Source organism: Henckelia pumila, chromosome 4 (genome assembly GCF_033568475.1).
Source record: "Henckelia pumila isolate YLH828 chromosome 4, ASM3356847v2, whole genome shotgun sequence".
In the NCBI taxonomy this organism is placed as follows: Eukaryota; Viridiplantae; Streptophyta; class Magnoliopsida; order Lamiales; family Gesneriaceae; genus Henckelia; species Henckelia pumila.
In genome coordinates, this window is record NC_133123.1 from 138,253,358 (window position 1) to 138,389,872 (window position 136,515).

The 136,515-nt window shown below is 33.8% G+C and overlaps 11 protein-coding genes across 18 annotated transcripts; 5 read left to right on the forward strand and 6 right to left on the reverse strand.

The window, feature by feature from the left end:
* Positions 1–63,042: 63,042 nt before the first annotated feature.
* On the reverse strand, positions 63,043–65,046 carry LOC140867549 (uncharacterized). The gene is made up of 5 exons (XM_073272622.1): positions 64,961–65,046; positions 64,709–64,825; positions 63,497–64,608; positions 63,174–63,374; positions 63,043–63,074 (listed from the first exon to the last, which is right to left on the reverse strand). Exons 1-3 carry the CDS (start codon positions 65,018–65,020, stop codon positions 64,282–64,284), a joined length of 504 nt encoding a protein of 167 aa, XP_073128723.1. The 5' UTR covers positions 65,021–65,046; the 3' UTR covers positions 63,043–63,074; positions 63,174–63,374; positions 63,497–64,281.
* Positions 65,047–66,058: 1,012 nt separating this feature from the next.
* LOC140861854 (uncharacterized) lies at positions 66,059–69,434 on the reverse strand. Its single transcript, XM_073264852.1, has 3 exons — positions 67,087–69,434; positions 66,787–66,892; positions 66,059–66,703 (listed from the first exon to the last, which is right to left on the reverse strand). Exons 1-3 carry the CDS (start codon positions 69,432–69,434, stop codon positions 66,059–66,061), a joined length of 3,099 nt encoding a protein of 1,032 aa, XP_073120953.1.
* A 14,625-nt stretch (positions 69,435–84,059) lies between these two features.
* LOC140867201 (uncharacterized) lies at positions 84,060–86,747 on the forward strand. Of its 2 annotated transcripts, none has more exons than XM_073272275.1 (3): positions 84,060–84,158; positions 84,952–85,166; positions 85,935–86,747. In XM_073272275.1, exons 1-3 carry the CDS (start codon positions 84,103–84,105, stop codon positions 86,645–86,647), a joined length of 984 nt encoding a protein of 327 aa, XP_073128376.1. In that variant the 5' UTR covers positions 84,060–84,102; the 3' UTR covers positions 86,648–86,747. The 2 variants fall into 2 exon arrangements, with proteins under 2 accessions (XP_073128376.1, XP_073128377.1); XM_073272276.1 differs by having other exon boundaries at positions 84,118–84,158; positions 84,981–85,166.
* Positions 86,748–90,560: 3,813 nt separating this feature from the next.
* LOC140861855 (uncharacterized) lies at positions 90,561–91,571 on the forward strand. The gene has a single exon (XM_073264854.1). It carries the CDS (start codon positions 90,561–90,563, stop codon positions 91,569–91,571), a length of 1,011 nt encoding a protein of 336 aa, XP_073120955.1.
* Positions 91,572–93,005: 1,434 nt separating this feature from the next.
* On the forward strand, positions 93,006–94,331 carry LOC140867313 (uncharacterized). Its single transcript, XM_073272389.1, has 5 exons — positions 93,006–93,264; positions 93,390–93,458; positions 93,561–93,640; positions 93,740–93,942; positions 94,074–94,331. The coding sequence occupies exons 1-5, from the start codon at positions 93,080–93,082 to the stop codon at positions 94,206–94,208; spliced, it is 672 nt and encodes a 223-aa protein (XP_073128490.1). The 5' UTR covers positions 93,006–93,079; the 3' UTR covers positions 94,209–94,331.
* A 2,218-nt stretch (positions 94,332–96,549) lies between these two features.
* LOC140866681 (uncharacterized) lies at positions 96,550–98,834 on the forward strand. Its single transcript, XM_073271716.1, has 5 exons — positions 96,550–96,879; positions 97,287–97,361; positions 97,681–97,760; positions 97,897–98,099; positions 98,553–98,834. Exons 1-5 carry the CDS (start codon positions 96,707–96,709, stop codon positions 98,646–98,648), a joined length of 627 nt encoding a protein of 208 aa, XP_073127817.1. The 5' UTR covers positions 96,550–96,706; the 3' UTR covers positions 98,649–98,834.
* Positions 98,835–100,231: 1,397 nt separating this feature from the next.
* Positions 100,232–102,188, forward strand: LOC140866886 (uncharacterized). The gene is made up of 5 exons (XM_073271949.1): positions 100,232–100,538; positions 100,725–100,793; positions 100,927–101,006; positions 101,115–101,317; positions 101,855–102,188. The coding sequence occupies exons 1-5, from the start codon at positions 100,339–100,341 to the stop codon at positions 102,044–102,046; spliced, it is 744 nt and encodes a 247-aa protein (XP_073128050.1). The 5' UTR covers positions 100,232–100,338; the 3' UTR covers positions 102,047–102,188.
* Positions 102,189–102,700: 512 nt separating this feature from the next.
* Positions 102,701–106,413, reverse strand: LOC140866701 (probable indole-3-pyruvate monooxygenase YUCCA11). 2 transcript variants are annotated; one of them, XM_073271734.1, is made up of 6 exons: positions 106,342–106,413; positions 105,832–105,933; positions 104,693–105,340; positions 103,437–103,670; positions 103,206–103,328; positions 102,701–103,113 (listed from the first exon to the last, which is right to left on the reverse strand). In XM_073271734.1, the coding sequence occupies exons 3-6, from the start codon at positions 105,302–105,304 to the stop codon at positions 102,937–102,939; spliced, it is 1,146 nt and encodes a 381-aa protein (XP_073127835.1). In that variant the 5' UTR covers positions 105,305–105,340; positions 105,832–105,933; positions 106,342–106,413; the 3' UTR covers positions 102,701–102,936. The 2 variants fall into 2 exon arrangements, with proteins under 2 accessions (XP_073127835.1, XP_073127834.1); XM_073271733.1 differs by having other exon boundaries at positions 102,701–103,119.
* A 5,834-nt stretch (positions 106,414–112,247) lies between these two features.
* LOC140867376 (probable indole-3-pyruvate monooxygenase YUCCA11) lies at positions 112,248–114,012 on the reverse strand. Of its 2 annotated transcripts, none has more exons than XM_073272450.1 (4): positions 113,393–114,012; positions 113,030–113,263; positions 112,810–112,923; positions 112,248–112,492 (listed from the first exon to the last, which is right to left on the reverse strand). In XM_073272450.1, the coding sequence occupies exons 1-4, from the start codon at positions 114,002–114,004 to the stop codon at positions 112,313–112,315; spliced, it is 1,140 nt and encodes a 379-aa protein (XP_073128551.1). In that variant the 5' UTR covers positions 114,005–114,012; the 3' UTR covers positions 112,248–112,312. The 2 variants fall into 2 exon arrangements, with proteins under 2 accessions (XP_073128551.1, XP_073128550.1); XM_073272449.1 differs by having other exon boundaries at positions 112,810–112,932.
* Positions 114,013–116,764: 2,752 nt separating this feature from the next.
* Positions 116,765–120,136, reverse strand: LOC140864701 (F-box protein SKP2A-like). Of its 3 annotated transcripts, none has more exons than XM_073269001.1 (5): positions 119,991–120,136; positions 119,391–119,643; positions 118,212–118,560; positions 117,988–118,129; positions 116,765–117,408 (listed from the first exon to the last, which is right to left on the reverse strand). In XM_073269001.1, exons 2-5 carry the CDS (start codon positions 119,618–119,620, stop codon positions 117,035–117,037), a joined length of 1,095 nt encoding a protein of 364 aa, XP_073125102.1. In that variant the 5' UTR covers positions 119,621–119,643; positions 119,991–120,136; the 3' UTR covers positions 116,765–117,034. The 3 variants fall into 3 exon arrangements, with proteins under 3 accessions (XP_073125102.1, XP_073125104.1, XP_073125103.1); XM_073269003.1 differs by having other exon boundaries at positions 119,973–120,046; XM_073269002.1 differs by lacking the exon at positions 119,991–120,136 and adding an exon at positions 119,760–119,961.
* A 5,729-nt stretch (positions 120,137–125,865) lies between these two features.
* Positions 125,866–131,865, reverse strand: LOC140863557 (2-oxoisovalerate dehydrogenase subunit alpha 1, mitochondrial-like). 3 transcript variants are annotated; one of them, XM_073267067.1, is made up of 9 exons: positions 131,426–131,865; positions 128,541–128,678; positions 127,802–127,984; positions 127,505–127,662; positions 127,302–127,401; positions 127,100–127,211; positions 126,856–126,995; positions 126,354–126,539; positions 125,866–126,263 (listed from the first exon to the last, which is right to left on the reverse strand). In XM_073267067.1, exons 1-9 carry the CDS (start codon positions 131,693–131,695, stop codon positions 126,096–126,098), a joined length of 1,455 nt encoding a protein of 484 aa, XP_073123168.1. In that variant the 5' UTR covers positions 131,696–131,865; the 3' UTR covers positions 125,866–126,095. The 3 variants fall into 3 exon arrangements, with proteins under 3 accessions (XP_073123168.1, XP_073123170.1, XP_073123169.1); XM_073267069.1 differs by lacking the exon at positions 131,426–131,865 and adding an exon at positions 129,024–129,458; XM_073267068.1 differs by lacking the exon at positions 131,426–131,865 and adding an exon at positions 129,024–129,458 and having other exon boundaries at positions 128,541–128,681.
* Positions 131,866–136,515: the final 4,650 nt, after the last annotated feature.

The following is a 136,515-nucleotide window of genomic DNA, read 5'->3' on the forward strand; positions in this document are numbered from 1 at the left end:
CTGAGCTCGGAAAATATTTTCTAAGTGTTAGAAAAGGCTCCTCCGAAAACAGCCCCGGCTGATGTAACTTCGGAAAGGTTGGCCGAACTAGCGAAATGGTAGGACCATGATCTCAAGGCCAAATGTTACATGCAAAGATGGACAAGTCTAAATAAGTTTGCCATCACTGCAAGAAACCCGGTTACTGGAAGCGCAACTGCAAAGAATTTATATCGAGTAGTTACGAACTACAAAGGATATATTTTATAAATATTTCACTTAATATTACTTCTTGGGTATTGGATACCAGATGTAGATCTCACATTTACAATGAGTTGCAGATGATGACAAGAAGTCGTAAGCTTAGGATAGGTGAGACACAGTTAAGGCTCGGAAATGGTTTCAGAGTTGAATCCAAAAGCTATGGGAAACATTTGTTTAATTTTGCAAAAACAATTTTAAGCTATATTTTGAGAGAGATGTTTTTATTTGTACCAAGATTTCATTAAAATATTATTTCTTTTTCTATTCTTGATAGATAAGATATTTCTTGAAAATTTGCGAATGAGATTTGCAATATTTACCAGAATGAATGTTTGATTTGAAATGAACAATTTAAAAATGATCTATATAACTTAAAATTAAAAGACGTTCCAGTTGATTATGTTGATAAACCGGTAACAACAAATAAAAAGAAAATCGATAGTCAAAACCCGGCAAACCTTTGGCATGCTAGGCTAGGTCATATTTTCTCAAGGAGGATGAACAAGCTAGTAGGAGAGGGCATGTTTGATATGTCTGATATTAACTCTCTACCTACTTGTGAGTCTTGCCTAAAAGGAAAAATGACTAAATCTCCTTTCAAAGGGAAGCCTGAGCGTAGTCAAAATCTGTTGGATTTGATCCATACAGATGTTTGCGGACCATTTAAGTATCGGTACTAAATTTGGTCACACCTACTTCATTACCTTTACTGATGATTATTCTGTTGGAACGATTTCATATATGGGTATCAAAACTTTTATATATGGAACGATTTCATATATGGGTATCAAAACTTTTACGATTAAATTTGTTCAAGTAAAAATAAAACACAGTTAAATTTTTACCTCGTCAAGCAAAGGCTTGATTGTGGACTCCAACAGAATTTAATCTGCTCTTCTTGTAAATCTCGGGAATCAATGACAGTCACGATCTAACTCCGGAATTAGGTCCATGAATGAAAAACAGAAACCCTCTGATTGACTGCACTAGAAATCAATCAGAAGTTTTACGTAGAGAATAAACAGATATGATCTGTTAATTCGATTTGTAATTTTTCACAAAAATCACAAGTCGAATTTTCTCCAAAAGGGACAGAGAAATTTTCGAAAATCCTCTTGAAAATTATATGTAGTGTTCGAAATTTCTAGACTGAATTCTCTTAAGAATTTCGAACACTGCTTACATATTTATAGATAATTTCTAGACTAGATTAAGTTATAATTATATTAGGACTCTAACTCCTTAGGGCCCACAATCCATAACTTAGTCCAACAAGCCAAGCCCGTTGTTCTAGAAATTAATATAAAATTCATCGTGACTCCGATTGATAAACTGATATCACCAATGTGCACAAAAACCATTTCTGCATCTTTTAAAGTCAAGATAATTTTTCTGAATCCGAATTCAGTGATTTCCAAAAATGTCCATCCCTATATCATTTTAGGAAATCTCACTCCCTTTTAATTAAGAAGTCCAACTTCTCTTTCATTAAATTTAACTCTTTAAATTTAACTATCTCTACGGGGTTTTAGTAATCCATTACTTGTGTAACCCTCAATGGTTCAGGAATACAGCTAGTTGTGGGCTCACAACTCCTTGTGACTCGAAACAACAATTTCCGACTTACCCATCGAATCATGGTAAGAGCGCCTAGAAACATCGCCCCATGATTCCCTAGGTATTACTGATAGTGCCTGCAAGAACCAGTAGATTTTGGTTAGCGTACAGTACGGTCTCTTCAACCAAATATCCCGATCGAATCAACAACCATTGGTGCTTCGAGAGTCATTCGAGATTCGATAACTATGCATAACATCTTGGAGATCTATTAGTGACATCGCATGTATTACTAGGAACACCAAGTAACCTAAAACACATCATGTACTCTGGTCAGAGATTCGTCACACTAATATCTCCTCAGATCGCATAGGATATCCACACTCGCGAGTATGTGGTGAATCCTTGAAAACAAAGCATCGACTCCTATATGTGTCGTAACTGTACCCAATCCCGACACCTGATGACCCCAATAGAGTCGGTAAATGAGTCAAAGTACAGTACTAGCATATAGAGTCTCAATGATGTTTCAAGTAATAAGGAATAATGGCGTACAACCAAAACCGCGGACTTTATCCACTCGATAAGTGATAACCACTTGGAAAGTTTGAATAGGGTAGTTCGATCATTCATCATATGAATATCCATTTGCATGCTTTGAACATCTCTATGTTCCATACCAATGAAACGTGGTACTCGGCATCGCAAATGCTAGTCTCAATCTCGAGCGATCCTTATCCTTATTTGCGGACGGCTCAATTGACTAGGAACTGTTTAGAATATACAGTGACTATAAGATGTGTTTCATGATAGCCATCCCCATGTGCTACCACATCTTACATACACTATAGTATATTCAAGGTCTTTATCAAAACAACTATAGTATATCATAATATAACATTATGAAGAAAGATAAAGTCAATGCCATTATAAAAGTGTAAATTATATTAAACAAAAGATTGTTTATACATAGAGTCACAAAAGCCCTTAGCCACAAGTTGGCTAACCGGGCACCCACTCTTTCATATTCTAGGTATGGGTATTTATATTTAATGAAATATAAGTCTGAATCATTTGAAAAGTTCAAAGAATTCAAGGCTGAAGTAGAAAACAAACAAGGTAGAAGTATTAAAGCACTTCGATCGGATCGAGGTGGAGAATACTTAAGTACCGAGTTTTTGAACTATCTAGAAGAGAATGGGATTCTCTCTCAGTGGACTCCTCCTATGATACCTCAACTGAATGGTGTCTTGGAGCGTCACAATCGAACTTTGTTGGACATGGTTCGATCTATGATGAGCTTCACTGAGCTCCCTCATTCGTTTTGGGGCTATGCACTTGAAATGGCGGTATTGTTATTGAACAATGTTCACACCAAAGCAGTGAATAAAACTCCATACGAGTTATGGAATGGCAAAGCTCCTAAGTATTCGTACTTGATGATTTGGGGAAGTCCTGCTTACGTGAAGCAGACAGTGGGAGATAAGTTGGATAGTCGATCCACCTTATGTTATTTTGTAGGATATCCGAAGAATTCAATCGGATATTATTTCTATCATCCTACTGAAACAAAAGTGTTTGTTTCGAGGAATGCCACCTTCATGGAGAAGGAGTTTTTATTAGATAAGAAAGGCAAGATGATGAAACTCGAAGAAATTCGAGAAGAACCTGAGATACAAAATAACGATCCCACACCTCAAGAACTTTCAGTGGACACGCCTACATCTAGGAGATCCGAGAGGACTTCTAGACCTCCTATTCGATATGGTCTTCTTCTTGAAGGGGATCAAAGTGAACCCGACATTGGATGTGATCCAAAAAACTTCAAGGAAGCAATTTCTGATGCAGATTCGAATTTATGGCTTGATGCTATGCAGTCGGAAATAGACTCGATGCATACAAACCAAGTTTGGTCTTTAGTAGATCCTCCCGATGGAATTATTCCAATAGAGTGTAAATGAATCTACAAGAGAAAACTTGGGCCTGATGGCAAGGTACTAACCTACAAGGCACGATTGGTAGCAAAAGGTTATACTCAAAGACAAGGAGTTGACTATGATGAAACCTTTTCACCAGTCGCAATGTTCAAGTCCATAAGAATCCTTATTGCCATAGCAGTATGGTATGACTATGAGATATGACAAATGGATGTGAAGACTGCATTTCTTAATGGAAACATTAAGGAAAAAATCTATATGATGCAGCCCGAGGGATTCACATCCATGGGAAGCGAGCATAAGGTATGCAAGCTTCAGAGATCAATTTATGGTCTCAAACCCATTCAAACTCCATTGTAGAATAGCTTCAAACCTTGATCTTTATTCTACCAATTCAAAGTCGAGATTATCGAGTTGACGTGCCCTGTTTATGCACTGAAATCATAGTATAAAAACCAAGAAAATATCAGCTAACACTCAGTTCAATAGCAGCTCAAGCATAAGATAGCAAAACAACTTCAAATCAAAAGTTCAACGGCATATCGGTATCATTCGGCAATCCGAAACTCAACTATATCAAATATAACAATCATCTACATCTTATATTCATCAAAACCAGCAAGAATTCTTCAATATATCAGTAGGTATACTTTCGAATAATCAGCTGTAACTATAAGAATAACATCGATAGCCATCCTTCAAACCGAACTTGATAGAACAACGAATACAAGCTCAACAACATCAATTCATCATCACATCTGATCTTTGCCATTTTCGACTTCTCAAATCATAAGGAACTAAAAGAAAACTTACATCAAATCGAAGGTCTTCTTTCAAGGAGTCCAGAACCTTTTTCGGAATCAAATTCGGATAACCAACGCAAAAAATATGGCAATTTGAAGATGAAGAAGAAATTTGAGGTTATTTGTTCTTCTCTCGGTTCTTGTCTCTGAATTTATGATGAAATATGTTCAACACACGTGCAATCTGGGAAAACATAACAAGTGTCCACAAAATTCCCAATAATTGCACTGAGGCCCTCAAGTCTTCCAAAATTGCGATTCAGTCCTCAACTTCTCATTTAATTCAATTTCAATCCTAAATAATTTAAGAATATAAGAATTTAAATCAAAACTCCAAATATTACCAAATTAAATATTCTCGGATTAAAATTAAATAATTTTGGGCGTTACAATTCTCCCCCACTAAGGCTCGATTTCATCCTCGAAATCGCAAGTACGAATAGCACATAAGATATATCAGATAACAGAAAACTAACGAAGAACTCACATCATTGAAACATCTCTGGAAATCGCTGTCGCATATCTGATTCCGTCTCCCAAGTAGCTTCTTCAATATCATGACGACTCCACTGTACTTTCACAAGCGGAATAGTATTCGTTCGAAGTTGCTTGTCCTTACGATCAAGAATCTGAATTGGCTTTTCAAAATAACTCAAAGTTTCGTCGAGTTCAGCCTCATCAGGTTGAAGCACATGAGATTCATCAGCAAGGTATTTTCGAAGCATCGATACATGAAAGACATCATGTATTCCAGATAAAGATGGAGGCAAAGCTAATCGATAGGCAATATTTCCTATTCTCTCCAGAATCTCATACGGACCGATATATCATGGAGACAACTTCCCTCGCTTGCTAAATCGTACAGTACCTCTGAACGAAGAAATCTTCAAAAATACACGATCCTCCTGTTCAAAAGACAAAGGTCGACGTCGGATATTGGCTTACTTCGTTTGTCTATCCTGTGCTGTCTTCATTCTCTTCTGAATAAGCTTCACTTGTTCAGTCATATCTCGAATCATATCAGGTCCAATATCAGGTACCTCTGAAATATCATCCCAGAAAAGAGGTGATCGACACTTTCTACCATACAGAGCTTCAAACGGAGCCATTTCAATACTCGATTGATAGCTGTTGTTGTACGAGAATTCACAAAGTAAAAATTAATCTTGCCAACTCGTGCCAAAATCAAGCACGACAACTCTCAACATATCTTCTAATGTCTGAATGGTACGCTCAAACTGTCCGTCTGTCTGTGGATGATAGGCTGTGCTCAAGTGTAACTGAGTACCCAAAGCACTTTGTAAACTATGCCAGAAGTGAGATGTAAATCGAGGATCACGATCTGATACAATAGACTTCGACACTCCATGTAATCTGACAAGTTCTCGAACATAAATCTCTGCCATCTGATCGTGTCGATATGTCATACGATAAGGAATAAAACACGCTGACTTCGTCAATCTATCGATAATCACCCAGATAGCATCACAACCTCTAGAAGATCGAGGTAACTTCGTCACGAAGTCCATGGAAATATGATCCCATTTCCATTCTGGCACTGATAAACTCTGTAACAAACCAAGCGGTTTCTTCCTTTCAGCCTTCACCTGTTGGAAATTAAGACATCGAGACACAAAATCAATGATATCAGACTTTATTGGTTTCCACCAATATCGAGTCTTCAAATCGTTGTACATCTTCCTGCCTCCAGGATGAATACTATAATGACTACAATGCGCCTCTTTCAGTAGTTGTTGTCGCACATCAGAAATATCAGGCACTACAAGGCGATTGTTTACATACAAAAGATCATCTCGAACCTGGTATTCAGATGCATGCCCTGATTGGACTTTCTCAATCGAATTCTGCACATTCTGATCAAGTTTCTGAGCTTCTTTAATTCTCAAAAGTAACTCTGGTTCAACTTGAATTTGATAAAGTCGCAGAGGCTGATAATTCATATCAAATACTAATCTAGAACAACAACATTCTTCAATCAAATGGGATATACCAATCGTCGATAGCGATAAGGAACATACCTTTCGACTCAGTGCATCAGCAGCTGCATTCGATTTCCCCGGATAGTATTTAATTTCACAATCAAAATCTTTAAGCAAGTCAAGCCATCTCCGCTGTCTCATATTCAGTTCTGACTTTGAAAACAAATATTTCAGACTCTTGTGATCAGAATAAATCTCAAACTGTTCCCCGTATAAATAATGTCGCCAAATCTTCAAAGAAAATACGATGGCGGCCAATTTAAGATCATGAATCGGGTATCTGGTCTCATGAGGCTTCAACTGTCTCGAGGCATAAGCAATCACATGCCCTCGCTGCATCAAAACACACCCCAAACCTCGATTAGATGCATCACAATAAACAGTGAAACCACCAGTACCTGAAAGAATCATCAAGACTGGTGCACTGGTCAATCGCTTCTTCAACTCAAGAAAACTGGATTCGCAGGCATCAGACCAGATAAATGGAGCATTCTTCTGAGTCAACTGAGTAATCGGCTTCGCAATACTGGAAAAATCTTTAATAAAACGACGATAATACCCAGCCAAACCCATAAAACTACGAATTTCAGGAACAGATGTAGGTCTAGACCAATTGATCACTGCCTCGACTTTACTTGGATCAACAGATATACCATCTCTGGATATGATATGTCCAAGAAAAACAACCTGTTTCAGCCAAAACTCACATTTCGACAGTTTAGCATACAATTTCTCAGATCTCAGAGTCTTCAACACAGTTCTCAAATGCTCAGAATGATCAATCAAATTCTTTTAATATATCAGAATATCATCAATAAAAATTATCACAAAATCGTCGAGATATTTCTGAAACACACGATTCATTAAAGCCATAAACACAGCTGGAGCATTTGTCAGACCAAACGGCATAACTATAAACTCATAGTGGCCATACCTGGTTTTGAAAGCAGTTTTCGGAATATCAAAATCCCTAACTCTCAACTGATGATATCCAGATCTCAAATCGATCTTGGAATACAATGAAGAACCCTGCAACTGGTCAAATAAATCATCAATATGAGGCAAAGGGTATTTGTTCTTTACCGTTGCCTTATTCAGTTGCCGGTACTCGATGCACAATCTCATTGAACCGTCTTTCTTCCTGACAAACAATACTGGAGCACCCCAAGGAGAAACACTGGATCAAATGTATCCCTTGGCCAGTAAATCTTCCAACTGATCTTTCAACTCTTTCAATTCCACTGGTGCCATTCGATAAGGTGCTTTAGAAATCGGTGCAGTACCTGGCATCAGTTCTATGTTGAAATCAATCTCACGATACAAAGGTAATCCTGGAATTTCATCGGGGAAAACATCCGCAAATTTACTAACCACTGGCAAGTCAGCCAGGTTCGAGCTAGTTTTCGAAACATCAACTGCATATACAATAAATCCCTCCACTCCTTTCTGCAAGTCGGGTCATTGATAATACATAAATCAGAGGAATCTTAGCACGAGAACCCTTACCATAGAATTTCCATTCTTCAGCCATCTCAGGTCTGAACCTCACTATCTCTATCTCAATACCGTCATCCCGTAGCACACAATTCTTAACTGTCTGAATAGATATAAGACCTCTCCCCAAAGGAGAAGAAACAGATACTACAACAGGTAATGTTTCAACAGGCAAATCATGTAAGGATGCAAATCGTGCAGAGATAAACGTATGGGATGCACCTGTATCTATCAAAACATATGCGGGATAACCATAAAGAGAACAGTTACCTGCAATCACGTCATCTGGTGCTCCCTGTGCCTGTTCCTCCGTCAGTGCAAAGACATGAGCCTGTTGTCTCTGTGGCTGACTGCCTGTCTGATTTCTTCCTGGCCTTGACTATTGCTGTGGATGTGGTGGTTGAAAGGAATGAACAGAAGAGGCTTGCCTCGCAGGTTGAGCCACTGATCGTGATGACTCTGCACCTCGTGACTGTCCAGAACCTCTCTGAGGACACACCCTCGCAAAATGGCCAGTCTGATGGCATATATGGCACCTCCCAGATACACCTCGGCACTGATCGGTTGGATGACGTCCACCGCAATTTTTACAAAACACTCCTGACTTCTGTTTCGTGCCACTGGAACTCGAAGAACTGCTCCCTGACTTTTTAAATTGTTTTCCTCGAGCTTGCAAATATCCTTTCTTGCCACTGCTACTACCACCACTTTCAAATCGAGGAGGTTGTTGTGGAATGGGAGCTGAGGGTTGTGACTGTCTCGGAGGCTGAGCGATATACGAAGCTCCTCGCTGTTGTATCAAACCAGCTTCCGCTCCTTTGGCACTGTTCAAAGCATCAGAAAAATTATTCGGTCGCCTTGTGTTCACCAAAGTAAAGACCTTCGGAGTCAGCCCATTAATGAACTGATCAGCCATTGCCTCATCACTATCAGCAACATGTGGAGCAAAACGTAGCAATGTAGTGAATTTTGCAACATAATCTTCAATATTTAAGTTGCCTGCTTCAGGTTCGCAAATTCTGCACCTTTATCTTTGAGATAAGACACTGGAAAGAAGCGTTGGTAAAATTCAATTTTGAAGACATTCCACGTCAGTACAGTTCCTCTACGCTCCAAAGCTTTCTTGGTCGTGGACCACCAGCTCTTCGCAACCTCATGCAACTGATGTCCAATTAATCTGACTCTTCGCTCATCACCATAATCAAGCGAATCAAACAACATCTCCATGTCATCGAGCCATCCTTCACATACAACTGCATTTTCAGTACCGTTCAGAGTAGGCGGATGGTATGATTGAAATCTTTTCAATAATGTTTCCATCGGAGTGGCAGTCATATCTGTCATATCTCGAGAGGTACTTCCCTGTTCATTGCTCGGGACTGTAGCTTGAGGTACTATCGGTGTTACCACTGTCTGTTCCGGCAGAGGAGTAGGAACCTAAGGTCTAAGAGGAGGTCGTCCTGGTCTTCGAGACATATCTGATTATCAAAAGGGTTAGGATACCACAATCATCAAATCTATCTCAGTCCTCCTCTGATCATCTTACCTCTGATCAAGACTCGGTTCTGATTCAATCTAAAATAAATAATCGAAGTACTCAACAAGACATGCTTCCAATTCATTCAGATAATCAGGTAGCATATCATAATTTATCAGAACACATGCCTCTAATCATTCCAGATATTCCAGTAAGCATGCGTCTTCATACTTTCAAATAAAATAAATACAACATCATGTAATAAAATACTTGAAAGTAAATCATGCTAGCATTTACCACATGTAATTCAATCATGTAATTAAATCATAGCATAATTAAAATAAATAAGCAAGGAAGATGACTCGATCTACCCCACTTACTATCTAACTCAGTCCAGAATTTTCTGGCTCTGATACCACCTGTTGTGACGATTCGAGTTCTAATCTCTCATTAATCAAATCATCAATAAATAATAGACAAAGAATCAAAGTCTAAATAAAAGAAATTTTTTTTTTAAAAAAGTGAGCACCTCGCTCGATCGGGTGTATTCACCCGATCGAGCGAGCCCTCAGCTCAGCTTCTCGGGTTTGCAAAGTTTTGGCCTCGCTCGATCGGTCATGTTTCACCGATCGAGCGAGCCAAAGTTGCTCACTTCTCTGCCTTCGAAATGAAGGCCTCGCTCGATCGGCAGGAATCGCCCGATCGAGCGAGCACACATCCAGAAGAATAAAAACAGATCCTATTTTGCTGTCAACACAAGTTCTTCCATTCATTTTCATGTAACATCAACTCATACAAAGCCTATTCCAAATCATAAGCTAACATGCATTCTAACATGATATAAATTGATAAAATTAAATCATAACAAAGCCTTAATATCAACTCAAGAAAGGCTCACACAACAAACAAGAATCTTTGTTATACAAAAAGGATTAAGCTACAACATGTTGTCTTAAGGATTTACAACATCATCTCAAATCCTATATACATCAACAAGACAACAACTTAATAACCAACAAGTCTTGGTACAAGTAGCTATAACATGATCATGTTTTGGAACTCAACACCAACATTGACAGCTCACAACCATCTAAACTCGGATCATCACGCTATTCTCTCATCCCTTGTTCTTCAAGATCACTTTTGCCCTGTTCCACTCCCGCCTATTGCCATGACACATACAACATAACAATAGCCAGATAACTCCGGTGAGAAATATATTTCCCAGTAAAAGCAACTAAACATGCATAGCAAAGCATATATCGAATTCATGATATAAAAGTAAATACAATGCATGTTTTAAAACAAGGTTCTCTAACGAGTTCTCTCATTTCATCGGTTGGGATCCCGAGAAGAAGATATCATAACTAACCACCGACTCTCCCAATCGAGTTGGGGCTACTTATCTTGCTTCTCTAGACTTTGAAGCCATTATATATGTAAATCAGATGCTAGGCTAAGTCAACCACCCAGGCCATACATATATAATCCCTCAAATTATCTAATCGAACGTTTCCGTTCATTTCAAAATCAAAGAATAAGTCTTACAAGATGAATGCATCATATATCAACAAAATAGCATTCATTAACATCAAGACTCATTCAACCATTCATAGGAAAACATATAAAAGCAAATAAGCAAATAAGTATGTGATTTAGGGAACTCGATACAAACCATCTCGAGTTATAATTCCATTCAAAATAGTAGTCCACTTTTACCTTTCAAATGTGAAGTTTAAGATGATTCCAAGGTGAGTTCAAGCTCTCCAAATCTGAACAACACAATCACAAGACTGCTTGTATAAAAATCTGCACTTAAACCCATTCAAACTCCATTGTAGAATAACTTCAAACCTTGATCTTTCTTCTACCGATTCAAAGTCGAGATTATCGAGTTGACATGCCCCGTTTATGCACTGAAATCATAGTATAAAAACCAAGGAAATATCAGCTAACACTCAGTTCAATAGCAGCTCAAGCATAAGATAGCAAAACAACTTCAAATCAAAAGTTCAACGGCATATCGGTATCATTCGGCAATCCGAAACTCAACTATATCAAATATAACAATCATCTACATCTTATATTCATCAAAACCAGCAAGAATTCTTCAATATATCAGTAGGTATACTTTCGAATAATCAGCTGGAACTATAAGAATAACATCGATAGCCATCCTTCAACCCGAACTCGATAGAACAACGAATACAAGCTCAACAACATCAATTCATCATCACATCTGATCTCTGCCATTTTTGACTTCTCAAATCATAAGGAACTAAAAGATAACTTACATCAAATCGAAGGTCTTCTTGCAAGGAGTCCAGAACCTTTTTCGGAATCGAATTCGGATAACCGACGCAAAAGATATGACAATTTGAAGATGAAGAAGAAATTTGAGGTTATTTGTTCTTCTCTCGGTTCTTGTCTCTGAATTTCTGATGAAATATGTTCAAACACACGTGCAATCTGGGAAAACATAACAAGTGTCCACAAAATTCCCAATAATTGCACTGAGTCCCCTCAAGTATTCCAAAATTGCGATTCAGTCCTCAACTTCTCATTTCATTCAATTTCAATCCTAAATAATTTAAGAATATCAGAATTTAAATCAAAATTCCAAATATTTCCAAATTAAATATTCTCGGATTAAAATTAAATAATTCCGGGCGTTACAAATTAAGAAGATTTTTAGGATTATTAACTTATTCTGGAAATTACATTAAGAAACTTGCAGAAATCAAAAAACCTCTTCAGGTAAAACTTAAACAAGACTACAAGTGGAAATGGTCTAAAGAAGATACTAATTATATAGATACTATTAAAAAGAAAATAATTAGTAATCTTCCTGAGTTATATTTTTCTTCCAATAAAGATATAATAATAATTGAAACAGACGCTTCAGATGAATATTAGGGAGCATGTTTAAAAGCTTATACAGGAGAAAGAAATTTAGAAGAACTTACTAAAACAGCTACTAGAAAAAATGAAGAATTATGCAATTATACATCAGGAACTTTTCAAGGTGCACAATTAAATTATCATTCAAATGAAAAAGAATTATTAGCTTTAATATTCACAATTAAGACTTATGAAATTTATCTTATTCCTAAACCATTTTTAGTAAGAACAGATAATATGAATTTAACATATTTCAAGACAAGGAAAATATCAAGAAATGCAGGGAGAAATGCAGCAAGGCTAACAGCCAACACCGAGAAAAATGAAAAAAAAAAAAGAAAGGACGTTTAAAAGTGCCCTTGAAGCAAGAGAAAGAAAGATGGTCAATCTGCGACCACAAAAACCAATTTTTGAAAAAACAAATTTTCCAGAAAAACTCAAGACTGAATTCTTTGAAACACTAAACTATTTAAGAATAGCCAAACCATCTGCAGAATCTTGGCTACAAACTTGTGACACACAGAGCATATCAAGAGTAAGAACACTGCAAGGTGCTCCCGTGCATGAAGTCGCAAGATTCTTTTCAAATGGATTATTAAGTGGATTGGAAGTCAGTCCCAACAATCAAGAAATAGAACTATTTCCATATCAGTTGAGAAATAGTATCATCCAGTTTAAGAAAGCAGTCTTTAAGGACGATCTAGTATTAACATTGAGTATTCACTCAACCCTTCCAGATTGGGATGATAACAAATTCTATCAACCAATGGTATATATTCAATGTCGAAAACAAAAAGACAAGTTCTTATTCGAAGGATCAAATGAAGAGAAACCAGTAATGGATATCTCAACACTTCCTGAGATAAGAATAAAGACATTGATTGACATGATCTCAAAGACAGGAAAGATTGATGGAAACTCAAAGGTTAAAGTAAATTTTGCAACCAGTAAAATTTTATTTACCACTGGACACAAAGAGACAATCCAAAAGAAAGAACAAGCTATGTTAGCTCAATTCGAAGCTCCAATCTATGAAGCAAGAGTTGACATGACCCGAGAAACCCAACAAATGCTATGTCAAAAACTAAGAACAATGATTTTCACTCACAAATGTGGACATTGCCAACCCATTCAGACAGAAGAAACATCTGTCAAAGAGGACAAACCAGCTGTCAAAGAAGACAAAACAATAAAGAAATGGTCCGAATGTACCAGTGATTCAGAAAGTGACACAATGTAAAAACAAATGAAATCGTGGACCACACCACATGTGAAAGGCATCCACTCAGATGTAAAATGAGTTGTTTTCCATTATGTAGTATGTTCCCCCTCTTCCTTTATTTTTACTACTGTATGCGTTTTTTCACGCCTATAAAAGGAGATGTTTGTGTTGAAAATGAATAAGTGAAGTTTGAGTATCTCTCTCTTCTCAAGTTTCTTACAATCTGGTTCATACAAGACATATAAAAACTATCAGAAACTAAGAAACATAAAATCAGAAACAAAAATAAGTCTTATGGCTAATAACTAAACAAGCAGGGCGTAAGGAGGATAAGGTTGGAAACCAACCATTGAAAATTCATGGTTAGAGTAAACCTGGATATCCATAGAGCAAGTACCAGTTGATCAAGTGATCGTTAAGGAAAAGCAAGGATTTGGCCTCTGCTCAAAACCAAGATTCATTCAAACAAGGTAACCTTCCTAAATCTCCTGCAGCCCTTAATTTAAAGAAATAGTCAAAATACATTAATCATGTCATCATCCTTTATAAGAAATGGAAGATTGATAATAAAAAACTGGTTTGAAATAGAAGATGATCATGAATATGATACATTTCATGAATATCATTTAAATACTTCTGATTTAACCATATTCGAATCAATTTATCAACTAAAATTTGTAATTATAACTATGAAGGGAACCAAACTAATCTGAAAACATTTATTTGTTATAAATGAATCAGATCTGTAAAGCCATGAATGAGAAAATTCATAAGAATTTGAAGAATTCCGCAACCTAGAAATATATACTATTGGATTCTATCCAGTAGAAACAATTGAATTTTCATCCGACGATGAAAATATTTATTATCTTGATGAATCAAGTGAATCAGATTTTGAATCCGATTCCACATTTGATAATTCAAGAAATAATAATGATTAAAATAAAGACAAGGACATTTTCGAAAAGACAAATATAGGGAGTAAATTAAAACTTATGTTTGATTTAGGAAGTTATTTACAAGTTGCCCTTAATTAAAACCGTGGCAATATTGTCACGGTTTAACTATAACCGTGACAATATATTCACGGTTAAAATACAACTGTGGCAACGTATAATGTATATTATTTAATTAGATATGTCACGGTTATTAATAAACCGTGACAATATTGTCACGGTTTAAAAATAACCGTGACAATATAGTCACGGTTAAAAGACAACCGTGGCAACGTATAATGTATATTATTTCATTAGATTTGTCACGGTTATTAATAAACCGTGACAATATTGCCACGATTTATTAATAACAGTGGCAATATAGTCACGATTAAAATAAAACCGCAGCAACGTATAATGTATATTATTTAATTAGATTTGTCACGATTTTAAATAAACCGTGGCAATATTGTCACAGTTTATTTTAAACCGTGACAATATTAAATAATTAATTATTTTGAACACGTAGAATTAAATTTGCCACGGTAACATAAAACCGTGGCAAAATTTTTGCCACGGTTTTACCTTAACCGTTGTCTATTGCCACGGTTTAGAAAAAACCGTTGCAATACTTTTGCCACGATTTTAAATTAACCGTGGCAAATGGTGACGGTGTGAAAACCCGCGGCAATTTGTCACGGTTCGAGTTAAACGTGGCAAAGTTTGCTCACGAATAAATAAAAACCGTGGCAAATTGTCACAGTTAAAATTAACCGTGACAAAAATATTGCAACGGTTAGGCCAACCGTGGCAAATTGCCACGGTTCTGGTTAACCGTTGAAATTTACCACGGCTTTGTTAATATAAACCGTGACAAATGCCGACATTTTTTTGTAGTGAATTACCCTTTTATACTCAATATTTCACTAAAAACTTTCCACACTAACTTCATGATTTGCTTTAAAAAAAACTTATCTTCTACACACATAAAGTGTGTGCATTTTTTACTAGTATAAATAATAGGTAGGAAACACCGAGCAGTCTCGCGTCAAACTCAAATATATATACATTTTTTGTTTTTGACAGCAATATATATACATTTTTAGTTTGATGACTTTACCTTCTCCAAATCTTTATTTATCTTAGTAACATTCATATTAATATGCTTTTTCCCCCAAATAAGAATTTAATTTCTAAGTTTTTTTTTAAATTACAATCCCAAAACACGTGTATTGGCAATCTGCGACAAGTAGTTGGGACACGTTGTAGTATTATGTTATGTAAAGGCATCATACAGTTTTAAGTGTTACGCGTCACAATTTTGTTTATAACAAAAAATCAATGACATTATATCACAAATTTATTTAAAGAAATAAATCTCTTTTATCAATTGATATCTTAAAATTTATTTTAAAAAATATTTTGGAACGAGTAATATATATATATAATAATAATAATACATCAATACTGTAAACACAGTTAGACTATCGTTTGGTACACTGTATTATTAATCCATTTATAACGTATGTCATTCAATCTCAAGTTCTTCTCGTTATATCAATTATCAATCTATTAATTATTAATTTTACATCAATCACATCATTAATAATTTAATTTACGTCAAACTAATTATTGAATTTAAATTATTATATTTCTTCTTATAAATTATATTTTTTTTAATGTTAAAAAGGCAAAATATTCATTTAAAATTTTTATATAAAATTTAATCAATCAAATCAAATAAACTATAATCTATCAATCAAATACAATACTCTATTTACTATCATTATTTATTTATTTTTTATTACATTATATTACTTTTATATATATTATTTATCACATTCCTCAATCAAACGGTACCTAAAATATACGATAATGAAATAAATATTAAAAAATGTAATCATTTTCAACATTAATATTTTAAAATTTGATACGAGGAAATTGAATCTTATCGATGTGTCTAAGTATATTTATTATTATGTAAAATATGTTAAACAGTATATTGTTTGACACGTAATGTTCAAATCCATAGAGTTGGTTATTAAAAAAATTTGTGACAATCTTAGTAGGAAAAATATAACATTTGTTATCAAAGTGTTATTTTATTTTTGTTCAATGATAACTACTAATTTATGAAAATACCATTTTTATAAAATTTATTTATTTATATACAAAAAATATTTTTAAAAATTATTCTCTACTTTTATTTTTGGTTTTTCGTTAAAAAACGGATTGAATAAATACACAACGCGTATATATGAGTACTAATATATATAATAATACACAAAAATTTTCATAAACAATCTTACCGATAATTTTACGAACGGAACCTCTTATTCGATCTGATTTCATAAAAAAAATATTATTATTGATTCATATATGAATCGAGTCTTCTGTCTCACAGATCGACTAGTATCATGAAAATCGTAATAAAATAAAATAAAATAAGTGATTTGAATTACAAAAAATATTGACCCCGAATGAGACCCCATCCCACATGATTCAAAGACCCATTGGCTCATGCAGGGGTTAAATCGAGGGATGAGCACAAGTAGGCAGGGACCTGTGGAAGGGAACAACATGGTCCAACCCCAAGAGCATACCCCCAAATATTTCAATGAAGAATATGCTCCACCTCAAGCCTTACCAACTCGCCTATGCCCTTGTGGACAATAAGAGATTTGAATTGGTTTGAGAGAGAGAGAGAGAGAGAGGGAAAAGAGGGAGAAATAATAATGAAATGGAAACTAAATCGGATCTAATAAACATTTTATGTCCGCAATAAAATCTCTATACTATCACATTACACACACACCACCACCACTGTGACGCCCATGGCTGAGGAGGCGGGGAGTGATCGTCGGTGCCAAGAGATTGCACGGATAATGAGCGGCTCCTGAAAGGCTTCTAGGTGGAGGGAGACATAAATGAACCGATCCTGCCGGAATGAGAGGGGATTCTGAGACTGTATAGGTATGAGACTACATAGTTGAGGAGAGTTTAAAAGATTTCATTTGTACTACTCATATCAAGAAGGTGCATCTTCTTTTCGGAAGCTCATCACAAAAGAACTCCAAAGTTAAGCGTGCTTGACTTGGGGCAATTTTAGGATGGGTGACCCCCTGAAAAGTTTCTCAGGGTGCGTGTGAGTGATGACATAAGCACGCTGAAAAGACCCGTCTTGATACAGTGGGTCGTTACAAATGTGACGCCCGGGGCTGAGGAGGCGGGGAGTGATCGTCGGTGCCAATAGATTGCACGGACAATGAACGGCTCCTGAAAGGCTTCTAGGCGGAGGGAGACATGAATGAACCGATCCTGCCAAAATGAGAGAGGATTCTGAGACTGTGAAGGTATTAGATTGCATAGTTGAGGAGAGTTTAAAAGATTTTATATGTACTACTCATATCAAGAAGGTGCATCTTCTTTTCGGATGTTCATCACATAAGAACTCCAAAGTTAAGCGTGATTGACTTGGGGCAATTTTAGGATGTGTGACCTCCTAAGAAGTTTATCAGGGTGCGTGTGAGTGAGGACATAAGCACGCTGAAAAGACTCGTCTTGATACTGTGGGTCGTTACAAATGGTATCAGAGACAACCTCTCTTAGTAAGGTATGGTTGCATAATAATTATACGTGCATGATCTTAAAATAATATGCATATAAACATGAAATAAAAATTATACTGCTTAATCATCATGCTATAACATACATCATCATGCTTAATAAATCTTGTAAAATGACTTATCATGATTTATTAGTTCACAACAGGTCGTATCCATGTCGGTGACCTCATACTAAGCGATTGATCAATCTTAAAACCAACTTACGTGGCGGTGGGATTTCCACCTCTGTGCTGCCACTTCACCAGCCCTCTCAGCTGGATCCATAAGCTCATCATAACATAAACACTATTAGGAAGGTCACCGGGCCCAGGTATCCCGGCCTCCAACCACATCACTTTTCACCTTCACTCAGGGGCGGAGCCAGGATTTTAAAATACCTGGGGCTGGCTCCGCTCGTGTTAGACTGTATTGGCAAAATAAATGGGAAGAATAGAATAATTTTAATTTGTCTAAACTTTATATTCCAAGAATTTGATCCCCACGTTAGCATGTAAATATGTGAAAATAATTTAATTGATCTTTCCAATAAACAACATATTATATTTGAAAATACAAGATTTTTCCTCAAAAAAAAAATACAAAATTTCTTATGGTGCTTGTCTGCTTGCTCGGTTTTTGCACTTAAATATAATGTGTACAATCTAGCACTTTAAATAAAATATGTGTACAATCTACCACTTACATTGGTAATGTCAAAATGCTATATATCCATGCTCAAGTTCCGTCGGTTGTGTGCGAGTAATTTCATTTTTTTAGTGTTATTATTTGATGTAATTTGATATCCGATATACTTGTACTTAAAAAAAAAAAAAAAAGTCGGCCACTCTCCTGTCTTTCCCAGTATGGCTTCTGGATATTGTAATTTGTAAGTCATAATTTGTTAACTCTAAGTTAATGAAGTTGCTCTTACTTTTTAAAAAAAAAAAAATTAAGAATCGGCCACCACTGTTTCTTTCTATACCACAATCTAACAAATAAGCCTCGGCCTTAACGATCTCATCTAATGCAATTAGATCACAAAAGATTACTACATAAAATAACATTTTCAATTCTTGTAGTTGAAGAACCAAAATAGAACAAATCAAACCAAAATTTGGATCACCTTCTCTAAATGTCGAGCTACGACAGTCAATAGTTCTTCACAAAAGTAGTGTCGAAAAATAGCTTGCGATGAGAGCTTTCCAAATATGTGGTCGATTATAAATTTTGGCAACCAAAGATGATGATCGGTCATGGAAGAGTTTTTGAAAATTTTTGGGGGAAAAAGTCGAGAGAAGGGAGAGAGGGGAGAAACTAGAAAGGGTGGTACCTTTGTGGGGCTACAAACACATTAAAAAAAATAAAGCATTACTATTTTTTTTTTAACAGTACAAGTTTGACGGTAGGGATTCGTTCGACTAAACAAAACAGTACAAATCCAAAAGGTACAACCCTAAGATACATGGTGTCTCACTTCTATCATCACACCCCGAGCTAACCCAAATGACTTGGTCCAGCTCCTGATCCTCCTGTTGCCAAGTACACATACAAACAAAGACAACAGCCGGATAAACTGGTTAGAAATATAATTTGTAAGACCCGAAAACATTAACTTATTAATTATGAGATTTGAAAATTAAATTCCATATTATGGGATAATATTGATTTGAGAATTTATGGAAATGATAGATTTAATTTTCGAGCCGAAAATATTTAATTTGAGAATTTACGGATTTTGAGAATTAAATTCCGAGAATTCTTAAATTAAAAGAATAAATATTCGATTTGAATATTTATGAAATTTGAGATTAAATTCCATATTTCGGAAATTAAAAAAGATGTATTTTGAAGATGAAACCCGATCAGGGGTTGATTGGAGAATATCGAAGATTCGAGGGCCGAGATTATTGATTTAATTCGAATTTATTTAATTTTAATCCGAGTATATTTAATTTGGAAATATTTAGAGTTTCGATTTTAATTCTAATATTCTTAAATTATTTTGGATTGAAATTGAATTAAAAATAAGGCCGAGGACTGAATTGCAATTTACGAAGTTTCGAGGACTAAGTTGCAATTATTGAATGTATATCCGAAGTCAATCAGATTTATCCGCTTGAGATAATGTTATTTAGCAGATATACGTGTATCTTGGACATGAATTCAGGAAAATAAAGAACAGAGAGCAGAGAACCCGAAACCCTTTTCATTTCATTGATTTTAGATTCTTCAAATCGCGATAACTTTTGTTTCGATCGTCCGATTTCGATTTCGAAAGATGTTCTGGAATCCTTGAGACGAAACCTTTGTATTGATGTAAGTATTTAATCCTTTTGGCTTGTTTTGAAGAATGAAATATGGCAGAGATCAGATTATGAAACTATGTTGTGTTTTTGAGTTCGTATGCCGTTCGATATCGCAGTCGGATTGGAAATGAATTAAGAAACGAACTTGTCATAGTTTCAGCATGTTTTTGACTTGTTAACATGTGATTATAGCTGCTGATATGTGAAGTATGAATGATATGAAGTGATTAGAAGTTGATAAGAAGTTCATAATGAATTCGATACCGAGTCGGTTCCCAATTTTCAATCGCTACGCCGCCGGTTACTGTTTTGACTTCGTTTTGATAGCCTATAACTGAGTTGAGATAGTTGTTTAGATGTTATGAATGTTATGGCATTTGTATTTCTCAATTTCAGTTGAGTTTTGAAGGCTAACGATTCACGACTCCGAGTTGTATCGAATAAGAAGGAGTTGAAGTTTGAAATGATGTTGATTGAATCTATATTGATGATTTTGATTCAATTCTGAAATGATTGAATAGAATGAGGTTTGATATACATGTTTTGATGATATGTTTCAGAGTTTAATAGGATACTTGTAAGAGTGGGTGCCCAGTGAGCCAACTGTGTGGCTATGGGCTTTGATGACTCTTTGTATAAACAATCTTTTGTTTAATATTATTTACACTTTTATTAATGGCAATGACTTTATATTACTTCATATTGTTATATTGTGATATACTATTGTTGTTTTGATAAAGACCTTGAATATACTATAGTGTATGTAAGATGTGGTAGAACATGGGGATGTCTATCATGAAATACATCTTATAGTCACTGTATATTCTAAAACCGTTCCTAGTCGATTGAGCCGTCCGATAATAAGGATAAGGATCGCTCGAGTTTGAGACTAGCATTTGCGATGCGGAGTACCACGTTTCATTGGTAGGGAACATGGAGATGTTCGAAGCATGCAAATGGATATTCATAGGATGAATAATCGAACTACCCTATCCGGACTTTCCAAGTGGTTATCACTTATCGAGTGGATAAAGTCCGCGGTTTTGGTTGTACACCATTAGTCCTTACGACTTGAAACATCATGGAGACTCTATATGCTAGTGCTGTGCTTTGACTCGTTTACCGACTCTATGGGGGTCATCAGGTGTCGAGATTGGGTACAGTTACGACACATATAGGAGTCAATGCATTGTTGTCAAGGATTCACCACATACTTGCGAGTGTGGATATCCTATGCGATCTGAGGAGATATTAGTGTGACAAATCTCTGGCCAGAGTACTTGATGTGATTTAAGAAATGGTTTCTTAGTAGCACATGCGATGTCACTAATTTGATCTTCAAGATGTATTGCATAGTTATCGAATCTTGAGCGACTCTCGATATACCAATGGTTGTTGATTCGATCGGGATATATGGATGAAGGGACCGTACTGTACGCTAACCAAAATCTACTGGTTCTTGTAGGCACTATCAGTGATACCTAGGGAATCATGAGGCGATGTTGCTAGGCGCTTTACCATGATTCGTTGGGCAAGTCGGAAAGTGTTGTTCCGAGTCACAAGGAGTTGTGAGCCCACGGCTAGCTGTATCCCTGAACCATTGAGGGTCACACAGTGTAATGGAGTTTTAATCCCCGTTGAGATAGTTAAATTTAAAGAGTTAAATTTAATGAACTAAGGAGTTGGACTTCTTAAATAAGAGTAAGGGAGTAGGATTTCCTAAAATGACATAGGGATGGACATTTTTGGAAACCACTGAATTCGGATTCAGGAAAATTTATTTTGACTTTAAAATGTGCAGAAATGGTTTCTGTGCACATTGGTGAAATCGGTTCATCAATCGGAGTCACGATGAATTTTATATTAATTTCTGAACGTGCGGGCTTTGCTTGTCGGGCCTTAACTTATGACTAATGGGCCCTAAGCTGTTAGTGGCCTGCATTATAAATAAGTTATTGCAGTACAGAAATTAGACACAACAGGTCATTATTTTGAGAGACAGAATTCGAAACCCTAGCCTCCTCTCTCTCTCACAATTCGGCCGCCCCCTCCTTGCTCTGTCAGAGAATTTCCGGTCTGTGATTTTTAATTGCAGTCAGGAATAACGAATCAGATTCGTTTAATCTCTTCGCAGAAAACTTCTGACAGATTTTCTAGTGCAATCTGTCAGAGGGATTTAAACCCCATTCGTGGACCTGATTGAAGGAGTTCATCAGTTCCTGGGAGATACAAGAAGCGCAGAGAAATCTGTGTGGTGTCCATTAATCTCGCTTCGAGATTGGAGGTAAAATTTAATTAATTGTTATTTGAATTTTACACACACAATAATTTAATCGTTGAATGGTTGATACCCACACCATGGAATCGTTCCATGATAAAATTTTTAAACTTCCGCTGCACCGGGTATCAATCGTGATTGATCTGAACGCCAGTTATCCAACAGTGGTATCAGAGCCAGGTTGCTCAGATCAAACGATTAAATTAATCGATTGTACAAAATTTTTGAATCTCGGTTTTTGGAAAACAAAATAAATATTTTTAAATAAAAAAAAAATTTTTTTTTCCGGGGCAAAACCCGGGCAGCGATTGGATCGCTGCCCGGTGGGGCAGCAATTGTTGCTGCCCCGGGCGGCGCACGGCGCCGCCCAAAGGGGGCGCATGGCGCCGCCCAGGACGGCGACCGTCGCCGCCCAGGGCGGCGCACGGCGCCGCCCAGGGCAGCGCTGTGCGCTGCCCAGTGCAGCGCTGGGCGCTGCGCAGGGCAGCGCTCGGCGCTGCCCAGGGCGGCGCACGACGCCGCCCAGGGGCGGCGCTCGGCGCCGCCCAGCGGCGGCGCCAGGCGCCGCCAGGGCAGCAATTGTTGCTGCCCTAAGGGGGCAGCCGGGCTGCCCCCGGCCCGCGCCCCGGGTGCGGGCCGGCCCGGGAGTGTCCTGGGCGGCCCGCGGGAAAAATTATTATTTTTATTAAAAATTAGTTTTAATATGTTAAAATTTTATTTTTGGTCCGATCAAAAATTGTTTTTGATTGGTTCACGAGATTTCGGATCGAATTGTTCGAGTCCGTAAATTTTAAAATTGATTTTGGATAAATTTGAATTTTTGGAAAATTTTAATATTTTATCCGTAAATTGAATTTTGAAATCAATTATTTTGGTACAATTGATGATAAGATATGATCTTATGATATATTGAGTAAAATATGATTTTATTTGTAAAATTGGATTTTATAGATAAAATATGATTTTATTTGATATAGAGATAAAATATGATTTTATATGTGAAATGAGATTTTATATATAAAATATGATTTTATCTTGTTTAAATTTGAATTGCCACTGCATGTTATCCAATAAATTAATTTTGAATTAAATGTTATTGGATAAGGATGATCGATTGCCATGACCAATTTTGTAGGTGTATGTTAGGAATTTACATTTTGTTTTTATTGTTGTTGGTTTTATTAATGGGCCTGGTTTATGGCCCGATATGAATGTCATATGTAATAAAAGTGGGCTTGGTTTATAGCCCGTTCCCACCCCTAAAAATGTATCCCCTACTTGTCATTGTTATTTATTGTAAATGCATTAGATTTAGTGGGAGATCAAGATTTGAAGATGGTGGGCCCAGCAGACAATAAAGACTGAAGAAATGTAAATTGGAAGCACATGTAATAGGATTGCATTGCATACTACATATTACCTAGGATTGGACTAAGACCCGTGATTGGCAACCACGGGTCAATTAGAAATGGAATCGATCATCCTATATAATATTTGATATTATGATTGTATGCATGTTTAGACATAAATTGCGTGAATCCGGCAAGCATGCAATAAAATGAATATGATGAGACAAATATTTTTATAATTAAAAATCCCTCATTTTAAATATGATTTAAAATTTATATCAAGATAAATAAAGGAAATTTAAATTTGTTTAAATGTTCCCACCTTCCATCAACGGTCAATGTATGTGATGCTACCCGCGGATACGGTCCGGCTCATATTATTGGGGGGGCCCGTCCGTCGGAAAGCTGTACATTGGATCGACAAATGTTGTAAGTTGGGTGGAACTCCCATGGGATCGGCTCATATTATTGGGGGATCCACATGGCGACCGTCCATCACAACTTAATATTGATGGGTCATCTTGACATGTCACTTTAAACGGCGTCATATTATTGGGCCCTTATTGGACATGAGGTAAACACATGGGGGTTGCTTTGGAAGCAATTGGGCTCTACCTTTTGAGAATTATGGTTGGCTGATATTATTCGGGACCATAAGTTTGTCAATTGGACTCCATGTTCTCACTAAGGAAAAAGTTTCCCGTTCTCACTAGAGGGTGGTGAAATCGTTAAAATAGTGGGAGTGAGATTCATAAAATTAAATTCGCCTATTTTATGTCTTAGTAAATTGTTAAACAATCATTGATATATGTCTGTTTTTCTTTTCAGTATTTCATACAATGAATTCGCGAAATCCATTATTCTCGATCCTCGAACAAAACAAGTTGACTGGCGCCAACTATACGGAATGGTTCCGGAAGTTGAAGATTGTCTTAACTTCGGAGAAAATGCTCTACGTGTTAGAGAAAGCACCTCCGAAGGAAGCACCAGCTGACATAAGTCCGGAGGAATTGGCCAAACTTGATGCATGGTGTGACCATGACATCAAGACCAAATGCTATATGCAAGCCTCGATGTCTGATGAACTCCAGAGGCGATTTGAGGACACGGTGAATGCTGCTGACATTCATGCGCAACTCAAGGAACTTTTTGGGGCTCAGTCGAGGGCTGAAAGGTTCGCTACTGTTAAGGAGTTGATGACGTGCCGCATGCGTGAAGGGACTTCGGTCCGTGATCATGGGGTACGAGTGATTTGGCTCATACAGAAGTTGGCGACCCTAGATTTGGTGTTGGAGCATGAACTCAATGTGGATTTATTGCTTCTGTCTCTTCCTTCTTCATTTGATGGATTTGTGATAAATTTTAATATGAACAAGATAGAGGCCACCCTTGAAGAGATGGTCAATATGCTCGTTACATATGAATCCACACTTAAGAAGGATAAGCCAGCTTTCTTGGTGGGCTCCTCATCTTCTGCGAAGAAGGGGCCAAGTATGAAGGGCAAGAAACGTTCTACCCCACCCAAGAAAGTCGAGCCCGAGAAGAAGCAAAAGACAAAGGCTTCAAACAATGGAAAATCCAAGGATGTTTGCCATTACTGCAAGAAGCCGGGTCATTGGAAGCGCAACTGCAAGGAATATCTTGAGCAGTTGGGAACTGCAAAGGGTATGTTCTATATTGAAATAAACATGTCACTTAATACAACTTCTTGGGTATTGGATACCGGATGTGGATCTCACATTTGCAATGATTTGCAGGTGATGACAAGAAGTCGCAGGCTTAGAATGGGTGAGACCCAGCTGAGGCTCGGGAATGGTTCCAGAGTTGAAGCTACGGCCATTGGAGATGTTTGTTTGACTTTGCAGAACGGTTTTAAATTATTGTTAAGAGATGTTTTATTTGTGCCAGATTTAATTAAAAACATTATTTCTATTTCTATGCTTGATAGAGATGGTTATTCTTGCAATTTTGTGAATGGGATTTGCAATATTTACAAGAATGAATGTTTAATTGGAAATGGACAACTTGAAAACGATCTATACAACTTAAAACTAAAAGACGTTCCAGTGAATTATGTTGATAAACCGGCGACAACAAACAAAAGGAAAATCGATAGTCAAAACCCGGCAAACCTTTGGCATGCTAGGCTAGGTCATATTTCCTCAAGGAGGATGAACAAGCTAGTGGGAGAGGGCATGTTTGATATGTCTGATATTAATTCTCTACCTACTTGTTAATCCTGCCTAAAAGGAAAAATGACTAAATCTCCTTTTAAGGTGAAACCTGAGCGTAGTCAGAATCTGTTGGATTTGATCCATACAGATGTTTGTGGTCCATTTAGAGTAGGGACTCAACATGGCCACACCTACTTCATTACCTTTACTGATGATTATTCAAGGTATGGGTATTTATATTTAATGAAATATAAGTCTGAAGCATTTGAAAAGTTCAAAGAATTCAGGGCTGAAGTAGAAAACAAGCTAGGTAAAAGTATTAAAGCACTTCGATCGGATCGAGGTGGAGAATACTTGAGTACCGAGTTTTTGGACTATCTGAAAGAGAATGAGATTCTCTCTCAGTGGACTCCTCCTATGACACCACAGCTTAATGGTGTATCGGAACGTCGTAATCGAACTTTGTTGGACATGGTTCGATCTATGATGAGCTTCACTGAGCTTCCACCTTCGTTTTGGGGCTATGCGCTTGAAACAGCGGTATTGTTGTTGAACAACGTCCACACTAAAGCAGTGGACAAAACACCATACGAGTTATGGAATGGCAAAGCTCCTAAGTATTCGTACTTGAGGATTTGGGGATGTCCTGCTTACGTGAAGCGGACAGTGGGAGATAAGTTGGATAGTCGATCCAGCTTATGTTATTTTGTAGGGTATCCGAAGAATTCAATCGGATATTATTTCTATTATCCTGCTGAAACAAAGGTGTTTGTTTCTAGGAATGCCACCTTCTTGGAGAAGGAGTTCTTATTGGATAAGAAAGGCGAGATGATGGAACTCGAAGAAGTTCGAGAAGAACCCGAAATACAAAATAACGATCCTACACCTCAGGAACCATTGCTGGACACGCCTGCACCTAGAAGATCCGAAAGGACTTCTAGACCTCCAGTTCGATATGGTCTTCTTCTTGAAGGGGATCAAGATGAACCCGACATTGGATGTGATCCAAGAAACTTCAAGGAAGCAATTTCTGATGCGGATTCGAATTTATGGCTTGAAGCTATGCAGTCAGAATTGGATTCGATGCATACAAACCAAGTTTGGTCTTTAGTAGATCCTCCCGATGGAATTGTTCCAATAGGGTGTAAATGGATCTACAAGAGAAAGCTTGGGCCTGATGGTAAGGTATTGACCTACAAGGCGCGATTGGTGGCGAAAGGTTATACTCAAAGGCAAGGAGTTGACTATGATGAAACCTTTTCACCAGTTGCAATGTTCAAGTCCATAAGAATCCTGATTGCCATAGCTGCATGGTATGACTATGAGATATGGCAAATGGATGTGAAGACTGCTTTTCTTAATGGAGACATTAAGGAAGAAATCTATATGAAGCAGCCTGAGGGGTACACATCCATGGGAAGCGAGCATAAGGTATGCAAGCTTCAGAGATCAATTTATGGTCTAAAACAAGCATCAAGAAGTTGGAACCAGAAATTTGATGAAACAATAAAAGATTTTGGTTTCATCAAGAACCCGGAGGAACCTTGCGTGTACAAGAAAGTAGTTAAGGATGCGGTGACATTCTTAGTACTTTATGTTGATGACATCCTACTCATTGGGAATGATGTAGGGATGTTGCAGTCAACAAAGATATGGTTATCAGGTAGATTTTCGATGAAGGATTTGGGAGAGGCATCCTACATTCTTGGGATACAGATCTATAGAGATAGGTCTAAGAGAATGATAGGACTCACTCAATCAACCTACATCGATACCATATTGAAACGGTTTTCAATGGATGGGTCCAAAAGAGGACATCTACCCATGTGTCATGGAGTTTCTCTATCCAAGTCTATGTGTCCCAAGACTGATGCAGAGATAGAGAATATGACACATGTACCATATGCGTCAGCTATAGGTAGTATCATGTATGGGATGATATCTACCAGACCGGATGTAGCATTTGCTCTGAGTGTCACGAGCAGATATCAGTCTAATCCTGGTCAAATGCATTGGAAAGCCGTGAAGGACATTCTTAAGTACTTACGAAGGACTAAGAATATGTTCATGGTGTATGGAGGACGAGATCTCAAATTGGAAGGCTATACCGACTCTAGCTTCCAAAGTGATGTGGATGACTCGAAGTCAACCTCTGGATTTGTGTTCATGCTCAATGGCGGTGCTGTCTCTTGGAAGAGTTCCAAGCAGGACACCACAGCGGATTCCACCACTGAGGCTGAATACATTGCAGCATCAGCTGCTGCTAAAGAGGCCGTTTGGATGAGGAAGTTCGTCCAAGAGTTGGGCGTTATTCCTGAATTTGTTGGTCCAGTCCCGGTGTACTGTGACAACACAGGTTCCGTTGCTCAAGCAAAGGAACCAAGGTCTCATCAAAGATCCAAACACGTACTGAGGAAATACCACATAATCCGGGAGATTGTGGAAAGAGGAGACATCATTGTCGAACGAGTGGCCTCTGCAGACAATATCGCTGATCCGCTTACTTATCCTTTGCCAGGACCATTGTTTGACAAACATCGCGAAGCAATGGGTCTACGTAGTATGACTAGTTGGCTATAGGGCAAGTGGGAGATTGTAAGACTGGGTGCCCAGTGAGCCAACTGTGTGGCTATGGGCTTTGATGACTCTTTGTATAAACAATCTTTTGTTTAATATTATTTACACTTTTATTAATGGCAATGGCTTTATATTACTTCATATTGTTATATTGTGATATACTATTGTTGTTTTGATAAAGACCTTGAATATACTATAGTGTATGTAAGATGTGGTAGAACATGGGGATGTCTATCATGAAATACATCTTATAGTCACTGTATATTCTAAAACCGTTCCTAGTCGATTGAGCCGTCCGATAATAAGGATAAGGATCGCTCGAGTTTGAGACTAGCATTTGCGATGCGGAGTACCACGTTTCATTGGTAGGGAACATGGAGATGTTCGAAGCATGCAAATGGATATTCATAGGATGAATAATCGAACTACCCTATCCGGACTTTCCAAGTGGTTATCACTTATCGAGTGGATAAAGTCCGCGGTTTTGGTTGTACACCATTAGTCCTTACGACTTGAAACATCATGGAGACTCTATATGCTAGTGCTGTGCTTTGACTCGTTTACCGACTCTATGGGGGTCATCAGGTGTCGAGATTGGGTACAGTTACGACACATATAGGAGTCAATGCATTGTTGTCAAGGATTCACCACATACTTGCGAGTGTGGATATCCTATGCGATCTGAGGAGATATTAGTGTGACAAATCTCTGGCCAGAGTACTTGATGTGATTTAAGAAATGGTTTCTTAGTAGCACATGCGATGTCACTAATTTGATCTTCAAGATGTATTGCATAGTTATCGAATCTTGAGCGACTCTCGATATACCAATGGTTGTTGATTCGATCGGGATATATGGATGAAGGGACCGTACTGTACGCTAACCAAAATCTACTGGTTCTTGTAGGCACTATCAGTGATACCTAGGGAATCATGGGGCGATGTTGCTAGGCGCTTTACCATGATTCGTTGGGCAAGTCGGAAAGTGTTGTTCCGAGTCACAAGGAGTTGTGAGCCCACGGCTAGCTGTATCCCTGAACCATTGAGGGTCACACAGTGTAATGGAGTTTTAATCCCCGTTGAGATAGTTAAATTTAAAGAGTTAAATTTAATGAACTAAGGAGTTGGACTTCTTAAATAAGAGTAAGGGAGTAGGATTTCCTAAAATGACATAGGGATGGACATTTTTGGAAACCACTGAATTCGGATTCAGGAAAATTTATTTTGACTTTAAAATGTGCAGAAATGGTTTCTGTGCACATTGGTGAAATCGGTTCATCAATCGGAGTCACGATGAATTTTATATTAATTTCTGAACGTGCGGGCTTTGCTTGTCGGGCCTTAACTTATGACTAATGGGCCCTAAGCTGTTAGTGGCCTGCATTATAAATAAGTTATTGCAGTACAGAAATTAGACACAACAGGTCATTATTTTGAGAGACAGAATTCGAAACCCTAGCCTCCTCTCTCTCTCACAATTCGGCCGCCCCCTCCTTGCTCTGTCAGAGAATTTCCGGTCTGTGATTTTTAATTGCAGTCAGGAATAACGAATTAGATTCGTTTAATCTCTTCGCAGAAAACTTCTGACAGATTTTCTAGTGCAATCTGTCAGAGGGATTTAAACCCCATTCGTGGACCTGATTGAAGGAGTTCATCAGTTCCTGGGAGATACAAGAAGCGCAGAGAAATCTGTGTGGTGTCCATTAATCTCGCTTCGAGATTGGAGGTAAAATTTAATTAATTGTTATTTGAATTTTACACACACAATAATTTAATCGTTGAATGGTTGATACCCACACCATGGAATCGTTCCATGATAAAATTTTTAAACTTCCGCTGCACCGGGTATCAATCGTGATTGATCTGAACGCCAGTTATCCAACAATACTATTGACTCAAGAACCTCAACTTGAAACCAAAGAAGAAGTGATCAAGATTGAAGTGAATGTGATTGAAGATTGATTATGATTGAATGATCAGATTCATATAGGAGTTGTGGTACTTTCTATCCAGATGTGGAACATGACAAACTCGAGAATGACAGGTATAATGACGACATCACGAGTTAGGGACTTTGAAACTCAAGAACGACTATTCTTGAGTTGGCCCGCGAAAATCACATACTTGAGATGTTTTGATTTATGTTTGATGTTGTCGATCCATCGCAGGTAGTGGATCTTTGATTTTGAGTTGATATGATTGTATATTGAATTGATTCTATGTCAAGGTTGCGGTTAACCTTATTTTCTAGCCCGGAATGGCTATGATAGATGGATATCCATGTCAAGATCGGTTACGAATCTTGATGGCAATGAAGTGATAAGAATCAATTCTTGAGATAAGCGCGCTATATAAATAGAAGTCTTGATTTGAAGTTGAGTCGATATACGCGTTATTTTTACTCTATTCTTGAGTTGATATGTTTAGAGTTGATATGAATTTATTTAATGCATTTACATGTCGATTATACTGAGAATGATTTCTCACCGGAGTTTATCCGGCTGTTGCTTTGTTTTGTATGTGTGCATTGCAACAGATGGGGCAGGAGTTGGTCTGAGAGGACATTAATATCTCGGGAGCGAGACTTAGCAAGTTTGGACTCGGGTTTTAAGAGAAAGAATGGTAGTTTGATAGACTCGATTTTGATATGAAACTTGAAATTTAGAAGCTCACTTTTGAAGATTTAGTGTAGCTTATTGTTTCATGCCTCTATGCTATCTATTTGATGTAATAATCATAAGATTTGATGCTTGAGCTTGGCTATATGTATATATGCATGTTCTTAGAAATTATAACATGCTTATGATCGATTTTTATTGAAGATTCATGCCTTGATCCAGGGTCTTGACAGCAAAATGATTTCTGCAAGTTTTCTAGAAATGTGATGCGCTCGATCGGGTGATTGTGTGCGATCGAGCGCGGCCTGTCCATTTGCAAACCCGAGAGCATGTTTATGTTGCCCGCTCGATCGGATGAAAATTCCCGATCGAGCGCGGCCTTGAAAAACTGGAACCCGAGAGTTTGATTTTCTTGCTCGCTCGATCGGGTGATTTTGTCCGATCGAGCGAGGCTCGGGTCTTTTAAAAAAAAAAAAAAATTCTGCTCTTGGATTAATTATTTTTTTCTTATTTGATTAATTATTTAATTAATCATTAGTTGCCCTAATACGAAATTAGCAACCCGAGGTCCCCACATAATTTTTAAGTAAAAGAGACAGACATGCAATATCAAGTAAACACCTCAGATTGAAATGTAATAATCAGTAACAAATCAAAATGAGAATGAATGAATGCATGACTTCAAAACTCGGGACTATCAAATCAGATAATCGAAATATCAATCGTTATTCGGTTGGGATCCCGGGGCCAAGTCTTCACAACAACTCACCGACACACCCATTCGGGGTGGATGTCGTTCAACTCAACCCCTAGACTTCAGAGCAACTATAAGAAATATTCTGGCAATTGGAAAAACTCGAAATCCAAAGCCACTTCAATATAGCTCCCTAAATCATCTAATTTCAAAAAGAATAGAGAAATCGGCTCAATATGGAATGCAAGTGAAAATAGAATAACAATCAAATTCACTCAAGCAAATAAACATGTAGTATGTGATTTTCGGGAACTCGAGAATAATTCGATCTCGAGTATTCGTTCCCATTCGTTTCATTGTCGACTTTTACCTTTTCTCGAAACTTCAAGTGATTCCTGTCAACAAGAGGTAACTCGATATCATAGTCTATTCGGATAACAAACTCAAAGTCGATACAACAATCAATAATATACCGTCTTCAATTCTTCAATTGATAAACAAGTCTCCAAGTTCGATCAACTTCCGAATTCTCAATCAACTGTCAAAACATCGAATACGGACTCAATATCAACTCGGAATTCAACTCAATCAAATTCTATATACAACTCAAACCGAACCAAAACCGATAACTCAAACTCGATTTCAACGGCATAACGGCTATAAACTGACTATCCGGAAATACAAACCATCAAACAACAATCACAATAACTCAATCATTATCACAATCCATCAAAACAACTCAAATCCAATCTCAATCAAAATCATCATTTTCGAAAATATGCCCCAAAAATCATATAAAATCCAAACTTCGTTCTTTTTCCAAACCGACTTCGAGTACACGATCTATGCTAGCTCAAGAATAACATACTCCAATATTATCCAATTCTGACAACTCAACAAAATCGAAGTTCAAGAGATCGTAGCAAAACTTACACACAAATGAAGCCCTCGCTGCGGTGATCGTGAATCTCAACTCGGAATGAAAATCTAACGGTCGGATCGAGCGAATCGAAGGAAGAAGGAGCTCAAAATGGCGTCTCCCATGGCTTCCTGTTCGGTACGTGAAGGGAGAGGGAAGGAGAGAGTGAGGGTGATGGGTTGAAGTGACTTGAAAGTCAACTTGCTAGAGATAATATATAAAATCTCACTTTTGCATTTCAGTCCTTTATTATCCAAAAGTTGAAAAGTGACCCTCTGCGAAATATCAAAACAATCCTCAATTACTAAAAACCCTGATTAACTCGATTAAACTTAATTATAATAAAATCGAGGCATTACAACTTAAAACATAATTTAGGCCCATTAACTAATTAACTTAAAATTAAATTAATAAGATTATTAACTAACCATTAACTTATAAATTAGACCGATAAAATTATTAAATCCGCCACAACTAGACCCAATAATTCTCATAGATCATACGGCCCATGAAAAATTAGTAGATTCACCTCAAAAATTATTAAAGCCCATTAATCTAGTCCAATTAATTAATTAATCAAGCTCAACCCATAATTTATTAACTTAAACTCTTAATTAATTAAAATAAAGTATCCGAGCCCAAATAATAAAAATCTAGACCCGGACTAAAATTAATTTAATCCAGTATTTTAATATTATTTAATGCATCATGTCTGGTAAAGGGAAGAATATTGGTTCTAGCAGGGGAAGATCAAGGGGAAGAGGACAGAGGAGATGTCAATCTTTTAGGATACAAGATCACGAGGATGCGGATTCGATATCACTGAATCGTGTGCAATCTACACAGACTATTGGGTTAGATAATATTTCTGCTAATAATGATGCACGTAGGCAACATGGTACATCACCGATTGTTGAAAATATACCAAGAAATCTGATACAGGTGCGTGAATTTGTTATAATGCTACTCCTATGTATTTGGCAAAACAAATAGCATATCAATTAAATTACTTGCATCATATTTATTTGATTGTTATAGGAAGAGGAGGTAGAAAGACCAACATCAGAAGATAATGTCATTGGTGATACTCGTTCTGAAGAAGATAGTTCATCGGTAGTTAGACGAAGAGGACCTAACCAAGGCTCTTTGATTCCAACGAGCCTTGATGAAAGAACTAAGATAAATGTTGTTATGAATAAGTAAATCATATCACCTTTTAAATTTAACAAGTTAGTATACTTTTAATTAGTTTTACATGCCATACTATATATTTATAAATTTTTGTGTTTAGATTTGTTGAAGTTGAGGTTCCTCGTGATATTACAAATGATATCAAAGGAGCCATCAAAGGGGCATGGCCAACATGGAAAAAGGTACCTAACGATACTAAGTATTTGCTCTGGGATAATTTCAAGGTAAGTAATTATTTTTATAATATCATAAATTTCAGTCAATCTTATATGAATTAGTTGTATTTTGATATTCTTGATAATAATTGATTGCTTATTGGAATGATGCAGTTGAGATATAGATGGGATAATGTTCCTGATAGAGAAATGAGAAAAGTGTAGAATGAAAATGCAGCTGAAAGATTTAGATCAACAATTCATTTGGCTAAGAAAGCAGCATCAGCTGCATATGAAGACTTAGGAAGGAAACCAAATATATTAGATATGATAGGTAGGAAACCTGAATGGATTGGAGTTAAAATATGAGATGAGTTGGTGAGGAATAATTGGAATAAAGGAGATCACAAGATCAAATGTGAAGTAGCAAAAAAAAAATCGAATGACTCTGAAGGATGGATCTATTACTAGACATGCTGGAGGTTCAATTTCTTTTGGAGCACACCTCAAGAAAATGGTCAGTTTTTAGAGCTTTCATCCAAATACACTTCTTATTACATTTTTGCATTTGTATATTTAATTAAATACATCTAATTTGTTATTTTATATATTGGCATATATATTCATAGAAGAAAGAGTTGGGACGAGAAGTGGATGAATTTGAGGTCTTTGAACGCATGCATAAAAGGAAGCAAGGTACTGGAGCGTTCGTGGATAATAAATCGGCCCGGATTAGTGTGAGTCAAATTAATTAAATTATTTACTATTTTTTGATTGTGTCCTATTGCTATCATTTCATATTGTTGATATAACTGTGTTTGTGGATTTTCATTATTGCTTATCTGCCAGAAAGATCACAATTCACACCTAGCCGGTGGCTGGAATGCAAAATTAAATGTTATTTTGGAATGGTTCTTTATTGCACTATATATTACTGTAATATATCTTTTTGTTTGAGACAATATACTTTAACTTGTGAGTAAAGTTTATTAGTTTAGCAATGTTGCAGTTAAATTCTTATATATCTTATAGATTCTAAAACAGCATTGATCTTATTGGTTTGTTTCTATATTATGTTAATGAAAGTTATTGTTATATGGACAGGAAAAATACAGAGAGAAACTAAATATTGATGATCAATCTTTGAATCCTATGTTTGATCTCAAATCATGGTGTGATGTGGTGGGTCATCCATCTAAGGGCAGAGTATATGGATTTGGACGTGAGCAACACTCTAGAAGAGCACACAATGGAAATTCGCTATTACCAAGTCATGAGATATGTTCCAGCGAGAAAAACAAAGAGTTAGAGAAAGAAATTGAAGATATGCGAGCAAATAGTAAAAGAATGGAGGAAGAAATTATCGAAAGTCGTAAGAAGTTAGAACTTGTTATCATAGAAAACAGGGAGAGAGAAGACAAGCTTATGGAGGAAAGCAGATTGAGAGAAGAAAATCTCAAGGAGATGGTCCGTAAAATGATTCAAGAAGTGGGGTATACTAATCACATATTCCCAGGAGGATCTGCGCACGCGAGAATCGTAATAAATAAGGCAAATGCAACATAAGTTTCAGATTTTTAAATTTATTTAGTTATGATTTGATTTGATTAGATTAATTGTTTAAGTTAGTTAGATGTTAATGTCTTTTTTATGCTACGATTAGTTCCATGGTATTTTATTTGAATTGGGAAGATTAGTTGTTCTTATTTTTAGTTTATTTGTAGAGGAATATGGCAATGAATTATAATATTAATTATTGATTTTTTTTATAAAATTAAAAATTGATTTATAAACAAATGTTTATATAAAATTGTAAACATATTTATAAATGGAATGAAATAACAATGGAGTTGAGACAAAATTAGTGACAGAATATGATTATATTTGGTTCGTTGTTTGAGATTGAATAATGACGAATTTGAGATAAAATTAGAGACGGAATTTTAACGGAATATAATTAGATTCAATATATTGTTCGAGACTAAATAATGACAGATTTGAGACAAAATTAAAGATGGAATTTGAGTTGATTAGAATTATGCTCAAACGTTATTTGAGACGGAATAATAACGGATTTGATACAAAATTAGAAACGGAATTCAATTTTGAGATTATTGTCATTAAGTAAAATTAAAAACGAATTCATAGACGGAGTCATAGTCCGTCACTAAATTTAGAAACGGAATTTATGTGTCTCCAAATCAGGGACGGGACTATCGAAAACAGATTTTTGAGACGGAATATTCCATCTTAAACTTACTTTAGAGACGGAAAAATAAGTTTTAGAGACGAAAAAATCCGTCTCTGAAGCCTTGATTTCTTGTAGTGAATTAACCCAAAAGCCCAACTTGACCTAGCCCATTAAGTTTCATGGGCCCCCAGACCCATGGAAAACTAATGGGCTCACTTAAAACATAATTTAAGCCCATTAAATAATTAACTTAAAATTAAATTAATAAAATTATTAACTAACCATTAACTTATAAATTAGACCGATAAAATTACTAAATCCGCCACAACAAGGCCCAATAATTCTCATAGATCATACGGCCCATGAAAAATTTGTGGACTCACCTAAATAATTATTAAAGCCCATTAATCTAGTCCAATTAATTAATTAATCAAGCCCAACCCATTATTTATTAACTTAAACTCTTAATTAATTAAAATAAAGTACCCGAGCCCAAATAATAAAAATGTAAACCCGGACTAAAATTAATTTGACTCACCACATATTGAACCAACCCAGACCCGAATCCAAGGACCCAAACCCGGACCAAGAACACCCCAGAACCCACGACCCACTCAACCAACGTGACCTGCACAAAAATTATGTGGGTCACGACCGTGCAGCAGCAGGCTTTGAGGCCTGCTGCCGGCCAGCTCCGGTCGTCGAATGGCTAGAGCTCCACCGCCCAGACGTAGCCCACGTCTGGGTGGTTCCAACGAACCAAGCCTCGCCTTGAATCGATCCCTACACCGCCCTAGCGACCCACGATTCGGGAATTCCGAAACTGCCGTAATCTGCTTTGCAACCAAGGAAGAAAGCTTCGATTCTAGCCATCTACAGGCCCTTTCCACCCACCAAACCTGACCCCAATGGACCCTAGATCGACCCCCTAACATGGTACAGCAGTCTCAAACCATCCGTGTTCAGAAATTCATCAAAATTAAGAAATCATGTACAAAAAACGTGGGTTTCATGCATGAACTCAAATGTTTCCATTTCTAAATCACAAACACATGCAATATCAGATCTTGTATGCATAAAATCAGTGTGATATAATTTAAATGGTGTTCAAGAAGGGAATCGAACGTGCCTTGTTGAAGATTTGGACAAATCTCCAAAATAATACAAAAAACGTTAGAAAATCATCCATGGAGGCGGTGATTATGATGTGAACTATGAAGAAGTGTTGAAGAGGGTGAGGGAGGTGGCTAAGGGGTTTCACGTGGGATTAGGGATAATGTTTAGTTTAAATCTTTAATAAAACACGCTTAAGATATTAACTAATTATTTAATTAATAAAATAAACTTAAAACTCTTAAACACACTAATTAAATCTGATAATTAACCTTAAATCCCGAATTATAATTATTTAATTAATAAAATAAACTTAAAACTCTTAAACACACTAATTAAATCTGATAATTAACCTTAAATCCCGAATTATAAAAATATGGGATTTTTAAAAGTTAATAAAAATCATTAATATAGCCTATTTTTGGTAAAAACGGGCACATAAATATACATATATATAAATACCATAATTTTCGTGAAATAATACCTTAAAATAATATTTTAAGGCTCCTAAAAAAATCTCATAAAATATTTTGGGTGAAAAACTAACATCTCGTTCGTTCACGTTCCCGCCTACGCGATCACAAAATAGTCTTTCTCAAATAAATTCATAAATTAAAATCTAGTAGTTTAAATGCTTCAACAATACTTAAAACATGCAAATAAATCACATAATTCACATAATAACACATAAAAGTAATTTAACACATTTTACTTATTTTAAAATTATTAAATCTCCTAATTATGCATGCGGATTTACGTGACGAATTTCTGGGCGTTACAAGCACGCACACATTTTCTCTCCTCCTCATCACACAATAGAAATTATGTCTCTCTCTCTCTCTCTCTCTCCTCAGTGTGTTATTGGAAGATTTTGGGAAGACTTTTATTTTTTATTTTTTATTTTTTTTTTGGACAGCTATCTATATCTATATTGTATGCATACACTTTAAATTGTATCCATCTAATCTATATCTGCATGCCTTTTGATTTGGGTGGTTTTGTATGGAAATTAATCTTGTTTTTAATATTTTATTACTTGGTGGTTTAATGGAGTAAAAAAAAAGTACAGTGACTGTATGATGTTGAAGTTCGGTTTCCTAGATTTAACTGACCGCGGTCTTGGAATCCCACTGTGGTAGTTGTGTGTTCTTTGCTTTTCTTTTATTTTTTTTTGTTATTTTTTTTTGCTTCCAAGTTCTTCTATTTGTGTTTACATTTACGACTTTCGAGTGTCTGTTTGTAGTTTGAGGTATTGAAGTCCTAGGATATATATGTATCCATGCATTTTTGCTTTGGATAAGATTTAGGGCTCGATTGTGTTCTGTTCATTCTTTCTCTTTAGTTTAAGGTTGTTCAATTTTTTATTTTTTTTTTGTGCTTTCTTCGCTTTCACATTTGTGACGAGCTACTCTCGAGGATGTCGTGTTTTAATTTCCTTATGAGCTGATTTAGATGTCTCTCTTTTTGATAAAATATTATTTTTCCCACTGTTTATCAGATTCTTGAAGTTTACTTTTTGTCAAGATTTGATTTTTCCTCGTTTCTTTTGTTACTTTCGGAATTCCCTTTTGTTTCATGCTTTTGTGTTGCCTTGGGAGTATTTGTTGTTTTCCAGGAAATGGAGATGAGGCATTTGACTACTTATTTGTTTCGCTTGTGCAGGATTAATCGGACAGTAGCTGAAAGATTGTTACTTGGGTAGAAAAAAAAAAGGCAAATTGACAATGTTCAAAGACAAAGATAGCATCTTTAACTTCAGAGTTTCTAATTTTCAATTTGCTTCATGCAAAACAGACAACAATATCCAAATGAATGAGATTGGAGAGTAGAAAAAGGGGGGATTTCACGCATATAGAAGGGCGGCTGGGCGGAGGCTTGGAGATTGGAGATATTCTCCATCTTCATCAGAGTTTTCTTCATTTCTTCTTTAAAATATTTAACTTTTGTTTGTATATTATTTTCAACTATTGATTAGTTTTCTTTCAACCAAGACGACGTGATTGGGCTGGATAAATATATGCAGAAAACTTGGATGTTTGTTTGGGATTTTTCAGATTTGGTTTTATATTATTGATTATTAGATTTATATTTATCTCGTGAATGATCTGGACAATTGTTTGCTTGCATGCTAATCGATTCCAAGTCGACAGAGGAAAAATTGATTTTGATCACTCTAATAATTAACACGAGATAAAATTGTCTAGAAATAGTATTCGATTTTATCGTGCGGTTTTAGGTGTTAACTGAATTCTCACAATTCTTAATGCATTTGGGGTTGATTAGAATTATGAAAATTGATCCGTCAATATTTGAATAAGTTTAATTATTTTAGAAATAGACTTTTAAACAAGTTAGGAGAATTCACTTTAATTTAAGATTTAAATCTGAGTCCTGAATTGACTACATGTTACCTGATTTGTTCGGTACCTGCGTGTGTCTTGGTTGGATTATTTTAATTAAAATTATTATTGAGTTCTAGTTTCTAGTTAATTTCATTATTATTTATTATTTTAAATTCTTATTTTATTCAATTCATACCCCTTTCTATTATTTTGTCTAGATTAAGTAAAATAATCAATCTTGAGAATTGACAACAGTCCCTGTGAGATCAATACTTGGACTCTCCGTCCATTTACTATTACTTGACCTAGTGCACTTGCTAGTTGATATCAAATTAAGCGGTGAGGATTTTTCAAAATAGAACAAAATTGACCTTGTTATTCTAATGTTCGGATCGATGAAGGAATATATGTTTCTCCTGCATGGTGATATCTAAAATTCTTGATTTTATTGTTGGAAAATGATGACAATGATACTTTATTTTCTCCTCTCATAGTTGTATGAGGTTCTTCGACAGTATGAAAGATTTCTTATTATTTGTGTGAATCTGTGGATGATGATTTGCCTTATTAACATTGCAAACATTGCAGATATCGAAAGTAGTGAATAGCATGAAAGATCTAATCGATCATATATAGTCGTGAAACTGGCACCAGTCCCATGGGTAGGCTTTGTTACTTTTTATAGATTATCTACTTCAGTTTTGTTTATTGATCATGGTACTAATTGACTATAGCTGGATGGATGGACATGAATGCTTTTAAAATTCTCATGAGTATAAATTCAAAAAATGAAAGTCTAGGACCATGGTATAAAATGGTGTTTTTCCATTTCATCTTCAGCATTCACCACCTATATCTTTGAGTAAAACATTTGTAGCAAGTCATGTTGGCTGGCTGCTATGATGACAGAAGTTTGTGATTTGAAGTTTCTACCCCTCTAATGTGCGGGGACTTCTTTCTAGCTATGATTCTTAAATTGATTTTATGCATTTTGTATCTACAATTTTTTAGTGACATTACTACAGTGGGTTTATTTTTTCTTTTTTTCCCCTCATAAATTATTACTTGATTAAGTGATTGCATGATGCAACCTCTTGAAAACACATCTTTTAATTACATGTGTGATGATTGAAAATTATATCACTCCGTTCTTGATGTGAAGATTTATATTCCAAAATAAAGTCTTTTTTGTTTTTGTTTTTGTTTTTTTCTAAAATTTTAGAACTTTAGAAAATGTTTCATGTCTGAGTCTGTAGTTGGTGTTAGATGGATGAATGTGTCCATTCTCCCGCAACAATTCTTAGCATGCTCATTTTAGTTTCCCGCAATACTAGGACTTCTGTTTACGGTTAATCTTGTTGAAGTCTTTATTACTGTAATACCCAGAAAATCCATAAATCTATTCATGATTTATTAAAAGAATTTTAAATGAGTTGTAAGTTATTTTATTTTATTTTATTTAATCAAGATTTAATACTTATTCTTAATTAAATGATTTCATGTGTTGTGTTAAATGATTTTTAAGTTATTTCATTTTATTATTTATGATTTAAAAGAGTAATATTGATTAAATGATTTTATATTCTTAATTGTTTTAAATGATTATTATGCATATGATTTCATGAATTGTGTCTATATTATTTTAACGATTTCGATTGAGTTGATGGTTTCAAGTCGAGTTTGATTTTGGACTCACAGGACGAGGCTAACCTACTCACAAAGTGTTAGAAAATAATTCTACGAGTGCTTTGAGTATAATATTACTATGATTTTATTTTAATCATCGGGAGGAGAAAATTTCACTAGTCTAGTTTAAGGTGTGTTGGACTGACTACGTTTTATGTAGACAACACCCACATGCTATTAATTCCTCTTCACCCCACTTATCTACTCCCTACCCCATCCTTAATACCCTTTGTCCCCTTGAATCTTTCCCCTCCCATCATTCTTCACGTTTCTTTCTTTCCTTCATCATTCTTCTCCTTTCTCCTTTGTTTCTTCCCCTGCGGTTCTACGAGATTTAGAAATTCAAATCTTCGTATCTCGTTCATCTTGTGGTTAGATCGTTACCAAGAATTCGGATCAACTCAATCTTTGGTTAAGGCAAGCAAGTTTTAAAGCTTTTGAAACCTATTCAAGATATTATGTATGAAAGGGCCCGTGTCCTGATTTAATATTTAATGATCAAACAACCAGGATTAATTAATGTAAACAGCGAAAACGAGTTAAAAATTTGCGTTTAGGCCTACAGAAATTTCGGCATGACCTATTCGTAAATAGGACATCCCAAAAACCTGTACAACACAACCAGCAATATATACTCGAAAATAGAGTCACAACTCCAATTTACAAACCCATAGCCGCACTGGCCAGGACTAAACACATGCAGAGCCGGCAAGGCTCGATCACACAAATAAAAATCCAAAACAAAGTCCAAAACTATCGATACAGATACATAGGGCATCACCCCGGCAAATATAAAACTCGCTAAACTAATATATACATATATCTGGGAACTCGACTCCACGCTCGTCTCACTGGGTACCACTAGATGACGCTCCACCAGATGCGTCAAATCCCCCTGGATAACCTGCTATGGAATCACAAACAACCACAGCATAAAAAGAAAACAGGGGTCGGACCCCAGTACGAAGAACTAGAAAAATTACGACAAATATAAATGACATGAATAAAATCAAGTACAATGCAATGAAATGCAATGTAATGCGTGACAGGTATCAATAGAATAAGGGATACCAAATGGAGTCCAAACGAAACGTATCACAATAATCTCAGTGGCCACCCGTGCCAGGAACGCAGCAGACCTCGAATCATCACTGCTAATCCATACACGTAGCATCGGAGGGTGACAGGAGCGACCCGTCCAGCCTCATGTTGTCATCAGGAGTGTCGTACGTAGCATCGGAGAGCGACAGGAGCTACTTGTCTGTGCCTCATGCTATCTCAGGAGTGCACTAAACAATGTCACTCGCTCCATGATGACTCAATACATCTCAAGAGATCAATATCAATAGTAATCAAAGGATTCAAGACTCAACGTGCTATGTAAAATTGTTAACATGCTTATTTGACGAATATCCCTTAATATTTTCAATAAAAATATATTTGAAATTTATTTTATTTTATTAAAAGAAAATAGGGATTATTCTCAATTCTGCACATTAACAATCAATGTAAATGAGTGAATGCAATCATATAAGTTACATAAGCACATAAAACACGTTATCACTCATTACAAAATAATTAATATTATTACATGATATTATAGGCGTCGTAATATAAACAGCTCATACGTAACTCAACCAACACTTAATTACCACAGAAATATCTCAAGTATTATTCGAATACTCCAATCCTGTGAAAAACCATTTATGCATATTAATTCCTAATCCCTAGTACAAATTTGAGAATTATTGAAACTAAATCTAAAAATCAAACTAACATTTCCAAAATTTCATATTTCATTCAAAGCATTCTATCAATGTTCAAATATCGAATATACGACTCTTAAACGTCGAAATACCGAAATTAGAACAATCTGAATTTTTCCGAAAATTCCTACAAATTTTGAAAATTCGCATTTATATTTTCTAGAGCATCTAAACACTCTATTAATGAATAATCAACACTAAAATTCAAAAATTCCCAATATTAAAAATCTGGAAATTCGAAATTAATCCCCAATAATTTCTGAAAAATAGCCAATACCTTCAATCGACTCCGATATAATACCTACAACCAATAATAAATCAAATATCAATTATCGAAAGTCAATTGAATCAATATTCCCAAAATTTGAAACCCTAGTCTCGAAATCTACCTCAAATATTCGAATTAGAGGTCTAATCAACCAAAACCACAACCCCCTAAACTCCGGCGGCGATCGGCGGCGACGAGGGAGGACGAACGGCGGTGGCTACCGGAAATCGCGTTCGAACAGGTTGCGAGAAACCTTGCAAAATCGGTGTCAAATTAAAGATTACGTCGCGAGGATTCCAGAACTATATTTACTTTTGAAAATAGGCCACAAACGAAGGAGATACGGCCAGTTAAAGCGACGAGAAATATTTGAAATGAAAAGACGAAGAAGACGCAGGCATGGAAGATGATGACTTAAGAGGAGAGAGAAGATATGTATCATATATCTATATATGTCTACGCATATGTATATCCATAATTAACATATGCTTTAGTTTTAAATATGTGTTCTATTTATTTATTCCGGGTTAAAACTTGACCCGGTTTGACTTATTTCAACTCCTGTGTGCTTTATCAATAAAATATGCATTTTAATATCGTTTATAAACCGATATTTAATACTACATATTTGTAACACACAAATTAATTAACATATTAAAATCGGGTCCTTACATTTTTCCCCCTCTAAAAAGAAGATTTCGTCCTCGAAATCAAACACACATTAAACTTATATTCAAATGGTTCAACATCTACCACTGATAGTACATAGAAAAATCAGAGTACATGGAATAAGTCATCACATTGTCAAACAAATGAGGTCATTCCTGACGCATTCTAGACTTTAATTCCCACGTAGCTTCTTCTCTCCCATGTCTACTCCATTCCACCATAACCAAAGGAATCGTCTTGTTCCTAAGTTGCTTTTCTTTACGAGCAAGAATCTGCACTGGATACTCAATATAGCTAAGGGAACTATCCAACTCCACATCATCAGCCCTCAAGATATGAGAAAGATCTGGTTCATACTTTCGCAGCATAGATACGTGAAATACATCATGTATCGCAGACAAACTCTGCGGCAAGTTCAAACGATACACCAAAATACCAATCTTCTCAACAATCTCGTACGGACCGATATAACGAGGAGCTAATTTCTCTTTACGCCCAAATCTCATAGTACCACGAAATGGTGATACTTTCAAGAAAACAAAATCTCCAACCTGAAATTCTAAAGGTCTACGCCTGTTATTAGCATAGCTGGCTTGACGATCCTGGGCTGCTTTCATTCTTTTCCTGATCAGTTCAACTTTTTCTTTCATCTCTTGAATAAACTCTGGTCCTGACAACTGTCGTTCTCCTACTTCTTCCCAACATATCGGAGATCTACATTTTCTGCCATACAAGGCTTCAAACGGTGCCATCTCGATAGATACTTGATAACTATTATTGTAAGAAAATTCCACCAAAGCTAAAGATTCTTGCCAACCACCACTGAAATCCATCACAACAGCTCGTAATAAATCTTCCAATGTCTGAATAGTTCTTTCAGATTGACCATCTGTCTATGGATGATAGGCAGTATCATGGCCAATTTAGAACCCAAAGCTGATTGCAAACTAGACCAAAACTTAGAAGTAAATCTGGGATCACGGTCTGATACTACAGTAACTGTGTGACACCCGGGGCTGATGAGGCAGGGAGTGATCGCCGGTGCCAAGAGGTTGCACGGACAATGAGCGGCTCCTGGTAGGCTTCTAGGCGAAGGGAGACATGAATGAACCGATCCCGTGCCGGAATGAGAGGGATTCTGAGACTGTGTAGGTATGAGACTACATGGTTGAGGAGAGCTTAAAAGATTTCATATGTGCTACTCATATCAAGAAGGTGCATCTTCTTTTCGGAAGCTCATCACATAAGAACTTCAAAGTTAAGCGTGCTTGACTTGGGGCAATTATAGGATGGGTGACCCCCTGGGAAGTTTTCCAGGGTGCGTGTGAGTGAGAACATAAGCACGCTGAAAAAACCCGTCTTGATACAGTGGGGCGTTACAAATGGTATCAAAGCCAACCTCTCTTAGTACGGTATGGTTCGGGGACGAACCAAGCGGAAGCTGGTGGGCATGTGACGCCCGGGGCTGATGAGGCAGGGAGTGATCGCCGGTGCCAAGAGGTTGCACGGACAATGAGCGGCTCCTGGTAGGCTTCTAGGCGGAGGGAGACATGAATGAACCGATCCCGTGCCGGAATGAGAGGGATTCTGAGACTGTGTAGGTATGAGACTACATGGTTGAGGAGAGCTTAAAAGATTTCATATGTGCTACTCATATCAAGAAGGTGCATCTTCTTTTCGGAAGCTCATCACATAAGAACTTCAAAGTTAAGCGTGCTTGACTTGGGACAATTATAGGATGGGTGATCCCCTGAGAAGTTTTCCAGGGTGCGTGTGAGTGAGGACATAAGCACGCTGAAAAAACCCGTCTTGATATAGTGGGGCGTTACAAACTGGCACACCATGCAATCGCACTATCTGATCAATGTACATTTTCGCCATTTTCTTATATGTCCAAGTACGATCATATGGAATAAAATGGGAAGATTTAGACAATCTATCCACAATAACCCAAATGGCATCACAACCACGATTAGATCGAGGTAGGTGTGTCACGAAATCCATAGTAATGTGTTCCCAATTCCACTGTGGTACTTCAAGACTAAGTAACATACCACCTGGTCTCATTCTTTCAGCCTTAACTTGTTGACACGTCAGACACTTAGCCACAAAGTCAGAAATATCATTCTTCATACTTTCCCACCAGTAATGGGCTTTCAAAATATGATACATCTTTCGAATTCCAGGATGTACACTATGTCGACTACAATGAGCTTCTCGTAGTATATCTTCTTTCAAATCTATCAAATTCGAAACCACAAGTCTACCATTATAACGCAAACATTCATCAGAAGCAACAATGAATTTCCCTGACTGACCAGCTGAAGTTAATTCTTTCAAGTGATGAATATATGGATCAGTCTTTTGTGCTGCTTTGATTTTCGAAATTATTCGTGGTTCAACTTGAATAGATGAAACTATGAAATGATTACCTTTAGCTCGATAAGTCCATCCTGAAGTTCCCAAATGCTCATGAACTTTAGAAATAGTTAAAGATGCCAACATCTTAGTATGAACTTTTCTGCTCAAAGCATCTGCAACTTGATTCACATTTCCTGGCTGGTATTGAATATCACAGTCAAAATCCTTAAGCAATTCTAACCATCGACGTTGTCTCATATTCAAATCAGACTGTGTGAATAAATATTTCAGACTCTTATGATCAGAATAAATCACAAACTGTTCACCGTACAGATAATGATGTCATATTTTCAATGCATGCACAATGGCAGCCAATTCTAAATCATGAACTGGATAACGAGTCTCATGTGGTTTCAATTGATGAGATTCATACGCAATCACGCGTCCATTTTGCATCAAAACACAACCCAGGCCATTCAAAGAAGCATCTGTACAAACAACAAAGTCACCTGAGCCTGAAGGTAATGCTAGTACTGGAGCCGTAGTCAGTTTTTCTTTCAAAGTATGGAAACTAGCTTCACATTCCTCAGTCCACACAAAACGTCGATCTTTTTGAGTCAATATAGTCATAGGCCTAGCTATTTCGGAAAATCCCTTGATGAAACGCCTGTAATAGCCAGCCAAACCCAAAAAGCTACGAATCTCAGAGACATTGGTTGGTCTGGACCAATTAAGAACAACTTTAATTTTACTAGGATCGACAGATACTCCTTGTGCTGATATCACATGTCCTAGAAATAATACTCTGTCCAACCAAAATTCACACTTCGAAAACTTAGCATATAATTGTGATGTTCTGAGTTTCTCAAGTACTAATATCAAATGTTCTTTATGCTCCTTTTTTGACTTAGAATAAATCAAAATGTCATCAATGAACACGATAACAAATCGATCTATAAACTCCCGAAACACACGATTCATTTAATCCAAAAAAACTGCTGGATCATTAGTCAACCCAAAAGGAACAACTAAGAATTCATAATGCCCGTAACGTGCTCGAAATGCTGTTTTGGGAACATCTTCCTCTCGAACTCTAAGTTGATGATATCCGGAACGAAGATCAATTTTAGAATACACAGACGTACCCTGCAACTGATCAAGCAAGTCATCAATTTGTGGCAAATAATACTTATTCTTCACAGTAGCCTGGTTCAATTGCCGATAATCGATGCACATTCTCATCGTTCCGTCTTTCTTCTTCACAAACAAGACTGGAGCACCCCAAGGTGATACACTTGGTCTAATATACCCTTTTTCCAGCAAATCTTGCAATTGCGTCTTAAGTTCTTTCAATTCTGCTGGAGCTAATCGATATGGGGCTCGAAAAATCGGACTTGTCCCTGGCATCAACTCAATGCTAAGATCTATTTCCCTCTGAGGCGAAAAACCCGAAATCTCATCAGAAAATACATCAGGAAAACCCTTGACGACAGGAATATCTAAAACTTTCAATTTCTCCTCCTTCGTCGCATCAACAGCATAGATCATAAATCCTTCATGTCCTATCGACAATAATCTAAACATTTCCATTGCCGATACTAATGGAATGCGAGATTGTGAATCATTACCATAAAAATTCCACTTATTGCCATAATACGGCCTAAATCTCACAATTCCATGAAAACAATCAACAGTAGCTCTATAATTCATCAGTGTATCCATACCCAGAATACAATCAAAATCAGACAAAGCTAATTTGATTAGATTGGTTATCATGATCTTATCCTCAAATATAATCACAAAATTCAAAACTATCTCATTAGACATCAAGAAAACACCAGCAGGAGTAGCTACAGACACAGTATCCAATAACAGAGTAAAAGCAATCTCATGCTCATCAGCAAATATAACAGATAAAAATGAATGAGATGCTCCTGTGTCTATCAAGATACGTGCATGATAATCAAAAATATAACAAATACCTGCAATAACTCCCCCAGGTGCATCTTGTGTCTGATCCTGAGTCATAACATGGACTTGAGCCTGCTGTGGACCTAGAAAACGCTGCTGACTCTGAGGAGATGGATACCTAGGCTGCTGCGTTGGCTGTACCGGAACATAAGGCTGTGTAGGAGCAAACTGCGGTACAGGTGCAGATGGCCTGAACGATGGTCGCCGAGGAAACTGGCCAAACTGTTGTGGTTGCACTTGCTGTCTTCCAGCATTTGGACATACTCTAGACGAATGTCCAGCCTGCCCACAAGTATAACAAGTTCCTGGAAATCCTGTACAATGTGCACTCAAATGATTACCACCACATCTATCACAGTACACCCTACCAGACGATCCAACTGAACTTCCACCACGACTACCACTGGAACTGGAGGAACTGGACTGTGGCTTCTTTTTAAATGACTTTCCTCTAGCTTTAAACCAAGGCCTTTTCGCTTGCTGAGAAGACTGAATAGGCTGATATGAAGGAAAACCCATTGGTGTCTGTGAACTACTTCCAGCTCCTTGAGGAACAGATGCTGGGATTGATTGTGGTTCACCCCTGAGTAGACTCGCTTCAATATTTTTTGCCTTTTCTACCGCTTTCATATAAGTCGATGGAGTTCCAGTAGTCACCAAAGTGTGGATCGTTCGTGTAAGCCCCTTCAGAAAATGTGAAAGCTTTGACCGATCATTCTTTGCAACATGTGGGACATAAGGCAAAAGAGCAGAAAACTGAGAAGCATAGTCAGCAACAGATTTATTGCCTTGCACCAACAGATTAAATTCATCTTCTTTAGCAGAATAATAGGATGGTAGTGCATATTCCTGTGCAAATTGAGTACGAAAGACTTCCCATGTAATCTTTTCACCAGAATCAGAAAGTGTTTTTATCGTCGTTTCCCACCAAAGTTGCGCACAGTCTTTAAGTTGAAAAGGAACTAACTTCAGTCGAATTTCATCAGGATATTCTAGTCCATTAAACATATTGTTGAGACTTTTCAACCAACTAGCAGCTTTCTCACTTCCTTCATTGCCAAAGAACTTTTGAGGACGCAATTCCTGGAATTGAGAAATTATTAATCGTATTCCTCCCATTTTTTCTGTAAATTGGGCCACTGGATCAGCATCAGCCTGAACCGTTTTTCCTTTGTCAGGATTTACCCGTGGCTGTTGTTCCACCTCTAATTCCACATTCTTCGGAGGCTGAACAGCTGGTCGACCACGTCTTCCCCTGACAATATCATCAAGATTTCTAATATTTTCCGCTGCAGACTCTTCTACAACTTCCTTCCATTTTCTACCTCTTCCTCCCGGTGCCATTCTACAAGACACAAGTCTTTAAATACAGGCAGAAATATCTTAACGAACAGAAAACTATGATAGAAACTCAGAGTTCTAATAAGAATTCATAAACTAAGTTCTGAAGCCAAGAACTACTGGTTCTATCAAATAAGTTCAAATAATAAACACAACAAACAAGTCACGTAATAACAAGTAGTCACACACATACGCAACCATTTTGTTAGTGTCTAAACTCAAGTGTCCTAGACTCTAATTCGAGCATATCCCAGTATACGCTCTGATACCAAATGAAAGGGCCCGTGTCCTGATTTAATATTTAATGATCAAACAACCAGGATTAATTAATGTAAACAGCGAAAACAAGATAAAAATTTGCGTTTGGGCCTACAGAAATTTTGGCATGACCTATTCGTAAATAGGACATCCAAAAAACCTGTACAACAAAACCAGCAATATATACTCGAAAATAGAGTCACAACTCCAATTTACAAACTTGTAGCCGCACTGGCCAGGACTAAACACATGCAGAGCCGGCAAGTCTCGATCACACAAATAACAATCCAAAACAAAGTCCAAAACTATCGATACAGATACATAGGGCATCACCCCGGCAAATATAAAACTCGCTAAACTAATATATACATATATCTGGGAACTCTACTCCACGCTTGTCTCACTGGGTACCACTAGATGATGCTCTACCAGATGCGTCAAATCCCCCTGGATAACCTGCTATGGAATCACAAACAACCACAGCATAAAAAAAAAAAAAAAACAGGGGTCAGACCCCAGTATGAAGAACTAGAAAAATTACGACAAATATAAATAAAATGAATAAAATCAAGTACAATGCAATGAAATGCGTGACATGTATCAATAGAATAAGGGATACCAAATGGAGTTCAAACGAAACGTATCACAATAATCTTAGTGGCCACCGTGCCAGGAACGCAGCAGACCTCGAATCAGCACTGCTAATCCATACACGTAGCATCGGAGGGTGACAGGAGCGACCCGTCCAGCCTCATGCTGTCATCAGGAGTGTCGTACGTAGCATCGGAAGGCGACATGAGCTACCTGTCCGTGCCTCATGCTATCTCAGGAGTGCACTAAACAATGTCACTCGCTCCATGATGACTCAATACATCTCAAGAGATCTATATCAATAGTAATCAAAGGAGTCAAGGCTCAACGTGCTATGTAAAATTGTTAACATGCTTATTTGACGAATATCCCTTAATATTTTCAACAAAGATATATTTGAAATTTATTTTATTTTATTAAAAGAAAATAGGGATTATTCTCAATTCTGCACATTAACAATCAATGTAAATGAGTGAATGCAATCATATAAGTCACATAAGCACATAAAACACGTTATCACTCATTACAAAATACTTAATATCATTACATGCCATTATAGGCGTCGTAATATAAACAGCTCATACGTACCTCAACCAACACTTAATTACCACAGAAATATCTCAAGTATTATTCGAATACTCCAATCCTGTGAAAAAAAATTTATGCATATTAATTCCTAATCCCTAGTACAAATCTGAGAATTATTGAAACTAAATATAAAAATCAAACTAACATTTCCAAAATTTCATATTTCATTCAAAGCATTCTATCAATGTCCAAATATCGAATATACGACTCTTAAACGTCGAAATACCGAAATTAAAACAATCTGAATTTTTCCGAAAATTCCTACAAATTTTGAAAATTCGCATTTATATTTTCTAGAGCATCTAAACACTCTATTAATGAATAATCAACACTAAAATTCGAAAATTCCCAATATTAAAAATTTGGAAATTCGAAATTAATCCCCAATAATTTCTGAAAAATAGCCAATACCTTCAATCGACTCCGATATAATACCTACAACCAATAATAAATCAAATATCAATTATCGAAAGTCAATTGAATCAATATTCCCAAAATTTGAAACCCTAGTCTCGAAATCTACCTCAAATATTCGAATTAGAGGTCTAATCAACCAAAACCACAACCCCCTAAACTCCGGCGGCGATCAGCGGCGGCGATCGACGACGGCGAGGGAGGACGAACCGCTGTGGCTGCCGGAAATCGCGTTCGAACAGGTTGCGAGAAACCTTGAAAAATCGGTATCAAATTAAAGCTTACGTCGCGAGGATTCCAGAACTATATTTACTTTTGAAAATAGGCCATAAACGAAGGAGATACGGCCAGTTAAAGCGACGAGAAATATTTTAAATGAAAAGACGAAGAAGACGCAGGCGTGGAAGATGGTGACTTACGAGGAGAGAGAAGATATGTATCATATATCTATATATGTCTACGCATATGTATATCCATAATTAACATATGCTTTAGTTTTAAATGTGTGTTCTATTTATTCATTCCGGGTTAAAACTTGACCTGGTTTGACTTATTTCAACTCATGTGTACTCTATCAATAAAATATGCATTTTAATATCGTTTATAAACCGATATTTAATACTATATATTTGTAACACACAAATTAATTAACATATTAAAATCGGGTCCTTACAATGTATTTTGATAAAAATAAGTAGAAAGATGTTCATGATCTTATATGTTTATATCTTTAAGAGTTTTGAAAAGCATGTATATTACAAGTTTACATGTTTAAAACCATTTTCAAGATCATGAATATTTTGATACGTGAATTTGTTGATGTGTACATGTAAGTTTAGACAAGTATAAATTTTAAAGGTTTTGAAACCACCATTCAAAATATATTTATTTTGATATGAAAATATGTATGTTGAGATATGTATGCATGAATTTCAAGAATTTTAATAGCATGAAGTTTTGATTTTATGAGTTTGAAGAGCATGTTATGTGATAGTATGAAATCGTGAAGCATAAGTCGTTCTTGTCATGTTCTTGAATATGATTCAAGAGATACATGTTTCATTAAAGTTTTTATGTGTTCTTGAAGTTTCAAGGGATGTTTTTTTTAAAGTATATAGCTAGAGTAGTAGAAAATATCATATTTTGAAGTATTGATTTAGTTTGAGTTAAAGCTTTGAAATGTTGCATGTGCTGGATTGTCCCGGATTAGCAACATTCATTACGATTTTGAAGATCAAAATTAGTGTAGTGATCTAAATGATATGAGGCCAATTTTATTTGAAAAACAACTTATTTATCTACAATTTTTGTGTTTCGAGTTTTGTCAAAATCAATTTGAAAGATTGGCCAAAATCGCCCCGAAGTGTGTCGAGTAGTTTGAATTTTTGGCAGTGAAACATATCGGGAGAATGAGCATAACTTTTTACTGAAAACTCTAATTAAGGTGAGGTTTTCTTCATTAGAAATCCAAGATCTAGATCTACAGCTTTCATGTTTACCACTTTTCCAAATTCCGACGGAAAAATATAGTTTAAGAACGAATAAGCAGACCCATCAGCAGAGCATGCGCGCCCGCGCCTAAAGGTGGCTCCCCGCGCATGGCCTTCTGATTTGAAGTTTTTTTATGTTATTTTAGGGTCCTAAATTCATGTTTATGATCTTTAAAGGCTTATAAAGTATATTTAAGAGTTTCTATGCAAAAAGTTTCAAGTTTTAACCCAAGAACAAAAAGAACAACTTACGTGGATCGATTACGTTATGTGATGCATGTACATGTCTAAGTTTCATTCATGAAACCTATGTTCAATATGAAAGTATGATTTTTATCATCTATGACATGCATGAAGTTATTGAGTAAAGTTTTATGTTCATGAATGAAAGTTATGACGAAAGTTACGATGAAACAATAATGCATCATAATGAATGAATTGAATGTTATGATGATACGATGATATGATATGATGAAATGATAAGATGATGAGACGTGAATGAATGATGTTAAGATGAAGCATGATATGACATGTTAATGTATGAAAACGCTTTTGATGTCTTATGTGTCTTTGTGGTGGCAAACACGGGATTGGTGCTCCGGTTTGGACTCCGGAGAGGGCCTTTCCAAACATGGCTCATGAGACAGATAAGTACACGGGACTGGTGCTCCGGGATGAGCTTCGGAGAGGGCCTTTCCAAAGAACGAATGTTATGAGGCGTAATGCCAAATGGCTCAATGTACGGGTTAGGTACTCCGGGATGAGCTCCGGAGGGGCCTCCGAAAAGAAAAAAATGCTTGTTGATCAACAGGAACTACGAATGTGCCCATTATGACGGTTGCCACAAATTTGACTCACTATACTTGAATGGTGCAGTTGGATTAGCAAATTGATTTAAAAGCTTTGGTAGCACGGCTGAAGAGTCCAAGAGGCAAAGACATTGCATGACACGATAATTCAGAAGCTCTAATGTATTTAAATCAGAAAGATTTAATTATATTTATTTATGTCATGTTGTTATAATATTTTATGTAATATGTTTAAGAGTAATGATTTAATTTATTTAAATTGTCAATCTTTTAAAGATGAGTTTTGAGGATTTCAAATGGTTCGTCTTTTAAATATTCATTTCAGTTTGATAGTTGTTAAGTGAGTTCCTCAATTGCTTTCAAATGTATTTTATTTAAATAATAATTAATTGAACTCACATTCCCTTTTCCTATTTAAATGTTAGTAGCAAGTTTTGACGTGCCGTATTTTAAATGGTCTTTGTTATTGAGTTGCATCAGTGTTTATTAGACTTCGTGAACACGGAGTCACGAGTTTTATTGTTAAAGATTTAGAATTTAAATTCTTTTGGAATTGGTGTGATGCACTTGCTGTATGGCTTTTAATTAAAAAAAAATTTCCCAACCTTTTCCGCAACTATTTTATTAGATGTTATAAAATACGGAACGTCACAATTACGGTGCTACTTGTTTTATATGACCCTAACATAGTAGCATATGAGGAAGATTGCTTTATGTTTATGGTCCATGGTGATTTTGTTTTCAGAAAGCTTGGCCAAGTTTCCACGAAGAACAAACCCTTCACCGGGGTTTTAAGTTTAATCTCAACAACATGAGGGTCAGCTACTGCAGCAGCAACAAAGACCAGGTCAAAACTCAAACAACGATAACCCTGTCCAGGCTGCATCTATGCAACTTGCTTCTAATGGCATGCCAAATATGAATAATACAATAAACTCGGTGCCTGCAACTTCATCTACCGGCACCAGTGTGGCACTTCTCCATCAAAACTCAATTAATTCTCGACAGCAAAACCCCATGTCCAGTGCCAACCTCTCTTACAGAGGTAATGGTGTTCAGATGCCATCTCCAGGCGCTTCAAGCTCCATGCCACAAACTCAACCCCCATCATCCTCCTTCCAATCCCAAATACCATCTTCATCTAATAATGCTTGCTCAACTCCGCATGGTAGTTTATTGGGAGCTCCTGTTAGCTCCTCAGTGAGTTCCCCAAATGTTTCCTTGCAGCAGCCTGCTCTTTCCAGTGACACAAATTCAAATGACTTACAAAGCTCTGTTCAGAAAATTATACATGACATGTTGATGTCTTCACAGCATGGTGGGGGTGGTATGATGGGCATGGGGACTATGGGTGGTAATGTTAAAAATGTAAATGGAATGTTGTCAAGCAATAATACCTGTATAAACGGCAACCATATTCTCCTAGGAAATGGATTGGCCAATGGTAATCCAAATATGGGCAGTTCTGGTTTTGGAATTATCGGCAATGGGGCCGGACAATCTCCGGTGGTGAATGGGATTCGAGATTAATGTAACATAGAATTAGATGATTCTTCCACGAAATCGATTTCCTATTATAATTCCCATGGAGATGCGAAGTCTCATCATCACATTCCTCTCCAGCATTTCGGGATCATAGATCGAAATCGCACTTTTAGTTGATAATAGGTCTGTTGCAATCCCAATACAATTCAAGAATGTGCGAGTATATTTTATGATCACAATCATTCTTGGCACTTGTTATGAAACCCAATACTTGAAGATAAATTGCGTGACAATCGGCATAAATCTGCTTCAGATGCTCATCCTTTTCAGCTGCCATTGATTTTTGTATGAAGAATCCTATGTCACTTGCGAGCATCAGTGAATTGTCAATCGTTCTGGTTGTGAGTGTTGGAAGATCAGTGGACGGAGAGGTGCCATTTTTACTCGAGATAATTTGGCAACCACTGGTGTCCGATGTTTTAAGACATATTTCATCGATCAATTCATATGTGTCACCCGACGCAAGGGAGACAAGAGAGAAAAACACTAAAAGTAAAAGGAATCGAATCAGATCGGAAAATGTTTTCTTGTTGATTTCTTTTTTCATACGTAAATTTATATGAAAAATGTAGTATTAAGTTTTAGAGACGGGTTTTGAATTTATATGAGTAGAGATATGTTACATATTACGTGTAGGGGGTTTGTGAATTAATTAAATTTACTATAAAACTACATGTCAAATAAATAAGAAAACTGAATGTCGAAATCCAACACTAAACCGAATGGGGTAAACTTTATTAAAATCCTGAAAATGTGATTTTGGAATTCATATAATCGCTGATTCGCTGTCCATCCGGAATTTAAAATACAATTGACAATTCAGACAACATTGGATCGGACCCGGTTCCGGATTGCATACTTTAACGGAAATATCTCCAATTTACTGAGACGGTTTTTTATGAAGTCGATTTTTTACCTCGGGTTCGGTTTGATAGAATGGATCTTCCAATTTCTCTATTGAAACAGGTCGGGTCGGGTCCCAATGTATTTTGCACGATCAAAAACTAAGTCAGGGGGCGTCGAAGATGTTTTTGGCGTGACTCCTCCGATGCCTAAGTCAGTGTCTTGAAGGCAAAAAGTATGTTGAATGCAAAAACAAGGGAATATGAGTGCGTGAATGTAAAAGTGAGAGTGAGTGTTGATGAATGAACACAACCATAATAGTACCTGTATTTATAGGGATTAATAGAGTAAGTTACCTAGTCGAATTATAACATGTCCTGGAGTAGGACTCTTCCTTCATTGGTCCGCCCTTAAGTTTATCTCTATCTCGTGAATATCTGGAGATGGTCAAACTCATCTTCAATGCATCTGAGTTTCACTTGAACTAGAAAAGCATTTCCATCCCATTGGGCCCCAGCTCGGGTCGGCCCATTAATAGCAGCCCAGGTCATGACAAGACCTAACAGGCAAAAAAACTGGGTTGAACCTTACCTAATAATAATAATCTCATAATTGGGCCAACCCTCATAAACTCATAATGAACGGGTTCAGGTTAAAATAATTTTACGGGGTATCAGTTTTATTAGTCGATTTTGTAAGACAAATATCTTATTTCGATTATCTATTAAAACATATTATTTTTATGCCAAAAATATTATTACTTTTTATTATAAATATGTGCATAGCTCATCATCTCTCACAACATATTTAATCTAATGATTTATTTATAACTAAAAACAATAGTCACAACATATATAATTTAATTAACTTCTGGACTCTTAATTGCATCAATGGCGGCGTACAATAACGATTACCAAACACCAACTTTTGTTCCTTCCGTTGAAATATAAATTAATATAAATGGTTTCTTAATATTAATTAACACCAATGTGGCATATATTTAATTTCAGTTAAAAAATGTATGAGATTAATACGTGAGGTGTCTCGCGAGAATTGGGATGATCGATTAGGCCCGCTAAATATTTTATCAGTTTTTCATGTTAATTTATTTTCTAATAATTAACAATGTAATTATCGATAGTTAAGATAATTAATCGTATCCAGTGGTCTAAAAGACAGAGCCCATTATTATATGTATGTTCACAAGAAATAGCTCAACAGTCACAATCCATAGTTTCATATACTTTACCTTAATTGAGAATTAGAGGTTTTGAATTGCTAACTGAAAAGGAGAGGCAGAATATTATATATTTCTCAGAAATATATTGTGCTTGAAAATTTAAACGGATTAATTACTAATAAATTTAGTCGCACGGATTAATAAATTGGGTATTAACTGAATTTCGTCAAGAAATGTCTAATCGACACACAAGTCGCATGTAATTCTTACGGGATACTTCACTTCAGATTTTTAAATTTTTTTATTTAGATGATATATGTACACATATATGGCTGCTGAAGAATCGTGTTCTATGCTAATAAAACAATTTAATATAATCGGTACGGTCTTCATTTAGAAATTAAGTTTCACGTTGATGGATGAGTAAAATTTTAGAATGAAAAAATGGAGATCAAATTAATTTTTTTTCCACATACAACGCACAACTTTTTATTTTTAATCATCTTTTCATTGAATTGCTGGTGTGGAGCTGAAATTTGATGATTTGGCAACGAAATTTATAAGGTGTTCTATGCAACGCCAGTCTAATGAAAAAGTACTAAAATTGAGAAGACGTGCCTGAGCCAGCCGAACTCAATAATTTATATAGTTAAAAAGGGTATATAACATATCAGTGTGTGTGTGTGTGTTTTTTTTTCCCCTAGATATAATGGTTGAAACTTAAAAATTTATATGATACGAAATTGGAGGATAATTGTTTTTAAATGGGCTTAAAGCATACATGGTTATGAAAACTTATTATTACCGAATCACTTCGTATTTACGGGAAAAATTAAAGGAAAATGATGCATGGATATATAGTATTAATCAAAGTTTGATTGTTGAGGGTTTATCGGTGTTGGTTGCTGTGTTGCTATACAGGGTTTTCTTGGAAAGGTGAAATGTATAAAAATTTTAAGGTATATGATTGTTTTCATTACAATTTACAACGACATCTTCATGAAATGCATTTATATTCTGGTAACTTAATCGAAAGCTAATCCAAACCTTTCCGTTATATATATCTTCATACATAAATATACATCGTAATGTATAAAAGTAACATAAGTCATCATGTTGAAATTAATAAATTAAAATTCTTAAGAAGGCGAATATTGCTGAGGAACCCCTTTAACATTTGAACGTTTTCGGGTCAATAAATATTTTTACTATTTTATTAAGGGTGAGAGCTGAGCCTGAAAGAAATATTTTATTCGTTAAAATCATCCTATTTTGAAAAAGAGTTTATTAAATATCTTTTGTTTTTTTTGGAAATGAAGTAATCTTTATTTATGTGATTTATTTCCTATTTGCGATATTGATAAGCTGATTAGAATATTTAACATATCATATCTAATATTTATCTTTCTTTATTTGTGTAGATTTGATATGATCAAATCAAAGAAATCCTACGCCTGCAAGAAATATATTGAAGAAGGATTATTGGTCTATTTATTTGAAATAGGCATTCACAAGAAAGGAGAGATAGAGAGAGAACGTGAGATTTTCCAAAAGCTTCATACACGTACATTGACAGAAGGATTGAAGATCTTTGAAAGCTCAAATCGGTCAAGGTTACTTGATGTTTGAAGAACACTTGAAGATCATTGATTGAAGAGTGTTTCGACTATACAAGTTTTTGGCATCAAGATTTTTAACTCCTTACTCTATTTTATTTATTCTATCTTGAATAGAATTTTTAGGAGTTATTTTCATGGTTTATTTTCTCAATTGTTTTGAGAAATTGAATTTTACAATAATCACTAGTGTTAGGGTTTGTAAAACTCTTTGATTTGTTTTCTAGTGAAGTTTTGCCCTAAGGCGCTGCAAGAGTATTTTATACTCTTGCTTAAATCATATTGAGTCTATTTATTTGGTTGCTCGTTTATTTTATTTACGCTTTAATTTTATTCCGCTGCAAGTTACTCAAGGTATTATTGTAGGTGTGGTCAACAACTTGTGACAACACCTCAAACAGTTTATGTGCAACCCCTATTCCCTTACAAGTGGCATCAGAGCCATTTCTTGATACACTAAGAACTGATCTTGGTTTGTTTATTTTATTACAGGGAATAAGATGGACTCATCGTCTGTTGCGAACTCGTTCCCAAAACCTCCGGTCCTTGATGACACGAATTACGCACTATGGAAGAATAGGATGCGATATACTATTAAGGCTATGGATGTTCGTGCTTGGCAAAGTATTCTGACTGGTTGGACTCCTCCAAAGACGCTAGATGAAGATGGAGACTACATCATCAAGCAAGAAAAAACTTGGACTGCCGAGGAAACACAAAGTTCAAGCTACAATGCTAAAGCACTCAATGCAATTTTTGCAACTGTTGATATGAGGATGTATAGAATCATAGCTGATTGCACTGTTGCTAAGGATGCATGGGATGCTCTTCAAGAACACTGTGAAGGGACTGATAGCGTGAGAAGAACAAGATTGAGATTGTTAAACGCAAGATTTGAAAATATCAGGATGGATGAGAATGAATCTATTTCTGATTATGACACTACAAGAAAAACGGTCATTAACAACGGTTATTAACCGTTGTCGTAGCCCCCGAGAACTGTTGTTAAAAGCACTGTTGTTGAAAGGGGCGCTCATAGACAACGGTGAAAAACTGTTGTCTTTGGATATACGACAACAGTGGTGCAACGGTTTTTCACTGTTGTGGTTTTGTATATTTGACAACAGTTTGACAACATTTTTAATGTGTTGTCTTTGGGTGATATAGACAACGGTTTTACAACATTTTTACACCGTTGTCTTTGAGTGCAATAAACAACAGTTTTACAACAAATAAAAACCGTTGTTATCACTTGAGATTGACAACACTTTGACAACGTGAAAAATCCGTTGTCTTTTAGGCAAAAATATTTTTTTTTATTAATAATGAAATTATAAATACTTTTGATTTATATTTAATATTTAATACTTAAATTATTTTATAATTAAGAAAAAAAACTTTGAAGTAATTAAAACAGTTTATATAAAATAAAACTAAACATCACCAAAATAGCATTAATTAAGAAAATACATCTTTGAATTACAATAGACGATTTATCAAAAAATTCACAATCTACCAGTAACTAAACGAGACATAAAATATGCCAAAAAGTTTTGAACCAAGTTTACAAAACGAAAAAACACCCCAAAAAGATAGATAATCGTGCATATCAAACCCAAAATATCTTGCTTTGCTGATAAACTTTCTCCAGTACTTGTGCATCTTCTAAGATATCATTCCATGCATTCCTATAGAGAAGAATAAATAAAGTTAATGAAGTCACAATAGTCTCATAACATCCCAAAAAAAATCTCCAAACAACTCCACAAAATACCAAGTCTGCAATGAGTTGAATAAAATTTGATAATGAACATGATATTCTCGAGAAAGCCATGAATGTTCTAGAAGCTAGATGTCTGTCTCACTCTGATTCAAATAACATCAGCAAAATTTCGAAATCTTCAGTTCTGAAAAAATTAATAACTTAGATCCAGATTATGTCAAATGGTCATCAGTTGAAAACAGTACATACACCAAGAAGCTTGAACTAGAAAACAAGCATTAATTAATTTACTCTTTCGAGGATGAGCTCCTCTGAATACTGTCATCATATGGTAATGAAGAGTGGAAACCAAGTTCATTTTGTGCAAGCATATACCACTCAGGGACATCTATATCTTTCCCACTAACTCTCTGAAGCTACATTAAATTTTCAGGAAGCACCTGCCCTTCTGATGCCCAACAAACCTAAACGACGAGAAAATACTTAAATATCTGTTGAATATTCCACCACAATACATGATATCCAACTCTAGCTTCCACCCTGCTTCTTGTGGCGTGGGAGCAATGAATTGAAGATCTATTTTTATCAACTTTATTACTTTTTTTTAACCAAGATAATCATTTCTTGATATCTCAGAGTCATGGTCTAAATGATAAAAGTAGCTAAGAAAGCCTTGCATAGCTTAACATGAACACAACAAGAGGCACATCAACAAAGTCATGGAAAGCAAGCACCGTATTTTAGGATATATAACCCAAAACAGCCTCTAAAATAGACACAAACAACCACCAATACAACCCAAAGTAGACTCCAAAACAACCTCCAAACAGCCCCAGAACAACCTCCAAACTGCCCCAAAATAGTCTCCAAACACCCTCCAAAATCAATACAAAACAGCCCCATCACCTCTCAAAGCCGCTCCAAACAAGCTCTAAAAGCACACCCAAAACAGCCTCCAAAATAGCCACAAAATAACCACCAATACAACCCAAAGTAGACTCCAAAACAACCTCCAAACAGCCCCAAAATAGACTCCAAACACCCTCCAAAATCAATCCAAAACAGCCCCATCACCTCTCAAAGCCGCTCCAAACAAGCTCTAAAAGCACCCCCAAAACAGCCTCCAAAATAGCCACAAAATAACCACCAATACAACTCAAAGTAGACTCCAAACACATTCCCAAAATGCAGCTCAAAACATCCCTATTCAAACTCAATATGACGAACTCATGTACATACCTATTCATAGATATCATCTTGTATGCATTCGGCTACCTCAGATCGCACTTCATCAATTTCTTCTTGAGAGTACTCTGCTTTTGTGAACTGTGAACACAAACAAAAATGTATATGAGCTTGAAACAAAACTAAAATAATTTAAAAAATTGATAAGTAGATAACTTCCAAATATATGAGATATTGACGAAGATGATATTACAATCGATCGTAGTGCATCTCTCTCGATAATTGCAACTTTTTCAGTAATTTGCCTCATATATCTCATCACATAATAACCGCATTGCTTCATATCTGGTTGTCTAGGAGCCTGTAAAAATGTCAAAATTTTAATGGCTAGTATACCCAATATTTTAGATTGAAATAGAAGTACACATACGCTGATTACTTCCCATTGGACATGCTTTCTCCCTTTCTTTCCTTTGTTTGAATTGAACAATTTTAATGCCCTTCATGTATACATTTAAAATATATGATTTATGAGTTTTCATAATAAAATAAATTAATACTTAAAATTAATTATGAACTCACATTTCCACGACATATTTCCATTCGTCATTGCGAATTCGCTGACTTGCAGAATCCAACAAGTAAACCATTTCTTTGTGAGGTTCAATGACAGTGAGATTCCAATGGAATCTACACAAACACAAGATCATAATTACACACACACATGAAATCGAAACATACAAATGTCTAAGAAAATCAATTGAAAATGATATTATGGATGTTAGTTACCCGCTACTACTTGGCACCAAAACCAATTGATTAACTAATGCACCGATCAGTTGGTCTGATAAAAAGCTTGCCCTCTGGTTCAACCGTTCAGTTTTACCTATTTTGTCATTTGTGGTTCTTTGAAAATTCGGGATGTTGTGTGGATTTACAAATTTGAATTTACCAATATTGTTTTCCTTGACCAACTTCTTATAAAGATGCCTACAATTTTGAAGAGAATACAATCAGAATTACATTAAATAATACATACCTTACTAATAAAGCAAGTGATTATTATATTTAATAAAACAACAAACAAAGTGTAAGGCAATTTGAAAACTTACCATATGTAAGCAACCATACAATTTGCTGAAATTGGCTCCAACAGATACAAAGGACTGATGTCCTCAAGGTGCAAGTTTAGTTCATAGTTATCTCCAAATACCTCCTCATCCAAATGAATTGACAATTTCTTTCCGTTATCAAAAGCTTGCTTACAATAACAATACAACGATCGCACCGATCTTGGCACATTTGACGACAAATTCTGATTTTTTTTTTTGCATGGCCAGTTATCTTCCTTTGATGCTTCTAATAATTGAAAATGTAAACATAGGTGCAATACCAAAAATTAAATGCATATGTACTTAGAAATTAAATAAATTTCATTTACCTCGTGTCGTAGAGTTACCAAATGTTCTGGCCAAGCAACATGTGTTCCAACAGCATCACCAAGAATTTCACATTCATTGGGAATTGGAAATGGCAAACGTGCTGATTTTTGCATTGCTTCATCGATGGATACACGCATGCAATTTTTGGGTATTGGAAGACCATGGAGCAACTTACCAGCTCCATTAACCTCAACAACTGTTCCGTATGCAACAATTTCTGTGCTAGAATCCAAGGTCAAAATAACTGATTCACCCTAAAAGAAAAATAGTTGTGTCATTGAATTGTAACAACTCTTTACGTAAATAACATTAATTAATATATACGACGACTAATATACCTTTAAAGCAATTTCTTTGTCCACAACTCGCATTTCAACATCTTTGAACACCTCAAAACTTGGGAAAGTCTTGTTGATTTTCACTTCATTATCATTCAGTTGTTGCAAGTGTACTGATCAACTTCCTTTGTCATCAACGTCATTCTCCCAAGCACCATTTTTGTAGATGATTGCTTCAAGTTTTTTAATGCGTGTATCTTGTTCTTCAATGCGTGTATCTTGTTTTGCAATTAACTTTTTAGCCTCCACCAACTCTTTCCCTTGCTCAATCATCACCTCTCGGTCAACAATGTCAGTCTTCAAACATCTACCAACATTAAAATATAATGTTGGAGTGATATGACCTCCAACAGCCCTGACACGTCCACCATGTTCTCCTGTATTAAGCGCTTTGGTGAGGATATCTTCTTTCGCACCTTTTATTTCCAATGTACCCTCAATCTTCTGATGTATATACTCATCCTGTCATCCAATTGAAAGAAATAATTAATTTCAAAAGGTTTTATTGAAATTATACAATTATTGTACTTGTATAGTTTCTCACAATCTTCTCTACTGTTTTTTTCAACTCGTAGCCTTCAAACTCCCCTTCTTTATTGACTCTTCCTTTTTTCCAAATAAGTGCTCGATTGATCTCATCATCGTCACATAAATCATTTACCTACAAATAAGAAAAATCAAATGATATATGTCAAATTCGAACCATTTACACATATGAGAAATAAATTTGTAACTAAATTTGTTAATTGTGCAAGTGCTATAAAAAATTAAAAGGTGCCAAAGGAATAATACATACTATTTCTTCGGCATATCGTGCATATCCTTTGCGAGCAAGGCGATGGGGATATTTGTTCATCTTTCTTCTCTCCTTCTGGATGTCGCTTAGTTGCTAGTCAAATGAAACATTCCACATGTCAAGAACCTTAATGTGTTTTAATTTGCACTGAACTGAAAATTAAACTTACATTGAAGTCATCAGACATGCGAGTGATGACAAAAGAAGTCCAATCATCTCTTGCAAGACCATAGCCACTAGGTGGTTCACTCAACTCTTCTGGTTTGTCAAGCTTGTCCATAATATATGTCTGAGTGAGATGAGATTTAAATTGGCGCCACTTATTATTTGTTGAATTCAAACATCCCTTCTTCCAACTTGCAGGAACATCATATGACAACTGAAAAAATCAGATTTGGAAATACATTAAAAAGAATCCTATAACATTAAATATATTGTAAAAATATGAGTGCTAGATTGTGAACAAAGAAAGTCATTTACTTGCATTAACAGACTCCCATATCGATTCTTTAACTACATTTGGAACTTGCTTCCACGTCTTGAAATTTATCTTCACCATTTCTCGAGCAAGTACGCCTATGTAACTTTGCATCTCAATAGCAGCATCTCCCACCGGTTGTCCAAGTTTATTGAATCTTACCTGTTTCCGAATGCCCTGAACCCTTTGCCTAGCAAGTTTATCTAGATGTGTACGACCTCTAGATGTTCTTGTTGTTTCGGTGTCTGCTGATTCTTGCATTTCCTTGCCCTCGACGCTCTTGTTAGTCGACTTAGATGCAACTTTTTCCCCTCCCTTCCCAATCACTACTGGAGGCTGCCCAATTCTCTTGCTCCACGCTTCAATTGTCTCCTCATTGGACCTGATTTTGAGCTTCCCAAAGGATGTCATTGAGTCTAGATGTAATCTAGTCATTTAAAAAATAAAAAATAATATCAATATTGTAAGAAACACCATAATAAAGTCATTTTTGAATTAAAATCAGCATACACAAAGATGCATCAAATTAGAAATAGTCTTCAAAATAATATTTAGAATGAAGATGCATTTCAATATTGTCTACAAATATATCTTCTACAGCAAAATAATATCTTTATTTATTAATTGTCGATCCATGTTCCATCACAATCTTCACGAAGGCATTGGGGCTCATTGTCATCTTCATCGTCGACTTCCATTGATGGTAAGCCTCTGGTAGAAGATTCATAGTGGATTACAATGTCTTCCAGCTCGTCCCCATTTGCGTTCTCGAATGATTCTCTTGTAGGGGCTGCAAGTACAATACTCCATAATGGATCTTCAGGATCTTCAACGAAAAATACTTTCTTTGCTTGACTTCCCAAGATAAAACTTTCTGATTTAAATTCAATTCTGTTCAGATTCACTAATGTGAAACCAAGATCATCTACTTTAATACCATTGTTATTCTCCACCCAATGACACTTGAACATTGGAATTTGAAAGTTGTGGTAATCAAGTGACCATATTTCTTCAATAATTCCATAGAAAACCATGTCTGCCATAATTGGATTTTTGTCCTTTGCACTGGAAACTTGCATGGTCTTTGCGACTAAGCTTACTCCGGAATTCTGAGTAACTCTTACATCATCACGTTCTTTTGTAGCATAAGTAACCCCATCAATCAAATAACCAGAATACTTTAACACTTTTTTTCTAGGTCCACGCGATATCCACTTTAATCTTTCTGATATTTGATACGTGGAATGGTCAATTGCATGTTCAACCTACATTTAACAATAATCTTAATATTTTGCATAAGAAAGCAAGGGTTTTATATATTCTTATACTTGGTTCTTTTGGAACTTACAAAATCATACAACCATGTAATAAACGTTCGGTTATGCTCATCTTGTAACCACTTTTTGGACTTTGCTTTATGATGGAATCTTGTCCTCAACTCCACCATGTGTTCCCTAATGGAATTATTAGAATTCAAAAATCAATAGAATGTGTTGAATGCACAAGGAAGTATTGATAAGTTGAGGATCTTACTCAATATAAGGATCAATCTCAATATCATTTGTCAATACGTAAAGATGTGCTTGCTGCAACTCATTATGACTAGTGGAGTGCACAATTGCTTTTGACAAAGGCTTGGTGCATTTACACTTCACGGTCCCTTGATGGTATCCCAATTGTGTGGACATTAGAAAGATAGTCTGAGCAAAATTCAACTGCCTCTTCAGCAATATAACATTCAGCTATACACCCTTCAGGCCGATTGCGATTGCGCACATAACCTTTCAAAATCTTCATGTATCTTTCAAATGGGTACATGTGTCTGCTCCAAACCGGTCCACACAATTTCACCTCTCGAACGAGATGAACTGTTAAATGAATCATTATATCAAAAAATGAAGGGGGGAAATACTTTTCAAGCAAACACAATATCATCACAATTTCTCTTTGCAATTCATCCAACTTCGAGACATCCATCACTTTACTATATAATTCATTGAAGTAGAAACACAACCGAGTGATTGTATCTCTGACATGTTTTGGAAGGACACCGCGAATGGCCACAGGAAGCAATTGTTGCATTAGAGTGTGATAGTCATGTGACTTAAGGCCAACAAGTTTCAAATCTTTCATCGACACAAGGTTTTTAACATTAGAAGAGTAACCTTCGGGGACCTTCATTCCTGATAATGAATTGCAAATACTTCTCTTTTCATCTTTACTTAGAGTGTAGCAGGCTGGTGGCAAAAACGTTTTCTTATCCCCAATCCTTGGTGCCAATTCAGACCTCACATTCATCTCCATAAGGTCAAGTCTTGCTGCTACTCCATCCTTTGTTTTTCCTGGAATGTCAAGTAACGTACCAATGACACTTTCGCATACATTTTTTTCAATATGCATCACATCAAGAACATGTCGAACGTGTAAATGTTTCCAATACTCAAGTTCAAAAAAAATTGATTTCTTTTTCCAGCATTGCTCTCCATCACCCATCTTCGACTGAAGCTTTCCGCTGAATTTTCCCATACGATAATTAATTCTTTCAACTCTTTCCAAAACTTCATGGCCGCTCAATGGATGTGGTGCAGTGTTAAACTCTTGGTTCCCGTTAAATGCCTTCTTTTGTCTTCGATACGGATGATTTGAAGGTAAAAACCTTCGATGACCCATGTATGACATTTTTCTGCAATGCTTCAACCTTGTCGAATAAGTTTTTTCTGCACAAATAGGACATGCATAATATCCCTTCACAACACAACCTGACATGTTCCCATATGCTGGAAAATCATTGATTGTCCACAGTAGCACAGCTCTAAGGGAGAAACTTTCTTGTCGATATGCATCGTATGCTTCAACACCTTTATCCCATAAGCATTTTAAGTCGTCAACCAAAGGTGCTAAGTAAACATCAATATCATTTCCCGGTTGTCTAGGACCAGAAATCAACAAAGTGAGCATCACAAATTTTCTCTTCATACACAACCATGGTGGAAGATTATATGTGATCATTAAAATTGGCCAACAACTATACGAAGAACTCATCAAACTATGGGGATTGATCCCGTCTGCTGATATAGCCAATCTCAAATTTCTTGTCTCGGAAGCAAAATCTGGCCACATGCGATCAACTAATTTCCAAGATGGTGCATCAGCTGGATGACGTAAGTATCCATCACGAATTCTTTTGTCAGAATGCCAAGTTAACTCTTTGGATACCGTCTTATCCCGAAACATTTTTTGAAATCTTGGGATAGGTGGGAAATACCACAAGACCTTTGCAGGAACTCCTTCTTTTACCTTAGATTTGTTGCTCAACTTCCACCTCGATGTCCCACAAGTAGGGCAATTGGCAAGATCTTCGTACTCCTTCCGGTATAAGATACAATCATTAGGACAAGCATGTATTTTCACGTATTCCATCCCTAGTGCACGTAAGCTTTTCTTGGCATCATACAATGATGAAGGCAATTCATTGTCATCTGGAAGCATTTCTCGAAACAAACTAAGTAGATCGGTGAAACTATTATCACTCCAACCATATTTTGCCTTCAAGTTAAATAATTTCACAATGGCAGATAACTTTGTGAATTTAGTACATCCAGGATATAAACTTTTCTCGGCATCTTCAAGTAGCTTATTGAATTGACTTGGATTCTCAGCATACGAATCATATACAGCATGTACCATATCTATAGGTTCTTCAGCAAAAGATGCGTGTTCATCTTGCCCAAATCCATCAGTACCGTTCATTGAGTTCACTGTCATAGATTTTTCCCCATGCCATATCCATGTATGATATGTCAAATCTATACCATTATAGATCAAATGCGCCCTTATAGTTTGAACATTTTTTTTCTTCAAATTACCACATCTTGCACATGGGCAAGGAATTGCATTAGGATCATTAGCATTGCTCATTGCAAATTGCAAGAAAGACTCTATTCCGATTTCATATTCAAGTGATAGCCTATCCTTACGCATCCATTCTTTGTCCATTGTTGATGTAGCTAATCACCCAAAAATGATCTAGAACCTACCTTCAAAATAGTTTGTAGGTCATACAGCAAGATCTTAACATAACTCCAATTGCAAATAGTAACCAAATAATCATAAAATTTTGTGACAGAAAAAACAGTACTCATAAGAAAATATAATACATATTTTTAAAAAATATAACATGAAATATAACATGTCTCATATTTTCTACTCGGGATAATTGACATTATGTATGTGTGTGTATAATGGACGAGAGATTTTGAGTAGTTTGCTGATACTAGAACGTGTATGATAGTTGAACTTGACATTTATCTTGCTTTTTGTGATAGATATAAGTGTCCTAACATCCGTTTGGTGTATACAAGTAATTGAATGTGTTGTTGGGCTTGGTGGATTTTCCCTAAAATTATAGTTGCATTGATTGACAGTAAATGATGCTGGTGGCTTCAACAACAGCATGACAGAGCAACAGGTTTGTGGCACTTGCCTTTTCAAATATTATTGTTAAAAGTAGGACAATAGGCTTGCAATTATGATTTATGTGCCACCATTCCTATAACTTGTAGGCATAAGTGGTGTACTGGGAAATGAACTCTGATTGCAAAACAATCTTCCTTGGTTTATTCGAGAAAGGAAAATACTGAAGAGAATCAAAATCGTGATGTTTTACAAAGTAGAAAATAATTTACTGATCTTTCTCTATTTGCATTAGGGAAAAGGAAAAAAGAGGTTATTGCCTATAGGGATATGTTGTCGATCGACAAGCTCAAATTTGATAAACAGTTGATTCATGTGTGGCTGATCTCTATCAATTTGATGTCAAATTTCACTTTGCTTCTAGAACTTACAAAAATCTGGTAGATTACTTCTAGGTAGCTGGTTATTGATGAAGACATAGTGAAACTGAACAGTTAATGCTTAGGATAGGCCATATATTATATGTTAGTTGGCACTTGGCAGTTTTAGTTTTCTGCATCATAAACATTTACATGCATGATCTGTAACTTATTCTTTTTTCTTATCCACTTTTTTTCAATATTTATCTGGCTTATTTTGTTTTCCCAATCAGGCAGTATTGGAAACGGTAGCTAGAGTCAAATCAAAGAAAAATGAAACAAAAGAGGAGAAGTATGTATCTCTATCATCTGTGTGGAAAAACAGTCACTTTTTTTAAAATAAATAAAATCAAGTACGATTATCATAAACCAATTATTAAAGAATTAAGAAGGTTGAGTATGATTTTCATTCTCAATCATGAAATTTCACCAAGCAATTAATTTGAATCCATAGATGAGAAAATAAGAAGACTTTATTGATATGTACAAATGTAGCAATACACTTTCAAAACCAGAGAAATGATCATACTAACAAAATAAATCAAGTTCATAACAATTATTCATATTAAAATTACTTATACATGTATAAACAGAATTATATATATTATCATATAATATAAGCACAATTAAAAAAGAAAACAAAAACAACCCAAATAACAGAGAATCAAAACAGAGGATCATCATCACCAACCAGACATTCAACCACTTTCTTAGACATTTAAAATAGACTACACAACACAGACATTTAAAAGCATTCACAATCCACAACCAGACATTCAACCACTTTCTTAGACAGGTATTTGTAACTGGGAGCTTTGGTCTGTACTCATTTACAACATGTGGAAGCAAAACAAACAGAAAAAATCAGAGAAGAACGAACCTGTGACTACGAAGTTTCCAACTCCCAAATCAAAGAAGCCACGCAAAAAGCAGATCTAAAAAGATATCGCATTGCTTTAAATATAGCATAATTTATTCATCTAATAATATGTAGCTATAAATATACCTGAGCCCACAGACACGAGGATGAGGGTGTGCCTTATGAAATAATCGGTTCCCCACTTGATAGCTTCCAATGCAAAAGTTTCCTCGGGTTTAGCGTGTCTCCATCAATTCAAGCCTTCAATATGTATCCTCTCACACTTTTCATCAAACGCCTATTGCTCGCTGTTTTACATGGGTCCAGGGGATTTTGCTTCAAACCTGCGAGCAAACCAACAATGATATAGAGGTTTATGTAAAAATGATTATAGTCATCAACATTCACGAAAAGCTCACGATCTTGAAATTTCACGAACCGATTTGGGTGACTTCTGAAAACTTACAATTTTGGATTTAGGGCTTCTTGTCACGGCAGAGTGCTTAACATACGTTGGAGCAGATGGCCAGAAATGAGATGAATCCACGCAAGCGATAGAGAAAAATCACCGGAGAAGGAAGAGATTGGAGTTGCGGCCAGATTTTTCCATCGGGCGGTGAGAGTAGCGTGAGTGAGGCCGATCGAGGGTGAGTGAAAAGGTTAAGTGTGGGAGTGAGAAAATTAAAGGCGTGACTTGCAAAAGCGATTTTAGGTTTTATTTTTAAAAAAAAAAAATTAATTAAAAATGACATAATAAATTAAAAAGAAGCTTAAATACAACAGTGTTATAAAACCGTTGTCCTTTGTCAATAAAAAACGCTCATAGACAACAGTCCTGTAAAACCGTTGTCGTAGGTCCAAAATACACGCTCATAGACAACAATCGTTTAAAACCGTTGTCTTATACCCTTAAACGACAACGGTTTTAAGTAAAATGTTGTCTTTTTTATTAACACAAGAGTAAAACACAACGGTTTTAATTAAAACTGTTGTTATAAAGTGCAAGACAACGATTTTTACATAAAAACGTTGTCTATTGAGTGTTGTTGATGAGCATTTTTCTTGTAGTATGATAAGAAACTTAGGGAGATAGCTACAGAGGCACATGCTCTTGGAGGACCTATTGCTAGTGAAACTATGGTGAACAAGGTTCTTCGATCCTTGCCTAAAAGATTTAATGGGAAGATTTGGGCACTTGAAGAAATTAAAGAAACTTCGAAGATGAAGATGACTGAACTGATTAGCATCCTTCAAGTTTTTGAGATGAACAATTCAGAACAAGAGAAAGATAAAGGAAAATCAATAGCCCTTCAAGCCTCGAAACCCTCATACGAGGAGTATGTTCAATTTCATCAAGAAGTTCATCAATCTGACTTGGAAGATGATTCTATCTCTCTTATGACTAGGAAATTCAATGATTATCTGAAGAAGATGAAAGAGTCAAGAAAGACGGATCAAAAACTCAAGGCTCCAATGTTCTCTAACAAGCCTTTAAGGATTACTAGACCAGAACAATCACCAAGGAAACCTGTTGATACTCCTAAGCCTCGACTAATGTTGGAAGGGAAGAAGAAGTTTGTGTCAAAGAAGTTTGACACTGTTCAATGTCATGCTTGTCAAGGTTTTGGACACTATGCAAATGAGTGTGCCAACACTCTTAGGAAAGGGATAAACACGTCCTTGAGTGATGGAGAGTCTGAAGAAGAAGAACAAGAAGATGAAGAAAGCCATACTGCCTTATCTGCCCTACTGAAGAGCAAGAAAAAGTTTCAAGTCAATCCTTTAGGTGTTGCCGCAGGTGTTGCCACACCTGGCCGCAACATCTCCCAAAGGTCAGTTTGTTTGAATTTCTCCATTACTGATAACATGTGTGATAATGATACAGGTGAAGAGACAATGTCCATGGAAGAAGCTCGGATGATGTTTGAAGAACTTCATACTGATTGGGTTAAAAGGAATAAGATGAATACTATTCTTTCGAAGGAAAATTCTGATCTAAAGGCTGATGTGTCAAGACTGGAAGTCATGCTGAGTAAGAAAGACATGGAACTAAGCCAAGTGAAGAAAGAACTCGGAAAAGCAAATGCTACATTGGCCAAGTTTAATTCAAGCACTTCGAAGCTTGATTCGTTACTCATGATGGGAAGAGATGGTACGGCTTGTTTAGGTTTTGAAAACAGCATATTTGAGGTTGGTGAAAGTTCAAAAGGTCCTGTGTTTGTCAAGGAAAGTAGCAGTGCAAAAAGCTCAAGCAAAAAGGCCTCACCAAGTGATCCTCCAAAACCAAAGCCACAGCCTGCTGCCCCTTCAAAATCTAGAAGGAAACGTAAGTACATCTGTCATTACTGTCATAGACCAGGTCATATCAAACCATATTGTTTTAAGCTGCAGGAAGACTAATATTTCAGGTGCATGGTACTTTGATAGCGGTAGCTCTCGTCACATGACAGGTTCCAAAAAGTTTCTCACTGACTATGTTGACCAGAAAAGTGGAAAAGTAACCTATGGTGGAGATTCAAAGGGAAACATTGTTGGAAAAGAAACTCTGGATGTTGCTGGTCTTCCCAAGCTTCGCAATGTGCTTCATGTTGAAGGATTAACCACAAATCTAATAAGCATAAGTCAACTTTGTGATGATAATTTGCATGTGCAATTTGATAAGAAATTATGCAAAGTTTTTTATAATTCAAATTTGTGTGTCATGATAGGTACAAGGTCATCGGATAACTGCTATCAACTCGGAGAAGAGATGGCTTGTAGGCACACAAAATTGAATGAGTTTGATCTATGACATCAAAAATTGGGTCATTCAAACTTCAAGACTTTAAAGAACTTAAGTAAGTTAGATGCTGTCAGAGGTATGCCTAACTTAAAATCTGGTATTTCATTTGTGTGTGAAGCATGTCAGAAAGGGAAGCAGACTAGGGTGTCACACGAGGTGTTACCAACATCTGTGACAACACGCTGCCTTGAGCTTTTACATATGGACTTGATGGGTCCAATGAATGTTGAAAGCTTTGGAGGTAAGAAATATTCTTTTGTTTGTGTGGATGATTTCTCACGATATACTTGGATAAATTTTCTGAGAGAAAAATCGGGCATATTTGATGTCTTCAAGAAACTGCTCACTAAGATTACGAATCTACATAATCTGAAGGTAATCCATATTCGCACTGATCATGGTAAGGAGTTCGAAAACTCTTCTTTTGCTATTCTGTGTGATAAGAAAGGTATTTCTCATGAATTTTCTGCTCCTAAAACTCCACAACAAAATGGAATTGCTGAAAGGAAAAATAGGACTTTGCAAGAAATGGCAAGAGTGATGTTGAGTTCAAAAAATATTTCAAAACTTTTTTGGCTGAAACCTTGAATACTGCATGTCATATTTCAAATAGAGTTTATTTGAGGAATGGTACTACTATGACATCCTACGAAATTCTCATGTGAAAGAGGCCAAACCTTAAATATTTTCATGTTTTTGGATGTGTATGTCACGTTTTGAATGATAGGGATTATCTTGCTAAATTTGATGCAAAAAGTAATAAGTTTATGTTCTTGGGATATTCATCAAATAGCCGAGCCTATAGGATGTACAACTTGAGAACACAGACTATTTTTGAGTCAATTAATGTTGTTTTTGATGACTTTGCAGATCTAAAGAAGAAAACAGCTGAGGATGAAGTTAATGATCTGCTTGAAAATTCTGAAAATTTAGATGCTGTCAAAGGAGTGTTGCCAACACCTCTGACAACACCTCCTATAGAAAATCCAAAATCAAAAGTTGAAAAGCCTACTGATGAGAATATTGATGAGAACAGTGAGGTAAATGAAGCTAGAAAGAACGTTTCAAGCAGAATTCAAAAGAATCACCCAACCTCACAGGTCATTGGAGATGTGAATGGAGACTTGCAAACTCGAAGGAAAGAGAAAGTGGATTATCGAAAGATGGCAGGTTTGTTGTGCATGAGTTCTACATATTCTCAGGTAAGATTCTCTTGTTTCGTGTCAAACATTGAACCCAAAAAGGTAAAAGAAGCTTTAAAAGATGAATTTTGGGTCAATGCTATGCATGAAGAGTTAGAACAATTTGTTAGAAATGATGTTTGGTACTTAGTACCGCGTCCTGCTCATGAAAATGTCATAGGAACTAAATGGATTTTCAAAAATAAAACTGATGAGTCGGGAAACATCATTAGGAATAAAGCTAGGTTGGTAGCTCAAGGGTATACACAGGTTGAAGGGGTGGACTTTGATGAAACCTTTGCTCTTGTAGCCCATATTGAGTCAGTCCGACTTTTGCTTGTTGTTTCATGTTATATGGGAATGAAACTGTTTCAAATGGATGTAAAGAGTGCCTTTTTGAATGGGATCCTAAATGAAGAAGTCTTTGTGAAACAACCTAAGGGTTTTGAGGATCCAAATCATCTTGACTATGTGTATAAGTTGAAAAAGGCATTGTATGGATTGAAGCAAGCACCACGTGCATGGTATGGGAAACTTACTGAGTACTTGCTCAATATTGGCTTCAAAAGAGGTGAAGTTGATAAGACTTTGTTTTTGCAAAAGTCTCAAGGTAATATATTAATTTGCCAAATTTATGTGGATGATATAATTTTTTGTGCTTCAAATGATAAACTTGTTGATGATTTTGTGAAGTGCATGTCGTCTACATTTGAGATGAGCATGGTTGGTGAGTTAACATATTTCTTGGGCTTGCAAGTGAAACAAATGAATGATGGTATATTTTTGTGTCAAAGCAAGTATGCTAAAAATCTTGTAAAGAAGTTTTTGAATGACAACACTAAACACATGCGCACACCTATGGGGTCTAATGAAAAACTGCCTAGGGAGGATGTTGCCGAAGGTGTTGACAAAACCCTCTACAGAAGCATGATTGGTAGTCTTTTATATTTAAGAGCTACTAGACCTGATATCATGTATAGTGTTTGTCTATGTGCTAGATATCAGTCTAACCCAAAAATTACTCACTTGAAAGCCGTAAAACGTATACTGAAATATGTGGCTGGAACTTTGAATTTGGGTTTGCGGTACACTAAAGAAACCAATTCTAATTTGGTAGGATTTAGTGATGCTGATTGGGCTGGGGATTTAGATGAGAGAAAGAGCACTTTGGGAGGATGTTTCTACTTGGGGAATAACTTAGTATCTTGGTATAGTAAGAAACAAAATTGTGTCTCACTGTCTACTGCTGAGTCTGAGTATGTTGTTGTTGGTAGTTGCTGTTCACAACTCCTTTGGATGAATCAAATGCTAAATGATTATGGTTTTAAGAGTGATACTCCTATTGTATACTGTGATAATTCAAGTGTCATTGATATATCCAAAAATCCAGTACAACACTCTCAAACCAAACACATTGATATTAGACATCACTTCATTCGAGATTTGGTCGAGAAAAGCATGATCTTAATTGAGTTTGTTGGAACTAATAACCAATTAGCTGATATATTCACAAAAGCTTTGGATTTTGAGAGATTTTCCAGTCTAAGGAAGTCTTTCAGTATGTGTGCATTATAGACAGAACCAAGATGTTGTCAGGAGTGTTGCCAACACCTGTGACAACACCTTTTCATGCATGTGCATTTTTAGGATCTTAGGCATACTGCATTCATGCATTCATTCTGTTTTGTGATGTGGTTGATACTTTGTAATCATTGACTAGTTTTCACTCAGGATTCTTATCAAAAATTTTTACAGCTTAATGTGGATTAATCAAAGAAGAGTTCTGACTTTGTCACGAAGTAGTGGAAGGACGTTCGTGTATTCCATGATCTTGTCCCAAGTGAAAAGTGACTTTGTAAATTCAGAATAACAAAAGAAAAAAAAATGATGAAGCTTAAATTGAATCAATCATCAAATTTGATTGATAATCAGAAGAAAATGGAAAAAGCTACCTAAAGGGGTCCATTTGAAGATCTTTCCTTTAGTGTGCAAGCTACCACTTCTGCAAAAAAAAGAATGAATTGGATATAATAATTTTTCTGAATCCTGAAGTATTGCTGGGAGATGTTGCCAACATCGTGGATAACACCTCACTTGTCAACATTTATTTGTGCATAAAATTGCATTTTATTTTTTATGTCACACTCTGTTTTTAGACATAATTAGGGCATGCATATTTGTGAATATACTAAGCCAAAAGGTTAAAAATTCTGATCGAACAAAATTTGTGATTTTTGCCCTATCCTCTAAATTTTTGAATTTGAATGTGATTGGATTTTGTTTCAGTATTGTTATATTCTGATGAAGAGTTAAATTTGGAAATATTTGGTGAAATATTTGGGCCGAAATTATCGGAGAAAATCGAAGAGATTTATTGCCAAATTAAATCGGATTTGTTACCGTTCTCCTCATAGTTACCGTTGGAGATTTTGTTACCGTTGGGGCCTACTCAGAATCCGAGTTAGAATAGGAAAAGATTTGGTGCCTTATATGTTTGTGTGCTTATCTGTTTAAGGAAAGATATTATCTCATTGCTTTGTTTCGCACCATTGTATCCTCTGTACTCCCTGTTTTTCCATTACCTAAAATTTTTTCTCTGTTCACTCTTTCACATTCTAATGGCAGGAAAAGGTTTTGATTCACATGATATTCGTTCTGAGATGGGATATACGGAAGATGCGCGGAAGGTGTCACACACCTACATCACCACACCCTATAGTTGAGCAAGCAATCATTCATGTTGCCGAGGAACCTGTGCCTCTGGACTCCATCGCTCCAGGAGAGCCTGGCAATGCCATCGATGTAGAGAATTTACCAGACATGAGCGTGGTGAATAAGGTGTTTCCCACGAAACCCTTAACTCGCCGATCCAAGAGACAAGCTGGATACAACCCAGATTACACTGCCTCCAAACGATTCCATGGAAAAGGACAACCATCAAGACCATCTCTGGTGGACACTGAATTCACCTCTGGAGATGAGAGCTCTGATGAAGACTTCAAGCTTGTACGCCGAAAAAGGGAAAATTCAAGTACCCAGGAACCGTCTGGAGAAGCTATTCCGGTTCCTTTTGCCGCTGAAAGTAAATCATCAAGTGATTCCTCTGAGAGTGAGTCCACTGAATCAGGAACTCCACTTGTTGCTGCTACTGTTGTTGAGACAGATGCACCTACATCTGTACCTACTGTTGTGGGGACATCTACTGTTCCTCCTGTTATGTCCGATGAAGAAGAAATGTCAATAGCCCAGTTCATGGCTAAAATGAAGAAGTCTAAAGGCAAAAAACCTACATCCACTGGTACTGCTCATGTCCCAGAATCTGAAGATGAACCAGACGAGGAGATGCTCGCAGAATTTGCTGACAACCTCCTTCAACCTTCTGATAGTTCCAGCTCTGATTTGAGTGAAGATTCAGATGCTGAGAAGGAGTTGGAAGAAGAGTCCAATTCTGATGACTCTGAACAAGAAGAGGAAGGTGCTGAGGAAGGTGTTGCCGACACCCTGGACAACACCTTAGGCGAAGAATACCAGGTAAACTCATCCTATTCATCTGCTTTTTACTCCAAGGAGATTGCTGATTGCTGGGAGAACTATGCTGATCGAGAGTTTCTGGAGGAGCATAACATTGATGTTGAGAGCTATGGAGCTCATAACATGGTGAGATTTTTCGAGGTAAGGAACATACTGTCTACTGTTACTACTGCTAGTCCTTATTGCAGAGAACTGGTGCATGAGTACTTCTACTGCAATCTCACTGAAGCTGTGAAGGATCCTAGATACATGAAGTATGAGAAAGTCTATGTGCGTGGGCAAATCTTCGCTTTCAGCCTTGCCATTATAAATGGATTTCTTCAAACTCCTGCCTCTGATGATGCTGCTCTGCCTACCACTGATGAGATGATATATGTCATCACTGGAGGACATGTCACTGTTTACCCAGCTCATCCTAAGAAATTATCAGCAGCCAAGCTCACTTCTTTTTACTCTGTCCTCCATAAAACTGCTGTGAAGACTTGGACTCCATCCGGAAATTCCAGTGTGGTTACCAAGCATCAAGCCCCTGTCTTGTATGCTATTGGCACTGGAATTGCATTCAACTACGGTCGACTCGTGTTTGACACAGTCATGGCTTTTGCAGATGGTGTTCAACCTACATTGAAGTTGCCTCATCCATCACTCATCTATTTTATGCTACTATTTCAAGAGATTGAGAAGGATGATGATGAAGCACTTATTGCTCCAGGAGAGTTGCTAAAGATCGCACCTGCTTTGCTCAAAGGAAATCGAAAGATAGACCTTCCTTGGTCTGAGTCTGCTGATGCCGCAGGTATTGTGGCAGGTGCTGCCAACACCTCCTCTGCCACTGCTGTTTTTTTACCCCCCCCCCCCCCCCTTCTTTTTGCTCATGATGTTGATCCTGCATTCATACAAGCTTAATTGGTGCATGCTGAGCAGAAGATTGCACAAGCAAAGGCTGACCTAGCCTATTATGAAGGGTTAAAGGCTCACTATGAATCACTACTAAGCGGAGCTGGCCCTTCTGAACTAAAAGGGGGAGAAGAAAGTGAAGCAGAAGAAGCTGAATCTGAGAGCAATCAATTTTAATCTTCGTTTTTAGTTTTTTTGTTGGTTTTTCCAGTTTAGATTTTTTTTTATTATTTGTTTAGTTTTTTTCTTGATTGTATTTCTCCTTGCTCTTATGGTTTCTGATTTAAGGTGTTTATTAAGGCGGAATTTTGATTAAGGGGGAGTTTAGTTGATATGTTTGTGAATTAAATATGTTTTGTCCAGAAAGGCAAAAAGGGGGAGATTGAAAGGAATATTTTATTCCTTAAAATGATCCTATTTTGAAAAAGAGTTTATTAAATATCTTTTGCCTTTCTTGGACATGAAGTAATCTTTATTTATGTGATTTATTTCCTATTTGCGATATTGATAAGCTGATTAGAATATTAAACATATCATATCTAATATTTATCTTTCTTTATTTGTGTAGATTTGATATGATCAAATCAAATGAATCCTACGCCTACAAGGAAATATATTGAAGAAGGATTATTGGTCTATTTATTTGAGATAGACGTTCACAAAAAAGGAGAGATAGAGAGAGACCGTGAGATTTCCCAAGAGCTTCATACACGTACATTGACAAAAGGATTGAAGATCTTTGAAAGCTCAAATCGATCAAGGTTACTTGATGCTTGAAGAACACTTGAAGATTATTGATTGAAGAGTGTTTCGACTATACAAGTTTTTGGCATCAAGATTTTTAACTCCTTACTCTATTTTATTTATTCTATCTTGAATAGAATTTTTAGGAGTTATTTTTATGATTTATTTTCTCAATTGTTTTGAGAAATTGAATTTTACAATAATCACTAGTGTTAGGGTTTGTAAAACTCTTTGATTTGTTTTCTAGTGAAGTTTTTTCCTAAGGCGCTGCAAAAGTATTTTATACTCTTGCTTAAATCATATTGAGTCTATTTATTTGGTTGCTTGTTTATTTTATTTACGCTTTAATTTTATTCCGCTGCAAGTTACTCAATGTATTATTGTAGGTGTGGTCAACATCTTGTGACAACACCTCAAACAGTTTATGTGCAACCCCTATTCTCTTACAGAGCCTTAGAAAAAACTGTTTTGGTGTCTTGATCTGGATTTAGTTAATCCAAAAATACCCCTCCACTCACCCATGTTCTTTCTATTATTTTCAATTTATATTTTTTTTATTTTTCTTCCTTTTCAATTCACTTCTTTTTCTTCTCAATTATATGGACATGACTGCTCTCATACCTATATATACGTAAATAATAATCATGCATTACATCGTACGCACATCGGGTGTGCCTCAATTGCTAGTATAATATATTTTTGAGATGCATATATTAATGCCACATGAGATCGATCGAGGCCAAGGGAAATGGATATTGGTTTGGCTTTAATTTATTTACTGTCGTAAGAAATTAAGTTACACGAGAGACCGAGAGATTAACGAATTCGGATGATCAATCAGTTCGAGTGAACATGTTACTCCAGAAAAACAGATATGCTTCTCCTGCGTCCATGTAAATGAATTTCGGAGTTGCTATAGTTGTTACCTAACTAGAGACGTAGGTGGCAATCCCAAAATTTATCGACATAGACACGGTAGGAGCACTTATTCTCCCAGAGAGCAATGTGTTCGCTTGGGAAGGGTCGATGCTACCCGGGTGGGGATTGGCAGCCCAGATCTCTTTGCAGATTAATTGATTTGATCTGCAAAAATGATTCGCACCATTGATCCTGGCTTCAGGACAGTATCCTGAAACCAACATCGATCGACCCCTCCGTTCACTTGATAAAATTCACTAATCTCGAGTAATGTAATATCTCACACCATCATTTTCCATTGGCTAAATATAGAAACTCAATACTAGTTTTCCTAGGCTAACACTCTACGTACGTACGTATAGATAGCCTAGGAGGTTATATATAGATTTGTATAGTTACCAACTGAAAATATTAATGAGAAAATTAAGAGCATGGATGTAACAATATTTGGAATCAGAACCCGACGTTTTTGTATCATCTTTGGGTCTGATTTGATCATTATATTTCACGATTAACTTATTTCTTTAACATTAATATATATTATAAGCTATATTATTTAAAAACCATTTAAGGATTTTTTTTATTGAAATAAAAAGTTCATAATGCAATCTCATCTTTTAAGATAACATGATTATTGTTCCGAATTAATTAATGATCGATCCTATACAAAAATATAACCTTTTATTCCAAATTACATGCACTCTCTTCATGATTTTTCCCACTCATTTATTGTTAATTAATTTTCCATCACAATCTATTTTTCGTTTTCTTTGGCCGATGACTTGATCATATATGATCAGCGTATCTGAACATCTTAAACACTTAAATTCAAAGTGATCAAATACAAGAGTTAACAAGCTATTAAACTTTTTTTTTTTTTTGGTAAACAAATCCTTTTAGCATGCATGCATGTTAAGAATTATTTAACCATTTAGGATTTTAGTTTAACTATAATAATTCTCAAAAGCAATTATTAATTTCTGTTCCGTATTTGTTATAAACACGCGCGCACATTTAAACCTTTGCCACAAAAAATTTCATCCTACCACATGAGTTTTACCACACGTGATAGGTGAAAGTACATGATTGATCAAATTATGCGGGCCCCACATGATTGATGTGGGGCCCCCATGATTTGGACCAATGATAGAGTTTCACCTATCCCATGGGGTAATGCCCATGGGGTAGGATCGAAGTATCCCTTTTGCCACCGTGTGTCGTACAAAAGAGTTATATATACGTTTGTTTTTTGTACATGAATATATTGATTAATTAATTAATATAATGAAGCACATAAACTCTTAAGATGAGAGCGTTTCATGAGTCAAGTCCGTGAGAGATGAACTTTCAAGTCGAATTAACCCATAATTAAAATCGTATTTTTAATTACTAAAATCTTGATGTGAGATCATCTTACATATTAATTTTGTGAGACGAATATCTTATTCGATCCGACCTATAAAAATATTATTTTTTATTCCGAAATATTACTTTTTTATTATATATATGAATCGAATCGAAACGTTTCACAGAAGACATACCCTTATTTTTACGTCAAAAATATTATTATTTTACTTTATGTATATGGATAAATTCGACCCGTTTCATGACATATAAATAAATATCCGTCAGACATGTCATAAGAGACGCACCACCTTAAATAAGTATTGTATTAATCATGCATATTTAGTTTCACCATTAGACAATTTTAAAAAGTAAATCTGAGTGGGAGGAGAACATTTTTAACTTGATTAGGCAATGCCTATAATATAAAGACATGTCACCACACATTAATTAAGATTTTGACATTGATTTTGCAACCACCATGTATGCACTGTTTTATGCTTGACAATTTGTGATGTTAATAGATAAACTACATCTTGTATTATATATATCAACAATATTTAAACCAAAATACGAGAGCTATATAGGCATGCAATCAATTTCGTGGTTTATGGAATAATCATTCAGTTAAGAAATCAATTTTTTAATTTGTTTTTCACTTAACATCTACATCGCCGATTCTACACACGATAAACTACCGATTAAAATACTATCAATTTTAGTTTCCTTCTTATAAGAACACATTTTCAGTGAACTTGTTGTACAAAGTTTTTCTATTACGATTTATTTGGTTAACGTGGTTTATAAGCTCTTGCGTCAGTTTGGGAGTTTACGCAGTGTGCGATGGATTCCGGTTGTGGGTTTTTGACAATTATTTGCGTTGTTCTTCAATTAAATTTGTCATTTGTTGATTTTATGAGCCACAAGATATGAGCTTTCTATCATTATAGTAAATGAAATAATTTTATTTTTTTTGGAAAATTACACTTTTTGAATCACTTGAACAATTTCACCAATACAAGAAGTTAAGATTACGGACTACTGTAAACTGTGTGTGTATTATGTAATAACTTATATCATAATTAAACCACGTCCATACGATCTATTCGTCTGCTGATAATTATTTTTACAGTTCATAAATAATCTCAAGGTAAAGAAATCTTTACAACCACGAAAAGATGTCAAACATGCTAAACTAATTACTTGCGAAATGTTAACTAATTGCATTATTAAATAATATTTAGTACTTGTTTCTCCTTTTATGAAAAAAATCAAATCCCCTATTAACTAAGGCTAATTGGTCTTTTGTAAGTAAAGAGACATGCATTCAATAATGTCATACTTTTCGTGCATATGTATATGTGTATATATAGAGAGATCACCAATCTTAACAACGATTTTAAAATGATCACAATGTTTTTAATTAATTAATTTCTAATCGCTATCTTGATGTTGATTTCTTAAGCTTTAAAAGCCTTACAAATATTACATATCAAGCAAATTGGCTTAATTATATATCCGTGAAGATATATTAAGCCTCTAATCTCCGTTTCGCTGCAATCCTAGTAGATCTGTAATGTTCATGATATTCTTCTCATATCTTTTCCTTGCGATATTTTTTTCGAATTCGAGGTAATACTTATTTTTTCATTTGATTTTCTATTTTCTTCATATAATTCCTTCTTATGTAAATGGAATTCATACTGTTCCCTAAATCTTATTTTAATATCAATGATCAGCTATCGTTGCTGAACGATTTCTGCTCATGAGAAAAAATTTAATCAAATTGGATGGTTATATTTTTCAAGAAATGCCAATGATAACCTTGGTTCTTAAATTTCCAAAGGTTCATTTTTATTAAATATGTTAAATATCATTGTATTTATAAATTACAGTGAATATTATAAAGTTGGACATATATATAAGTTGGTCAGTTTTAGAGAAGTAAATTGGAATTTTTTTTCAAATATAAAAAAAATGTTTCATTTCTCAGAATTTTTGAATTAAAAGCTATATATTTTTGAAAAACACAAATTTGAATAGGCAAATAATACCAAAATAATTACAATAAAAAAAATCTTTCTAATTAATAATATTTCGGATAACATATATATAATACAAAGAAATGAATGATCTAGATTAATCTTTTAACTTCCATAAAAATTAAAGATGTTTATTTTAGCTCAAAAGTAACAATTTTTTAACCAATGACGTGACATCAAATAAAATAAATTAGCTAGAGTACTCTCTCATCAAGGAGAAAAGTCCATTTTGTGGTGCAAAAATAATTAAGCAAACAAGTTACTGTTCAAGTATATATCCACACCTCTCTAAAACTCAACCAATCCATTGTGTTTTCGTTACTGCTTACTTTTTCCTTCTAGTGATCTCTCAATCTATAATTTTTTTGATCATGTATTTTCAGTAAACCTTTGATAGAATTTCCTGAAATAGATTGGCATCTAAGGATAATTATATACATGGATGAAACTTGTGGTGGTTCGAGCGATGATACAAGGAGTAGTACTTGTCCTCGGGGGCACTGGAGACCTGCAGAAGATGATAAACTCCGGCAACTTGTGCTTCAATACGGCCCCCAAAACTGGAATTCTATTGCTGAAAAGCTTCAAGGAAGATCAGGTATGGAGACAACAATTAAGGGCTCATTGTTGTTTAGGGTATAATCCCTTTTTTTAAGAGATCCTGTGTTAGGTCACAATTGAGCTGTTCTAGATTTTTTTAAAAAAAAACCATGATTAATTGTGACAGTAATTAATTTGAATTATAAATAAAAGGTGAAGAGTTGGGATTGTTAGCAAATATTCTTGTAGATATTCTCAATATTTGTATAAATTTTTCATTATCTTTTTACCTTGTAAATTACATTGTAAGTTAGAGAGTTATTTTGCGTATATCTTTACACCTTATTAGGATCACTTTTGTATTTATACTAATGTCGAGATCAATAAAATATTCAAGTTCCATAAATTCTATAGGGATTAGGGTAGCCGCTAGCTTTCGTCATGAGAAGTACTTTTGAAAGAGCTTGACAAGTATTTTATCTGCCCTTTGTTAGGAAAAGAAAGAATCTATGAAGAGATATTACGAGAGGCAACTCAACATCAAGAATTATTACATGACTAGATTGAGTTGATCACCTTATGTTTTATACATACCAGCTAGATATACATGCATGTATAATAATTTATTATAAGCCAGTTTGTAAATTATATATTATTTTCACGATCCGATTTTCTTAGCTAGTAATTAATTTTCATGACCCCGAAAAATTTGTTATGTGTACGTACCAGTTCCTATATACATACACACAGAAGAAATTAAAGTACATGATGTATTTTATTATATAATATGTTAGTTTAAAGAATTGATGAGATTTAATCCATGCAGGGAAGAGTTGTAGATTAAGATGGTTTAATCAGCTGGATCCAAGAATAAACAGAAGGCCTTTTTCAGAAGAAGAAGAAGAAAGATTGCTAGCAGCTCACAGATTACATGGCAATAAATGGGCATTTATATCCAGGCTTTTCCCAGGTAGAACTGATAATGCAGTGAAGAATCATTGGCATGTGATCATGGCTAGAAAGCAAAGAGAAAATTCCAGATTTTTTAACAAGAAAAACAGGTTTCAAGATATTAACCCTCCAACAAATTACACCAAACCCTCCTCTAATTATCCAAAGAATCAAGGAATATTCCAAGAGGGTTCTGGCAAGAGAATCAGCTTCGAGAATGGCGGAATTTCCCAACTACACGGCCGATCTTCCTCCACTAGTACTTTACCTTTTTTGTGGCCTATTGATTATAAATTATCTCCTTATTATAACTCTCTTGGTTCATTGGCAAGAAAAGGCCAATTATTTAGTTCTACATCAAATAGTTCAAATCATGAGAACAATTTCGCGATATTTGGTGCATGTGGGGATTTAGCAGCATTTGATGCCTTTAACAACAATAGGGCTCTCTCACATACAGGAGAAGATTCAGGTCATCTCCATAAAATGAGATCCAACATGAAGCATCAGATCGAGGAGATATCGGTCGAAAACAAGAAAGTTCCCTTCATAGATTTTCTTGGTGTGGGAGCATCTCTTCTTGACTAGCATGCAAAACATTAAAAAGCTTCTTTCCTTCAAGTTAAACATATATACAGCATTATATGTTGATCGAGGAAGATCATGGAATTGATATATAGGGTTTTGTTAGTAGCACTGTATCTTAATTTTTGTTAATTACAATATATTTTGTAGCATCGAAGGTTTGATTCCAGATTTCAGATTATATAAGTTTCAGTTTTTCATGCAAGTATTACAGCTGGAACGTTGCAATATTCCTAGGTTAAAACTTAGTTGGGAAAATAGTCAAATTCACCTCCTAATAACACTATTTTAGATTTTGGTCCACTAATTCATCGAACTCGCATGTTAATGTATTCTCATGTTTCTTTATTATTACTCTCAAGATCTAGTACTTTATAATATAGTATATATCTATACTATTATATAAAAGATGTGCCTATTATAGTAACTACCTTGAGGACACCAAATTTATTTATTTCAAAATTACCCTTTTCTACCCAGTATTTCACTATAAAACTTTCCACTAACTTCATGATTTGCTTTAAAAAAACATTTTTCTTCTACACACACAAAGTGTGTGCATTTTTTATTAGTAGATAATTAAGTATTCATCATAATTACATAAGGGTTAAACTTGAAAATTTTGTATAACTGATATTTGAAAATAGTTTCTTAATGGAAAAATTGTTTTTTTGGTCATGTATGTTTGTCATTTTGCGATTTCAGTCCTTTATATTTTCAGATTTCAGTAATTTTAGTCCGCTATCTTTATTTTTTTGGCAATTTTAGTCTTTTTTCCGACGTGACGCTGACGTGTCACCAATTCACTGCTGATGTGGAGCTGACGTGTACAGTGACACGTAAGCATTTTCGAATAAAAAAGACCGAAATTACCAAAAATTAGAACATATAGGACTAAAACTGAAATATGAAAACATAGAGGACCAAAATCGCAAAGTGATAAACATACAAGACCAAATTTGCAATTTTTCCGTTTCGTAATTTTTGTGAAAAAAGAAATAATCCTATATATAATATAATTGGATGAATGTAGAATCAAGGGATTGTGCAGATCTCTTTTTTCATGAACCAATTAAGTTGTGCAATTTTTGTTGCATTGGATTGATCGTTAAGAGTATATATCAATATTGCTGAATTGTAGACCATCGGAATTACGATGAAAGTAAAAATTTAAAATGATATAATTAAATTTTCTGGTTTTATAAATCAAGTAATGGATGAAATATGTAGATAATTAAGATGACACTACTAATTAGGCAGAGTTCACGTAGATCATATCATGATATCTAAGCTAAGGAATATGGTAATTAATTAATCTTCAACTCGTGTATTAAACGAGGCTATGTAAATTTGACGTTCTCTTAATTTTAGTTGAAAATAAAATATAAAATTTTATATGATACAATTTAAAATTTATAAGGGGTTTACAAAAAATATGCATGTCTCATGCGAAATCATAAAATTAAAATAAAAAACCTGTTTCGTTGGATTTTGAATATTTCAAATCCGATTTTAAAGTTCTCATGTTGAACAAAAAATATTCAAGTTGATGGTAAATATTAAATTTACTATTTCTTGAATTTGCATAGCACAATATTTAATTTTGCAAATAGTTTCAGTGTGCAGTTAATTTTTTTATTTCAAATTTTTTGCAATTTTAAAATATTTGAATTTAAATTCTCATTTTTAACATAAGTTACAAAACGATATTTTAAAATTTAACAAATTGAAAGATATCTCTCGGAGACCATAAACTCCACCTTTAGCGAGATAATCAAATATAACTCTGAAATTGGCACGATTAGGGCTCAATCGTATAATTGTAAAAAAAAAAAAAAAAAAATTCAATAAGTACCTGATTTTATAAATTATAGTAAAACAAATATAATCAATAATTTAATTTTAAAAATATTTATGCTAGTTTTAATTTTAATTAAGTGTAGTATAGAAACACGAGCCGACACCTTTTTCAGCCCATATCCCTCAATCCGGCCCACCTAAATTTTATAAGATCTCGATCCCAAGTGCTTTAACTAGAGAACCAGGTAAGAAGCGGCGATACATGTTTGATTTTGTTCTGTTTTTTAATTTAGATAGGATATTTATTCGAAATTTCGGCCAAGTTTATTCCAAACGGGTAGAATAATATAAAACACAAATTGATTTCTTGGGAAAAATATTGGATTTTGTGTTCATATAAAATGTGAGGGATCAATGGACTGGAGCATGCGAACTCGTGTATTAAATGAGGCTATATTGTGAAAAAATAAATCGTGTGTTGATATTTGTCATGACTTAATCATCACAAGTTGCTTCGAGAATTGATCTGCATTCTGCAGATTACATATTATATTAATTCATAATGTATGTCTGAAAGGCACATCTCATGATAAATGAAGTATGCGAAATCCGATTTCATAAAAATATGAAAAATTGAAAAGAATATTGAAATGGTGAAAAACAATAAGAAGAAACAATACAAAACAAAAATACAAACCGAGTTTTTTTCTCATATTTGTAATGTGACAGACTCATCTTGTATAAGAAATAGAGCAGTCAAAATGAGGTACCAACTCGATAAACTAGACTAATTTGAGTCTTTGACTGCTCTAAAATGAATCTCAAACAATAGATGTTGAGTGGGACGGTGAATTTTTATTCCCTGAAAACATTACTCTACTTTAGCAAGAAACTGGCTAATAATTAACATCACCAAGCCAGATTCTAATTGGGCTTTGAATAGCCAAATTAATTATATTTGGGCTAGGATTACATTTGGATGTGGGTAACGGGGACTGATAGATCGCATATATGTTGGACCAAAATTCAGATCAAATTACATATAACATATTTTTTCGGGCTTCCAAGTAAAGTGTCATGCCGACGAAGACGACAAGAGAGGAAATAAAAAATAAAATAGAAGAAAAGAAAAAAAAAAAGTGCTATTTTCTAAAATAATAATTTCATGGGAAAAAAAAATCTCGAGTTAATTAAAACATGTAAAAATGATAAATTTGAGATATCAACTACGGTAACTACACAACTACTCCATTATTCTTATAACCTTATATATATACATATATATATATATATATATAAACACAACTACTCCATTATTCTTATAACCTTTTTTTATATATATATATATAAATTTATTAATAAAAGTCTTCGTATAACAACTAATTTTTTTTTTTGAGTGGTTCTGAATACAACTATTGCTTCTGCTAATGTAATATTTTTTTATTTGTCGGATTATGATGGCTGAATATTATTCAATGAAATGACACGGAAAACATCGTCCCTATGGATTTATTTTATTTTATTTTATTTTATTTTATTTTATTTTATTTTGTCTCTTCCAGGTAATTTACACGTTCGCAGAATATTCAAGCGACCAAAGGCTTGGATATATCCTCGAAACGTCGTCATTAATTAATATCTACCACGAATTTCCAAATTAAAGTCAAGTTTTTATTACTAAACATTTTATTCCACAATTAATTTGCCAAGTTATCTATTTTATTTATTAAATCACACTCCATTTCATGGTTATGTCAGCACACAATTTTTTAAGATTATGTAACATGAAAATCTAAAATAGATCTGATTTTTCTCATGATTTATAATGATCACAACATAATTAATCGAAAACATATATAGAATGATAGAATATCATCAACTATATATAAAAAACGAACATTTTAATATGATTAATTAATTCTTATGACATAGTTTTTTGCCGGCCCACACAACAAATACACGAAATGAAAAACAAATTTTGATGACATGATCAAGAAAAAGTCCTTACAAGATAATTAAAGTCCAACAACTCTCGTTTACCCTCCCCAATATTCTATCGCCCTCTTCCACGCAAAGTTTCTGCCAAAAAGATTACAGAAAAATTCTGTATAACACGATGGATTTAGAACAAGAAGAGATGCAATTTCTTGGGGTGTTTGGCATATATTTCGAAGCCTACAAACTTATTTTCAGATGGAAGAAAATCTTCAGCCAAATAACTCTCACTTTAATCCTCCCACTCGCCTTCATCTTCCTAGCTCATGAAGAAGTATCCACAACCCTCTACTGGAAGATCCGATTCAATGAATTCCGACTACATCATACCGAAGCCGGCACGCCAAAGTACGACAGGCTTTCCGACTTAGTATCATCCGAATGGGCCACATACATCCTCTTGAAGGGTCTTTACTTCACTTTCTTGCTTATTTTCTCCCTTCTTTCGACTTCTGCCGTGGTTTATACCGTCGCTTGTGCGTACACTTCGCGCGAAATAACGTTTAGGAAAGTCATGAGTGTCGTTCCCAAGGTTTGGAAGAGAGTGATGGTCACTTTTCTCTGTGCTTTTCTAGCTGTCTTTTGTTACAACATGCTTTTTGGTTTGATCATATATCTCTGGGCCGTCACCATTGCTTACGTACGGGGACTCGGCCCGGGGATTTTGTTGCTCGTAGTGATGTTGTATCCAATAGGGTTTGTTTACATGAGCATAATTTGGCATCTGGCGAGCGTCGTTTCGGTGTTGGAGGATTTGCATGGATTTAAGGCCATGTTGAAGAGTAAAGATTTGATCAAAGGGAAGATGATCGTGGCCACCGTTATTTTCTTCATGCTGAATCTATCTTTGGGAATGATATACTGGTTTTTCAGAGCTTGTGTTGTGTTTGCAATTGGATGGAGAGGTTCTGAGACCTTACGGATTATTGGGTATGGGGCTCTGTGTTTGTTGCTTCTGTTCAAGTTGATTTTGTTTGGTCTGGTTTTGCAAACCATTATTTATTTCGTGTGCAAGTCGTATCACCACGAAAACATCGATAAGTCGGCTCTTTCGGATCATTTGGAGGCTTATTTGGGAGATTATGTGCCGTTGAAGGCTCAGGATGTTCAGCTTGAGGAGTATCATGTGTGAATTGTGATGTTTCCTTGATTGTTCCCAAGGGGAGTTTGTGGGTCAAAATCTAGTGGGGAGATGCATGTTTTATATATAATTAGGGAAAATTGCGTTTTTGATCATGTATATTTGTCACTTTGCGATTTCAGTACTATATATTTTTAGATTTTAGTTTTAGTCTGCTATCTTTATTTTTTTGGCAATTTTAGTCCTTTTTTCGATGTGGCGCTGACGTGTCACCAATTCAGTGCTGATATGAAGCTGACGTGTACAGTGCCACGTAAGAATTTTTAAATAAAAAGGACCAAAATCGCCAAAAATCAGAACATGTAGGACTAAAACTGAAATATGAAAACATAGAGGACCAAAATCGCAAAGTGACAAGCATACATGACTAAATTTGCAATTTTTCCTATATAATTATGATGATGATGTAATATATTTATCTTATTCATATACCAAAATTAATATGTTGATGGATCGGATTTCAATCCCAATTAAAAAAAAAAGCATTTATCATGTACTATGATTTCAAGTTAGGACCTAATTAATGTTTGGGAATTCAAAAATTTCCTCTATGTGAATCTTTGATGGTTAGTTTTGCAAATTGCCACTTGGACATAGTACGAAGTTTTTATATATACTAGTGTATATATAGCACATGATTTGAATCAAAATAAAATATTTGGAAATTTAAGAACTAGATGATGTTGGTTAAAGTTGTGTTGATTTATAAACCACCGTGGATAAGTATTGAGATATTATTGGAAATAAGTTTTAAGGAATTTTAAAGTAAAAAAAAAAAAAAAGAAAAGGAAATGAAGACATTTTTGTAAAATTAAATTAAAGTTCTATGAAATTAAATGCATATTAGTTATTAAAGAGGGTGCTTAGCTTAGAAGATATATTCATGCTGAATGAAACCAAATCTATGTTTCAAATGATCTTATCCATTTAATTAGTAAATCATTTGTAAATTTAATTTTATTGGAACCAGTCAATAGTTTTTACTTTTCAACAAACATCCACCCTGATATAATTGCCCCAAAAGCTCGAACCCGAATCAATTGACATATTCAAATATCAAGTACCCTTTAACGAATTTGCCAAAATGGACCCAATTAGACAGCAAAACTCGTGGGGGAAAAGGTACAAGTTGATAGTACAATACAAATCCAATTCAGCACCATCGTGTTATACAAGTCAAGTAAACGAAATGATATATACTACAAAGATATGGACTTTCTAGAACTAAAAAAACATTAACTTAATTAATTAATTATATCCACGAAGTTGAAAGTCAAAGGGTAAATAAGAATATTCAAAGGCGATAATATATAATATAATTATTATATCTTGTTGAACACTCAGCGTGTCGGCTAACGATTTTCTACACCTACTCTTTATAAATACCCAAGAAAATCAAGTTATTAACTACTAACGCCTATTTGCATCAAATAATTTCATTACCATTTATCCTATCAAGAACTATATTAATAATCGAAACGTCATTTTTTGAAGATCTAATGTTGATGACGACAAGTTCATTGATTTCTCAGAGTCTCACAATCCCTGTCAGATCCTCGTACAAACCGAAGACCGGATTGCCGTATTCGTCTTCAAATTTCTCTGTCCGGAGAGATGGAACCCTTTTTCTGGGTGAAAAATTCTTGAGTATCAGACGGGTTCCGAAGAATCACAAGCTTCAGAGGTAAATTAATATCAGCAATCTTGATTAATATGTATATTAATTGTTCATTAGTTCTTGTAATATATATATATTTTTTGGCTGGCTGATGTTAAAAAAGATCGTTGCTTGATTCTTTCTTTCTTCAGGAATTTTACCGTATTTGGTGCTATTCAGCCGGGAGTTCCGCCGTCTTCCGAGCCTCCGTTCCAATTACTGTAAGCTAAATTTGCATTAATTTATCTTCATGCATTTACGTGGGTTGATCTTTTTCAATTTATGCTGAATGTATGTATATATATGGGTATTTATTTATGCAGGAACTGGGTTGTGGGAGTAGTTGTAACATTGGTTCTACCATTTTTCACACACAAATGGGGCTCACTTCTCAGAATCAGAAGTAAGTTGTATATTCCCTGGTTTCATAATTTCGTTATTTTTTACAAGAAAATATGTATATTTAATCAATGGACCCGATTAATATATGTTGGCTCATCAGATGAAGTTGAGATGGTGGTGGATACAATAGAAGAAATAGCAGAGGTGGTGGAAAAGGTGGCGGAGGGAGTGGAGAAAGTGGCGGAGGACATCGCCGATCATCTGCCGGAAGGCGGAACACTCAGAAAAGCCGTGGATTTTGTTGAAAATGTGGCTGAAACAGTTGGTAATGACGCTCATTTGGTCGAAGATTTAATTCATAAGGTAACATGCATGCATGCAACATCATGATTTTTATGATCACAACAAATATTTCCACAGAAAAATTTGTATAAATTTAAAATTGGTTAGTTATATATATATATATATACTGATTTTTTAAAACTAAATTTTAGGTACATGAAGCGGAAGAAAAAGTAGAGGAATTTGTTGAATCCTTGGTGGAAGAAGCCCAAGAGCATCGTAAGCAAGTACATAGCGCCCGTGAGAATTATGAACAAGCAAATGACGATGTATTGCAGAAAATGTAAATTTACACACACACACACACACTCCAGTGTATATTAATTAATTGGAGTGGGTATATATGTACCGAGTAAATATTGTAAGCACGATAATTCTTTGATTTATATCATTCATTTATAATTTATCTATTCATTTTCTAATTTCTATTACAGTAGATACTCCCTCCATGAGGCTCCATCACAATTGTACTTCATTTCATTTTATCATATATAAATAATGTAATTATAAATAAAATAAACGCAATGAAAGTGTCCCATAGGAAATTTTGGTATGTTTTTAAGATGTTACTGTATTATTTTTCTTTAAAAAAAAGAAGATGTTACTGTGTATTATATTGTATTATTCACGCAGGCCGCCATTAATCCCCATACGTTAAAACGCGCGGCCGGGACTAAGGCTTATTCTAATTATTAATTAATATAATTAAGAAAAAACTGCACTTTTGGTTCTTTATGTTTGTCACTTTGCGATTTCGAACCTCTATATTTTCATATTTCAGTTTTAGTCCTGCATGTTTCAATTTTTGGCGATTTCAGTCCGTTTTATTCGAAAATTCTTACGTGGCACTATACACGTCAGCTCTATATCAGCACTAAATTGATGTCACATCAGCATCATATCAAAAAAGAACTAAAATTACAAAAAAAAAAATAAAGATAACGGACTAAAACTGAAATCTGAAAATATAGATGATCAAAATCGCAAAGTGACAAATATACAAGACTAAAAAGCAATTTTTCCTATAATTAATGGGTGCATGGTGGGTTGAATTTTCTGCGGCGGCTAAAGAAGCATGCATGCATTTCCCATATTCTCCTACCAAGATTTGGATAAGTTAGGCAAGTAGAAGTTGGCAATCGAGGGGGGGGGGAAAAAAAAAAAAAAAAAAAATAATAATAATAATAATAATAATAATGAGCTGAGAAATTTTGAAATATAACATTAATCAAACCAAGTTTTTGAAATATACCTCTCCCAAGTGCATTCTTAATATACTCCAAAGAGATCTTCGAACAAAGAAAAAAAACTTGAAAAGTAAATATTTGATCAAAATTATTTGGCTAACTATCCCGTTTTATATTATAGGAAAAATAAGTTTTTTGGTCCATTAACTTGTCTATGTTTTAGTTTTGGTCCATTAACTTTTTCGATGTGGGTTTTGATACACTAACTTTGCAATTTCATTATTTTTTGGTCCAACTGCATATGTGTCAACTTTTGATTGGTCCAAAATGATGACGTGGACCAATCAGAAGTTGACACGTATGCAGTTGGACAAAAAAACAATAAAATTGCAAAGTTAGTGTACCAAAACTCACATCGAAAAAGTTAATGGACCAAAACCCAAAAAAAGTAAAGTTATTGAACTAAAAAACTTATTTTCCCTTATATTATATATATTGAACAAAGTTTCGTAGGAAGATATATTTCAGTGTTTTATATACACACTCAAATAACTTCAGTTATTACTTAAAATAATTAGCTTTTGGTCACTATCCGAAAACAAAAGGCCACGATATAGATTACGTAGGAGGAAAAAAAAACGAATTTATATTTTTGGTCATTTTGTCCGTCAATTTATTGTTTTAGTGTAAGAATTTGCATGCAGTTTTAAATTTCGATTCCACTTCTTCCTCGTTAAAGCACTAACGTAGCATAGTACCACACATTGATGATATGTCTAACATCATATCAACAATCCTATGATGAAAATTGGAAAGAAGCGCAAATACCTCTTTTTAAAAAAAAAAATAATAATAATTTACTGAAATCAATCGACGGACTTTTTATGGATTTAAAAAAAAATTGATTGATAGGTTAGTAGTAGAATTCATTTGTAATACAGTAAAATATTTGTAATACATGGTGTATAATACTAATTACTACCCCTGCTCTGCCATATTGAGGCAATTAAACGCCTGAAGTTCAAGGCACTAATTAAACAAATAATCAAATACTTAATTCTTGCCCAGTAATCAGATAATATCATGAATATTTCCAGCTCAATCCATAACTTCGATGCAGATTGTGATGAATCTATATATAATTAGAATGCAAAGTTGCGTTATTTTCATTTCCCAGCGGCCTTCAAATTAATTACATTTATCATATTACATGTACATCTTTTTCTATTATACCAAACAAAAAGTCAATGTTAAATTTTAACTTGATCGTAAAGTAAACGGAATCTTTCAAATTTTTTCAATAATGGATTCTTGTCTTACTTTTCTTCCCTCCTTGTTCAAAACGATTATGCGTGTCTAAAAGCCATCAACAAGTTTATTCAAAAAACCTCATTGTTTTTGGGCTCTCCAAGAAAGTTCCCCTCATACCACAAAATATATACTAGCTATTTCCTATATATATACCCACCACGAATTTACCCTTCTATATATTATTAACCCTTGCTCATCCTTTAGAGAAAAATTTGTACAATTATTTTATATATTGATCAGTCCTTTCTTTAATTCCCCAAAGCATTGTTGCATCCATCGAGTTATATATGTCTACAAGAAGATTTATCACGTCGACTTCAAGATTTTGTTCATCATTTCATGCGTCTCAACTTCTTTCTCCCGCTTGTAATTTATATGAGCGTCAAACACTCTTTGGAACCCAAAGTTTGGGATATCGGTATCTTAGCAATTACACCGGATCGCAAAAGTACTATAGAAGGTAAGTAGCCTAAAGACTCATGGATTTGCTTTTGAAATTTATCTAAAAAGTCTCATATCAATGGAGATATTATTCCATCTTATTAACTCATGATCTTTCAATATGGGACTTTGATTGCATTCCCAACAATATCTGCATTATGTCAGGAATATCATAGATCGTACTAATTGATACTTCGGAGAAGAACAAAAGGACCTAAAGTGAAAAAAAAACCCGTGTTTATTACATTATGTCTAAATTTTGACAATTCAAGAACCAAAACTCAAAATATGCCTCAAAATATGCTTATAATTTAAAAGATCATTTTGAAAAAAATTCACCTTCTTTTACATATTGCCATTTTTTTTTAATTTGGTCTTAATTTTCACGTGTCATGATTCTTTTTCTTTCTTTCTCATTTTTACCAGGAATTTTTCTATGATTAATGGTGTTCCAGCGGATGCAGTACCGTCACCAACACCTCCATCTTCATCAAATTTGTCGTAAGTACTTTATTTAGGAACTACACGTACGCCATGTATACCCAATAATTCTGTGGCAGTACTGGCAACCAATAAAACATGCCTATGAAAGTAAAATTAATTTGTATAAGTTTATAACATTTTGAACATTTAAGAACTGAAAAATATACCAAAATCGATTTGCAGCTCGGCTCTAAAAGATCGCGATAAATTTTATACTATGATGTAAACTCAGAAAACTAGATTTTGGGAACAGATAATCAATATGTGTGTCTTACTCCCATTTCTTGAGAAACAATAAAATCCTATTTGTGAAAATTAAATTTGATAATGCATGCAGGAGTTGGATTCTTGGAATAGCTCTAACAGTCGTGTTGCCTTTTGCGACCAATAAATGGGGATACTTTATAAAATTCAAAAGTAAGTTCCAATTCCAACTGAAACATCCACATCAATTATATTCCTTATAATGTTCTTTTAAGCAATTTTTTGGATTAAAATAGAAACAAAATTTATGCAAGAAATAATTAGTATTTCTCTTCTTGAAAACTTGTAGAGGATGTTGATGACACGGTGGAAATAGTCGAAGAGATAGCAGAAGTAGTCGAAAAGGTGGCGGAGGTCGTCGATAAAGTTGCGGTGGACATCTCCGGTGACCTCCCGGACGGTGGAAAACTCAAGAAAGTGGTTGTTATTGTGGAGGAAGTGGCTGAAGAAACAGCTAAAGATGCTCATACGGTGGAAGACGCCATTAAGAAGGTAATCAAATCAACTACTTAATTAATTGCATGACAATTTTGAACCACATTTCCTAGTTTTTTTTCCAAATAATTAAATAGTGTCGTGGAAAAAATAAAATAAAATAAGGATAAAACGCGATGAAGTGATTAATCTGGGTTTAGGTAATTAAAGATTAGAAATCTGACCGTCAATTATTAAATAGTTTAGCCAACAAGATTGGATAAGTCGTTAGACGGTGCCTAATTATTTTATTAGTTGCTTGAAAAGACTTTAGCAACAGATGATATATTAGTTAGTCCCGTATGTATCGTGCCTTATTTGATTACACACCTGATTTAGTCAATTGAGTAAAAAAATTTATAACTAATGCTTTAATTATAATATTGCAATTGTTTATCCTCGTACGAACCTAAATGTGTGGATAACGTACAGTGTTAATTGTGTAATAATAAATATGTACGCAATTTCCAGTTTCAGGAAGCTGAAGAAGAGGTTGGAAACATTGTTCAAACTCTGGTGGGGTATCAAGAAAACAATGAGCACAAAAAAGAAGTAAAAAATGGTTGATCATGCGTAAATAAAAGTATAGAAATGTGTATTATAGAAGTGTTATAGTTAAATTATATTCATTATTTGATGTATGAATGTATATATATAATATATATATCAAGTGTACATTTATATCGTTCATACATAGCTAGGAATGTGACGATTAATAATTTGAATAATTCGATCGGAATTATTATTCTTTGATATATTTCTATAGACCATGAAGATGAGGACTCGATTCGATCCATATATGGGGATGTGGTTCAAATTTGTGACATACTACAAAGGTTAATCCCTTATTAATCTATCAACTTGACCATTTTTCAGAATTCAGATAACGGTATTACGTCTATCTCATAAGAAAACCAAAACAAAGTACACATATATTTATAATTGCTAATTTTTTTAATTTAAATTTCTCAAAATTATCCACATGACCAGTTATAAGTTAGAACAAATATGTTTAGTAATTGCTAAATTATTTATATAAAAATTCTCACCTTATCCACATGAATTACAAATATATTTAGTATTGCAAATATTTACAATATAACTGCTCAATATTTTATGGAAAAATTATTTTTTTAATCTTGTATGTTTGTTATTTTGCGATTATGGTTCTCTATATTTTCATATTTTAGTTTTAGTCTTCTATCTTTATTTTTTTTGGCAATTTTAGTATTTTTTCTGATGTGTCAAAATACATAACTGATGTAGAGCTAACGTGTATAGTGTCACATAATCATTTTCAAATAAAATTAAAAGACTGAAATTTCCAAAAATCAAAGTATGCAGGACTAATTAAAACTGAAATATAAAATCATAGAGAACCGAAATCGCAAAGTGACAAATATAAAGGACCAAAATTGCAGTTTTTTCATATTTTTTTTTATTAAAACTTAGTTACTCTTAGGGAAAAAAACGATTAGGCAAACATGTAAAAATCTTCAAGAACTCAGCGTGTACAATGACACACACTATATCTATATATATATATATATATATATATCGATCACAATATCGTTCGGAGTTTGCCAATAATTACAGAAATTCATTAATACTCACTAGACACAATATATAGTTAATTTAGAGCACAATATCGAATCTAAAAATATTCGTACTCCAACCCTTAAATTTAAATTTAATAAAAGTACATTTTTATTCTCTTCCAAAAAATACATTATTATTCCTCAAAAAAAAAAATACATTAGTATTTATGAATGTGATCTAATAGGCCGAATTTTACGCAGGACCAACAGAACAATATCAAAAGCAACCTATTGATCACAAGAAATGAGATTAACTTTTCTAAAATACCGATATCGAAATTTCGAAATTTTGTTATGTAAAAAATCCATATTAATATTGTATAAATACCGAAAAAAAATTTGATGCACCAAATATATATATATATATATATATATATATACGGTATCCCAAAAATTTGATATTTTGATTCGGTATTCCAACCATTAATGAATAGTGTTCATAAAAAATAAAAATAAAAAAGATTAATGAATAGTGTCTTGGAAAAGTCCATGTCTCATTTTCCACCCTTTGTTTATTATTTCCACCCCGCAACCTCAACTTTGGTCCTAGCTAGCTAGCTAGGTTGAGGATATATAATGGGAGTAGTTGATGAAACTTTTCTTCTTCACCTTCTAATTATAAAGAATAAAACCAAGAAATTTTTATTTAAAATTTAGTTATGATGTTCATGAGAATGGAATACACCTTCTTCGAATCGACGCAACCGAGAATCCGATCACCATACGTTTATAAACTCCGTCAAAGGTCTCAAGAAAGTGTAAAATATTCTTTCAATCCTTTCGCATCAAACTTGCCATTCAATCCCAAGCATGGATCATTCCAAAGTCTGCAGGTGGTGATCAGCAACAATACCAAAAGGTATGTTTTCATTACTTAATTTGTGTAGTACTTACGTTCATCAATTTCTAGTCATCTCATCATATATATAGAAGATATTTTTTTATAATTTTAAATGAAAATTTTCTTCCATTTAAAGAGTGCATATATATAAGAGATCCGATCTTTTATTTTTTTTATTTTTTTTGGAATGAATTTTGAATTTAGGGAGTTGATCGTGCGTAGCGGCGTTGACCCGGGACCTCCGGCACCGCCTGGTTCTCCTTTCAACGCCTTGTGAGTACAATCAAATATCCATCCATAAAATTAAAGTTTAATTTGCTTAATTCTATTGTTAAGTACTATATATTTATATATAATTATTTAATTACCCAAGTGGTGTACGTGTTAATATACTCTATTATTGCAGGAGCTGGGTTGTGGCTATAGTGAGGGCCGTAGTTGCGTCTTTTGTCAATTACAAATGGGGACCATTTGTAGAAATTAAAAGCACGTAAAAATTATCGGATCACCAGTGTTGTTACACGCGTACGATTTGTTAAATACGATCGATTTAACATATATATAATTATGTATGTACTTGTGCTTAATTTTCAGATAAAATTGAAGCAACGTTGAAGACGACGGATGATTTGGTGGAGGCGGTGAAAGAAGTGGCGGAGGTGGTGGAGAAGGTGGCGGAGGATGTGGGGGAGGATCTTCCCCAAGGTAGTAAATTAAGAGAGACGGTGGATTTAGTGGAGAGTTTGGCTGAAAGGGCTGCTAAGCATGCTGGGGAAATTGATGTTTTTCTCGATAAGGTTTTATATATAAATTTATCTTATATTTTCTCCGTCTCAATTATATAAGTCTATGTTTCATTTTTTATTTATCCCAAATATATAAATATACATTATATTTAATAATATATTATTCTTTTTTTTTTTACTAATATATCTCTATTAATAGCATGACTTTTTGTGCAATCATTTTTTATAATACATAAAATAGGAAAAAAGTAAAAAGTTTACATAAAATTTGTTTTTTCAATGATTTTTCTTAATCTGTAGAAAAAAAAATAGGACTATATAATAAAAAGGATTGAGTATTTTATTCACATTCAAAAATGATAGTTGCGCACTCAATTATAAACATGTGGCATAGACACATAGTGCTCGCAAAGATTTTCGATGCCCTTAAAATTACACGTTTAAATTATATATTACACTTAAAATTAGATAACGATCATAAATACACTATTGAAAAAGATCCAAATAAAGGGGATATTGGATAATTTTTAACCAAATGTATACACGTTACTAAAATTAATCATTACAAGTGGCATATTGTAATTGCAGGTTGAAGAAGAGGAGAAAACTACAGAAGCTTTGGTCGAATCTCTCAAATCCGTTGGATTGAAAAATCGGCCAAAAGAATCAGATGAAGAGATCAAAACAACCATCGGCATGGTTGAGGCCATCACAGTAGCAGAAGAACTGATCAACAATCCTTCGCAAGACTTGAATAAGAAATCATCAGATGATTTATAATTACATTATATCAGCATTAAAATATATATCAATTAATAAAGATTAGAGAAATAATATATCTTTTGTCGTTGACAAAGAAAAGCTACGCCTACACGAACACTTTCTTCAATGTGTGTCTCTTCTAATTAATTTAATTATTTTTCTTGGTTTCGATTAGATATGTAGCTTTATTCAATTTCAAGTGGGTTTGGGTTGGGCCGATTGATGCATATGATTTCACGAATATATTTTGTGAGACATGTTATTCTATTAAATAACGTAATTATAAAAAAATATTATGTTTTTTAGAAAGTTAAATAATCATTTGAGTAACGTCGTCTTTTCTCAAATTACAAAATGGTCTATTTTTTAAAAAAATATATCATTAACTCATATCGTTAAACATTTGCATCTTATTTTTATCTCCATATTCTAACAAATTTTTCTATATCTTTATTTACATTTTAAAATTTCTCTATTCAAAAAAATATTTAAATGTTCTTATAACTTGTAACATTATAAAAAATATTTTAAAGTTTTTTTTAAAAAAAAAAATTAACATAAAAAAGTGTAATATGTATACACGAATCACGTTAGAAAATACACCCGTATGATTTAAATTCGAAAGTCTAATTGTAAAAAAAAAAAAATATTAAATTATACTTATACAATCACACCAAACAAACAATTATTTAAAAAAATCAAAATTATTCCAACAAAACTTTTTTCTTTCAAACATACTACAAAGACAATACAAGAAGAAGTAAAAAAATTCAGGTCAACTCAGATTAATTCGAACCCGATGAATTTTCGGATCCAACCCGATCTGACTCAAATTAAAAAAAACTTCAAATCGAACCCATTAATATTTTTGGTTTCGACACGGTCAGGTTCATTTTTGACACGAGTATTCAATTCTCATGGCTGAAAAGCGAATTTATATCACGAGCAATTGCTCTGGCATCGTTGGATATTCCGAGCAAGCCGCTCCTTGAAAACCCAGCGCAGTAAAGGCCGTTTTCACCTTTCCAATGATTTGGGGCTCGCATGTTGGGCATACCGTTTGCACTGAAAAGTGCCCCATCATCCTGCACCTACATTACATTACATTACAACAATAACGACCGAGCCCGAGACGACGATTGCGAACGACGAATGTATGAATCAAGTACGTACGTACCTTGAGCCATTTGGAGACAGTGCTCTTGTAGCCGGTGGCGAAAACAATGGAGTCGAATGTTTTCGTACTTCCATCTATGAAGTGCACATGATTTCCATCGATGCTTTTTATGGATGGGAATACCTACCAAGTTGTCATGTAAAACCAAAACGTCAAGGGGAAATTAATTTTAATTCTCCTAATTAATTAATATAATATTTCTAGGCCAATGCCATTTAATTAATTTTATACCTTTATTTTATGACTTTGAATTTTTTTAATAGTCCCGACGTCAATTACAGGAGATCTGCCCGTTGTCATTTTCAGATAAAAGGGTCCCTTGTCTGGCCTTTGAATCCCATAAGCAGAAAGATTGCCAAACTTCATTTTGCCTAGCATTAGTACAATCTTGTCCACTATATCTAAAGGCACATGCTTCAAGAGAACCATCCCGATTTTCACCATCCTCTTTGTAAGAATGTGCACCTGCCAAAACAAAATTCGTAAAGAAAATATTCTTTAATTTGTTGGAAGAACAAATTGCATTCAAAAGTGCACTTGTCGGAAAATATTGGTTTTTAGCACTAGGAAAGGGGAAAACAATATATCTGGCCTTTTAATAAACACGTTTTTTTAAAAAAAAAAAAAAATTTGAACATGTTATTGGTCAATCCACGGTTTTATGTACCTAAAATTCTCCTTTATTTAAATTATATTTATACTTTTTCGTCATAACGTTGACATGACATTAAACACGTCTGCAACATCCCAAACCACACCTTCAATGCTCAATGACTCATCATTATTTCATGTGTCATGACATGAGTATTAATTTCAATACTACTCAAAACAAAATACTAGTTGGTAGTAAAAATATCCGCTTCGACCTTAAAAAAAAAATCTGATTCGAGCATAAACAAAGAGATGGTTGAATCAAAATGATTTTGTTTAAAGTTCGATTCTTCTTAATTTTCGAGGGCTATACGATTAATGTGCTATCATGTTCCATCAACACACTAATTAAAAGGGTCATACGATATATCCGGTGTGGAAGTATAGGCCAACACCTATATAGGCAAATAGGGGGTTTCCAAGTCCATGGCCAAGTACTTATTACTTCTTGGGTTGTAATTAATTGCTATTTTATTAGGTTCAGCTACAATAGCTGCTCGGAAGTCGGAACCCACAAACCATTCCGACCGGGGTTCAAAATCTAGTGAAGAGAAGAGAGATCGAAATATAAGTTAGTAGACTAAAACTAAAAATTGACTGAGAACGAAGATTATAGAATATGCAAGTGAAAGGACCAAAATCTTTCTCGCACCTATATACAGTTTATTAATTAATACATGTTAGTTATACATATTTAGATCATGAATATTATTGATTAGTACGGTTTTTCTTATCGTCTTGCACATTGGAAAAACTGAAAACATATAATATAATTTGTTTTTTTAAAAAAATAATAATAATAATAATAAAATACTTTTAGAATACATAACACTTACAGGACTTCTAACAACAATAGAAGCTCGAGCACCCCAATTCCATAAATCAAAAGCGACTTCCATCCCCGAGTTGCCGCTTCCCACGACCAACACATTCCTATTCTCATATTTCTTCCCGTTTCCATAATCACTAGAATGCATCACATCCCCTGAAAACGAATCCAAACCCGGAATATTCTGAGGCACAAAACCCTCACCATTCTCGCCCGAGGCGACTACAAGAAATGCTGCAACATATTCCTCCGTCCTGTCCAAAAGTGTGTTTCTAGCCATAATGGTCCAGTACTCCCGGTCGAAAGCAGCAGACTCCACTTCACGATGGTACAATGGAGCCACATTGTGATAACTGATATAGTCATCAAGATACCGGATGAAACCGTGTTTCGACACGTATGTCGGTGTGCCGGGAGGGAAGGGCATACCTGGGAGTTCACAAAACTCCTTGGCTAAGTGAAGCTTCAGCCTGTCGTAAGCCCTTTTCTTCCACAGAGAAGCGCAGCAATCTTCTTTTTCTAAGACGATGTTTGGTATGTTTTTGAGGTTTAGGCATGCAGAGGTTGCCAATCCTGCAGGCCCCGCGCCTATGATCACTACCACGCTTTCCTGCTTCATATTTTATGTTTCTTGATGGGCTTCACGCATGCAGTCCTATTTATATATAAAAAACAAGGTAAGAAAATGACTTTTTTTTTTTTCCTTTTTTTAAGAAGTTTTAGCAAGGAACAAAACATTCTATATATAATCATGGAAGAAAGTAGTTCATTTGTTGATCCTTTCTTCCGATTGTCGTTGTTCATTTGCGTTTTATCTGTGTCCTTGGGTGACGAAAATCTGACATGTTTCTCCCAAAATCAGCCATATATATATGTTCTGTGTTGAATAAATGGAATCCGAATATCTCCACAATCGTATGATATTGTTCATTTTAGGTACAAGTCCTCATTGTTTTGTTATTGGGAACCCACACAAAAGGTCTCATACCAATGAAAATATCATTTCATATATTAATCCATGATCTTTCATTTACGATTTCAATGTGGAACTTTGGTTGACCATTTCTAACCTTTTGATTCTTCTGAAATCGATACTCACCACTAGTACTCCATTAAGATTAAAGCATTAATTACGTACGTACGTACCGTGATAAGTGGTGAAATCTGAAGAATGATTGCAATGTGTAGCCATCAAAACTCAGCCGCTTTGATTTTGAAGCTGTCTATATCATTTGGCCAGTCTAAAACCTGTTGAAAAAAAATTAAAAAACAAAAAAACAAAATGTAATATTATATGAAAAAGCAATTTCGGAAAGAAAAAAAAAATAAAGAAAAAGAAACCCATAAAAAAACAAGAAATTAAAGTAAGAATTTGACGAGATGAAAAGATAAGTTTTGGTCTTTGGAATTAATTCAAAATTTAATAATTAAGGGTAACGCTATATGTACACGGAGTCTTATACGTTGGGTTACACATGCCACTTAAAATTACTTGATTATCCTACATGTATTTTTGAAATATTTTTTTCAAATCAAGTGAAGGGATAATCATGTAATTTTTAATGTTATGTGTAACTCAACGTGTAAGAATCTGAGTACATGTAGCATTACCCCATAATTAAATTTCCCTTGGGATCGAATAGTATGTGTGCTTACGGGGAAATAAAAGGCAGGCTTGCGCCGACGATATATATTAGAAACAATCAGAAGCATGCATCGACGCAGGGGAAATCAGAGAGGAAAGTTGTGTATTATATATATAAGTATAATTAGGGTCAGAGGCGATTCTTGGAGTGGATGTGTGGTGGTAAATGAATGGCGTCAATTTCGCTTTGCACGAAGAGTGAAAAGTGAAATTTGGGGTCAAAGCATGGTCAACGGAGAGCTTCTAATTCATGCATGGGTATATATTTTTTTACGTGGAGGAGGATAACTATTTATAGTAGACGGACTATTCTCCACCACGAAATTAGAAAGAGGAAGTACTAAATCGAAAATGAGTTATAAAAATATTACTAATATTCCACGTATTGTTATTGTTATGTAATTACTACTAAAAATTAGTAAAAATGAGTGCTTGAATAAATAATTAAAATACAAATAAATTAAGTTTGAGATTTGATGAAATGATTTGAAATCTATGAATTTAAATGTATTTTTTTTGTTTAGATAATTTAAAAAAAATCAAAGTCATGTTGATATAACTAATCACAATAGATTTCAAATCCTTAGAATATTGGAATCAATTTAAATTCATTGTGGCTATAGCGTGTTTGACAGAGCTTATATGCTCTTTAAATTTGTAAAAAAAAAAAACAGATTTAATTGTCGAAATAAGTTATTTGATATCTTATAAGATGTTGTTTTAAAAACAAATTGTTACACCCTTACTTTTTTAGAAATGTTTTATTTTAATATTTTATTTTTCATGTTATCTTTGTATAATTTGTTAAAATTAACAGTCATTCATTTTTTTCATTAACCTAAGATAATTTTTTTAATATAAAAATTTATGATAAAATTCTAAAACTATTTTTGTATATGTACAATTACTTATATAACCTTCATAGTATTATATATTTTTTGATAATTTTTACAATAACAAGATCTCAAAATATTATCTAAAAATAAATTATATTGTTTGAAAAATGTTGACTTAACATTATCTCATAAAATAATTCTGCTGCTTTTAAATATGCTAATTTTTTTGTCTTATTGCGTGACATTATCTCAAAATTATCTTATAAAAGGATTTTGTTGTTTTTTTAATGTTAGAAGAACGGCGAATGAAATTTCACACTCTATTGCGTGTTTTTCTATTTCCTCCCCCTCCCAGTTTGTTTGGGAAAATGGAGATTTTTCTTTGTGGTTGGTCCAACTTGTAATGACTGATTTGACTTTGTCTTAATAGTATTACAAGCTTTTACAGTCAAAAAAAAAATAAATAATAAGAATTTATACAGTTTATAAAAATTAAATTTAAAATTATATTTGCGTAATATTATTACATATGTCGTTGAATATATAATCTAAAAAATGAGTATAAAATTTAAATTTAGCACTATCTTATAAAAATGATTTTTTTCTTTTTAAAATATGATGTTATATAATTTTTGCTTCTTTGTGTAACATTTTTTAAAATCTGCTTTTGAATTATTTTCTTAGTCATTGTGTATCATGGTAAAAATTTAAATTTACTAAATAAATCTATTATTTTAATCTTTTTAAAGCCAAAATTTGAATTTATTGTTATCTCGAAACTGTTTTTCATCTTTTTAAAAGCTAAAATTTGAATTTGTTATTATCTCGTAATATTTTTCTATATTAATGACTAATTATATTTTTCACACATAGAATATTTGTTTTTTTTTTTATAATTGCGCTTTTCTGCTTTTAGTAATGATTTTTAGGCAGAGAAAAATTGAGTTTTCATTTTTAGCATATTTTCTGCATACATACATATATACATATATATATACATACATATATATATATATAATATTTAAATAATAATGTAAAAAAATAAAGTTATGGTTTGAAGTTTTTTAAATGTGCACAATGCACCAATAAATATTATATTAAAATTATTTTTTTTAAGTAGCCTTCACAAAAATCAAAGACACAAACATTTGATAAATTTATTTCAAATTAGTCGTTGATATTATAAGGTTCATTATTAATAATATTTAATAGATATAATAAAAATAATTAAATTATTTATTTTTGAGTTATTTTTTAATGTTTATTTATGATTTTTTTCCAATAGACATTCCATGATTTATAAGATTTGATTAGGGTAGTTGCACAGAAATCGAAGAGACAATCATGAGATATTTTGAAATTACTTAATAAAGATAAGAGAAAAAAGTAATGATATATATTTTTTATATTTTTTTATTTTTATTGATAATACTATTTAAATTAATTTATAGATTTGATTAGGGTAGTTGCACAGAAATCGAACAAACAATCCTGAGATATTTTGAAATTACTTAATGAAGATAAGAGAAAAAAGTAATGATATATATTTTTAATTTTTTTATTTTTATTGATAATACTATTTAAATTAATTTGTTTTTAGCAAAAAAATTGAATTTTCTGTTTTTGGAACACTTGTTTGTTTTTATATATAATATATATAGACATAGATATAGATATAGATATAGATTTGCTGCAAACAAAGAACAAAAATTTAAATATTCTTTCAAATTATAATTTTATTAAAAAAATTCATATGAGATTTGTTTCTAAAATAATTATAACTAAATTAGTATTTCACTGCACATGTTGCGTGCTCGTACATTTTATTTTTTTAACGAAGAAAATAAATAATAAATTTTAAAATTAAAAAATAATAAAAATATAACGTTTTCCTAAACAAATATTCACAAAATATATATATCTTATAAAGTGAGTGTCATTTCTGTAAATAAAATAATATAAAAGGGCACAAAGTGAGTTTTAATGGCTAGAAAAAAGGAAACCATATAAAATGACTATTTTGCCCAATAATTTTGGTTTTATTGAAAATTAATTTAGGAGATAATGATAATTTCAAATCAACCTTTACCAATTAATTAAAATTTTGTTAATTAAAGGATCTCTACTTTAATAATACAGTAAGATTTGACATAACCGAAATTTGTTATAATTGATTTAAATATAAAAAAGTAATATAAAACTCGAAGGCATAATCGAAATTAAAATAAAATGATATAATCAAATACTTAAATGTAGTTTATATTTTCAAAAGTTCTCATATCCAAATTTGAATTTTTTTAAAAAATATATCACTGTTTTTTTAAAATTCGTATTAATTTGTTATTTGTTTTCAAATATTTAATGTTGTATATGTCAAGATATATTTGATTAGTTTTATTATTATTAAATTGTTACTTTGGCATAAATATACAGCACAAGTTGGAATATGTACATGCATTTAACTTATTTGATGACTTTTCATATTCTATCACCATAATTAATATTCTTTCCATTTATAGTATTGAATTTTAGGCGGAAAAACTCAAACTAATAGTTTTAGTAGACTTACTTGCCTTTATATCTATATATATATATATATATATATATGTTAAATAATATAAATAAATAGAATTAAGTGAGCTACATTATATTCATCTTGCAAAACATTATACATGATTTTGTAAAAATGATTAAATTTATAAATTATTAAGAAATTAAAAAAAATCAGTAATGAATAGTGCTTGAGAATGTTGAGTTGTGTCAATGTTTAGTTGAAACGTTTGCAATTAAACCAAAATCATTGAAAATTAAAAATTAGAGTACGAAAACCAAATTTTAAAAAATTAATATACCAAAACCAAAATTGAACAAGTTAATGAACCAAAAAAAATATTTTCTCCTAATAGTTGTTGCTTTAATTGATTTCATGGATTACCAATTTTTTAGGAAACTGCAAACGGTACTACCTGAATCATATAATTCTGTCCAATCTACCACGAGTAGTTCTTGCTCTACTAATACCATTATTTGAAATACCTTCTTAAAAGCAATTGCTATTTTGAAGAGAAATTATTTTTATAAATTTAAAAAATAATGATTTTCGTCCTTCCGAAATTACTTAAGCTTAAACAGCAAATATTGTCATGATTTTATTAACCATTTGACTGATTGATCATAATGTGAAATTTTTTATCAATTATTTTTTTTCATATACAAAATATTTTGATTAAATTACTACTCTCCATATAATATATAATTGATAAACTACTGTTTTCCATATGAAAAAGTATTTGATTGATTAATATGACTATCGAGAGGCAAAAACAATTATGCTGTGAATTTATTCTTATTTACTAATGCTTATCACCGATAACTGAGCATACATTTCTCATTTGTAGCGTAAAATTAAATTGTGTTTAATTGTTGATGATCTTTTACTAAACCGGGGCCCGGGCCGTCAGGATAGTGAAGTGGGCCTGACGAGATGGTCGGGCTGGTAAAAGATGATATGTGATATGTCCTTCTCTGATCGAGGTGATCTGCACAGAAGGAAAGAGAATGAAAGCACGTTAGTGGGACGCCGGAAGGTTTTTCGGCGGGGCCACTCCGATACTTAAGTCAGACTTAGAAATAGAGTGGGCTTTTAAGAAAAATAAGTATAGTGTTTTGGAAATTTAGATGAACCTACCTCTACTGATACATGATGTAAGGTATTTATAGAGTTTAGAGTGAGAAAGTCTTTCCGTATTTCCCTGGTAGTGGCCACGATCTGGATCGTGGGTGCGGAAGTTGTCCACGTTTACCTGTCAAGCACGATGAAGCCGGCAGGCTCGAGATTATAGCAATCGTGGGGATCGTGCCTTTGAGAAATGGGTCTTGCTCGAGTCCTGAAGACTTGGTCTTTTTGGTCTCACACCGTCCTCCAGGGTGAGCTACTCCCTTGTATCTGAGCTATTAGTTAGTGTTTATCCAGCCCTGATGTTCCTTTGCCTTTCCATAACCTTTATTTCCTGATTTCTCAGGGTATCACTACTCTTCTCTAAAATAGTCGGGCTAGAGCCCTGTTCGTTGTCCTGACTACATCCCTATCGCCTTTGACTCTCCATAGCCCTGATCCCCTGCCTTCCCGGGGTATCACTACTCCTCCCTAAAATAGTCGGGCTAGAGTCCTGTTCGCTGTCCTGACTACATCCCTGTCGCCTTTGACTCTCCATAGCCCTGATCCCCTGCCTTCCCGGGGTATCAATTGTCGTTGGAGTTGTTGTTTCAAAACAATTTTAAATTTATGTCCAAGTGATCCTAAAATCCTAGGTAATGGCGGCTCCATCAAGATGTAAAAAAAATAAATTTAAAATTGGATAGGAATTATCAAAACTTGTATATTGCATAAGCTTGAATCAATAAAAAGTCACGAAAATATAATGTGCAATTAGAAAGAGATAAATGCTAGTGAAATATTGATTATTAATGTTTGCCTATGGGCTGTGGCCTGTGGCCTGTGGTTTCCGGGCATATTAGAATGAGCTAGTGACGAAAAACACCTTCTCATGATGACTAAAAAACGTGTATGCTAGAAATTAGAATTGATTTATTATTTTTCCGTAAATCCAAATGAACAACAATACTAGAAAAGTTGTTATTAATTATTAAAAGAATTTATCATTTTGTCTAAAATGTAATCAATCAAATCAAAAAAACTATAATATATCAATCCAACCAAATAATATTTTAACTATCATTTTTATTTATTTTTTTTATTATATTATATTACTTGTCTCTGCAATCTTTACCTTATCGCACAAACGAAATGATTGTATCTATCATGATAAGTATCATGGTAGATTGTATTGCTCTCATCTCTTTACAATTTTACGTACCCTTGTCAAATTATAATATAGTAGAAATTATATTTTATAACTATGATATTGCCTTTGTTTTAATATATAAAAATTAATTATTACAAAAAATTATTGATTAAGTTCCAAATAAAATTTTCAGAAAACAATTAAAAGATTATACAAGCGGCATGCAACGCTGCACAAATACACCTTAGTCACTTATATATATTCAACTCCTTTAATTTAAATATTATTTATTATACACAGATACATATGTGAATATACAAATACACATATTTGCAAGAGTGTCACATTTCATGGCTCAAAATTAGCTCATTTATATCCTGCGCTATTGCTCTGGCATCGTTGGATATCCCGAACAAACCGCTCCTTGAAAACCCAGCGCAGTAAAGTCCGTTTTTACCTTTCCAGTGTTCTGGGGCTCGCTTTTCGGGCATACCATTTGCACTGAAAAGTGCCCCATCATCCTGCAAATACGAGGCGAGCGACCGGTAAGTTAGATCCTACCTATACAGGCATTGCCTTGAGGTAGATGTAACGGTAGACATTTACCAATAAATGTGGGGTTCATTATTTTTTAGTGGATCCCGCATGTATTGATAAATGAGTATCTTTAGATCTATCATGAGGGTAATGCCTGTAAAGGTAGGTTGAAATGAACCCGAGCGACCATCATAGAAAAATCTTGGGCCATTTGGCGACAGTGGTCTTTATGAGATGCATCACATGCATTATAATCTCAATGACGATTGAAACGAATCAGAACGACTAAGGGATGTATTACCTTGAGCCATTTGGCGACAGTGGTCTTGTATCCTGTGGCAAAAACAATGGAGTCGAATGTTTCTGTACTTCCATCTGTGAAGTGCACATTGTGTCCGTCGACGCTTTTTATGTACTGGAATACCTACCAAGTTGCCAATTACATATGTAAAAGAAGATATATAAACTTTTCTCCAAAATATATACATGCATTTGGTGGCTAATATATGCGTCATTTTCACCTTTATTTCTTGACTTCGAATTTTGTCTATAGTCCCGACGTCGATCACAGGAGATCTGCCCGTTGTCATTTTCAGATAAAAGGGTCCCTTGTCTGGCCTTTGAATCCCATAATCACAAAGATCCCCGAACTTCAATTTGCTTAACATAATTAAAATCTTGTCCACAATACCTAAAGGCACATATTTCAATAAAGCCATCCCCATTTGTACCATCCTCTCGGTAAGAATGTGCACCTGCCCCAAAAAAAAAAAAAAACTAATCTTAATTAATTACATATATAGATGTTACAAAAATCAAGTGGATGTATATTGTAGAGTACTTTAATATATATTAATAAAATAATATAGTATAAGTTCACTCACAGGACTTCTAGCAACAATAGAAGCTTGAGCGCCCCAATCCCACAAATCAAAAGCAATTTCCATACCCGAGTTCCCGCTTCCCACCACCAACACATTCCTATTCTCATATTTCTTCCCGTTTCTATAATCACTAGAATGCATCACATCCCCTGAAAACGAATCCAAACCCGGAATCTGAGGCACAAAAGCCTCACCATTCTCACCCGATGCCACGACAAGAAACGCCGCAACATATTCCTCATACCTGTCCAAAACCATGTTTCTAGCCACAACTGTCCACTTCCCGTCGTCGAAAGAAGCACACTCCACTTGACGATTGTACAACGGAGCCACATTGTGATGACTGACATAGTCATCAAGATACCGGATGAAACCGCGTTTGGGCATGAACGTCGGTGCATCGGGAGGGAAGGGCATGCCGGGGAGTTGACAGTACTGCTTGGCTAAGTGAAGCTTCAGCCTGTCGTAAGCCCTTTTCTTCCACAGAGAAGCGCAGCAGTCTTCTTTTTCTAAGACGATGTTTGGTATGTTTTTGAGGTTTAGGCATGCAGAGGTTGCCAATCCTGCAGGCCCCGCGCCTATGATCAATACTAGGATTTCTTGCTTGATCATATTTTGTGTTTCTTCATCAGTACCGTACGAATGAAAGTACACTACTGATCCTGTTTATATATATAAAAACAATTAATATGGTTGGATTTCTTTATTTTCCTTTTGTTTCAAATTTCCTCCGTATTATCAAAGGTACAAACGGTGATCACGGAATAAATTAATTACTAGTTCTTTTGTCGTTCCCTCCATTTGTCATTTTCCAGGTTTAACTCGATCCTTGATTAAATTTTGTATATTTTTGAAATTTATTTTTAAATTTTGCTTCTCCACAACATATAAACATAAAATCGCTTTTATTTTTGGTTTCGGGAAAAGAAAATCGCTTTTATTACTTTCCCCTATACTAAATATTTGGATTAACTTATTACTTTCCATACACAATAGCATTTGATTATAAATTTATCACAAAAACCAGTCAGACAGATTAATTTGCTGATGCGGATTTCTTACTCAACTCAATCCTTAAAAATATATTACTGTTAAATGTCATGATTGGTATTGAGAAAAATGAGGCCCCGAGAAATCTAAAAATATGAGCTCTATCGCATTAACTTGATTCTCATAAATATATATATATATATATATATATATAATAAGGAAAAATTGTTTTTTTTTTCTGTATGTTTGTCACTTTGCGATTTCAGTCCTTTATATTTTTAGATTTTAGTTTTAGTCTACTATCTTTATTTTTTTTGGCAATTTTAGTCCTTTTTTCGACGTGGCGCTGATGTGGCACCAATTCAGTGCTGATGTGGAGCTGACGTGTACAGTGTCACGTAAGCATTTTCGAATAAAAAGGACCTAAATTGCCAAAAATCGGAACATACAAGACTAAAATTGAAATATGAAAACATAAAGAATCAAAATCGCAAAGTCACAAATATATAGGATCAAATTTGCAATTTTTCCTAATAATAATAATATAATATCATAATCAAAGTAAATCTTACTACGTAGTTGTAAAGTTGTGTATTAGAAATAATATTTTACATAAATTCTTACTATAACTTATTAAAAAAATACTTGTATGTGAGAGATTCTCGCTACGAAAAATTGAAGATACAAATTAAATTTGATGAACATTGCACGAATTGAACGAAAAAAGTCACTAACGTATGGTTGTATGTGCTTGTTATGGAGATCTATTCACAAGTATTTTATGTTTTAAATTTGTATAATTAATTAAAATTATATAGATATTATATTAATTATTTATTTATACTAACTTATAATTGATGAGGGTCTTATACTAACTGTTTTTGGTGTGTCAAATCACACCAAAATTTTTCTTCATTCTACCCCTAAATTTAACACATCTTCTTTAATTTATATCTCAAATTAGTAATGAGTTCTTATTTTTCTCTAACATCATTATCTTATTTTTTCTTTATCTTATTTTCCAAATTCTATTATCCGTTTTTATTAAATTATCCAAATATATTTTTACAAATTCTCTTTATTTTTTAAAAACTAACATGTTTTTTTTCTATTATAATTTTTTTACGTTTTTCCAAATAATTGAATTGTCTAACACGTGAAAATCACGTGTCACAATTGCTAGTAAAAATAATTGGTTCTCCCCTATTAAAAGTATTATTTTTCCTTCGCATTGAAACGATCAACAATCAAGGAAACAACTACAATTATGCTTTTTTTAATATATATATATGGTTTATATATATTTATCATTGGAAGCGTAAAATTAAATTGGTGTTAACTATATATATCGTTGGAGAATTGGAGTGGTTGGTTTAAAAAATATTTAATTAAGTTTATAATGTTTAAGTGATCTATGTTCCTAGCTAGCTAATGGCGATCCATCGAAAATGTAAAACAATAAATTTCGAATTGGATCGAAATTATCAAAACTTGCATATTAAATAAGCTTAATCGAGGATGAAAGTGAGAATTTGCTTAATGATATTATTAAGAAATAAAATCAAGGGATTACACTGAAATTTTGATATATCTAAATAGGTAAATTTTACAGGGAAATTAGATTTTTGGTCATGTTGTTTGTAAAATTTTCATTTTTGGTCCTATTAACGATGAATTTATATTTTCAGTTTTGTAACATGCATGTTTTTTTTAAAATTTTGGTCATATTACAATGGATTTTTATTTTTAGTCTGTAATTTGTATATTGTTTTATTTTTTGTTTTTTTAACTTGTAATTATTTTCAGTTTTGATCTTTTTTTATTGGTCATAACAGATCGGATATGAAAAAAATACAAGTTAAAGGATAAACAAATTAAAACAATACACAAGTTACAGGACTAAAAATAAAAATTCACCGTAACAGGAAAAAATAAAAAATATAAACATGCAAATCACATGACTGTCAACTGAAAATACAAATTCACCGTCAACGTAACCAAAAATAAAGAATGTGCAAATAACAAAACTATAATTGTTGTTAGCACAATTTTATATTGCCAGATATATAACTTACAAACTTCTTTTTGGTTGAAAAGACTAAAGAGGGTAAATGCTATGCCAATCCTACTGATCTAACAAAAATGCTATTGAACTTATGTTCATGATATGTGGTTTAATTTTTTATGTGGGCTCAGTAAATCTTTAATTATATTTTAAGTGAGATATTGATATTTTTTTCGTCTTGATTTAGATTGTAAAAAAAAGTGAAAATATGAATTTAAACACATTCTCATTGATTAAATTATCTGTTTATTAATAAATCAACTACATACTCAAATAATTATTCAATATTACTTTTTATCCTTCAAAATCAAAGAACATCAAGAACAGTATTATATATTGGATCATACCGACAAGTGCAAACATATTAACATCATATACACAAACATGACATTTAAAAAAAAACACCATTTACATAATTTTTTAATTATTCTGATATTGCTTAAGATACTATATATCGATAGTAACCATTAATCAAACAAAAGTAGCACAAATAATAATTGTCCTTAAAACACGCTGATTTTTCTTCATTATACACATGGCTGCTCTATCTTTCAGCCAACAGAAATCTGGTGTTTTCCTCAGGCAACTTAATGAGCTACGTGAGGCAAGGCGTGTGCGGCACGGTGAGTCTGAACACCACACGCGCAATGCACTGATGTTAAGTTTAGACAGCCGCTTATAATCAGGGAATGGCGACCAGGGCATGTATGAAGAGCTGGAAATGAGTCGCATAAGGCCTGTACAGCTGGAGGCGTAAGGGCGGTGCACTGGCTGATGTTTAGGTTTGTGAGGCCTTCTTCCTCCTGCCTGTTCTTTCGAGTGGATGTCCACATCTCGTGCTTGTTTTTCACTCGCCTCTGTGCAAGAGAATACATCGCTTTATCGGTGATGTACTGGCAGTAATACAAACCCAGGGATCTTAGCTGAAGGCAGTTGTTTGCCAGTGCTATCACGCTCTCGTCTGTATCCCATCACAAGAATATATTGTGTCACAGACTCGAAACTTCAATGAGTGACTCAGGGGATAATTGTTGCACTTTGGGGATAAAAACTGGATATGCAGCTAAACTTGTCGGGTCTTTATACAGTAAAACTCAAAATCAACTTCCAGAACAAATTGACTTTGATGATCATGCTTGCACCAAATGAACCACCTTAATTTTGAACTTTAACAATCTCAAAATGATTTTTTTTTTTTTTACTTCTTACTGAGATTGAAGTACTTGAGCTATGGTATAATGATTCAATTTCATTCCTTGTAATGCCTAAGCAAAATTGGTATTCTTAAAATGGATACTCGTTAAATCGAAAGTTTGTTTTGTTCAAGAAGACAACTATCTCTACTCATCCCTTGCTAGGTTTGTCTTGGTGTAAAGAAAAGTCGATGAAGTTATTTTCATACTTCAAACTAGTATCATCAGCTAAGTTTAAGCTGTACCATAAATTTGTGCAAAGCTACTTAAGTTGACCACACAAAATATATTCTGTGCACGAATTATTAACATGACAACGACCTAAAGAACGGATAAGAAGCGTGTACCTGTTATTAGAACACATCCACACAAGTCAAGAGCCCTGAGGCCAGGGCAACCATAGGCTAAACTCTTTACCCCTTCGTCACCAACACGATCACACCATCCAAGATTCAATGATTGCAAATTATTACAGTTGGATCCAATAGCCTGCACAATGAAGACACGGAATATTCACAGCCATGTTACACATCATAAGATGAGTGAGTACAGGATTCTGAAGTTATTATACCTTCAAAGCCCTATCAGATGCTGCCTTCACACATCCACAAAGATTCAAGGATTTCAACTTTCGGCAAAACCCGGATAAATATCCCACAGCGGAATCATTAAAGGCCGAACAAGCACTTATGTTCAGCTTTAAAAGATTTGGGCAACCATGAGCCAAGGCATACAACGATCTATCTGTGAGTCTAAAACTTTTACTAAGATCCAACTCTTGCAGGTCACTACAATATCGTGCGATTGTTTCAACAGCATCATCTAGGAGCTGAGGTGAATCTTGCCGAAGGATTAGAACCTCGAGTTTGGTGAATTTGGGAACTAGTGATAGCACAAGATTATTCATGTCTTTCTTGCACCTAAACATGAACATATCAAGTTAACAACTGGGTGTATTAGTTGTTCTTAATCAAAACTATGGTAATGTTCATATTGTTCCTTTCTATAAGTAGAAATAAAAGATCATCGAAACTTGATATGATGATAAAAAAATATAACTTCACTTTTTCTGTTATCAGATCACACTCGTTCCCCATGAGAATAGTCAATTTGTGCGATCGAAATAAAAGATCATCCACCAAGTCTAGATGATGAAAATTTCGATCGCACAAATTGACTATTCTCATGGAGAACGAGTGTGATCTGATAATAGACTGTTGGCAAGTATTCGGTTCAACAAAATTACAGTCAACAGATATGAACTAAAACAAAGAAACTCCATCTCTACTCTCACGTAGGTCTGATAAGTGATATGTATAATATACAACTGTTAATTGGAAACAATCTCATACTATTACTGGGATTTTGAAACACGTCCCACGAAATTAGATATGCGCAAATATATCACTATCGTATTTATGTTCTACAGGCAAAAATCATTCAAACCTCACAGGACCAGCAACAGTTTTCCTATTCTCTTGTCTAGTTCCCCCATCACAAGACTCATTCAACTCATATATGATATAAACAACTAAAAATAGTCAGATCATTCCAACAAAGATATGAACAACAAATCTTACTACAGAAGTAATAATTCTAGATAAAATTAAAAAAAAAAAAAAAAAACCCAGAAACAAACACCATCCAAATAACATACATCAGAGTTAAGACAAGAAAGCCTACAGAGTGAAAAAAATATGATCAAAATCATAGCATAGAACAGAAAGTATCAGCTCAAGGAAACATATACCAAGACAAGGAGAGATGAGTAAGGCCCCATGAAATGGCATCTCTCCAGCCATGACAAACACCAGATGCCACAATGACCATCTGATGATCATCCACCATAGAAAGAATCCTCAGCAAAAGCTCCACTGGAATATCTTTCCACTCACTTATCTTTAATCCTTCACATGGACCGCCCATTCCCCCATCTATTTCATCCTTGATACTCGTACTGTCAAAAGCACGAAAAACCATCGGTCTCCTCTTCCTTATTGCTCCTATTGACCGAAAGAAACAGAGAAGATAATTCCAAATCAATCAATAGACAAAAATGAATGAATGAAAATCAACTACCAAGAAAAATACTAAATTAATTCAGCAGTTTGTCAACAACATTCAGGGGTTTCAAAAGGGTCCTCCTCCTCCTAAAAAGTAAAATCTAACTCTGTCCCCCACTTATTTCTTGAAAATTATTTCGCAAGATTTGATCTTTTTAGATTTAACAAGAAAGGGGTGATCACAAACAACGTGGTCGTGAAAAGATATGAATGATTGTAGGAAATAATTGAAGGTTGCCCAGTTCACAGTGTCTGTGTATGTAGCTCACAGAGAATCATGATCGTGCCTTAGGAATCGGGATGAGGCAGAGGAAACTGGTCTTTGTAATCCCCACTGTGTAATCGCGATACTTATAGACGGAGACTGAGAGAGAGCCGCAAGCGACAATTTCGGGGACAAATATTAAAAAAAAAACGCCGTGTCAAAAGAGAGAATAAAACTGGTGTGTGTCACAAAGCTGCTATTATTATTAGTGACGTTATACAATTGAAATATTTACAATGATATTTTTTTTAATATAATTTTCAAGGTAAATGGCTGTTTCATTTTTGTTATAGTCATAATCTCTTGACTTTAGAAATTTAAAAATATATAGATTCAAAAAAAAAAGAAATTTAAAATTGTAGATAAAGATATGATTGAATTTTAAAATATATTCAAAGGTAATACTGAAGATTTAAAAATAATAATATTTTAGGATAATAAAAACATATGTTTCAAATTACCGATGAATATAATTAGTCAAAAAGGAAAAAAAAAATAGACGTTACTAAAACTTTAATCAAATTGCATGAATTTTATTTTATTTCACGTTACATGTACAAATCTAATTTAAATTGCCGTTTTAGTATTTGATTGAGTTTAATGATTATGCTCTTAATTCTTTTTAAAAAAATTTCGTATGGGTTTAAAATAAGAATAAGGTTAAAGGTACAACAAATATCGTGTACAACGATATTTATAAAAATTATATAGCAAAATTTGTTATTTTATCGCGAAACTTTATATTCAATGTATCTTGAAATTTTGATATATTTAATTTTTGTATTGAATTTTTTATGTTATAAAATTTTTACAACAAATTTTATTGTACATATAACATTGCTCTTAAAATAAAGTTGCTCTTAATTTGATAGAGGCCCACAACATCATCTTTAATCCTTGACTAGTTTTTCACCCATACGATGCACGGTGTGTTATTTTATATATTTAACGATTAAATATATAGATAATAAGTATAATCGTTTGAATATCTTTAAAAATATTGATAAAATATAATGAATATATTTAAAATTTAATAATATCATATATTTATAACTTTTAAAAAATATAAAGTTTTTTTTGTATAAAGTTGGATATATATGCCGATCAATACGTATCGAAATCTATGTATATCGTAAATTTTGGTATAATCGTTATGATAATTATATGTATCAAAATTTTCGGTACACCGATTTCGGTATATATCAAAATTTTTGGTGCGGTATCGGTATAAAAAAAATTTTATTCAATATTTTTTGATATGACATATATTTTTGGTACGATACGGTTTGTTATCCTTAAGTATATATAGATCATTTTGGCGACCAAATTATGGCATCTTCAATATAATTTCGGATTTTTTATTTCTCTCTAGTATTATTATATACTACAACTTTTTAGGATTTTAAAACGTAATGTCCCACAAAATCTTATAATTCTAAAAAATATTGTTTCATACTTTAATTAACCCATTTTTAACAATGTATAAAAGGAAACTATTTAAATTTATTTTTTAATAGACCAAAATAACAATATACAAATCATATTTAAATTTTATTATTATTTTAATTTAATATAGTGGGTAAAATTTTCATATAGTTAAATTTATTTAATTTGGTAAGATTATAAAAATTGTTAAGTGTATATACACAAAATCCAAATATAAAAGTTTTTTAACAATAACCTTTTTGCAAAAAATAAAAAAAAATTACAATTTGTTCGGAGTTTAAAAATTATAAATGGTTTAAAATTATAAATTTTAACTAATAAGATAGAATATTATACTTTTCTTCAAATTTAAAGACCAAAAATATGTTCATTAATAAATTATCTTTGTTTAATCTATCATATTTTATTTATATGTGTTTTTAATTGCAAATATTTTTTATTATATTTGTTTTTAGTTTTCTTAAAGAGCGAAATTAGATAATTGATAGGGAAAAATTTTATAATGAATATTAAAATTAAAAAAAAATAATTATCTTGTTAAAAAAATCTATGGTAAAAAATTATGGACTATATTTTATTATTGTTTTTTTTAGCGTTTTATGTAGTTATCTTTCAAAAGTATATACTCTCATAAAACCAGATAAATATTATTTTTATTATAATAAAAAATAATGTAAATTTATTTTTAAGTTTTCTTCTTCTATTATTTTTATTTTCAATGCAGACAAAATTAAAAATATTTTCTTTTACCATAAAAAACTAATAAGAAAACAAATGTATTTTATGTGTGTTATATAAATATTTTTAATTTAATAAATTATTTGATGAAATATTTTTTTAAAAGCTAAATGACAACATGCGACTTCTCTTGTTGAAAAAAGCTAAATTACAATATATGATCTACATCGTATATTTTTTATGTGTATATAAATATTTTTAAATTTATGTGATTGATCACCAATTATTTTCAATACAGGATCATCACCAATTGTAATAAAAAATATCATCATTTTATCCATGAAATTTTCCCACAAAGTGCATGCTTACTTGTGGTGCCTAAAAAATTATAAATATATATGAAATATTCAAATTCATAATCACCATAAAAATAAGATATTAAAATAACAATATTTACCCCAATCACATCTAGAAAAATAAAGTGATAAATTAACACAAATTAAAATATAATAATAAATGCATGCTAAGATCATTTAATTACACGACACTTCAAGATTAAACATGACAAAAAATTTTGATTCGTCGATGACTTCTGCGTTCGTCAAATATTTAAATTTCTTGAATTCAAATATATTTGACGGAAAATTATGATTTTTTTTATTTCGAAAACATTTGTTTTATAAAATATTACATTTTCAGAATTTTTAAAAAAGCGTCGTCTAGAATATTTGGTATATTGACTTTCCATAAATCTATATTACGTATCTTAATTAGAACCTTGATATAAATTTACTTAACATATTTTAAAAAATAATTATCATTTTTAATCAAATTTATTAATCGACAAAAAATTTGAATTTTTTGAAAAATATTTATTTTTAAAAATTCTGATAGAAAAATAATATATGATTTTTATAATATCTTTTTATATTATTTTTATTAATAAGAGTTATATCAACTAAGATAAAAAATTTAATGTAATCACACAAAATTGGTATATTCATTTAAAGATTATCTCAAATGATATAAGTATTTCTCATAAATATGGTAAATATTTTAAAACGAATCAATTTTTTCTGCGAATAATATTATCTTCTGTATTCTAACATAAACTTTTTTTTAAAGAAAAATGAACCTCCTTAATTCTGTAAAATTTCTAAATTTTAATTCTAAATTAGGTAAATTGTATTATTTATGGAACATTTTATATGTAATTGAGAAATATTCTAAATTCGTTGTATTATTATAGAAATTTAGAATTTATTAAAATTTCACATATATGCGGTAATTTGTTTCAAAATTTGATTTGGTAATTTGTTTCAAAATTTTCAGACGAATTTTGACCCATATAAATTTTAATTCTAAATTACAAAAATTTTATCATTTATTGAAAATTTTATATATAATTGGGAAGTCTGCAAAATTTTGTTGTATTATTATTATTATTATTATTGTTGTTGTTGTTGTTGTTGTTGTTGTTGTTGTTATTGTTATTATTATATAATATATATATATAGCATTTATTGAAGATTTCACATATATATGATAATTGTTTGAACAAAATGTTCGTTGGCATTGGAAGCATGTTTTCAGATGAATTTAGTTCCGTATAAAATTGTTTATGAAGCAAATTCGAAATACTAAATGAAATAAATTGTTATATAATACATTTGTACATTATTATTTATAGTATTGTAAGATATTTTGAAATATATATGGACTCAAATAATTAATTATTTTTTATAAAGTGATTAAGCAAATTTTAAATTGAAAATTGATTTATTATTATATTTATAGTATTAATTAATATCTACCAATTTAAGCGTAAGTTTTTGGCAAATAAAATTATTATAAAGTAAGTTAATTTGAATCAATTATATTTGTGCATTATATATATAGATATATATGAAAATGACAACTATTTCTAAGTAATATTTAAAATAAATTTCGGTGCATAAAACATATAAATAGAATTAAATAAAGTTTGTTTTCTATTTTAGTTTAAAGTTTTTGGTGGAATTTTACTATATTTGGCAAAAACTCAGTTATTATATATATATATATATAGATTTCGGACAAATTTGACACTTGATGTGACGAATTTGGCATTCTAGTGGTGGGAAGGGTGTGCAAGAAAAAGGCGAAGAAAAAGAAGACGCAATTATATTTAAACTTAAATGTATACATCGGATGAATATTCATTCCACAAGAAATTGAAATTAGTAAATACTTTATAAGTCAAATTATTTACTATAATAATTAAATTATTGACTCAAATATAACTCATGGGGGAAAAAAGGTTCGAAATCAGAACTAGAAAATTTGAAGTTTTAAGTATTTAAAAACAGAGGGGTTAAAAAAATAGTATTTTAAAACAGATTAGTGCATGTGGGGAAAAGAAAGAAATTAAGTGTCTAGTGAATGGCTTGCACTCGATTGATTCTCCAATAATTCATTCATATTCGAACTTATAATAATTTTAGGCACGACTCTACGAGATGTACCATCAAAAGAACATTAAAAAAAAATAATAATGGACCAAAATGAAACCCCACAATTTAACAACTTTTTTTGTGGATAAACGAAGCCGTGCCTTAAAGTAATAGAATTTGTTAAGATTTTTTTATTTTTTATTTTTTAAAGAAAATGCCCACAAGATCGCCTATAGTGGTTTAATTATGTTATACTTATCTCTTTCTTGTTGGAGAAAAGTATAATACATATTTTAATCTATTGATGATACGTTGCATGGACTGCAGCTGTTTGTTGCTTATCTTAATTATAATGATTAGGTGATAAATATTTCATGTGAAGAGGAATTTAAAAACTTAAATTAGAGAATAATTAATGATTTGTCGATAAGTGTAAAACAAAAAAGAAGAAGAAGAAGAAGAAGAAGAAGAAGAAATAATATGCATGCAATTCCATATTTTTTTCACAATATAATGGTCAATTTACATTATAGCTCATATAAGCTAGCAACAGCCAAAGGGTCGATTAATTGTGGGTCCAAAAACAGGCAAAGCATTGTCTTTTACAATTATTATTATTACAGTGTCCTATCAATGGAACCAATCAACCCATGTATGTTCCAAGCTCTCTTGTATCTTTGCCTGGTTTTCGTCCAGGTGCATTCATGATCCTAATAATGTTAATGAGCGTCACCCCAACTTAAGAATATTGATTGATAAAAAGGAGATAAAATTTTGCTTTAAAATTCGAAACTGATTTATCAAATATAATAATGATAATAAACTATATAATATATCGCTCGTAATCGGAGTTTGGATATATAGCGGAAATCTATCATTATCTTGATAAATTCAACAGATTCTCGATACAAGTTATGTTTATTATTTTCCCTCTGGACTCTTTTCTTAATTCTTTTTCTTTTTTACCTTATTATTATTCTTGCATGAACACAGTTCCTGAAATAGTTTGAAGTTTTGGTTAACTTTTCTTTGATATCATGCTAATCAGGATTTTTCTAGGATTTTTTTCAAACAAGAAATAGGCCAAATTAGAAATTGTATAATTGAAATATTGAAAAACCAAATAGAAAAAATGACGGGGTATTTTCTTATCTAACCTCAATCGACTATCAATGTTTTTTTTACAAAAATCACATTCTCCGGTATATTTGTCTATTTTATCAAAATTAGTTACACCAGAACTATATATTTTCCCAATTTCCCCTGCAACAGACCACTTTACTTTACTCTATGTTAACAAAAAAAAAATGTAACATCTCACAAAACTGAGATTGATGATGAACAAATGGAGCCAAATGCCTAATTCAAATTAATTAAAAATAAAATAAAAATCAGATAGGAAGTTTGTTCCTCAAATACGTTAAATTTATCCCAGAAGTCATGATCCCCCGAGGCCTGAGAGGGATAAAATGTTACGCCAAGTAACATGTGCAATCTATTCTATACATTCTTTTCGTAGTGATTTCTTAATCAGACAGCCTCGTATTGTATGTTACAAGCCAAACAAGTGTCTAAAGGGGTACATCAACCGGGAATTCCTGGGGATGTCTCTTGATGGTTTCTCTGAGTGATACCTCTTGTTCACTGAGATTCGACGGCATTTCATGGTACACGTCGCTGAATAATTCTGTAAGGGACGGTTTCTCCATTTTTTCCGCCACTTGAATCGCGCTCAACACCTGCCATTTACGTTTATAACAAGTTAGGGAGGTCAAGCTTAGATGCAGAAACAAGAATGAGGAAATGTGTAACTCTGTTGGTTACAACACCTGTTTCCTAACGCGTCCCCGGAGCTCGTCTTCCTCTCGGTCAGACCACCATCCATTTCTCTGAACCCATTTTCTGAATCTTCCCAGAGGGCTTCGAGCTGTTCTCCAATGATCAATTTCTTGCATTGCTCGATATTTGGTGGAGTCATCAGAAGTTGAGTGGTGGCCTACTCGATATGTAAGGGCCTACAGTACATCACAACTATAGAACCATTAGTCGTTTTTATTTTATATGGAATTTATCTGTAGACATGAAGAAAAATATGATCCATTTGCAATGTTTTAAGCTAGGGACATCCGAATATTGAAAATGCGGGCACGGTGGATCGAGAAGGGATAGGGAGGCAAGGTAAGGCAGCTCAATAAAGGGGATGATCACCCCGATATACTTTCCATTGACTGAATTGTTCATTTCCCTTTTTTCAACTGGTAAAAGGGGCTGATCACTCACAATCTCCTACCGAAACAACATCTAGCAACACAATAGAGCTTTAAGTTTCACCTCAACAAGTATTGGCCTTTGTTCCCGTATCACCATTTCACGAGCTGCACGAATCGCACTATAAACAGCTAGAGCATCATTTCCATCCACACGAATACTACGTATTCCATATGCTTGGCCCTTAATCACTACGCCATCGCCTACCGTTATCACATGATAAAAAAACAATTATCGTCCAAGAAAATGAATTTGTTTATCTGAGTTCTGTTTTTTGTGTGTGTGTGTGGAGAGAGAGAGTGTGTACTTCGAAATTGTTCAGTTATAGGGGTGCTGATGGCCCATCCATTGTTACGGCATATGAACATTACTGGAGCTTCCATAACCGCAGCAAAGTTTAGACCAGCATGGAAATCTCCCTGTCAAACATTTGTAAGTCTCCTAATATATTCACATCCCATATTTCATTTGAAAATTGTCATAAAGTTTTGAACTTCAATGAGTTCTACCTCGCTAGTGGCTCCATCTCCGGTAAATGCGACAACACATGCTTTTTTGTTATCCATCTTTAGCGAGTAAGCTACACCAGCAGCCTGAGGAAGTTGCGTTCTATCACCAAAGAAACCAAAGAGAACTTTTTAGATGAATGTATTTTTGGTTATATTTAATCTTTTATGTACAATCTTCAATATCTAAAGGAGGGACAACTCACGCAATAGGAGATGAGACTGTGATGTAATTAAGGTTCTTAGAACCATAATGAATAGGCATTTGCCTTCCTTTCCCAAGATCATCTTTGGTTCCAAAGCATTGGTTGGCAAATTCTTGCAGGGTGAAACCTCTCCACAAGAGGATTCCAGGCTCCCGATACTACATTAAATTACAGATAAAACTTTGTAGATGAAAATATCAAGATTAATTTTTTCAGGTTCTTTTTTACCCAAAAGAAATCTCACATGGTTATGATGTGCTATATTGCTTTGTCTCTAATTTTGCTTAAACAATTTACCTGAGGTAACACCACATCGTCTGGCGTAAGTGCAGCAGCCGTTGCAATGTTAATCGCTTCTTCACCCGTTGAGGTCAAGTAGAATGATATCCTGCCCTGCCTTTGTGCTTCATAGAAAATAGTATCCAATACTTGAAGGGTTACCATGTTTTCATACATCTTCACTGCAGTTTCTTTGTTAACCTAAGGCATTGTTTATTTATTAAAAAATGCATAAATTTCCTTACAAAATCTCACAAATTCCCAATTAAGCACAAGACCTTTATCTTCACTTCCATACCTAAAAAATAAATTAAGTATATAATGCATCATGTGGCCTATTTAAATAGCTGCATTCTTCCAAATCATTAAGAGTTCTCTGCACACCAAATTGGAGCCATTGGTGCCAGATCGTCGAAGGTTACAGTTAGATTGCATTTTGCACTCCTAGAAAAAAGATCGCGCCAAAAAACAGACACGACCTTTATAAAGCAGCATTCAAGGCAACAACCATTCATAAGATACTGAATGATCAAATTGCTTGCCCTCCTTGACATGATACTTTGTTGAGGAATTTTCTTACTTTCATTTGAGAGTTCCAGAAATTATACAAACATGATCAAAATCAACTATATGAAACTCAACTATATGACGAAAATCATTCGCTTAGATACATGAAACAACATCGAGTTCCCAACTACATGATGTATTATTATTAAAAAAAATGGCTGAAAACTTGCGGCGAAATTATTATATATACCTGTTCATACATGCTGTTTGCAATTGGATAGCCATCATCATCGAGAACCCGATAACAAGGTATTCTCTTTTCTGGGCACTCAGAAATGAACTTCATTTGGGTAGTAAATGTCACCTTTCCACCAGGAAAATCTAGGCCCTGCTAATATAATGAACAACAATCAAGAAAATGTGGACAAAAAATAATTTTTCCATTTGAATTGGTGCAAAATAATCATTCGATCCCGCAACCAGCCGGAGTTTCGGACTGACCAATGTTCAAAAAATTATGGAATATAGTCTCATATTTTTGTGAATGTATAGAACTATTAAAACTCCATTGCCACCACCACCTATTCAATCTACAGAAAAACACACTTGTGCATGAATTGAGCAAGAAATTAAGCAATACATACGACTGAATTATTTTCTTAATCCACAACAAAAGTGTCAAAAAACTATTGATCACAAACACCCAAAAACACATTGGACGAGTGAAACTCACCTGAAAATGGCTAAAATCATAATCTTCGTGTTCTTCATGATTACACAAACGTGCATGTTGTTTAGCTTCGGTTGATTCAAACCGAGAAACCCACGAATGGGATGCATGGATTTTGCCCACTAATGATGAGCTATGAATTGAAATTAAGGCGTGACAATCACAAAGCCCAGATTTTGTGGGGTTTTTCAGTATATTTCTGAGCAAATTCATCTCTTCAGGGGTTCGAATTTGCCACTTTCATATGACTATTAGTGAGAGCATAGAAAACAGAGGAATGAAGAAGAAATAATTTAACTTGCTACGCTGCATTAGAGTTTATTATTAGGTGCCAACAATCGTCCATCAGCCGAAATAAATGTTGAACAAAACAAAAACACCCAACGTGGACAATTTACGTGGTCTTAAGAATGTGTCATGTCAATTTTATTTGACGAAATCTCTTATTTTATTATCTATAAAAAAAATATTACATTTTATTGTATAGGCGAATATATTCAAGATTATACAACAAGAGATCTATCTTTAAATGATGTCTATCCGAAAAATGATAAAACTTGAGATTATTGAGATATTATTAAAAACAATTCCGAAAGGATAAAATTATTATTTTTAAAAACCAATTTTTCCGAGTGATAATATCCAAAAACAGTTTTATATTTTTTTTCATGTTTTTATAGTTTTTTTGCATTTTTATTTAATGAATTTAAAGAAAGGTTTATCCGTTTCCGACGAATTTATACCCACTAAAAAAATGAATGTGGTTTTCCATGTTGGAATTATAGGAATTTTTAAATTTTAAATGAGAAACTGTGTTTTGCCAAATTAAAATTTAAGATATAGAATAAAAGACGTTTATTGTTTGTTGTTGACTTGTTGGTTGACTACTATAAAATATTGTCTAAGATCTTATTGTGAGCCGGTCCGGCCCATTGGGTTCCCGTAGCAATATTTGCATCAAAGATTCTATGTCACCAAACAAATTTAAGAAACAACGGATCCCAGCAGGTTTGGGCCCATTCGGGTCATTTTCAAACCATAAATAACTTACACATACATATGTATACTTTCTTTGCTAGGATTAATGATAACAAAAATAACTTTAAAAACAATGATAACAAAAACAACATATACCTATCACATCGTGGCATCTGCTTAAAAACTAAAGAATTTTCCCAAATTTTGATATTAACAAATGTTTATTCCTTTATACCCTCAAATTAGCATTGCTAATAACAAAGTGAATCCAACAGTTTTGACTCCATAGTCTATTATTTTGTTTCTATGTATAGATTGATAATGAATACCCATTTAATTTTTTTAAAAAAAAACGAGTGAAATTGAATTATTCCACCGATTAATGGGGGAAAAATGTTAATACAATGTATTACTAGTAATTAATAATTATGAGACACTATATGCTAAACGACACAAGATATGTACATGTAGGGTTCATCGAAAGTTACGTGACTGATTTATATATACGTCACATTAATTAAACCATAATTAGATAGTAAAACTTAACCCAAAAAAAAAAAAAAGAATTTCTAATTTTCGGTTTTTTTTAAAAAAAAATTTGCCCTTAATTTGGGATTGGATAGGTTTTCTACCTTATTGCCAAATTGCAATTGCCCATTTGCGTGGACAAGTGTCGCTTGAATTTAATTTTAAAATCGCCCACCAAACCACATTTAATTCTACCGTATTTTAGTTGGCCGCTTACATGTACATTGACTCGTGTTTTAATCATGGGGGGTACTTCATACTTGTCACAATATATATGCTCTATTTCAAATTTCCATCAATTTTTTTGGACTAAATATATATATAGCATCCCACCTCAATTCAAATATTGAAATTCATAAAATGTGAACTTAAAAAAAAAAAAATTATAGATCTTGAAGTTTGATGTGTCCCATTATATTTTTGTATAAAATCATATCGGGTGTGGCGTGGACCGACCCGTGTGTCCTGATAGATCTAGTACACAGTTATCATGTGCAAGAAAACTGTAAGCGGGACTCTTTCAAAAAGTAGGAAGCGTTCTCGTGTGATGTTCGTTCGAATTTATGGCAAACTACCTCCATGGGTCAGACACATAATTTAGTAACGTAGGGCCCTCAAATTTCATTAACATAAGTAAATTATCACTAGAAATAATGAAACATGTGTGGTAATCGAATCTACGTAAGTAAATTATTACTAAATTTGCGATTATAATTTCAAAATTTTGCCTCACATACTCGGATCCTTTCCCCATCTCTCACTACAATGCACAATCGCAAGTGTTCGTGGCAAGTATAATACCAAGATTTGTGATTAACTATGGAAAAAAGTTAAAAAATTTATATATTCCAAGAGAAATCAAGAAGTAGCTAGAGAAAAATTAAGGAGACTTAATTAACCTGGTTTTCTTCATCTTCATTGTCCGTGTCAGGCACAGCCTCCACTTGTTCTCCGGCTCTGGCTGACTCGTACCGTCGGAAAGACAGAATTCCGGGATATTTATCCCAAAATTCCGGCGACTTTCTCCGAGACTCGCCGGCCATGGATTTGTTACAAGAATCGGCATGTAAACAAGAAATCGAGAGCCTGCTTTGCAGTTTCTCTAAAGAGCAAATTTTGGCCTTCAACAAATGTGTAATGTTTCTTGATCTTGACAACAAAGCAGCCATGGAATATATATATATGTTGTCGATGTAGAGAAATCAAAGATTTGTGTAAAAATGATATATTACGAGGCACCAAGCTAGTGTGTGTTTTTGTGTAATGTCATCTCGATATGTACCGTTACTAACACGCTGAATGATCATCATAAATAAGGAGGATATATACCAGCTTGACAAAATTAATTAGGCATGTCTTTTTATGAAGCAAAGCTTGATTTTTAGTAGGTCTGTACATTAATTATAAAGCGAAATACTGTTCTTGTCAAAATACACTAATATTATATTTCAATTTGGAACTAACGATTTTTTTAAAAATAAAATAAAATAAAATTGGATCTTGATTAGATTGCATCCTCATTAAGGGGATGTTTGGAGCTTAAAAGCTCTTTCAAATAGCTTTTAAGTTGTTTTAGAGTTTTTAACCTGACAAATTTTTAAAAAAAATAACTTATAAATTGTCAAAATAAGATGTTTTTAACATTCTATCTCTCTAAAATATCCTTAAAAATTTTAATAAATCTCCATCATATCCTCCACCCATTAAATATTAAATATTATTTTTTAAAAAAATTCCAAATCACATAAATTTTTATAAAATAAAATATTATAAAATTTTTATTTTTTAGCATATGTTTATTCTAAAACTATTTTCATATATGTACAACTCGAAATATTATTTTCATATAATTATACTTTTTTTGGTAATTTTGACGATAAAAATATTTTATAATATCAAACACATGAACATCTTTAAGTTATTAAAATAAGTTTATCCAAACACTTAAACAGTTTATTTTTAAAATAAGTTCTAACCGCTTATAAGCTCGTAAAACAGCTTTTAAGTTCTAGGAGCTTATAAGCTCTTTTTAATAAGCTTACTCAAACACCCTATCTAATTAAGTATATATTGGTTTAATACCCTTTTGACAATGTGAATTTCGGAGCTTCGAAAATTAAAAATAAAAAATTATTTAAAAATAATTTACTAGCACCACACCCACATATATGGACGATGTGATACAGTATAATTTCCTAATCACCAAAAATAAAAAAAGGAAAAAAACAAGAAAAAAAAAAAAGAATATTGTTGGAGGGGAGAGGAGGCCAAGCCTCGTACGTATCGTCCGTAGCATTGAATTGAATATAAGTGTTGGCACATGATCATGAAACTAGCTAGGGAAGGTACATATTAATACATCATGCGGGTATCTACAACAAATGGTTATGGGAGCCTAGTTCCCTATTAATCGGGCTACGGGGCGTTTGATGTTTATGCTGCCCTATATATGCTAATATCACTCGGTGTAGTATTGACCGTTGATTTAATGTATGACTCATATGTCAAATTAATAGTTATGATCCATCAAATATGTTACACTGATGAAACATATAAGTTTTCTGTGAGACAAGAAAACTCACAATCTATCACAAAATTCACAACATGTTAGTGGGTGGGTTGGAAGAAAAACTTGTTTTTATAGTAAATTGAAAAATTATCAATTAAATCCATCTATTTTAGGTGATGGATGGGTCAGTCCAATGGACTTAGACAATTTTGAATGCAATTTCGAACCTACCATCTTGGGAGTTAAGGAATTATTAACTCGATTTTCTTATATCATATGACCTGATGAAATTCATTCACTTTGACCTTTCCAATTATTGTAATGCAAAATATAAAATCAATCTAAAGAAAATCAAGGAGATCAACTTATAAAAATCATATTTTTTTATAATAAAGAAATTGTACATGAATCCAATCTTTATCATTCCATCCCAACAAAACTTTTGATATGGAAATATAACGTCTTGAAATTAATAATTCAAATCGAACTAATTTATTTTTTAATTCAAACTACGTAGAGCTAGATCATTTAATTGGAGTAATATGGAATCAAACAGAGAGAAGTTTAGGTCGTAAAATAAATGAGCCAGTATATAGTACGTACATTGGTTCATTAATGTTTATTCAAATCATTTAAACTACATTTCTTTGGAATAACTAACTCGGTAGCATAAACGGATGCTTGAGTTTAGATATTTCATTTCATCCTAAAACTTATAAAAAAAAATTCTAATAAATTGTCATATAAGCATTGTAGATAATACTGCAGATAAATAGATTAAGGTCCGTGCATTGGAATTGAATGAGTGTCACACTTTTCTTTTTCATGCTTTTGTGATAAAGATGAAGCACATAAAAAAATGAAAGGGTTGGCTGGGATACAGATCGATTCGTTTCAAGCTTGAACATTAATTAATTAATTGTATATATGTTACGTGTCACTCTCATCTGAATTATTACCTAATGTATGAATTGGATAATCTTCATCCATTATCCATTCATCCACGCGCCAATTTTCCTTTGCCCCTCCTAAATATTTCCATTGAAACAAGTTATCTTTTGCCTATTATTATAAACTAGTATTTCCACGATGCACAGTATGTTATTTTTATGTAATTATTGACATAATATGAGCGTTTGAATAAATAATTAAAATATAAATAAATTAAGGTTGAATTGGATTAAATGATTTGAAATCTACGGATATAAATATATCTTCATTGCTTAACTTTAAAAAAAAAAATCAACTTGAAATTTATTATACCACAATTGAAGTCATCACAACGGATTTCAAATCCTTAGATTATTGGAATCAATTTAAATTCATTGTTGTTAGAGTGGTGTTTGACAGAGTTTAAAACTTTTGTAAATTTCTTTGGAAAATTTTTTAGAAAATAGTTTTAAGCAATTGAAATAAGTTATTAAACATCTTCTAATATGTTTATATATATATATATATATATATATATATATATTGTTCACCCCTATTTTTTTATAAATATCTTATTTTAATATTTTAGTTTTTCATATTATATTTGTATTAAAAAATTTGTTATTTTCTAAGGGATTTATTTACCCAATAATTATAAATTTGATGCATGCAATATTTGTATTCTATACAAAAGAAAAATATAATTTTTTTAAATTTTAAAATAAATTTTAAAATTTTAAAGTTGAAATATAAAAATATAAAATATAAAAATAAATATAATAAAATATAGATACATAATATTTTAATAATATAAGTTACATTAAACTTTTTACAATTAGTATACAATGTTTTTTATATTAACAAAAAATTAATATATAAATTATATAAAATTCAATAAACAAAAAAATTATAAGTATTATAATGAAAACAATTTAAAATTAAATCGTATATTTATCTATATTTTAAAAAATTTTAATCAAATAATATATCACTCAAATCAAAATAATATTTTCTTGAATATCCTATATAATCTCTATCTATAGATTTAAATTCAATCATATCTTATTTGAATTTTTAAATTTGATGATAATGCCTTCACTATTTTCGAAAATAATTTTTCGGTTGAAAATACTATAGTTTATATTTTAGAAATCTTTTCATCTTATATATATAAACAAAAATTTATTTTTTTATCACAAAAAAATTTATTTTTAATTTAGTTTAACTTCAAGAATATTTTTATATATATTTTAAAATTTTATATTAAATAATATATCGCTCATAACATTATATTTTTTTGAATATTTTTGTTGTGTATATCTACATATGCATATAGACAAACCAATCATCCTATTAAAATAATATTAAATTTTATTTGATAAAAAAATAATATTTTAATTTTTTTCAATCGTATTTTTATGTATATTTATAATTTTTAGATTAAATAGAATATCACTAATTTTTATTAAACTTTTTTTAATAATGAAAGTTTTTATCAAACTTTTATTAATTTTTGTTGAATCCGATATTTTGGTGATAACAAACAACAACTCATTGTATAGGAATGTGCTGTCAACCATTGTATTTCAGGAATCTACTACAACTTCTACCGGAAGCTTGTCAACCGCCTTTGCTCTCGACCGGCTGAAGTCACAAGCCTATCGACTGGCTATCAAAACCAGCAGAGGATAAATCTATCTACCGGAAGCTTGTCAACCGCCTTTGTCTCTCGACCGGTTGAAGTCACAAGCTTATCGACTGGTTATTCAAACCAGCAGAGGACAAATATCTCTACAGGTAGAATGCCAACTGCTTATCAGGATATCTCAAGACAAGTACCTGTGACAAGATGTTCTTTGCAAGATCTTTTATTAAAAGCAGAACCGGCGTGTCAGAAGATATGTTGACTCCTGCAATCGAGACAACAGGTTGCACCAAAATGGCAAAAACACAGAATGACTACAGATAAAGCATTCGACCGTTTATTCCAGTTTTGGACTCTGGAAGTTGTCTGCAGTGTACGATCTTCATGCAGAATCATCAATGCATTTATGAGCATTAAATGTGCATTCAATGCAGCATCAGAACGTTCAAAATAAAGACGTTGATGATTGACCTATATAAAGGGAAGATTGCTCAAGAAGTGTAACAACAAAAAAAAGGGTAGACAACAAAGAGAGACAAGCAATTCAGAAAAATCTCAATCAACTCAATCACTTGAATAATATCAGAAGTCCTCATCTGATATACTTGAGCACACTTACAAGATCATTCATTTGCTGCTCAAATAAACCCTCGCCTACAGTTCACATATCTGATCGTCAAGGATCATCCTAGGGTTTTCAAGCCTCTCGACCGCTCTGCAGTTTGAGAAGCTCAACTCAACTATACTCATTGTTGAAGAGAATTGAAGCTACTCTGAAAGCTTCCACCAGTCTGATAAGAACTGAGAATCTTATCTGTGTAAATCTAGGAGTTTCGGATTAGGCATTGGATAAGTCCTAAGTCTGAAGTGGGTGTATTACAAGACGTTGTAATAACCAAAGTCTT

Bases quoted from the DNA above. Each gene is read 5' to 3' on its own strand.
- LOC140867549 (XM_073272622.1), bottom strand. From the start codon at position 65,020: ATGAACAAATATCCCCATCGCCTTGCTCGCAAAGGATATGCACGATAT. The intron at 64,826-64,960 runs GTATGTATTATT...TCTTATTTGTAG, and splicing joins CACGATATGCCGAAGAAATA to GTAAATGATTTATGTGACGA. The intron at 64,609-64,708 runs GTGAGAAACTAT...TATATACATCAG, and splicing joins AAAAAACAGTAGAGAAGATT to AAGATTGAGGGTACATTGGA.
- LOC140861854 (XM_073264852.1), bottom strand. From the start codon at position 69,434: ATGGACAAAGAATGGATGCGTAAGGATAGGCTATCACTTGAATATGAA. The intron at 66,893-67,086 runs GTAAATGCACCA...TAATTCCATTAG, and splicing joins CCATCAAGGGACCGTGAAGT to GGAACACATGGTGGAGTTGA. The intron at 66,704-66,786 runs GTAAGTTCCAAA...TGTTAAATGTAG, and splicing joins TTACATGGTTGTATGATTTT to GTTGAACATGCAATTGACCA.
- LOC140867201 (XM_073272275.1), top strand. From the start codon at position 84,103: ATGTTCATGATATTCTTCTCATATCTTTTCCTTGCGATATTTTTTTCG. The intron at 84,159-84,951 runs GTAATACTTATT...ATGTATTTTCAG, and splicing joins ATATTTTTTTCGAATTCGAG to TAAACCTTTGATAGAATTTC. The intron at 85,167-85,934 runs GTATGGAGACAA...TAATCCATGCAG, and splicing joins AAAGCTTCAAGGAAGATCAG to GGAAGAGTTGTAGATTAAGA.
- LOC140861855 (XM_073264854.1), top strand. From the start codon at position 90,561: ATGGATTTAGAACAAGAAGAGATGCAATTTCTTGGGGTGTTTGGCATA.
- LOC140867313 (XM_073272389.1), top strand. From the start codon at position 93,080: ATGTTGATGACGACAAGTTCATTGATTTCTCAGAGTCTCACAATCCCT. The intron at 93,641-93,739 runs GTAAGTTGTATA...TTGGCTCATCAG, and splicing joins CTCACTTCTCAGAATCAGAA to ATGAAGTTGAGATGGTGGTG. The intron at 93,943-94,073 runs GTAACATGCATG...ACTAAATTTTAG, and splicing joins TCGAAGATTTAATTCATAAG to GTACATGAAGCGGAAGAAAA.
- LOC140866681 (XM_073271716.1), top strand. From the start codon at position 96,707: ATGTCTACAAGAAGATTTATCACGTCGACTTCAAGATTTTGTTCATCA. The intron at 96,880-97,286 runs GTAAGTAGCCTA...CATTTTTACCAG, and splicing joins TCGCAAAAGTACTATAGAAG to GAATTTTTCTATGATTAATG. The intron at 97,362-97,680 runs GTAAGTACTTTA...TAATGCATGCAG, and splicing joins CCATCTTCATCAAATTTGTC to GAGTTGGATTCTTGGAATAG.
- LOC140866886 (XM_073271949.1), top strand. From the start codon at position 100,339: ATGATGTTCATGAGAATGGAATACACCTTCTTCGAATCGACGCAACCG. The intron at 101,007-101,114 runs GCACGTAAAAAT...CTTAATTTTCAG, and splicing joins ACCATTTGTAGAAATTAAAA to ATAAAATTGAAGCAACGTTG. The intron at 101,318-101,854 runs GTTTTATATATA...TTGTAATTGCAG, and splicing joins TTGATGTTTTTCTCGATAAG to GTTGAAGAAGAGGAGAAAAC.
- LOC140866701 (XM_073271733.1), bottom strand. From the start codon at position 105,304: ATGAAGCAGGAAAGCGTGGTAGTGATCATAGGCGCGGGGCCTGCAGGA. The intron at 103,329-103,436 runs GTATAAAATTAA...ACAACTTGGTAG, and splicing joins TTCAAAGTCATAAAATAAAG to GTATTCCCATCCATAAAAAG. The intron at 103,120-103,205 runs GTACGTACGTAC...AATGTAATGTAG, and splicing joins CTGTCTCCAAATGGCTCAAG to GTGCAGGATGATGGGGCACT.
- LOC140867376 (XM_073272449.1), bottom strand. From the start codon at position 114,004: ATGATCAAGCAAGAAATCCTAGTATTGATCATAGGCGCGGGGCCTGCA. The intron at 112,933-113,029 runs GTGAAAATGACG...GCAACTTGGTAG, and splicing joins TTCGAAGTCAAGAAATAAAG to GTATTCCAGTACATAAAAAG. The intron at 112,493-112,809 runs GTAATACATCCC...TCGTATTTGCAG, and splicing joins CTGTCGCCAAATGGCTCAAG to GATGATGGGGCACTTTTCAG.
- LOC140864701 (XM_073269001.1), bottom strand. From the start codon at position 119,620: ATGGTTTTTCGTGCTTTTGACAGTACGAGTATCAAGGATGAAATAGAT. The intron at 118,561-119,390 runs GTATATGTTTCC...GTTCATGTTTAG, and splicing joins ACTCATCTCTCCTTGTCTTG to GTGCAAGAAAGACATGAATA. The intron at 117,409-117,987 runs GTACACGCTTCT...GATGGGATACAG, and splicing joins TGGATGTGTTCTAATAACAG to ACGAGAGCGTGATAGCACTG.
- LOC140863557 (XM_073267067.1), bottom strand. From the start codon at position 131,695: ATGGCTGCTTTGTTGTCAAGATCAAGAAACATTACACATTTGTTGAAG. The intron at 127,212-127,301 runs GTAGAACTCATT...AATGTTTGACAG, and splicing joins GAGATGGAGCCACTAGCGAG to GGAGATTTCCATGCTGGTCT. The intron at 126,264-126,353 runs GTGTTGTAACCA...CGTAAATGGCAG, and splicing joins GGGGACGCGTTAGGAAACAG to GTGTTGAGCGCGATTCAAGT.